At 35.4% G+C, this 144,179-nt stretch overlaps 4 protein-coding genes, 1 long non-coding RNA gene and 1 other non-coding gene across 10 annotated transcripts; 1 reads left to right on the top strand and 5 right to left on the bottom strand.

The window, feature by feature from the left end:
• Positions 1-11,118: 11,118 nt before the first annotated feature.
• On the top strand, positions 11,119-11,225 carry LOC132253287 (small nucleolar RNA R71). The gene has a single exon (XR_009465162.1). It is a non-coding gene; the product is annotated as a small nucleolar RNA R71 (small nucleolar RNA).
• A 12,715-nt stretch (positions 11,226-23,940) lies between these two features.
• Positions 23,941-28,589, bottom strand: LOC104882634 (uncharacterized). Of its 3 annotated transcripts, XR_788344.3 has the most exons (5): positions 27,930-28,588; positions 26,935-27,038; positions 25,868-25,930; positions 25,705-25,793; positions 23,941-24,165 (listed from the first exon to the last, which is right to left on the bottom strand). It is a non-coding gene; the product is annotated as an uncharacterized LOC104882634 (long non-coding RNA). The 3 variants fall into 3 exon arrangements; XR_788342.3 differs by having other exon boundaries at positions 25,705-25,930; positions 27,930-28,589; XR_009465123.1 differs by lacking the exon at positions 25,868-25,930 and having other exon boundaries at positions 27,930-28,580.
• A 10,024-nt stretch (positions 28,590-38,613) lies between these two features.
• Positions 38,614-40,331, bottom strand: LOC100242818 (GRAS family protein RAM1). The gene has a single exon (XM_002266176.4). The coding sequence runs from the start codon at positions 40,027-40,029 to the stop codon at positions 38,662-38,664; it is 1,368 nt and encodes a 455-aa protein (XP_002266212.1). The 5' UTR covers positions 40,030-40,331; the 3' UTR covers positions 38,614-38,661.
• Positions 40,332-46,330: 5,999 nt separating this feature from the next.
• LOC100247959 (embryogenesis-associated protein EMB8) lies at positions 46,331-98,748 on the bottom strand. Of its 3 annotated transcripts, XM_002266133.4 has the most exons (14): positions 98,370-98,747; positions 97,860-97,949; positions 95,933-95,994; positions 84,980-85,080; positions 77,319-77,408; positions 59,517-59,639; positions 56,654-56,731; positions 56,336-56,421; positions 49,679-49,727; positions 48,060-48,116; positions 47,844-47,974; positions 47,656-47,739; positions 47,210-47,279; positions 46,331-46,978 (listed from the first exon to the last, which is right to left on the bottom strand). In XM_002266133.4, the coding sequence occupies exons 1-14, from the start codon at positions 98,624-98,626 to the stop codon at positions 46,541-46,543; spliced, it is 1,716 nt and encodes a 571-aa protein (XP_002266169.1). In that variant the 5' UTR covers positions 98,627-98,747; the 3' UTR covers positions 46,331-46,540. The 3 variants fall into 3 exon arrangements, with proteins under 3 accessions (XP_002266169.1, XP_010665001.1, XP_059590601.1); XM_010666699.3 differs by lacking the exon at positions 47,656-47,739 and having other exon boundaries at positions 98,370-98,748; XM_059734618.1 differs by lacking the exons at positions 46,331-46,978; positions 47,210-47,279; positions 47,656-47,739; ... (8 more) ...; positions 97,860-97,949; positions 98,370-98,747 and adding exons at positions 80,465-80,790; positions 80,879-81,206; positions 81,312-83,142; positions 83,733-84,523 and having other exon boundaries at positions 84,980-85,069.
• On the bottom strand, positions 91,421-92,244 carry LOC104882635 (uncharacterized). The gene is made up of 2 exons (XM_010666698.3): positions 91,930-92,244; positions 91,421-91,651 (listed from the first exon to the last, which is right to left on the bottom strand). The coding sequence occupies exons 1-2, from the start codon at positions 92,228-92,230 to the stop codon at positions 91,614-91,616; spliced, it is 339 nt and encodes a 112-aa protein (XP_010665000.2). The 5' UTR covers positions 92,231-92,244; the 3' UTR covers positions 91,421-91,613.
• A 21,963-nt stretch (positions 98,749-120,711) lies between the features above and the next one.
• On the bottom strand, positions 120,712-123,846 carry SUT2 (putative sucrose transporter). Its single transcript, XM_002266086.4, has 4 exons — positions 122,301-123,846; positions 121,865-121,928; positions 121,667-121,710; positions 120,712-121,333 (listed from the first exon to the last, which is right to left on the bottom strand). The coding sequence occupies exons 1-4, from the start codon at positions 123,558-123,560 to the stop codon at positions 121,181-121,183; spliced, it is 1,521 nt and encodes a 506-aa protein (XP_002266122.1). The 5' UTR covers positions 123,561-123,846; the 3' UTR covers positions 120,712-121,180.
• Positions 123,847-144,179: the final 20,333 nt, after the last annotated feature.

Genomic DNA, 144,179 nt, shown 5'->3' with positions numbered 1-144,179 from the left:
TCCACCCTGAACGTATGTCCATTGGTTACTACCATTGCTTTAGGATTTTCACCATCCAATTTTGGGCCATCTATGCGGACCGTCAGAGCATACGACGGGACTGAAAGGACAGTTATGGGTACTCTCACTACACATGTCATGATAAGGTCGGTCAGATATTCTATACTCTTTCAAGTTTTGAGGATCCAAACATCCTTTAACCTACTTCTCGGCCGCCCCTAGATTCATGAGGCAGGTGCTATACCATCTTTCCTTCATCAAAAGGTGAAGTTCATACACGAGGGACGCATTATCACGATACAGTTTGACATAGACGTTGTTACCTCTTTCGAGCCAGTGTTACAGATCAATCACAGTGAGGATGACTTGCACTTGACCGGGTTTACTTTTAACGAGGTTCAAGTTGTCAGTTTAGAGAATGACAGTAGAGACATGGTACCTATGTCTTTTGATCAGTACAGCATCACTCTGGTACTCAGTATGATGAGAGGCATGTCCTATATGCTTGGCTTAGGATTGGGTCGCCGCCAGCAGGGGTCGCGCGAGTTTGCTTTCACAATTGATCATGACATACCATATGGATTGGGTTACACTCCTTCTGAGCAGGATGCACAACACATGGTGCGACTGCATCGAGATAGGGTGAGAGCTCGCTTGTCCGGGGTTCCATTCGATTACCCCCTTCACCCATACACTTTTCAGTTGGATGACTATTTTACCAGAGGATCAAAGCATGCACCCCGCATAGAGGGAGTTGACCATGTTCTTGAGGCAGTTGAGATTCAGGGCATTCAGTAGGCCCTAGGACAGATGTGTTTGAGTTTTGAGACCACCGAGCCGTCCGAGGCCATGATAGTTGCATCCCCATCACCGGATAGAGCCAGTGTGTTTTCCATGTGTTTTCTTGAGGAGATCCCTGATTATGACTTGCCTATGGATTTGGGAGATGGTTCTGATGGTGTGATTCTGCCTGATACTTATATGAACGAGATGGACATGATCGGCACTGGTCGTATCCTTGACATAGCCCCGCATGGGCCCTATTCTGTTTTTGACATGTTTGGAGTTTCTATGATTGATTCTGATGATGTGACACTTTATGATGCTTGCACTGACACGATGGACATGATCGGCACTGGCCGCATTCTGGATGCTTCCCCACCTGGGCCCCGATCCGCTTTTGATGTGTTTAGGATTTCTATGCTTGAGTTTGATGGTGATGAACTTGTTGCTACTGATATTACTCATGATACTGTTTCTGTTGAGGAAGCGTCCTACTCTGTGGACCCACCTCTTTCTTTTGACACTATGTTCGGGTTTGTCACCCTCTTTGATGACATTTCTGATGGTAAAATGACATGAGTATTTTCAAGTATTTGCCTGTGTCACATCATTTTCCTTTGATTGCACCACCAGCACCCACAACACATGTATGCAATGTTGATGATGTGGGAGACACAGATGACCCACTGAGTGGTCAGTCAGAGTGTGATTCTGATTCAGATACGGAGGGCAGGAAAGTTACACCCATTTCTGGCAGCACTGAGTTGATAGATTTTTGGGCACCTGACCAGCCCAGGGAGCTTAGGATTGGCTCTTCCCTATCTCCTGATGAGAGAAGTAGATTGATTGACCTGCTCAGGTCATACTTGGATGTATTTGCATGGTCGTATGAGGACATGTCGGGCCTTGACCCCACTATAGTTCAGCATCACCTGCCCATTTTGCCACATGCTAGGCCAGTTAAGCAGAAATTAAGGAGACTAGACTCTCGATGGAGTTTGCAGGTGAAAGAGGAGATTCAAAAGCAACTCAGTGTTGGCTTCTTATCAGTGGTTGAGTATCCTAAGTGGTTGGCTAATGTCGTCCTTGTTCCCAAAAAAAATGGCAAAGTTAGAGTTTGTGTTGACTTCTGAGATCTGAACAAGGCCAGTCCTAAGGATGATTTTTCCTTCCTGCACATCGATATGCTAGTTGACAACACTGCAGGGCATTCGATGTTGTCCTTCATGGATGGATTTTCTGGGTATAATCAGATTCTGATGGCTCTAGAGGATATGGAGAAGACTTCTTTCATCACTGAGTGGGGTACTTACTACTACCGGGTTATGCCATTTGGGTTGAAGAATGTGGGAGCCACTTATCAGAGAGCTGCTACTACTTCATTCCATGACATGATGCACAGAGACATCGAGGTATATGTGGATGACATGATAGTGAAGTCCCAAGATAGGGTAGATCACTTAGCAGTACTATAGAGATTCTTTGAGAGGATCCGACAGTTCAGACTGAGATTGAATCCTAAGAAGTGTACCTTTGGGGTGACTTCGGGGAAATTGCTAGGACACATCGTTAGTGAGCGTGGTATAGAGGTTGATCCCAAAAAGATCAGAGCCATACTTGACATGCCTGCTCCAAGGACTGAGAGAGAGATTAGAGGCTTTCTCGGCAGACTACAATATATCAGTCGTTTCATTGCTAGATTGACAGACATATGCAAGCCTATCTTCTGTCTTCTGAGGAAGAACCAGCCTACAGTTTGGAATGATGATTGTCAGTACGCTTTCGAGAAGATTAAGGAGTGTCTCCTCTCTCCTCCAGTTTTAGTGCCTCCCATACCGGGGTGACCTCTGCTTCTGTACTTGTCCGTTTCAGACATGGCTTTGGGATGCATGTTAGCTCAGCTCGATAATTCAAGAAAGGAGTGAGCCATTTATTATCTGAGTAAGAGGATACTGGAGTATGAGTGTAGATACATTATGATTGAGCACCTTTGTTTAGCATTGGTTTAGGCCACCAGGAGGCGGAGGCACTACGTGACAGAGTATTCCATATTATTGGTCTCGCGATTGGATCCATTGAGATATTTGTTTGACAGGCATGTCCTGACTGGTAAGCTCATGAGATGGTTGGTGTTGTTGACAAAGTTTGATATTCAGTATGTTACATAGAAGTCAGTAAAAGGGAGCATTGTTGCAGATCATTTGGCTTCTTTTCCCGTATCTGACGACAAACCGATTGACGATGATTTCCCTAATGAGCAGTTTGTCTCAGGAACCAATATTGCAGGATGGCGGTTATACTTTGATGGTGTCGCCAATCAGTTGGGGTTTGGAATCGGTATCTTATTGATATCACCTCAGGGTGATCATATTCCCAGATCAATCCGGTTGGCATTCTCTAATCATCGTCGACTGAGGAGTAATATTATTGAGTATGAGGTGTGCATCATAGGTCTAGAGACTGTGCTAGACCTTGGATTCAGACAGTTGGAGATCCACGGGGATTCCAACTTGGTTATTCAATAGACTCAGGGTATTTAGAGGACTCCGGATGAGAAGTTGAAGCTCTATCATGCTTATTTGGATTTGTTGGTTGATAGGTTTGAGGAGTTGAGATATATACATCTGCCCAGGGCCAAAAATCAGTTTGCTGATGCATTAGCCACCTTGGCTTCTATGATTGAGATTCTTGTGGGAGTGACTATGCGATCATTACTGATTGAGACTAGGCCCGCACCAGCTTACTATTGTTTGATTGGGGATATTGAGGACCAGGATGAGCTGCCCTGGTATCATGACATTTATCAGTTCCTGTTATGTGGCGCTTACCCTGAATCAGCCTCAACCAAGGATAGGAGAGCTTTGAGGCAGCTAGCCACTAGATTCGTGATTTGTGGAGAGTCCTTGTATAGACGATCGCCCGAGGGCTTATTATTGTTATGTTTAGATTGTGCCTCTGTAGATCGAGTGATGAGAGAGGTTCATGTAGGAGTTTGTGGCCCACACATGAGAGGACATATGTTGGCCCGAAAGATTATGAGGACAAGTTATTTCTGGTTGACCATGGAGGCAGATTGTTGCCAGTTCATTCAAAAGTGCCCAGAGTGCCAGATGCACGGTGATCTCATTCACATGCCACCTTTAGAGTTGCATGCACTCACATCCCCTTGGCCATTTTTAGTGTGGGGTATTGATGTCATTGGAAAAATCTCGCCTAAGTCTTCCAACGGGCATGAGTACATCTTAGTTGTCACTGATTATTTCACCAAGTGGGTGGAAGCTGCTTCTTATGCTAGATTGACAACGGCTAAGGTGGCCAAATTCATCAAGTCGCATATTATCTGTCGATATGGGGTCCCCCATGAGCTAATTTCCGATAGAGGGGTGCATTTCAAGGGCGAGGTGGATACATTGATTCAGGAGTATGGCATTCAGCATCATAGATCGTCTGCGTATAGGCTGCAGACTAATGGGGCAGTTGAGGCCATAAATAAAAATATCAAGAGGATTTTGAGAAAAATGGTCAAGACTTCTCAGGATTGGTCAGAGAAGCTCCCTTTTTCATTATGGGCTTACCGTACATCTTTTTGTACTTCTACCGGGGCTACCCTATATTCTTTGGTGTATGGTATGGAGGCGATGCTGCCTGTTGAGATTGAGATGGGATCCTTGAGAGTAGCATTAGAGCAGCAGATATCTGAGACTGAGTGGGCTCAGTCCCGTTATGACTAGCTTAGCCTTCTAGATGAGAGGAGATTGAGGGCAACAGATCATGTTCAGGCTTATCAGAAGAAGATGACCCATGCATTCAGAAAGAGGGTTAAGCCCAGGAAATTTCAGAAGGGTGACTTAATCTTGAAAGCCTCGGGGGATTGATCAGTGACCCTAGAGGCAAGTTTAGACCAACTTCGAGCGGGCCTTATGTTATTCGAGATTTAACCCGAGAGAAAGCCGCCTGGCTAACAAACCTATACGGAAATCAGTTTACGGAGCCAGTCAATGTGGATTAGTTGAAGAAATTTTAGGTGTGAGATCAAGGTCAGAGGATGGGTGGCCATCATTTTTGAGTAGCCATTTTCCCTATTGCACACCCACACATTGATATATCCTATTACTAGCATGTTGAGTCTCATGCGGTTTATTATGGCCTAGTCATTCACTTAGCCTTGCATACCTTTTCTCACCTGGGTTGGGGGCCTGCCCCTGTGCGCTTTGCATTTATTGATTGGATCTATGAGTATCGTGAGCTTTGTGTCATTGTTCATGTGTTCTTTCTTTGGTCATTCATGGTTTCTTCTTTTGTCCATTGTGCATTTTCATTTCGTCTGCCTTTGAGTTCTGCTTCTATTATCTCGACTCTATTCGCTTATGTTTTCTCTTCTGTGATGATGACACGCTCTTGTCCCGAAGCTACAGGTCAGGCCTGTCACACCCTTCATTCCACTTGTAGGCTTTGATCCAGGATTCTTAGGTTGAGGGGGGACCATTTGGGATGAGAGGTTTGAGGTTCTTTTGGTTGGACTATGCTAGTGTGGCATCCAGCAAGCTTTGGTTGTTCGGCTCAAAAAATAAATAAATAAATAAAAAGTAAAAAAAAAGTGCTTGTTTGGTATTTGTTGTTATACTTAGGACCATCAGAGGTCATTTAGGTTTGAGAGATTTATTATTCCTCTGAGAATTAGGTGAGAGCATTGTACGATCCTTCTCCATGGATCTGGGTGACACATTGGGAGTGAGGTTTGGGTTTCTTTGGCACACGGTCCCCTAGATCATTGCTTACATCACCTTCCCCATCTTACATTGACTTGCTTCGGTCTTGCGTTCTTGGGATGAGTTGTTCATCGTTGTCACATATTGCTACATTTCTATCCCAGCTTGTTCCTCCATTTTCTACTACATCCATTCATCATTTGTCTTATCCCTTTTCATCTTCTTCTATCCTCATCAAATGTCGTCTCGCTTTATGAACGACGAGTTCTTTGGTGCACATCACCTATCGTTTGACGTTATTCATTTGGATGTAGGTTGAGTCACCTTGCTCACATGATTCTGTGATATTTGGCATTGCGTACAGGGGTTTGGCATTTAGTTATTGGGTATTTGGGCCTTTGTTTCCCATCATTTCATTCACCTTTCACCTCTGGCCTACATTACGGTCTGAGTCGTGAGACCACCCTAAGGCTGCTTCGACGTGGTTCATTCGGACAGGCTCCGTCTATTGATTGAGTACGGGATGTCGACATGTCTCCATTGCTTCAGGGAATATCGAGGGTCACATATTGCCTTCCATTCAGTTTTCTTGCCTCAGGTCCATGAACAGAGGAAGATGATACAGAGAGTTGGGATCATTAAGGGCGCCTTTGCTTGATGCTTTGACATGTTCATACTAGGGCATACCTCTATCCTTGCATGCTGGCTTCGGCTCTTACACATGTACACAGGCAGTCCGTTTCGCCTAGAGATGTTTTGGATATTAGAGTTTGAGTAAGCCCCACATTCAACTTGGTTTCTTCATATAGCAGAGTGCTTCAAGGAGCTGACCTGAGATCAAATTCACGGTATTCATTGACCCAGCAAGGGTGTGCACACCGAGGCATACCCCATTCATTGTCTCGTTCGCTACTTCAAACTATTGGGTCTTCAGTGATGTATTTCAGAGTTTTCACTAAGATATTTGAGTTTCAGATGTACACATTGGGGCATACCCCCTATCAGTTTTTTGTGGATATTGGATGTTATGGATTAGAGTGGAGGGTTTTTCCTCAGGGATGGTTGTTTGTGATTTCTAGCTTTTTGACTTTGACTCTATGTGCAGTTGTGGGTTTCTAACATGGTTTTGATGCCTTAGACTAGGGCATGGCCCTTTCTTTGTTCCTTTGGTCACGTTTAAGAGTTGTCATATAGGGGCATACCCCCCATCTTTCTATCTTATTGGTGGGGTTATTCATTTCTTGTTTACCGGTGTTTTCTGATGTCACACTCGGGCATACCCCCCTCTTTCATGGTGCCATTACTTTTCGTTTCCTTTCATTTCGACGGTTCTCCAACATCGTGCCCGGATCCCCTAGTCATTCTGGCGGCTCTCCGACATCATGCCCGGATCCCCTAGTCATTCTGGCGGCTCTCCGACATCATGCCCGGATCTCCTAGTCATTCAACGACTCTTCGGCATCGTGCCTGGATCCCCTAGTCATTTCGGCGACTCTCCAGTATCGTGCCCAGATCTCCTAGTCATTTCGGCGGCTCTTCGGCTTCGTCCCCAGATCCCCTGGTCATTTCGGCGGCTCTCTAGCATAATTCCCGGATCCCCTAGTCATTCGGCGGCTCTCCGGCAACATGCCCGGATCCTCTAGTCATTTCGGCGGCTCTTCGACATTGTGCCCTGAACCTCTGGTCATTTCGACGGCTCTCCGGCATCGTGCTCGGATCCCCTAGTCATTCGACGGCACTCTGGCATCGTGCCCAGATCCCCTAGTCATTTCAGTGGCTCCACGACATCGTGCCCGGATCCCCTAGTCATTTTGGCGGCTCTCCGGCATCGTGCTTGTATCCCTTAGTCATTTCGACAACTCTCCACCATCGTGCCCGGATCACCTGGTCATTTTGGCGGCTCTCCGCCATCGTGCCCGGATCACCTGGTCATTTTAGCGGCTCTCCGCCATCGTCTCTGGATCCCCTGGTCATTTCGACGGCTCTCCGGCATCGTGCCCAAATCCCCTAATCATTTCGGCAGCTCTCCGACATCTTGACCGAATCCCCTAGTCATTTCGACGGCTCTCCGGCATCATGCCCGGATCCCCTAGTCATTACAGTGGCTCCACGACATCATGCCCAGATACTTTAGTCTTTTTAGCGGCTCTCCGGTATCGTGCTCGGATCCCTTAGTCATTTCGATAGCTCTCCGCCATCGTGCCCGAATCACCTGGTCATTTTGGCGGCTCTCCGCCATCGTGCCCGGATCACCTGGTCATTTTAGCGGCTTTCCGGCATCGTGCCTAAATCCGCTAGTCATTTCGGCAGCTCTCCGACATCTTGACCGGATCCCCTAGTCATTTCGATGGCTCTCAAGCATCATGCCTGGATCCCCTAGTCATTCAAGGACTCTTCGTCATCGTGCCTGGATCCCCTAGTCGTTTCAGCGGCTCTCCGGTATCGTGCCCGGATCTCCTAGTCATTTTGGCGGCTCTTTGGCATCGTCCCCAGATCCCTTGGTCATTTCGGCGACTCTCTAGTATCATGCCCGGATCCCCTAGTCATTCGGCGGCTCTCCGGCAACATGCCCGGATCCCCTAGTCATTTCGGCGGCTCTCCGACATTGTGCCCTAATCCTCTGGTCTTTTCGACGGCTCTCCGGCATCATGCTCGGATCCCCTAGTCATTCGACGGCTCTCCGGCATCGCGCCCAGATCCCCTAGTCATTTCGGCAGCTCTCCGACATCTTGACCGGATCCCCTAGTCATTTCAACGGCTCTTCGGCATCATGCCCGGATCCCCTTGTCATTTTAGCGGCTCTCCGGCATCGTGCTTGTATCCCTTAGTCATTTCGACAGCTCTCCACCATCGTGCCTGGATCACCTGGTCATTTTAGCGGCTCTCCGGCATCGTCTCTGGATCCCCTGGTCATTTCGACGGCTCTTCGGCATCGTGCCCAAATCCCCTAGTCATTTCGGCAGCTCTCCGACATCTTGACCGAATCGCCTAGTCATTTCGACGGCTCTCCGGCATCATGCCCGGATCCCCTAGTCATTACAATGGCTCCACGACATCATGCCCGGATCCTCTAGTCATTTTAGCAGCTCTCCGGCATCGTGCTCGGATCCCTTAGTCATTTCGACAGCTCTCCGCCATCGTGCCCGGATCACCTGGTCATTTTGGCGGCTCTCCGCCATCGTGCCCGGATCACCTGGTCATTTTAGCGGCTTTCCGGCATCGTGCCTAAATCCCCTAGTCATTTCGGCAGCTCTCCAACATCTTGACCGGATCCCCTAGTCATTTCGACGGCTCTCAGGCATCGTGCCTGGATCCCCTAGTCATTCGACGGCTCTTTGACATTATGCCCTGAACCTCTGGTCATTTCGACGGCTCTCCGGCATCGTGCTCGGATCCCCTAGTCATTCGACGGCACTCTGGCATCGTGCCCAGATCCCCTAGTCATTTTGACAGCTCTCCGACATCTTGACCGAATCCCCTAGTCATTTCGACGGCTCTCCGGCATCGTGCCCGGATCCCCTAGTCATTTCAGTGGCTCCACGGCATCGTGCCCGGATCCCCTAGTCATTTTGGCGGCTCTCTGGCATCGTGCTCGGATCCCTTAGTCATTCAACGACTCTTCGGCATCGTTCCCGGATCCCCTAGTCATTTCGGCGGTTCTCCGGTATCGTGCCCGGATCTCCTAGTCATTTCGGCGGCTCTTCGGCATCGTCCCCGGATCCCTTGGTCATTTCGACGGCTCTCTAGCATCATACCCGGATCCCTTAGTCATTCGGCGACTCTCCGGTAACATGCCCGGATCCCCTAGTCATTTCGGCGGCTCTCCGACATTGTGCCCTGATCCTCTGGTCATTTCGACGGCTCTCCATCATCGTGCTCGGATCCCCTAGTCATTCGACGGCTCTCCGGCATCATGCCTAGATCCCCTAGTCATTTCGGCAGCTCTCCGACATCTTGACCGGATCCCCTAGTCATTTCGACGGCTCTCCGGCATCATGCCCGGATCCCCTAGTCATTTCAGTGGCTCCACGACATCGTGCCCGGATCCCCTAGTCATTTTGGCGGCTCTCCGGCATCGTGCTCGTATCCCTTAGTCATTTCGACAGCTCTCCACCATCGTGCCCGGATCACCTGGTCATTTTAACGGCTCTCCGGCATCGTCTCTGGATCCCCTGGTCATCTCGACGGCTCTCCGGCATCGTGCCCGGATCCCCTAGTCATTTAGGCGGCTCTCCGGCATCGTGCCCTGATCCCCTAGTCATTTCAGCGGCTCTTCGACATCCTACCCGGATCCCCTAGTCATTCGACGACTCTTTGGCATCGTGCATCCTCAATAATGCCTCTTGGATGTTTGATAGATCTATCTACAAGCTGCAAACATACCGTAGTAGGCTTCACTTCCCCTTGTCCAAGTTTCCAGAAAATAGAAAGAGGCATCAAATTAACACTTTTACCAAGATCACATAAAACTTTATGAAAATCAAAATCACCAATAGTGCAATGTATAGTGAAATTCCTTGGATCTTTTAGCTTAGGAGGAAGCTTCCTTTGAAGAATGGCGTTGCACTCTTCAGTGAGCATCACTTTCTCACTTTCCATTAATTTCCTCTTATTTGATAACACCTCCTCTAAGAATTTAGCATATTTCGGCATTTGCTCTAGCATATCTACAAAAGGAAGATTGATATGTTAGCTCTTAAAAATATCAATAAATTTAGAAATTTGCCTATCTAAATTTTGCTTTTTCAGCCTTTGAGGAAAAGGGATGCCATTAGATGATGGTTTTGGAATAGATGGTTGTATAGGAGTGGAAGCATCTTGTTCCTTGGGAACCAAAGTATCCTCCTTATTTGCTTGTTGCTCGGCCTCCTTTGATTGTTCCAACTCCTTCCCACTTCTAAGAGTTATGGCCTTTACATGATCCTTAGGATCTGTCTTCGTGATACTAGGAAGTGCTCCTTGTGTTATCTCCGTCAATAATTTAGAAATCTCCCCCACTTGATGCTCAAGGTTGCGAATACTTGCACCTTGGTTCCTGAAATTTGCTTTAGTATCATCAATAAAATCGTTAGTCTTTTGCATAAATTGGGTGAAAACTTCTTCCAAGTTTGGCTTATTCTCTTGAGATTGGAAACCGGAGGGTGGTTTTTGCACATGAGCGTTGTTACTCCATGAGAAGTTCGGATGATTCCTCCATTCTTGGTTGAAATAATTGGAGTTGGGATTGTATTGACGTTGATTATTGGCCACATAATTCACTTGTTCGGATGAATTTGCTTCATATGGGCCTCCAACTTGACACTCCAAGCTAGGATGATTACCTACACAATTTTCACAAACTAAATTAGAAATAGCAGCAACATTCAGTTTCTTAAAATTATTATTTAAAATTATAACTTGAGCAGCCAAATTATTAAAAGCATCGATATCATGAACCCCATTTGTCCTTTTTTATGCATTTCTATCCGTAGACTTCAAGAAATTGTTGCTAGCCATCACTTCTATAAGTTGATATCCCTCCTCCGGTGTCTTATTAATAAAAGCTCCTCCGCTTGCTGCATCCACCATGGTTTGAGTATTAGGATGCAAACTATTGTAGAATGTTTGCACTTGCATCCACATTGGTAAGCCATGGTGTGGGCACTTTCTTAAAAGATCTTTGAACCTCTCCCAAGCTTCATAAAGAGACTCTTGATCTTGCTATAAAAAGTTAGTTATATCATTCCTCATCTTTGCAGATTTTGCAGGTGGGAAGTATTTAGCAAGAAAAGCGTTAACTAGTCCATCCCATATAGTGATTGTCCCCGAAGGTAATGAAATTAACCATGCCTTAGCCTTGTTATTTAGAGAGAATGGAAAAAATCGAAGTCTTATTGCATCATCGGTCACACCATTATGCTTGAAGGTATCACAAATTTCTAAGAAATTTGCAATATGTAGATTAGGATCATCATTGGCCAATCTTCCAAATTGAACTGAAGATTGAATCATTTGAATAATTGTCGGTTTGATCTCAAAATTGTTAGCTTGGATGGGTGGCCTTCGAATGCTTGAGACAACCACATTAGGAATAGAATAATCCTTGAGTGCCCTGTTTGGGACTCCATTATCACCATGATTCTCATCCCCCATTATAGGAACCTCTTAAATTACTTGTTGCTTGCGTTTCCGATTTAGCTTTCGCAGTGTTTTATTGATATCAAGGCCGATTAGTACTAAGTCTAGACTCCTTGTATGTCTCATACACTAAGAAAACCTAAAAAGAGAAAAACAATTGAGTAAGAATAAAAAGAAAATAAATCAAATTAGCACAAAAATAACTGGAATTAATATTAGTAACAAATAGTCCCCGACAACGGCGTCAAAAACTTGATGTGTTGGTTCGCAAGTATATGAATCGTTCAAGTAATATAATTGTACCTAAGTGTGGATATCGAACCCACAAGGACTATGCTACTAATTACTAAAATTTATCATTTCTACTACTATTTGATCAACCGAATATTTAAAGTTGTAGAAGAAAGCAACTTAAGCAATTAAAGAAAATAAATTCAAACTCTTATGATTTAAACGATCTAGGGCTTTTGATTTCACTACAAACACTTTTCATGCAATTGATTGCTTGACCTAATTCCTATTATGCTTTATTTAGAGATTTAATTCCCTAAGCCAACCAATATTTTCTCTCGAAATATATTAGATTGCTCCTTAAATTACTAACCCAAAATATCTCTATGTGAATTTAAGTCTAAAGGAGTTAAGATCTATGGAATTATTATAGATTTAACTATTAATTACTTAGAACATGGTAATGTATCTCTACTATTCATTCATTCTAACGTAATCTATTATATGGATCTAATTTAGATTCTAACTCTTGTTATCAACCTAAGTCATAAAATCAATCAAAACTTGGGCCCTTAAGAATTGAGAGCATTAAGCGCAGAATAGATACACAAATAAATTGATGCAAAACAGAGAATTAATTTAAACCAATCAAAAACATAAATCGTGATTGAGCTACATCTCAACCCTAGACAAAGGAAATTAGTTCATCTTAAGATGAAGAACAAACATCCTGAATTACAATCATAAAGAAAATGGAAGAATAAACCAGAAAAATAAAAGAAAATCTACAAATCCCCTTCTTGTTCTCCAAGCTCTCTTCTCCTAGGTCTTCAAGATCCCCAAATAAACCCTACTTTCATCTATTTATAGCCCTAGTATCGTAAACTAACATCCCACCTAATTCCAATATGAACATAATGAGATAAGGACGAATAATTTTCAAATTTTAAATATTGGGCCGCGGCGCTTTAGTCTCGAATTCCCAGAATTTCTGAAATTCCTTCGAGCGCCTCGGCGGACAAGCTCCTCTAACCGCGGTGGTTTTGTCTCGAGTCCCTAACTATGATTTTCCACATGCATACGCTGCGGCGCTTAAGTCCTTCCCGCAGCGGCGCTTTCCTCTCGGGTGAGTTACACAAATTGTCATGTAAGAGGCCGTCACGGCGCTTGAGAGCTCCCAGTGTGGCAGTTTTCACATTTTTGTCGAACGTCATATTTTTCTTCCAATTTTACCTTATATTGCTCCATTTTCATACTCTTGGCTATTTGAGACCTAAAACAATAAAAATAATGATTGTTGAGATAAAATTACTCTTAAACTAATGAAATATCAAGTTAAATCACAGATAATAAGTTGCTCTAAATCAACTTATCATGGAACAAGTGGAGCATTTTCCTTAGGCCTCCACAAATTCACCTCAGCCCAGATGTTTTGAATCAGTCTATTGAGAATTTCCTTGAAATTTTTAGCTCGAGCCCTTCTAACCAGAGTAATTGGAACTTGAATACAATCTGCATTCCATTTGTTAGTCGTGCCCTCATCAGTGGCTTTGAACGCCTAACTAAGAAAGTGGCTCTAAATGCCTAAGTGAGAAAATGCCTCTAAACGCCTAAGTGAGAAGGTGGCTCTGAACACCTAACTAAGCAAGTGGCTCTGAACTCCTAACTAAGAAAGTGGATCTGAACGCCTAAGTAAGAAAGCAGCTCTGACCACCTAAGTGAGAAAATGTCTTTGAACGACTAATTGAGAAAGTGGCTCTAAATGCCAAACTAAGAAAGTAGCACTGAATGCCTAACTAAGAAAGTGGCTCTGAATGCCTCACTAAGAAAGTGGCTATGAACCCTTGAGTGAGAAGATGACTCATAAAGCCAAAGTGACAACATGGTTGTGAATGCTAAAGTGAGAAAATGGCTCTAAAAGCCTAAGTTTACAGGTGGCTCTGAACGCCTAAGTGAGAAAGTGGCACTAAACACCTACTTGAGAAAGTGGCTCTAACGTCTAACTGAGAAAGTGGCTTTGAACGTTTAACTTAGAAAGTGGCTCTGAACACCTAAGTGAGAAAGTGACTTTGAACACTTAACTAACAAAGTGGCTCTAAATGCATAACTAAGAAAATGGCTCTATAATCCAAATTGAGAAAGTGGCTCTAAACACCTAACTAAGAAAGTGGCTATGAATGCTTAATTAAGAAAGTGGCTATGAACGCTTAACTGAGAACGTGGCTTTGAACACCTAAGTGAGAAAGTGGCTCTTAACGCCTAAGTGAGAAAGTGGCTCTTAATGCCTAGGTGATAAAGTGGCCTTAAATGTCCAACTAAGAAAGTGGCTCTGAACGTCCAACTGAAAAGGTGCTTCCAAATGCCTAAGAGAGATAGTGGCTCTGAATACTAAAGTGAGAAAGTGGCTATGAACGTCTAACTGAGAAAGTGGCTCTAAACGCCTAATTAAGAAAGTTAATTTGAGCACCTAAGTGAGAAAGTGGCTATGCTAGCTGTGGACCCGTATTTTTCACATACGTTCCCACTCGACTGGGAGACTACACTTTTGATTAAGGTGAAAACTAATATTTTTGTAAAGACTTGGAGTCACCACTTACTTTTATTTATTTTTAGAGGGGAAAACAAGTAAGAACAAAACCCCTAAAAAGACTCCTTATTTTTGGAAAAATTGTCTACAAAAAAAACCCTAGTCTAGGTTCGAGGATCAAATCACCTATTGGGAAGGTACCTCCCAAGAGGTAGCACCCCTCTAAGCCCTAACAATGTCTCTACTAGCTAAGTTGAGGGAAATATGACAATTAGTCAGTTGATTATGGATACTTAGATGGGCTAAGGTGATTTCAGAAACTTTATCAATACTAGCATGTCAAACAAGGTTCAAACCACAATAATAAAGAAAGGATAATGTGTACCTAAACTGTAACTTAAGCGTTATCGCCAGATATCAAAGTTAGTTCAAACAATAAGATATATAATGTGCAACATGCATTATATTCTATTCAAGAGACCAAGCACTAGTTAAAGCAATTCGAAACATAATCAAGCAGGAGGATATTTTACACATAAAGCTTATCTATATACAAAACTAAGAGGATAAATAAAAAAAAAGTAAAAAAAAGAGAGTCGCACCTGGATAGCAAACCAAGCACTTTAATGAAAAAAAATTGGGTCAATTCGCAAGTAATAAATAATAACCTCAAAATTAAAGGCTAAACTCCTCAATATATAGAGCACATATCAAGAAACAAAGAATGACAAGAAATGAATACAAAGAAATAAGGTAAAAGAACTCACAAGGTGTATAATATATCAAAATAGGAACTTTTATCTAAAGGATGTTCAATTAAAGTGTATAATATATCAGAAAAACTCACAAGTATATACTAAGGTCATCAAATTATTAAATTGATTGGAAAAGTAGGTTAACTTCCACAATATGACACATTATCAAAAGATTTCATGAGTGTTTATTTATGTAAAAAAAAAAAGGTGATATATTTTCAGTCCAATAGATTTAACAAATTTTATTTATAAAAGAAATTCTTAATTAATGAAAAAATGCTTTAATTTCATTTATGGAAAATACTTTTAAAAAGTTTAAGAAAATAATTTGTTACTTTTATTAGAAAACAAGTGATTTAATACAGTTCTATTTAAGGAAATGTTCCACTTTGACTTTATTAACAAGTAAATAATTTTTTTTTTTAAACAAAATTATTAAGAGAATGGTGAAAAATACCATAATTTTGTTTTATTTACAAGGGAAAGAATTTCATAAGAAAGAATATAAGAATAATAACAATAATAATTTAAAATAATAATAATAATAATTTCAATCAAACTCCATGTACAAAAGACAATTTCACCATTTTTTAAATCTTTACGAATATATATATATATATATATATATATATATATATATATATATATATATATATATATTACAACCTTATTTAAAAGATGTTATTTATTATTATTTTTTATTAAAAATAAATTTTCAGATTTCATTTTTATTTATAAGAGAAATAATTTTACAATTTTTATTTAAGATGTAAATTTTTCAAGATAATCAATTTTTATATACAAGTCAAACAAAAATTTCATACGTTAATACAAGAGAAAAACAAATTACCTAGAATACCATATTTGCAATTTAAATGTTTCGAATTTTTATTCAAACAAAATTATTATAAATATTGTCATCGTTATTAATTATGTAAATTTATTCATGCTATTTCCTCATTTGGCACCACTTGAAAATTCTTTAGAATGAAGCATAACTACATAACATGGCAACTGTACAGATTTAATGCCAAGCAAAAAAATAACTACAATACTATTGTACAAAAAATTAATGTATTGTCATACATAAGCCTTATGGCCAACTCTCCTCAATGTCTTCCTGTACACTTGCAATTTTATAGGAGATTAATAAAACTCAAACAAATAATATTCTATAAAAGCTGGTTTATGGTCCAATGCATGCATGAATAGTTTAATGAGAACATTAAAGAGCAAATGAGAGGATCACACACTTGGACCAAACCCATGGATTCCACCCAAAGAGTAAAATTGGCCTAACACCACTTATTTCATGCAGAATTATTATAAGATAAATACATAACATTGCTAAAGAGGGAGAGTGGAATGCAATAATAAAAAATAAAAATAAAAATTCTAAACCAACTAAGACAGATTAAACTCAATCCTGAAACTTTTAAAAAATAGGAATCTTTGTTACACTGGAATTATTCTAATGAAACTAAAAAAAAATATACAAATTCTAAAAAGAACTTCTAAACTAAAAATTAAACTAAACTAGATTGGAATTTAAGTATAGAAATGAAACTTTCAAAATAAAACTAAAATAATAATAATTTATTACATATATGTGTGTGTACATTTATCACATTGAATTAATCGAACGAAGAACTAAAAGCACTAAAGCCAAATATGGTGAACCGACATAAATCTAAATAAACCCTAAAACAAGAAATTTTGAAACCAAAAATTCTAACTTTTTAGTCTAACCAATAAATAGAAACTAAATTAAACCAGAATTTAACTTTTAAAACCTATATAAGATTTCAAACTTTTCAATGCAAAATAATAAATTGCCGCTAAACTTAAACTATAAAAAATTACTAACTTTTAAAAATAACCTAATGAATTAAATAAAAATAAAAAAAAAACCTAACTTTTCAATATAACACAAAGAATAAAAAATGGAATTAAACTAAAATTATAACTTACAAACTAACATTATGAACAAAAACTAAACTTAACGGAAATTCTAACTTACAAACTAAAGTGATAATTCAAAATTATTTTTCAAACGAATATTCGAAAATCAAATTAAACTAAACAAAAAAAAAAAAAAAAAACTTATTGACACAGTGATTTAAATTATCAAGATTGACTCTTTATCTTTTTAAAAGGAAATTTGGTGCGTGTTGCCTTCGAGAGAATCTGGTGGTCTCCTTCATGCTCTCCAAGTGGCAGCCCCTAAGGTTGAATGGTGTTTTTCTATGGGCCACGTGATTCCCTTTGGTGCAACCCGCGCAAGGAGTCCTTGGTGGCCGGTTTCTGATTTTCCTTGCGGGTATAGAGGTAGTAGGCAAGTGACGGTAATGGGTTGGAACTAAATACTAACTTCGAAAAATCGAGTCGAGGGAGATTGATTGTACGAATACGTCCAGAAATGGGAGTAGAAAGAGACTGCACGCAGTCAGTGAGCACAAGAAGCCCAGCTGGTAGCTTCATGACAAGTAGAGTGACTGAGAAGCGGCCATCTCAATCAACTAGGAGCCTAGCAAGCTCCACAGGCCTTGCATGTAAAACATGCGCATGGGAAGGAGAGTGCAATAATGGCATTCTACCAACAAAACGGATACAAGATTGGCTTAGTGCATGGACACAAGTCACCCCCAGCTCAAACTCTCAGTAGAACCAAAGTGGGTCTCTAAGAGAACAAATAAACAACTTTGGATGAAGGGGACCCAAAAATTCTCATGCCGTCACAGCTCATTTTCTGTCTAAGCTCCCCTAGAAGGGCCATTGCCTCTTCCTGATCTCTAGTGGAATGTGATACCCCTGTGTAGACCCCCTCTTCGGCTTTGTTTTTTTTATATATATATGCATTTATTTTTTTTTATTTTTTTTTAGTCTTTCCCGCCACTTTGGGGAACACCCGGAAGAAGACATTTGGAGTGGGGGACCAACTTCTAAAAAACTCCATGCATGAGACGCGTGGCTGTGGAGAGGACTACAACCATGGTGGTGGTTGGGACTACACGTGATGCTGAGCAGGGAACAGGAGAGCAGGTGCTAGCTTTCCGGATCGGGAGAGGGAGAAAGGGTAGGCGAGAGAGCAAAGGAGAGGAGGTGGGTGTGGAGAGCTGCCGGGGGGAGGTTCTCTGAGTTAGAGGAGGAAGTTTCGGCTGGAAGCAGGGTAGTAGACTGATCTTCTGGAGTAAAACTTAGAGTCCTGTTGGTCTTTGCTGGAGAAGGACTTCCACAGGTATGATAGTTATAGGTTTATTGATGGTTTTCGGCTGTTTATCACTCTTCTATATCTCTTGTTGATGTTTGACTACCTGTTGGTTTTGCTTGGGGTGGATAATGAAGGCCACCTGATCTTTATTTCGTTAATCTTGAACTCATGTTTGTCATTGTTAATCTTGGTATGCCTTGTCTCTATTATGAAAATGTCCATAGTTGCAGTTGAGATGGTTTTTATCACCTAATCGGAGGGTTCACAGATGACTCATGAAGTAAAACCTCTGAAGATCACCTTAACTCGCTTTCTTTTGTGTTACATTTTCTATTGATTTCTTCTTTGTCGTGGCCACCCTTTGTTTTTGGGCCTTACTCAAGGCAATGGCTGTGAGAAGGTATATCCAGGTCTAGTTGCACACTCTTACAGAGGCCTATCTTGGTCGAAATGACTGTACTGGGCTTTGAGAGATATTCTGTAGAAGTCGTTTTGGTTGGAGAAGCACACGAGTTGCAGAGAAACAGAGAGACCAGAGAGTGCCCTTGTCTACTGCTGTAAAGGTGTGCTAGAAATCCCTTTAGATGCAGCTGACTTTGCAGTGGAAGCCGTTCATAATCCCCGTCCCGTCGTATTTGAACACTCAAGGCACCTGTCACTAAGCCAACCTCATAACTCCTCATCTGTCGTCTTATGGCCGCAAGTGTTGTTTCATTCTTGCATGGTCACTCACCCAAGTTCCTCTCTCCATTGAATCCAAACATCCTCACACCACTCAAGCCCGCCTGCTAATCTAATTCATCTTTCATCCATCTCGCTCTCTACACCACGCACATGGTAAACCCATTATTTTTTTTAATATCCATCTAAACCCATTTTTCACTCATGCCCATGTCTTACCCCCGTTCCAGCTCACTGCATTCCTTTATACCCTTTGTCTATAGCCACGCCCATACTTCATAATCTCCCAGCGTGCCATTCCAAGGTCCGGGACGCCAAAGCAGATTCTGGAGAAGGTTAAACTGTCTTCTTGGGCATCAGCGGCTGTTATCATTTTTGATTGGAATATGAGGGTATTTGGGACATCTTGTAAGCTATGCAGTTGTAGCATCTATTCTGCTAGGTGCTGTCGTTTCCCATCATCTATCAGCTACAAATCCACTAGCTACAATGAAAGGAATTCGTTGCTATTCCAGCAAGTGCGTACGTGCATGCCTTCCCACTCTTTCATGCAATCACCAACCTACCCCACCTAAATACCTATAAACCCATTCATTCCTCTTACATCCGAGAACCATTGTGGTTTTCTTTTATTATTATTTTCTTGCTTGGGAATCATCACATGGCAATGAAGTCAATGGAAGTTTTTTTGTGGGCCATCGTGGAATGTACATGCCCATTTTTCTTTTGGTCTTACACGTTTTCATTCTAACCTCCAAATCTTACTTTAGTTTATCTTATTATTATTATTATTATTATTATTATTATTTTCTAAATTTCATCATCAAATAAATTTTTCAAAAAGTCTAGCTACTAAATTTAATTTTTAAAATATCATTTAAAAATAAATCTTCAAGAAATAATAACAATAATTATAAATTCCGTTTTCCAAATTCCAATCCCCAATTCCCATAACTCTAATTTTTCACACTTATTTATTTAATTATTATTATTTTCTTATCATTATTCCATTTATCTATTTATTTATTTCCTTTAAAAATCTCAATCATTAAAGTTCAATTTTTCAAAAATTTGTTTTTTTAAATTTAATTTTCAATCTCAAAAATTTCACTATTCACTATTCATCCGTCCAAATATCGTTTCAATTAATTAATAACATTGTTCCATATTTATCCATTTATTTCTCTTAAAAATCTCAATCATTAAAGTCTAATTCTTCAAAATTCCAATTTCTAAATTTAGCTATCTAAAATTCCAAGTGTCCTATCTTCGAATTTAATTTTCAGTTCCTAATGTTCCGATTACCGTATTTACCCAGTCACTCATTTGTTATCATCATTATTTTTATTACCATTTTATTTGTTCATTTCTAAAAAGTCCGTCTTCAAATGATTTTCGAGATTCCCAATTTTTACACATCAACTTTCATAATTTCTATTTCTCAAATAACTTACGATTCTAATCTCTTTCAAAATTCAACTCCCAAAGTCTCAATTTTCGTAACTTAATCTTTCTTTAAAATCCCGAGCCCTCAAATCGTTTTCAAAATTCCAACCTCTTTCAAATTCAGTTTCTGAAAATTCCCATTCTTACATCCAATCTCTAAAAGTCTAATATCCAAATAAACTCTAAAACTCCAATTTTCTAGTGCTCTTCGAGTTTCCAATTTTTCAATTAAATCTCAAAAATCTAATTTTCTCCCGAATAGCTTTAATTCCGCTCTGACCTTCAAATAATCTTCTGCTCCTCTAGACTTTACATAAGCAAGAATAATGAATTTTCATAATTCAAAAATAATGGAATTTGTGAGATTAATTCATGCAAGATCAATCGGGCTTTGATGGGGACCCAACATATGTGATTTCCTCATGATTGATTGATTGTTTGTTTGATTTAATTGCCATGCATGATCGATTTTATTCTGCTCTATGACATGCTCAAAATTATTCTTTAATTGTGCACTAACCTCACTTTTTTATAGCGCTTCATGGATCACTGCCCAGGTACGCATCCACATCCGCTCTGGTCATTTTCGGTATGCATGTTTAGATTCTCACGTGTGCATGATCACTTTGTGTATTCATTGATTTCCTCATCAATTGCCATGATTGCTTCATTTTATTAGTAGAGACCCGACTTTAGGGACTTAGAGGGGTGCTATGGTATTTTACCGTACCTTCCCGACAAGTAATCTGACCCCCGAGCCCGATCCGGTTTTTCGTAGATCACCTTTTCCAAAATAAGGAGTCGCACTTAGGGTTTTTCTTTCTTATTTTGTTTACCCTTTAAAAATAAAACAAAAATAAGTGGCGACTCCAAGTCATTTCTTTTTAACCAATTAAATCAATTTTTCAAAATAAAAAAATCGAGCTCGCCATCGAGTGGGAAATGCATGAGCCGAAATGCTGGGTCCACACCCTGCCAAATCTGATCGACTTATTAAGGATGGAGAACCATCCTAACGGGGGTCAGTTGGTAGGCCTACTGTTTACAAGCATGCATACCAGTCAAGTGTAATTTTTATCACATTCCAGATCACAATTTTCCTTTCTATTCATTTTTGCAACTAGTATGACACTCATGTGATTAGATTCCCAATACATCAACAAAGATAACACTCCTAAGTTGGAAATTTTTTACCATGTCATGCTGGCCCAATATAATATTTTTCCAACATGCCAACTAAATAGTGATGAGTACTAGATGTATCTAAACCATAGGCCTTTATGGCCTCATCCAGAAACAGAGGAATACAAGAAAAATGAAAACATGGGCAGAATATAAACGAACAAATAAACTAAATATTAACGAATTCTTAGCTCTACTTCATGGACTGTCAATGAGCTATACCTGGGCAAAAGCTGGCGAGCTCCTTTTTTGTTCTTCCTCTTCCTCTGCAGACGCTCCTCTTTAGCAGGTTTTGTTGGCCCCCCAACTCTCTACTCCATCTCCAGGTTCAGCCAAATCTTCTTCCGCTTCCTCTTCTAGAAAATTTTTCTCCTTTTTTTTTTTTTTTTTTGCTCTCGTTTTCCTTTTCTTTTGCTCTTGCTACCAAAAATCAGTACCTCTCTCAACCTTTCTCTAAAAATCCCCCAAGATTGTCCTTTTTTTTTTTCTTTTTTCTTTTTTTTTCTTTTTTTTTTGGCTTTTCCAATCCCCCTTATATCAGAATCTTTCTCCTAAGAATAGCCCTTCCCACTGTTTATTCCAAAAATCCCATCTTTTTCCCATGCAGAAACCCTTTGAAAATCCCCCTTTTCCTCCTTCCCAATCCTCTCTCTCTTTCTCCGTGCCTCTCCATTGCTTCCACAATTTCTAATGCAGCCCCTATTGAGCTGCCACTGGAGTTTTCAAGCTTGTGATGTGCTTGGTAACAGGAGAAAGAAAAGAATGGGCCCGATGCATACAAAATGATGCATCAAAAGTGGCAATGTTAGCTAAACTGTGCATGGCAGCCATGAAATCTCCAATGGACTTCATTCCTTATCAAAAATAATTCTTTCCTTTTTTTTTCTAGAATCTTTCTTTTCTTTTTCTTTTTCTTTTTTTGCCTATGTAAATAAAATAAAATAAGTATTTTGGAAAAAAGAAATGAAAATAAAGTAAAATACATAAACAATATAATAATAAAAATAAAATATAATAGTAAGAATAATAATGATAATAATAAAAATAATGATAACAAAAATATACAATGACCATATATAATAAAAAGTAAATAAGAAAATAAATAAATAAATATAAGTGTGTGACACATATTCATAATATATATATATATATATAACATACAAACTACGTAAGCCATGCAAGCTACATGAGTTACATAAGCCATGCAAATGACTTATGGGTGTTGGGGTAAGCCTAAGTGGACTAGGTGCACCTAGATGGACCAAGTGTGCCTAATGGGCCTAGGTAAACTCAATGGGCCTGGTGATGCCAAAAAATGTCTAAGCAAGTTGTCATAAAAGTGTACCTAGTATCTAGAGTGGTTCAAAGAGGTAAACTATTATGGAGTACTGGGAAGAGTACTTAATCAGGGCACGTGCCAAGGTGACAAAGTGGAGGGTCTACACTTACCTAACTGAGAAAGTGGCTTTGAACGCCTAATTGAGAGAGTGCCTCTGAAAGTCTAACTAAGAAATTGGCTCTGAACACCTAACTAAGAAAGTCTCTTTGAACTCCTAACTCTAAAAATGGCTTTGAAGCACTTAATTAAGAAAGTGGTTGTGGACGCATAACTAAGAAAATGACTCAGAATACCTAAGTGAGAAATGGCTCAGAACACCTAAGTAAGAAAGTGGCTCTGAATGCCTAACTGAGAAAGTGGTTCTGAATGTCTAACTAAGAAAGTGGCTCTAAAGGCCTCAGTAGGAAAGTGCCTTTGAACGCATGACTAAGAAAGTGGCTATAAATGACTACACTACAAGAAAAATGGGAAACAATGACGCTTTTTACGCATCAAGAAAGGTAAAAGATGGCGCTTCTCTAAAGCGTCATCTCCTCCACTGTCATTATATGTTTTAGCCTACATTGACGTTTTTAGGAAGCGTCATCTTTTATTGATGCTTTCAATGACACTTAAAAAGATGTCATCTTTGAATAACATTAACAATAACACTTTTAAAAAGCGTCATTTTTTTAAACATTTTCTAGTGAAATGATTTCTACAAAATTGGTAATCTTGACACTTATTGGAGCGTCATCTTTAATATATTTTATCATGACACTTTTGGAAGCGTCATCTTTGAACATTTCATATTAAAAATAGTTTTTATATTTTTGTTATTAAAATAGTGATTTCCTAGACAATTAAATAAAAAGAAAAAAAAACAAGCCCCAAAATTAAATTGGATTTGACTAATAAAAATACCTTCAAATATTAATAAACAATAACTTAATTCAAACCATTAATGTACTACTTATAAATGATAATTACATACAAATTTGTTAATTATATCAAAATATTTGAATAACAATTTCTAATTCTTTCAATAAAAAAACAAATATCTGTGCAACTATTAACATCTATATTTTACAAAAAATATAGTTCAACCTCCAAATAACTTTATTGATGTAATCTTCATGGTTTTCAAGATCACCTCCTTCAACACAATGGTTATCTTCTTTTGGCTAACCAGTTTCTCTTGCAATCTGTAAACAAATATAGAAAGAATAGAAAAACTCTAAATCATACATGTAACAACTAATAAGTACAATTGAAACTATGTATAAAAATTTCACAAAAATTTGAAGAAAAAAAAAACACTAGAACCAATATAAAATGAAATGTAGAAAAAATTGAGAAAATAAATATGAGTTAGAGAAAAATATGTAGTTAAAGCTTATCACTTAAGGATAAAATGTCTTTCACTAATTGAATAGAGAAACTTTGTAATTAAATAGTGTTTAATTAGTAAAAAAAAAAAAAAAATCTTGAAGAGTAACATATTTCTAAATATGATATAACATCAAAAAGTTAAAAATAATGATTCGTGGTACCCTATAACAATAAGAGGACAAATGAAACATGACATAAACAATTAACTAAAAATAAATGTTATGCACACAAAGCAGTGAATATAAAAAAATTCAAATACACAAAGAAAATACCAAAGGAATATAAGTCTAAGCGGATGACTTCTCAAGAAATTTAAAACCATAAATAAGGGAGAAAAATAAATAAAAGAGATGTAAAAAAAAATTTTCCTTACCATTATTTTTCATGCTATATTTTCTTAGAAATTTTCAAATCCAAAAATCATGACATGTTAGACTTTAAACAGGGCATTTCTTTCATTAACCTTTTTATAAGCTGCTTTCTTATAGAAGTAACATTTCTCATTCAATCATCAGTCCTCCTTTTTTATTGGTCAGATGGGAAAAAAGGAAAAAGAGACATGCACATATTTAAAAATAGACTATTTCAATGTATAGAGGCCAATTATTTATTAGTATTAAGAATATTTCTTATTTCGAAAAAGAAAAGAAAAAAATATGAAAAATTGTTACATTTTTTTAGTTATACATATACATATTCTATAGTATGTTATTGATATATTATAATAACCAATATGCATTTTATTTAAGCCTATAAACAAATAAAACTAATTATAAGTCAGAACATGAATATAATAACCAATATAGTTTATTTAAGCCTATAAACAAATAAAAATATTTTTTTTATAATTTAATATTATTTATCTTTTTTAATCATTAATTATTCATTATATTAAATATCAATATCTATCTATCAACACTTTTTATTATTCCTTTTAATTTTTAGAAAGATAGTATATTCAAATTAAGTAAATAAAAATCAAATCATTATTATATTTTTTGACAATATAATATATCAAATGAAGATCCCAATGCTCCAAAACATTATATGGGTCTTTCGGTTTAGTTTTTATAGTTATCAAAGCTATAACGGTATCAATTTCAAGATAAAAAAGAAGTGTCAATACTATATACTATTTCCAGTATAAATCTTTCTCTTATGAATAAATAAATCATAACACATATTTTGTAGTGAAAAATGTATTTAATTGATAAAAAAATATCAAACATAAAACCAGAAATTATAATAATGTTAAAATTTGGGTTGCTTGAATATTCTTGTGGACCATCAAAGGTCTTGTATTTAGAGTGGTGCAACACATTAGACCACAAAGTGAGCAAGTTTTGAAGTACCTTTCCACGAAGTTCATGCTTGTGTAGCCTCCAACAACCCTCCTCTTTCAAGTCACTGGTTAACCACCAAATCTTGCCAAATTCAAAAGCTAAGAGGTGAAAGAAATCATTAACATTGTATGGGATTCACACCAACATTTAGGAATTCAACAATTGGACTTACAATTAAAATTGTTCTCTGTAGTGTGCTAGGCCTTATCTAATCCACAACAAAATCACAAAATACCTGCAATAAATTAGTTAATATGCTTTTTTTCAGATTTATTAACTTAAATATACTTATCATTTATAAAAATAAAGAGTGAAAATCTAAAAACAACAAGGTTTTGTTGATTTTAGAAAAAATGAATATGTTACAAGAAATAGCAATCCAAAATTTAATATATAATAATTAAATTTTACTACACTAATAATAAAAATCATAATAGTTTTCATACTAGCTAGAAGAATTGGAGATAGTTAATAGAAGAAAGAAGAAAAGACATAGATTAAGTTGGATATATAATTAATAAGAATAATCTATATAGTTAAAACCTTTAGAGTAATTTATTTGTGCATACACATTAATTGAAATTACTATACTTATAAAGAAATCGAGTTTAATTAATTTGTTGTCTTAAATTAAGTTAGATTAATGAGCATTTCTTATGTTGTAATTTATCTTTGCTATTATGCTGGTGTAATTACTCCATATATATATGAATGAAACATATATAGCATTGCCATAGCTAAGGTTATTATAATATAAAAAAGAAAAATGAAAAAGCTTACATAGCAACACGTTTTCTTTTTTAGTTTCATATTAAAAATCTAACATGTGTGCAATAACCAAGTTTCATATGCATTCCCCCTCCATGCATAAAATCATTCTGAAAGAAAAAAGGAAACGTAAAATAAAGGTCACAAATCTATAATGAAATACATTAAAATAAAATGATACAAGAAAAAAGAAAAGAAGATACTGAAATTATAAATTATGCATATAGAGAATATATAATTTAGAACCATGTTCTATCCATATAAACAAAGCCTAAAAAACCTAGGAATTCCCACCAGCATGAGACACCAAAAACATCACTTCTTAAATATGTTCATGTATGTAATATACAAATATACAATAAATGGGAAAATGGGTAGAGGACAAGAAAATAAAATATCACAATAAACGGGTCATGATATAGATATCAATAAATACGAAAGGAGTTGACAAGTTGGGTTGAAAAGATTAACCTGTGTCTTTTCTTCATCATAGCAAAACTTAGATTCTCCTGATTGCATCCCATCTCTGTTGCTCACTGAAACCCCATTATATATGATCCATGATCATTGATAGCCTACAAAACAAATATAAAAAAACACCAGCATAGAACATATATCATTATCTAAGTTCCTTTATTAGTTTCCTTTGTTTTTTTAATAAAATTTTATAATTTGTAAATTTATGGAAGTAAAATATCATTGTCCAATAGTTAAGGAGTCTCAATTAATAAGTTTTTTTCCCATATATATATATATATATATATAAATATAAAATTTTCTCATAAAATATTTGTATTTTTTGTACGTAAACTTAGTAAGTATTTGTTATTGATATTGAATAATTTTAACTTTCCAAGTTATGCAAACCACTTTCTTATTTTAATAAAAATTGAAATGCCAAAAACAATTCTCCTATGGCAAAACAAAAGGAAAGAAAAATTCTCTTTCCATTCACGCACCTTGGAAATTTTCTTTTACAGATAACATGTTGGGTCACATAACCCTTCTCAACTTAAAGAGAGAAATATGGGTTGTTTTAGTTCTAAGGTTGCTTCCTCTGGTATAATCTTCAACCTTTTTTTTTTTTTTTTTTTTATTATCATTGGTTTGTGGTTTTTTCTGTTACTTTTAAATTTATTCTAATTTTTTTGAAAGGTAACATTAGTATTCACCTTTTTTTTTTTCTACAAAGAAAAAAGAAGTGGTGAAAAACAGAGTATTTAGAAGGGGTGAAAAGTGAATGATCCATAAAGAATTTGGAGGATTCAACCACTTTGTCAACGGAATTTGATAATGATATGAGGTGGAGGGCCAAACCAAAAAAAAAAAAAAAAAAAGCAAGCTAAAGAAATGACAAATTAAAAAAAACGAATTAGAAGTCAAAGAAAAGGCAGACTTCATCTCAGTTTCTTGTGCAGAAACACAAGAACAAAGAAAAAGACAATTTAAAATATCAAGAGACTTACCAATTGAATGCAGAAATTACAACTCCAGCCCAAAACGGCAAAAACCCACGGCTAAGAATTAGCTCCTAGATATTAGCCTCAATCTAGGCAAAAACCCATGACAAAAACGACCCATGTGATACTCTTTCATTACAGATCTGAGCAAGATGATGGCCCATGGCCACCCCAATTCTCGCTGACAATAACTGGATCAAGAACCCCATAACCATTACCCACATCAATAACCATAACAATGAATATCCTATAGTGGCTCTAGCCTCAAGATCCTTTTCTAGGTTTCCAGGATCAAGAAATGGAGTACTCGCGTCCGTGAATAGCCACAACTTCTTCCACGAGAAGGACCAAGTCGGGAAAACATCAAGAGAATCTAGGGTTTCATCATCGATATCAAGATTGAAGTTTTCTCTCTATGATGGTAACAGTAACAGTGATAAAGGGGATTTTAGGAAAGTAATAAGAAGGATGTGTTTGGTGGATGAGAGATCCTATTCGGTTTTGTACACAGGTTTATTTGGTATGAGCATTTGGGGGGGTTTGAAATGGTAGAGGGAATGTTTGGTGGATGAGAGATCGTGGAAAGGGGAATATTTTAGGGAAGTATTTATACCTATAATTCAATGACATTTCTCTAAAGCGCCAAGTTATGGGATTAATGTTATCACGCTTTGAATAAGCACCATTATGTACTGAATAATATTCAAATAAGCCTTATCAAATGATGATACTTCTAATAAGCGCCATGGATTGAAAAATACTATAGTAAACAATGACGCTTCTAATAAGCGCCATTGAATCTCATATTATAATCTAAATAATGACGTTTTTTAAAAGTGTCAAGGAATCAAGCGTCATTAATTTCAATTTTTGTAGTAGTGCTAGTTGAGAAAGTGGCTCTGAACTCCTAAGTGAGAAAGTGGCTCTAAACACCAAACTAAGAAAGTGGCTCTAAACGCCTAGATGAAAAAAGTGGCTTTGAATGCCTAGCTAAGAAAGTGGCTCTAATCACTTAACTAAGAAAGTGGCGTTAAACCCCTAACTGAGAAAGTGGCTCTGAACGCCTAACTAAGAGAGTGCCTCTAAAACTCTAACTAAGAAATTGGCTCTAAATGCCTAACTAAGAAAGTCTCATTGAACGCCTAACTCTGAAAGTGGCTCCGAAGCACTTAACTGAGAAAGTGGTTGTGAACGCCTAAGTGAGAAAGTGGCTTAGACGCCTAAGTGAGAAAGTGGCTTAGACGCCTAAGTAAGAAAGTGGCTCTAAACACCTAATTGAGAAAGTGGCTCTGAATGTCTAACTAAGAAAGTGGCTCTAAAGGCCTAAGTAGGAAAGTGCCTTTGAACGCCTGACTGAGCAAGTGGCTCTAAACTCCTAAGTGAGAAAGTGGCTTTGAACGCCAAACTAAGGAAATGGCTCTAAACGCTTAGCTAACAAAGCGGCTCTAATCGCATAACTACGAAAGTGGCCTTAAACCCCTAACTAAGAAAGTGGCTTTGAATGCCTAAGTGAGAAAGCGACTCTAAATGCCTAACTGAGAAAGTGGCTCTAAAATTCAAATTAAGAGAATGGATCTGAATGCCTAATTGAGAAAATGGCCCTTAATTCCTAAGTAAGAAAGTTGCTATGAACGCTTAACTGAGAAAGTGGCTTTGAATGCCTAACTGAGAAAGTGGCTTTGAACGCCTAATTGAGAAAGTGGCTCTGAACGCCTAACTAAGAAAGTGGCTTCTAACACCTAACAGAGAAGGTGGCTCTAGATGTCTTATGGAGAAAGTCGCTCTGAACGCCTAAGTGGGAATGTGGCTATGAATGCCTAACTAAGAAAGTGACTCTAAATGCCTAATTGAGAAAGTGGATCTGAATGCTAAAGTGAGGAAGTTGTCTCTAAACCCCTAACTATGAAATTGGCTTTAAACACCTAATTAAGAAAGTCCATCTGAATGCCTAATTGAAAGTAGCTGTTAAACGCCTAACTAAAAGAATGGCTTTGAACACCTAACTGCAGAAATGGCTCTTAATGCCTAAGTAAGAAAGTGGCTTTGAAAGTCTAAGTGAGAAAGTGGCTTTGAACACCTAACTGTGAACGTGGCTCCGAACATCTAATTGAGAAAGTAGCTTTGAACGCCCAACTAAGAAATTGGCTTTGAACGTCTAATTGAGAAAGTGACTATGAACACTTAACTCGCAAAGTGGCTTTGAAGGCCTAAGTAAGAAAGTGCCTATGAACACTTCACTAACAAAGTGGCTTAGGATGCCTAGCTAAGAAAGTGGCTTCGAACACCTAACTAAGAAAATGGCTCTAAATGCTTAGTTGAGAAAGTGGCTCTAAACGCCCAACGGAGCAATTAGCACTGGACACCTAAGTGAGAAGGTGGCTATGAACACCTAATTATGAAAATGTCTTTGAATGCCTAAGTGAGAAAGTGGCTCTAAATGCCTAATTTAGAAAGTGGCTTTGAACACTTAATTGAGAAAGTGTCTCCAAATGCCTAATAGAGAGAAAGTGGATCTTAACTCCTAATTGAGAAAGTGACTCTGAACGCCAAAGTGACGAAGTGGTTGTGAAGGCAAAAGTTAGAAAATGGCTCTGAATACCTAAGTGAGCAAGTGTCTCTGAGCGCCTAAGTGAGAAAGTGGCTTTGAACGGCTGAGTAACAAAGTAGCACTAAACACTTAATTAAGAAAGTGGCTCTAAACACCTAATTGAGGAAGTGATTGTAAATGCTTAATTGAGAAAGTGAATTTGAACGCCTAAGTAAGAAAGTAACTCTGAATGCCTAACTGTGAAAGGGGCTTTGAATGCCTAACTGAGAAAGTGGCTCCGAATGCCTAAGTGAGAAACTAGCTTTGAACTCCTAAGTGAGAAAATGGTATTGAACGCCTAATTGAGAAAGTGGCTCTTAATGCCTAATTGAGAAAATGGCCCTTAATGGCTAATTGAGAAAGTGACTCTTAACTCCTAATTGAGAAAGTGGCTCTGAACACCTAGCTGAGCAATTGGCACTGAAAGCCTAAGTGAGAAGTGGCTATGAATTCCTAACTGAGAACATGACTCCAAATGCCTACCTGAGAAAACGGCTCTAAACGCCTATGTGAGAAAGTGGCTTTGACCGCCTAATTGTGAAAGTGGCTCTAAACGCCTAACTAAGAAAGTGGCTTTGAATGCCTAACTAGGAAAGTGGAACTTAAGTCCTTACTAAGAAAGTTGCTCTAAACCCCTAACTTAGAAAGTGGCTCTGAAGGCCTATCTCTGAAAATGGCTCTAAAAGTCTAATTGAGAAAGTGGCTCTGATTGCCTTACTAAGAAAATGGATTTGATTGCCTTACTAAGAAAGTGGCTCTAAATGTCTAACTAAGAAAGTGGTTATGAACATTGAATTGAGAAAGTGGCCCTAAACGCCTAACTAAGAAAGTGGCTTTGGGCGTTTAAGTGAGAAAGTAGCTTTGAATGCCTAAGTGAGATAGTGGCTCTGAACGCCTAACTGAGAAAGTGGCTTTGGTTGCCTAATAGAGAAAGTGGCTCTAAATGCCAAAGTGAGAAAGTCTCTATGAACGCCTAATTTAGAAAGTGGCTCTGAACGCCTAATTGAGAAAGTGGGTCTGAACGCCTAAGTGAGAAAGTGGCTTTACACACCTAACTGATAAAGTGACTCTGAATGCTTAATTAAGAAAGTGCCTCTGAACGCCTAATTAAGAAAGTGCCTCTGAATGCCTAACTGTGAAATTGGCTTTGAACGCCTAACTGAGAAAGTCCCTTTAAACGCCTAACTCTAAAAGTGGCTCTAAAATGTCTAACTGAGAAAGTACCTCTAAATGCCTAAGTGAGAGTGCCTTTAATCGCATAAGTGAGAAAGTAGTAAGGCAATCCATTTGAGGTTGTAGTGCACTATTGGGATTAAGCCCCTAAAAGCAAGACAAGATGTAACAAATTCAAACTTGACTATCCCTTGTTATCCCTTTGGTGTATTCACATTGATTTGAAAATTTAGCCCATATCCCTTATATTGTACATGACTTAAGTATATTTAGAGTCGTACAAAGGATGCAAGTCATGGGTTCTCTATAAATAGATAAGTTGTCCACAATTAATTCATGGATTTGGGCAATCCAGTGGAGACTGTAATGCACCACCTCTTAATTTGAGGGATAGCTTGTCTTGTTCATTGAAATGGGTTTCCCATGGTGAATGCACTAGTGTATTTAATGCACATTGTATAAAACCTAAGGTACATTATGACCTAAGGCTATTAGTCATCATGATTCACAAAGCTACTATACTAGATGGACTCTCAACCTTAAGAGGTTATTAAGTATGTACCAAAATCAACAGGAGGCTTTGACCTGTAAGTGAGACCCTAAAGTGGTCATATATACCTAAGGATTGGGTCACTATTGATGAAGGTTGGGGGCAACAACTATTCTCAATGGAGGCACCATGATGTCTCATGGGATTGAGACAACGTCTCCTCTTGGATGATCCAAAAGACATGTGATCATGAAATCTATGGTTTCATAGTAATTCCTTAAGTATAATTTAACATATGCTCTTTACGAAATAGAAAGTGTTATTTGATCACATAATGAGTGGATCGATAACTCAAGGATTGAAGAGGTAATCTTAATAGATGATAGGATTATCATGTTAGATTATGGACACTAGTTCATGGGAGTCTATATGCAGTGGATAGTAAGTCACAGACCCAAGCTTTTGTTAGGATTGAGCCCTTAAAAGCAAGACATGATGTAACAAAGTTAGAAAAAACTATCCCCTTGTTATCTTTTTATTGTATTAACATTTATTTGAGCATTCAGCTCATGTCTCTTACATTGTACATGACTTAGGTGTACTAGGAGTTGCACAGAAGATACAAGTCATGGGTTCCTTGTACATAGATAAATTGTCCATAGTCGGTTCATGGATTTGGGCAATTCAGTAGAGATTATAGTGCACTACCTCCTAATTGAAGGGATGACTTGTCTTAGTTGTCATGATAGGTTTCCCATAGTGAGTGCACTAGTGTATGTGATGCACACTAAACAAGACCTACGGTGAATTAGATGCAAGGCTATCAATTGTCATGATTCACCAAGCTACTATACTACATGGACTCTCAACCTGGAGAGGATATTAAGTCTGTGCCAAAATCAATAGAAGGCTTTGACCTATAGGTAAGACCCGTAAGTGGTCATATGTCCCTATGGATTGGGTTACTATTAATGAAGGCAATAGGTATTCTCAATAGAGACACCATGATATCTCATAGATTGAGACAGTGTGTCCTCTTATGTGATCCAAAGGACATGTGATCATGAAATTTGTGGTCATAGTAATTCTTTTAGTGGAATTTGGCATATACTCATTAGAGCAAGAGTATGTCAATTGATCACATAATAAGTGGGATTTATAACTCAAGGATCTAAGAGGTAATCGTGATAGGGAATAGCACTACCTTACTAGATTACAAACACCAGTTCATGGAGAGTCTGCATGCAGTGAACAATAGGTCAACGACCTGAGCTTCATCCCATTGTTATTTACATAGGGTGCTAGAGTACAATTATTTCTCTTTAGTTGAATGTTGAATAAATTTTAGAATTAGATTCTAAGGGAGCCAGTACTCGTATGGGTCTTAGTGGTCCCTGTACTGAGTTCAAATACCATGATGACATGGTTTATGAGGATTGGATTGGCTCTAGGTTCACTCATGTGCATAAAGGTGTTTTGGTAATTACACTAAGTTGAAATGGGAATAGTGAATAAGGTCTTTAAATTAAGCTAATTAATTAATTAGATGGCCCTATGTTGTTAATTAATCAATTAAGACCCAATTTGGGCTAAATTAAGTGACCCAAGCCTTGGTAGGCTCAAGTCACTTAAGCTTAGTAAGGGAATCGTATAAATACCCCTTTATGGGGTTAGGATTTCCTTATGACTTTACTTAGTCATCTTCTACCTTCAGAGAGAAAGAGAGTCGTAGCTTCCTCCCTTCTAAATCCGACACTTTGGAGTGCCAAGATCGTGGTTTGAGTCATGGGGCGAAAGATATTTGGTGTACAAGTTTGTTCTTCACCACTAAGAATTGATCTAGGAACATCTAGATCTAGGTATGAGTGTTATAACTCTAGATCTTTATTCTAATAAGGTTTTTATAGCCACATATTTCTATCGCAATAGATTTAGAAAAGCCTAAGATAGTTTTCATTCACCCTACAAGATCTAGGGACAAGAAATTAAGAAATCTGGATATTCCCAATAGCTTCCTCTCATTGTTATTTACATAAGATACTGAAGTGCAGTTGATCCTCTTTAGAGGAATGTTGAATAAACTTCAAAATTGGATTTTGAGGGAGCCAATACTCCTATAGGTCCCAATGGTCCCTACTTTGAGCTCATATACCATGATGACACAATTTTTTACTGTTGGATTGGCTTTAAGTTCACTCTTATGCATAAGGGTGTTTTAGTAATTACATAAGGTTGCACAGGAGATAGTGAACAAGATATCTAGATTAGACTAATTGATTAATTAGATGGTCTTGTCTGGTTAATTAATCAATTAGGACCTGTTTTGGGCTAGATTAAGAAACCCAAGCCTTGATGGGCTCAAGTCATTTAAGCCCAATAGGCAACCCTATAAATACCCCCTTAGGGGTTTAGGTTTCTTAATGACTTCCAGTTAGTCATATTCCAACTCCAAAGGGAGAGAGAACCAAAGGTTCCTCCTTTCCATTACCCACACTATGAAGTGCTAAGATTGTGGTTAGAGGCATTAGGCGAAAGATCTTTGGTGTACGAGACCTTCAGACTTCTTTTCCATGTGGAATTGATTTGAAACATCTAGATCTAGGTATGAGCCTTTTCTTCTCTATATCTTTATCTTAATATGATTTTTGTAGTCATATGTTTCCGTTTTGATAGATTTAGAGAAGCCTAGGATAATTTGCATACACCATATGAGATCTAGGGCTAAGGAATGGAGAAATTTGGATTTCCCTACATGTTCCTCCTAATTGGAGGGATGGCTGATCATGGCTATCGAGATGGGTTTCTCATGGTGAGTGCACTAGTATGTCTGGTTACACATTAGATAAGGCCTATAGTGAGTCATGACTTAAGGCTATGAAGTAGTCATGACTTCACCAAGCTACTTCCTTGTGTTATCTCTCAATATTGAGAGAATACTAAGCTTATGCTAAAGTTAGTAGTGGTTTTAACTTATGGATGAGATCATAAGTTAATCATATATTCCCTATAGATTGAATCATTATTGATAGAAGTTGGTAGCAATAGGTATTCTCAATAGAGGCACCATGATATCTTATGAGATTGAGACAAAGTGTCCCATTGGGTGATCCTAAGGAGGTATGTTCATGTAAACTATGGTCATAATAGTTCCTTAAGTGAAATTTGACATAGGCTTTTTGAGAACTAAGACATGTGAGTTGAACACATAATAGAAGAATTTATAACTGAAGGATAGTAAAGGTAGTCTTAAAAAGTTAATAGCTTTCTCCTTGCTAAACTAAGGACACCAATTCATGGGGAGACTAAACATAATGGATAGCAAGTCACAGACCCTAGCACTTTGTGTCTCGTTATCATTTACATAAGGTAATAATGTAGTTGTTTCTCTACAGTGAGATGTTAAATCAACTTCAGAATTGGATTCTAAGGGAGACAATGCTATGTCATGGGTTCTAGTGGTCCTACTCAAGCTCATATACCTTGTTAGCATGGTTTATGAGGGTTAGATTGACTCTTTGTTCACTTATGAGCATAAGGGTGTTTTGGTAATTATGCAAAGTTTCATATGGGTTAGTGAACAACATCTCTGGATTGAGTTAATTGATTAATTAGATGGTCTTGTGGGGCTAATTAATCAATTAGGACCCAATTTAGGCTAAATTATGGGATCCAAGCCCATATGGGCTCAAATCACTTAAGTCTAGTTAGGAACCCTATAAATAGCCCCTAGGGGTTAGAATTTACATTACTTTTGTCTTCCCTTATCTAGAGAGAAGAAAGAGTCATAGCCTCCACCTTCTCAAACTTCTCTCCATTTATGTGTTAAAAAATGAGGTTCAATCATCAGCAAAAGATCATGGGTCTACGAGACTTCCAATAACATCGATTTGATTCATCAACACTTGGATTTAAGGTTTGGGAACATCCAAACCTAAAGGTTAGCACTTTAACCCTAAAGATCAATTTTTTATCAAATTAGTAATATTTCCATTGCTTAGATTTAAGATGCTAACATAAGTCACTTAAGCCCAATTAGGGAACTCTATAAATACCCCCTTAGGGGTTAGGGTTTTCTGGTTAGTAGTCTTCCACCATCCAAAAAGAAAAGAGAGACCTAGCCTTCACCCTTCTTATCAGTTGACTACCAAGTGCAAGGTTAAGTCATCCTAGTGGAAGATTGTGGATATATGAAACTTCCTACTACTACAATTTGATTCTACATTGAATGGAATAGGTTTGGGAGAGTCCAAATTTGAGGTATTGTATTCTATAGCACTTAATTTAGATCCTTTTATTGAAAAGCTCATTACTTGCTTCCATTGCTAGTATCTAATGACCAAGAAAAGTTTTTATTGTACCTAACCTGGTTTGGGTATAAGGAATAGAGAGATTTGATTTTCCTTACACATTCACCGCATTAGATTTTTGACAATTATTCATAAGGAGTCTGTATATAGTAGATATTAGATTGCGGACCCAAATTCTATTATCTCATTTTAATATGCATGGGATACTAAAGCATAGATGACTCTCTATAGTGAGATATTGAATCAACTTTATAATTGGATTCTAAGGGAGATAAAATTTTCCTATGGGTGTTAATAGTCCCTGCTCAAGCTTATTTTCCATGATGACATGGTTTATAAGGGTTAATTGTATTCTTTGTTCACTTGTATGAATAAGGGCATTTTAGTAAATGCATAAGATTGAATAGAAACTTGTGAATGGTCTCTCTAGATTAAACTAATTGATTAATTCAAACCCAATAGGAATAATTAATCAATTGGGACACAAGTGGGCTAGTTTAAGTGACCCAAGTCCAAGATGGGCCCAAATCACTTAAGCCCATAGGAAGCCTATATCAACCCATTTTAAGGGTCAAGGCCTCACATTTTTGCCTCTCTTATATTTCAATCTTTACAGAGAGAAAGAACTCTAGCCACCAACCCTTTCAGAGGATTCCACATCTCGCATCTTAGGATCCAAAAGAAGCCATTAGAGGGAAGGTTATTATGTTTTGAGATCTACCATGCATTTGCCATATTTTCACCAACAGGAATTGGTATGGGAACATCAAGATCTGAAGTAAAGCACTAACTTTCTAAATCTAAAGTTTTAGATGTTTGTTGGCTTTCATTACTAAGATCTAGAACCCTAAGAAGGTTTGTCTATACCCTAAAGGTGGAATGGACCACTCCAAATATTTCCTACACACTATTGTACTTTAAATAGATATATTAAAGCAATTGAAATATTTAAAAAGACCCCAAAAAAAAGGATAATTTTATCTAAGCAGAAATTTATTAAAAAATTAGAGTAGACTCTGCTTTGCCAAATATTAATTTGAATGACCTTAAAAACTCTAGAGTTTCAATTATTTTTCCAACAAAAACATGTATTTTGAGACAATGGTTTTTCCTTCAACTACATATCAATTCAAATTTATTTAATATTTCTCCTATAAAAAATGAAGAATTTTAAGCTTTTTTCTCCCTTAAAATAAATAAATAAATAAGAATTGGAAATTGTATATGTTTTAAAATAATTGTCATGATAATAATTTCTTTTGTTATTTTTATGGTGAGGGCTTTTTTCATTTTCATGTGGAACCATATTAGAGATTTTGGATTTCTTTTGAACTTTTAAATTTTCTTTTTCAAGTGTTTTATGATAAAAATAAAAAAATAAACAATATCAAAATACTCAACCTAAACAAGGTTGGAGTCCAAGAATGGTGTTGACATTTGAACATAAATATAATCCTTCTTTGTTATCCTTCAAAAACTAAATATATCACAGTATAATAGTAAAACAGTACTCATACCCTAGCGAATATGGTTATCAAACAAAAGGACAAAAGGAAAAAATCGTTGAAGGATAAAAAGGAAAAGTTAATAGACCACAAGCACAAGTAACTTTACAATGTAGGAGAAACCACCGAAGCACTTCCAATCCTGTTAGGTTTTCTTTTCCATTCTTTTCCTTTCAAAAGGTACAAGACACAAGTTAAAATGGTATTGCACTCCAATACTCATCTAATTCATGGGCAAGACAGCAGACGCATCTCAGAAAATGTCCAATAACTAAAGCATATTGTTTTTGCTTATGGCAAAGACGTATATGAAACCAAGAATAGAGTACATGCTTATCGATCACCAAGTTAGGATTGATGTTAAAGCCAAAATAACCATGATGATTAATTTACTATATAAAAAATTGACTGCAATAAATCCTTGATTCTGAAAGCCTTACAGACAAATCTTACAATTAGCAGATTCTTTTTTTCTTTTTTTCCTTTAACTTCAAACTATTGTGTTTCATTAGCCATAAATGCCATTTTCACTCAAGATCACTAGCAGAAACCAAAAGTATTTGCATTTCAATTCTCTAATTGTGAGATTCATTATTTGAATATGATAAAACAGTTGTATGGAGAAAATATATAGCAAAAATGATGAATGTGTTAGAAGAAGATCGAGCATCATCTATCATATACAATGCCATGCAGAGGCCGTTATCAGACACCTATCTTGCCACCCAAGAGAAATAGCCCTTTCATCATCTCTTTCAAAAACTCTAAACCCACCACTCTCTCCATCAAATTGAAGAGGACAGTAATGGCTTCTGATTTTCAGAAGAAGTTTGGCCTGTATCATGGACTTTGAGCTCAATTTGATCCCTGTAAATCCATGGCTCTCCATCCTTCCCTTCCACGTCTCCATCTTCTCATATCTTGGACAGTTGGTATCATCCTTGTCGTAGTTCAACATGCTTTTGATCTCTTTTCCCAGATGGTTCTTCTCGATGCTCAACCTCTCGGGACTCTCTAGTGGGAGGCAGTCATCCAATGAATCAAACATGGCTGCAAAATAATGCAAAGACTCCATGAATCTCGATAAGAAGCTTTGGGGGCTTCTGCTTCCTTCTTGTTCCACCAAGATTACAATGGAGGGGTTAAGTGAATGTACTGATTTCAAAGTTTCTGAAATCTTCAAAAAACTAGTCAAGGTGTTGAGATGAAAAACTAGGTTTGCGGCAACTGTTTCATTCTTCTTTTTCCTCAGGTTAGTGAGTTTGGAGCCTCTTAATAGCCCTTGGAACTCAAATACTAGGTTCCGAAAAGCCTTTGAGAAGCTTATCAGCCTAGTCTCGGTTTCCTGTAGCTCGTCCAAGCTTCTTCCGAATCCTGTTATCCGGAGGGAGATTCGATTTCCACTGGTTGCCTTTTCAGCAAGGGATTGTATAAGGGAAGGCCACTGGAAGCCATATGAGACATCAAAATCGACTACATGTAATGCCCGATTGTTGTTCTCTTCCTCCTCCTCAAATGCTTCGATTATAGCCTGATTTGCTGTGAAATGAGCGAATTGGTAGTATGGAGACACGCGGTAGAGATCGGTGTGTGCTAAGAACTCTTCCTCAGGCGTCGGTTCCTTCATGATCATGTCATAGAAGGGGGATTTCCGGGTGAGAAGCTTTGCTGCCAACCCATCTGCGAAATAGGCTACCACGCGTTGCACAGAGTCGCCGTTCAAGCACACGCTTTGGTACAGCTCCCTTAGGTTCTCCGCAGCCACGCTCACGTTGTTTTCATCGACTGCAGTGGCTGTTATAAGCAACAAATGGATCAAATGAAGGCCTTTTCCATCTTCAACCACCCCTTTTCTTTTGTGGTCGAGTTTTAACATTTGCTCTCTCATCTGAAGGAGCTTGAATATCAACCCTTCACAGCCTTCATACGAACTCAAGCTGTCCAAAACCTCCCTCCTCTTCCTCTTCCTCTTCCTCTCCACCCCGGAATCTGTAACAATCGCAAGGCTAAGATCCAAAAGCCCCTCGTCATCGATATCTTCCATTTGAGGTAGAGATACGCAGAAGGTGTAGAAGGTGAGAAACAAAGATAATGGTTGAGCTTTAAGCAAAAGAAGTGGAATGGGAATAACCCATAAAAATTCCCTTGTGTCATAACATGAGAATAAAACCAAACACAATAGATGTCAACAGAGATCTCTAGTTTTTGTTTTTATTCCTCAACATGAGAAGTAGAGATAAAAAGGGTATCTTTATGTTCCCTATGAATCAGTGTCTTTAGGTCAAGGAAGAGTTCCATTTTCCTTTTTTTTCCATTCTTTATAGCCGTTTTGAAGGGCCATGAAAGGGTCCGGTTTCGGGTCCTTTGGTGGTTCGGAAGGCGCAAAAGATGCCATCTGAAGTCGACAAAAAACAGCGGAAAAAATGTGGAATCCAACCTACCGTCCCTGGAGACTTGTCCTCGCATTTTCTTTCTAGAAACCCCACCAAATACCTTTCTTTATACTTAGCTTATCATCCCATGTATTATTCTTCTTTTCTATGTTTTTTTGGGGTTGCAATTGCAATTGTATATCAAAGTGCATGCCTCATTTGGGACGTGTCCAATTATGTATGCATATTGAACTTTTGTTCCAATCTATGGATTGCCCATTATTTTAAGGAATCCTTAGGCGGCAAGTACACAACCCTTTCAACTAGAGGGCATTTTAGTCATTTTGTGTCGCATATTGATTAGTATTTATAGTTAGTGTAGTGATTAACTAGTCATTTTGATTAATTATAAATCATATTATTGATGAATGATCCAAGTTAACATCTCTTTACAATGGACGAAGTGTTATTCACATGTAACAATTTGTTCCCAATATTGTCTATTATAGGTCCAAAGGGTCCCATGACTTTAAAATGTATCTATAACACAACTTTTTCTCATATCTAATATAAGTTATCGCAATCATCCCCCATGTAAATGCAATGACCTTATTGTGTCTTATAAGATTATAAGGTTAAATAAACATGCATCCTTTACACGTGAGGGTCAAACAAAGGTTCATATCATGGTTGATGATCAACTTGGATACCATTTGTAACAGTAGCTTTTAATTGTGTAGATATTGTATGCTTCAAAATATTATATTGTGATATCTCATATCATATAAGGAAAAACATTTTTTATACTATATTTGTATGAACTCTTTGTTAATATTATAGATGCGTTTTAAAATTCTAAAGACTCTTTAAGTTAAAAATAGACAATATCTATATGGTTGGTAGCATATTATTACAAATGATATCAAAATCAATCCTCGATCTCGGTCTAATAGTTTGTTTGACCCCACAAAAAATATATAATTGTTTAGTCTCACAATTCCATGGGATGTGACAAGGATGTCATGTTTACATCGAAAGGTGATTATAATATTTCACTTTAGATAGTAAAAAAAATATCTAGATATTTATAAGTTCTTCTTAACCTTGTAAACATATTTTAAACCTAGATATAAAGGTATTTTGGGTCCAAAGCTAACAAATAATATCTATCAAAGTGGAAAAGGATCGTTACACTACAAGCTCATTTTTCCACATGCATTTGGCTTAAGAATTAATTAATTTATTAATGGGAAATAGTATACATTTTGAAATTGATTCTTTTCCCAAATTATTTTTGTTAAACTAATAATTAAAAACTTTAAGTCATTAGGTAACGATCTAATAAAATAGTTAAACACCTGATACTCAAATCCTGTACACACCAAATGTAGTATATATGTGGGGTTCTACAAAATGGGGAATAATAGAAATGATAACCTTTGAATCCATCGAACTCTAAAGAGATTTTGAAAGCTAGGATCAATTAATTAAGGAAAAACCAAAAGTAATTCAAAGAAAAAAAAAATATGAGTCAGTTAAGCATATTCAAATAACTCTAATCTCATATTAAATTATGGGTTATTTGATTAAAAGGCCTATTAAAAACTCAATTTTAGAAATCTAACCCTTCATCATTTTTTAACCACATTTTGACTAAAATGTCCCTATTCTTTTCTTATAAAAATAATTTTTTCTTTTAAAACATCCATGTAAATACTTGAAATAATCAATAACATTTATGTCATAAATGGATTACTCTTCAAACAAAAACATAAAAGAGGTTAAATTTAAAAATATAAGGATTATTTCATCATTTTTAACTAATTAATTCTTAAATTATCTGGTAGTAAGAAATACTTCTTAGACCATTACATAAATAGCAAAAAAATACATGTTAAATTAAATACTTAGCCATTACATGGGAGGCAAAAAAATGCATAATATTAAATTAACTAGAATTCAATAATTCTCAACACTAATTAAGAAAAACAAAGAGTGGCAGTTTAAGAAAAAGAAGATGTGTCCATCAAACATGTATACAAAAAGCTAGTATCCAAGAAATTCACTAGTCAACCAACAGTGCACTCAACATTGTTTTCACTCTTTCCTTGTTCCTTCCTAGTTATTCTAACAAAGTCCAACTTACACAGTAAACTGGAACTTATTCTTTGTATGCGTAGATATATTACCTGAAAGGGAGTCACGATACATTGCATACTACTTTAAAGAACTTCCCAGCTGTTTCCTCTCTTGTTTGAGACGAGTTTATCCATATTCAAATATCCACCTACTCTTCCTTTCCTGGCCATGTTTCTTGTTCCTGGCTGTGTTCAAATCTAACCAAACATGACTCCAAAAAAAATGTATTTTCGGGCGCAAGGACATCGAATCTAGCGGAAGGAATAAACAGGCAAATCATAGACAGTCCAAACAAGGCCAGCATCTGCCGTAAAAACTCACATAAGACATAGATATTGATGTTGATTTCTCATATTTTCAATGTCTTGTTCAAGGAGGACATGTATTAATTATTACTCTACACTTGGCCATTGTTGATTTTGATTAGTAGTGAAGGTATCGTTCGTTAGTTTATTAAGCTGTAGGCAAAGTGATGATACCGTTGTAGACTACAAGATCGACATATGGCGACTTCTCACATATCCTATCAAAGTACAATTGTTCTTCTATACCCCAATGTGCATTGATCCAACATTGGGATATCAGAAGCCTGAAATTTAGATTGATGTAAAACTAGGGAGGTTTGATTATTGAGGAACATAATCAGAGTTTTGATATCTTTTGTAAATTTGATCGGTATCAAACTTATTATAATGGAAATGATCATGAATATGTTCATTTTCCCTTCTTGTTTTCAATGGTTATGAAATAATGCAAAGAATTGTTATGTTTGGTTCCTTACAAGTATTGAAAAAAGAAAATTAATATTAAGAGAAAAAAAATTTCTTAAGAAAATAATTTTCTCAAGTTCCAATTTCATGAAAATATATTTTTCTTGTCCTTCTTTTCATTGACTCTTCAAATCTAAACATACTTTAAGGTTATGTTTTGTTCTCATAAAATTTGAGGAAAAATGTAAAGGAAAGAAAGTACAAATGAAAAGTAGAAGGAAAGAAAAAATTAAAAAAAAATAAAAAATAGATTAAAAGTCAATATTTTTTTTTTTTGTTACTTCAAACTCATTTTATTTATTTTAACTCACAATATAAAGATTAAATAATTTAAATATATATAAGTTTTTAATTAGTTTTAATTATATTTTTCATAAGACAACCAAACATGAAAAAATCATTTTCCTTTACATTTTTTTTTCTTTTCTTAATATTTTTTTAGAACCAAACATAACCTAAAGATATCGCGATTATGCAATCTATCCATGATGACTATGTAATCTTTGACTGAATTGGGCCCATAGCTTTCCTTCTTTTAACTCCTCAGACATTTGAAAGGCCCCTTGGAAGGTGGAAGTTAAACACGGAGTTTTGGGTTAAAGTAGAGGAAGAGACGGCATACGAGCAGTTGAGAAAGTAATTTAAATGTGAAGAAGGTGTCAAAGTCATTAGCCAATAAGTTGTTCGGTTCAGCTAATAGATTCCATGAATTTCATAATTAAACTACATTTGAATTTTGCTTCCTTTCGGCCGTAGAAGTTCACAAATTTTACGTTATTTCTAGGAAATTCTCTCAAAAGAATTCACTGGATGGTGATGATCACTGACTACGACTAAGGAGGAGGAAAAATATTTGCTTTAGTCAAAATCAAGAAATGGTATGAATTAACTTAATTTACGGAACTGGACCAAATCAACTCATTCACTTTCCACATAATAATTGAATATGTTTTCTTTACAAAAAAAATTAAGACCGATTAGAATAATCACTTTTAACAATTTTGATAATTACTTTACGTGATTCTTAAATCAGCATTTAATAAATAATTTTTCTAAAAATTTAATTTTTATGCAACCAATTATTAAAAATACATCAAAAATATATTTTTTATTTATATGTAAATATTAGTGATGATTAATAAAAGGGTTTTGTCATGAGCACTCTCAAATGGGACTTTAAGCAAATGGTTAAAATCATAAATTATGAGGAATTAACAATTTTAATTTTAATGAATTTTCGGATTAAAAGGGATAAAATAGTCATTTTCTTTTTGAAGAAAAACTAGGGATAAAAATATTCTTGGTCTATGTCCAATCTTTGTTTTTTTTTTTTTTGAAAAAGTAAATAGGGGTAAAAACATCAACATGATTTTATATTTATAATTTTCAATAAGTATCTATATATTTTTTAATATGGGATTATCTAATCCATCTTACTTGAAACATCTATAATTTAATTGAGCATGATGCAACCATGATCTAAATGTAACAAAACTTTAATAAATTAAGACTCAAATTTCGAAAGATGGATTGTTTTATGAAACCAGCCATTAGAAAACCTCAAGTGGATCAGATTTATATTCGTCATTATTTTAGTTGTTAGATATAAAAGAAAGAGCAATAAAACAGTTATATAACAATGGCTGAGAAAACAAAGCAATGCCCCATTGTCCTTTGCTTTGTTTTTCGTATTTTAATATTCTTTCCTAACAAACAGGAGTTAGAAAAAAGGAAAGATTCCGTGGTCGCAAATAGAATCGGGAAGTTCTACGCTTCCACCTGAGTTTGGTAGAATTTAGGGGTGAAGTTTGTCTGTCTTTGCTTTGATTCCATATGGTTGAACGAGTCTTTTTCTTACCAAAACCAAAAATTCTTGTCCTCACTTGGAGGCAGCACCTGATTCATCAGTATATGTCATTTTCTAAGGATATGGTGTGACTCATTCTTGCCTAGGCAGAAGTCACCAGGTTGCCCTTATTTTCTAGCATGGTGGGTCACGTCTATGCTTTATAAATTCCATGTATTTGTGAGGTAAATTTTGGACTTGGCTGACATATGGGTGAAGTTTGGATGTAAATGAATCTGGGAATAGATTGAGAAACATTAAGGCATTGATTTTAGGCAAGAGTGTGTGATTTGGAACAACAAATAGCATCAAAATCTAATATTGGTTCAAGGCTATGGGACACAAACTAGTGTCCAAGTCTGATCATTTCTCAATCATGTTCATTTTTGTAACTGCCCAAAAGTCATAGCCCTCTCAGATTTCAAAGGAGTGGTTGAGGAGATTGGATTCATTATTGAAATTCATATGCCTCCAATTGGCCAAAAGGATCATCAAATCTTTGGATTTGATGAGATCTTGATGGGTGGAGAATTTGATCCCAAACACATCTACCGAAGGGACAATCTTTTAGGATAATAGAGAATGTCTACATTTAACTTTTATGGATATACCTTAGGCAAGAGGGATAATGGCGAGTATCACTACCTTGTGCACTAGACATAGAATCCTGAGCCCTAATGACCCGAGGAGTTTTCGAGGGTCATAAGCAAGGCCTTGGGTTATATATGCATAAACAAGTTAGGTTACACAAGGGCTGATTTGGCTCTAAATTAACTACTATCCCATGTCAAGTTGCACATATCTTCACTTTTGGCATTATTGTAGGCTAGTCCAACACAGTTGAATCACTGCTCGATAACCAAAGGATAGCTGGATGGGAGTCGGGATTCCTGATAATGCCTACAGCATCAATCTAACAAATTCCTTCTTTTGTTCCTACATTGAATCCAGTTTGAAGTAGGATCAGCAACATCAAGCTAACTGACCAGTAAATCATGGAACAGTGAGATTCCCTCAGAAAACTAACAGAATCAACTTAAAGACAGGAATCTGACAAATGGAATAGAATTCTACTATTCTAGCACCTGATTTATAAAACCCAACCCAAGAATTAGAGCTTCTTTGCTAAGCAATTAGAGCACTTGTTACATGTATCAAAAAACTATTTCAAGTCTATGTTTCTTCTTAGTCAAGGGGTTCTTGCAAACGACAGCTATATTGATAGATCATCCCAGAAAAGTTAGCTTTAGATGTAGATCTTCAGGTATTCATCACCCTAAGGCTTTAGCCCTTCCAATGGGATCTAAGTTCATAAATAGTGTCAGCACATCAATGCATCAGGTGCCGACACCAAAATTCAAACTTAGAAAGAACGAAATAAATTACAAGTATTGAACATGGCTGTGGTTTACCCACTGGCATGGGCTTCTATCTTCCATGTAATGCTGCAGGTAAGACACTTTTGAACTTGTTTTTGAAGACAAATTGAAGAGCTGGGCCTACCAAAGGCCAACTTGTAGTGATAGCAATGTAAGCCATCAACCACATTGATATTCTATTGTGCTGAGAAAGCTTCTCTAAGCATTTTCTGATAGAACTAGGTTTGGCTGCTAGTTTGGAAGTTTGGGCAATGTTGGGTGCAAGAGCAGAATTTTCTGTTGTCATGCGCTCATCTTGTTCACTGTCTGAAGCCATTTCATTATCACTTGATTTATCATGAATATTCTGTCCTTCGGACAAGGGTCCTACAACAGTGCTTGTTTGCTCATTGCCCATCGCAGCCACCATTCCATCTTCTGCAAAATTCACATAAGGGCCCTGATCAATTGCAGATTCCAATGAAGAATGTGGGCTAGAATTCAGTATCTGCAAAACATAGTAACAGACAGTATGAACTTGTGCAAATGACCTATAAAATGCATCAAGTGGGAGAAGGTAGAGCAAATTCTTTTTAATTCTTGAACTAAATAACTTCAGCCAATTCAAGGTAGAAAACGCTTTTAATTCTACAACCTATATCTATTTTCCTATTAATACAAAAAGTGAAGAATGGCACTAATGCATAAGCAATCTATAGCTAATCAACATGATCTGCACCTTCTTTTGTTTATGCATAAATGGGCTTGAGTGTAGAACGCTCAGAAATTCATCGACAGCCCTTACCCACCTGCAAAGAAAAGAAAAGTGAAAACCCACCCATATTTATTAGTTTCACAAAAAGGTCAGCCAACTTGTTGCTAGAAGTGAGAATGTCAGTGGAAGCAACAGCCATATGGAAATGTAAGTGACAACATTCACATAAAAATGTCAACGTTTCTTGTAGCTTATGATAGTGATAACAATGACCAAAATAAAAATAGAAAAATATGAGGCTAGAAATGCTATCAGCTTCACAAATTGCCACAGTGATTCCTAGCAGACTTGGGAAATTAATAAATATCCCCTGAGGATCAATTCTAGTGAGCTTTAAAAACCACAACTAAAACATTTAAAATGCTGAACAGAAAAAGTGTAAGATCCTGAGATATCTAGGCATAAACTACCACAGGCTCGTCGCAGCTATTCCTTCAAAAAATGCCAGATGTCCTCCATGCTGTGGGGTAGCTAGGATAACATTTTTATTTGCCCTATGATAGAAGAGATGTCAGTTCAGGAGTCAAAAAATAATAAGACAAAAGAAGAAATTATCAAGATAAAGCATATGTTATATGACATGAAAAGAGCAGCTCACCTGCATTCATCCCAAGGAATGGCTTCCCTAGTGCAGACTGGATCATCCAAAGCACTGACGCAGAGTAGTGGCACTGCCACATTTCCAACAAAACTAGCACTACTACAACGTCTATAGTACGTATCCGCAGTCTTTAGAAAACAAGGGTTAATTTCAGTAATTGATAGCAAAAGGCATCAATTAAAAAACAAATAGAAAAGATTCAAATGTTAATACCTCAAATTTCCCAACAAGACAGGTGGCATAGGTGTCAAAATCCCGAATGGAACGTGACTTTTGAAGCACAAGGGAATAATCAAACAGACAACATTAGTTTGAAGGAAGTGGTATAAGAATCAAGTAGTTATTATAGTCAATTTTATTTTACATTTGAGGCAATAGATGTAAATTCAAATATTCCCCTGTGATTGTAATCAAGTAATGAATATATATATGCAGCTAAAAGTAAAACCTGTTTTGAATAAACAAACCATAGCAGCCTACATGACAACATTAAAAAGCTGCATTCTTTTATTGTAAAATTATAAAGCAGAAAACAAGCAAGTTTTACATAACTGAGAATAGCACTATACCGGCTGCCAGGGTCTTCCATAACATTCTTAACTTCCAGAGACTCTGTTTAGTTAGAGAGGCAAGTGGCGCACTCGTCAAAATAAATCTTCTTATTAAGGGTTATTATTAGGATGTGTATTGATTGTATCTATTAGACTACCAATTTGGTTCAAAACCTTAAGTTATGAGGTAATGGATCAAAAACATATATCAAGCTGTCTAACATTTCGGCTAATAATATCCTTAATACCCTGCCTCATGTGTCATTCAATACATCATTTTTATTTTTATTTTTATTTTTGTAAATTTATCAAAATATATTAACTTAAATCTCATTATTATGTTGCACTGAGATGGGAATCTCTGGCTCAATCTTTGAGAATTTTTCTTGGAATGTAGCCATTGTACCCCTTTTGGTACCTTTCAGTTGATCTGCTTACAAAAACACGGTATAAAGGATTCTGATGGAATCCCAGAAAATCTTCAATCTAAAACATTTTGGTGGGTATTAGTATACTCCAATTTTGATAAAATCTTGAACCCAGCAGTTTAACTATCAAATGGTATCAGACATGAATGACCTGAAAGACAAGAACCACAGAGAGAGGGTGAAATCAATCACCTGAACCATTGTTAATCTAAAACAACCAACACATTGACAGCATCACTAACTCTGTATTAAACTCTACAGATTACTGGGTTTTTTTCCCTGAAAACAAAGAATAGTAATAGCGCTAACTCTTCTATTCTATCGGTTAAAAGGGAGTAGAAGGAACTCATATTGACTTTTAAAAGAATGATAGGCTTGCTTTCTTCCTTAAAAATAATTGTAATAGACGTGGTGGAAATGCAACCAAAAAATTGGAGCATAGATCCACAATACAGTAAAAGGAGCATTATATATGCATGGGAAAGTCCCAGAAAGACACAGTGCAGCAACAATCAGTTGAAAAGGGTCACTCTGTTCTGCATTTGTTGGCTATCAACATGATAGCTCAGATGTCCTTTTTTATGAGATGCATGCAAATCAAGGGATGTTTGAGTATCAAGAAAGAATCTAAATATAGAACTTTCAGCTATCTTATGAGGAGTTGAAGAATTACAGTTATTTGTGATCAATGGTCTGGATATTAGAGGAAATTGTTCATTAAATTTTTCAATGTTAATTCATTAAATGATAGTTCAGTAGCATCTTGCGTTATTTTTCCTATCAAGTTAATATATTTAACCATCTTCCTAAATGCTAAACATACAGAAGATGATCCAATTGAAGGGAGGAGAACCTTTTTAATGCCTTCCCAATCAGCAAGGCGAGAATAGCGAGGCTGATGTCTGCAATAAACATTTAGATCTAGTTGTTTTAGACAAGCAATGCCTAATAAAAAGAGGAGATAACAGAAAATATAAAACCAAGCAACAAAAAAATGGACAAACATCAATTGCTAATTGTACCCTGAACGTAAACCATTTATAAAGAAGTGGATAGTTCAAGAGTCTAAAATAACTACAATTAGATTTAGGTTGGAACTAAAATGTCTACATTAACACCACAAAGCATAAAGCATGACACTCTCCCTCAAGCAAGAGGATCATGCCTAGCTTGATACAAAGATCAAGCAAGAGTACATGTCTCAGTTGACTCAGACTTGATATAAAATGTGATAAACCAATTCCATCATAACATCTTTTACATTAGACCTAGAACTTTTATGAAAGACAGTAAGGAAATTCCTACAAAAGGACACTAAATAGGAAGATACTTGATATTAAGAAGCTTGACTAGCACTTAGAACGAGGGTTTGCTTCTCTTAAAACAAAGATTTCATATAGCTTTTGAGTGCCAATCATTTCATTTTAACTTGGATTATGTACCAGCAAACCGGGTGTTCCCTCTCCATTCTAGCTTTCTCTGGTCCTAGGTTTATGTGGCCTAAGCCTCTAGTGGGTAAATCTACAGGGATTCTCAGCATCAAGAATATGAAACTGTTTGAACACATTTCATGATCATGTTGGTCCACCAATATGTAAAACCAAGCTTAGCCCTCATCTTCCTCAATAATCTCCATTCCACTTCATCGTATGCCTTCTAGCTTTAGTGCAGGCCTTGCTCCCCACTCCTGTTCTTGAGCCACTGGGAGAATCCGAAGCTGGTTGCTAACAGAAGTAGCATACCAAAGTGCATTCACAAAGAAATGGTGTAAGCGAAAGGGAAGTCGCAACGGTTAGTGACTGCCCAAGGAGTTTTTCTTCTCTGATTTTCCCTTTAGAAAGGAGACAATAAGAGCCCGTCAACATGGAAGCTTCTGCTTTTGGCAGCTGTTAGGCAAGTGATATTAAGCCTCCATTTGAGGAATAATATCTTTTTCTAGTAAAGCATGCAACAAAAAGAGAGTAAAATATAAGAAAATGCAAGTATCAAGGCAATCCAAAGATCCAAGGATGATGGAAGTAAGGTGTTGAGGTTGGAGATGCATGAGGAGGACTTGGATGTGCAAGAAAACATGGAAAAGACAAGGAAAAAGGCAATTATCAGTTTTCTAGAATCAAACCGATACCAGAATGAAGAGTTAGAAAATAAATTTGATGATGGACTGTATTTCGATAAAGGGAGTGGTTTATCAAAAATCAGAATGCAAAATTCCAATACCTCTCTAGGCTTGTAAACAGTGTAAATATGCCCCCCCCCCCCCCATGTAGGATCAAAATCATTTCAAAACAGCAAGTGGTGTATCAAAAATTTGATAGAAGTATAAAAATTTATCAATATCTAGGTATGTATCTATTGGGAAACCTCGGATTGTTCCATTCTCATGCCCTAGATCATTAGGGAGCATGAAAATCTATTCTAAGCTTTTTAAATCTATCGCAATAGAAAACTTGGCATTCAAAAACAACATTGATACCACAGAAAATATAGATCTAGAGAATAATGTCACATACTTTGATCCAAATTTTCCTAGATCGATTCCAATCAATGTAGAATACTCCAAAGTCGTAATAGATCTTATAAATGTCATGATCTTACACCCAATGACTCCTTAAATCTAGGCACTGAGATGGTGCAGGCTAGTGTTCTCTCTCTGGACTATAGGGAGAGAATGACAAAAGTTAGAAACTCTAATCTTTAAAGATGTATTTATATGTTTCCTACTAGAAATAAGTGACTCGAGTCCACCATGGGCTTAGGTCACTTAATCTAGCGTAAAAAAGTTGTTAATTGATTAATTAACCCAACAGAGCTACAATTGATTATTTAGCCCAATCCAAAGATATCGTTCACTTACTCCCGTGCAACCTTACGTAATTATCAAAACGTCTTTATACATAAAAGTGAACTAAAAACTCATTCAACCTTCATAAATTGTGTCATTAAGGATATAAGCTCGAGTGGGGACCATTGGAATCCATAGGAAGTATTATCTCCCTCAAAATTCAATTCTAAAGTTGACTCAACATCCTATTATAAAGAGTTAACTGCACTTCAATACCATATGTATATTACAAGACACCAAGTGCTTGGGTCTGTGACCTACTATCCACTATATACAGTTTCCCTATGAACTAGTCGTCCGTAGTCTAACAAGATAAAAGTTATCAACCTTTCAAAACTACCTCTACAATCCTTGAGTTATAGATCCCTCTATTATGTGATCAAATGACATACTCTTACTCACTAAAAGTATATGTCAAATTCCACTAAAGAAATTATTATAGATCCATAAATTTCATTATCACACATTCTTAGGATCACCTAAGGGAACACACTATCTCAAAGTTTATGAGCTACATGGTGTTTTTATTGAGAATTCCTATTGCTATCGGTTACCATCAACAGTGACTTAATCCATAATGATCAGCTTACAATCTCACCCTAGATCAAAGCCACCGCTAACTTCTACACAAACTCAATATTCTCTTAAAGTTGAGACACTATATAGTATAGCAGCTTGGTAAAGTCATGACTACCCAATAGCCTTATGTCATGACTCACCATAGGTTTTGTCCCATACATAACTATACGCACTAGTACACCTACCATAGGAATCTCATCCCAACGGCTAAGACTAGTCATCCCTCCAATTAGGAGGTGATGCACTACAACCTCAAATAGATTGCCTAAGTCCACGACTTGACTGTGAACAAATCATCTACTTATAAGGAACTCATGACTTAGATCGTCCGTGCAACTCCTAATGTACCCAAATCATGAACAATGCAAGAAATACTATACCAAAATGCACATAAAATATAATGCTTGGATTGAGGATAGATAAAAGTAAACCTCAAATATCATTAAATAAATAATGTATTCTAATATGTTACATCATATCATGCTTTTAAGGGTTCTATCTTAATAATATCAATTTCCAAAATGATGCACAATTCAACAAGTGATATCCAAATTTCAATACCAAATCAATAACATACTCCCTTAATTGTTTCAAGTTAGAACATTCCAATTATGGAATTCCTTTATTGAACTAATTTGATACAAGTTTGATACCTACCTCGGATTTTGAGAACAACATATAGAAGTGTTTCTTGAGCAAAATCCAATGAAAAACTCATTTTGAAGATGAATTTGGAGTTGATTGGGGTTTGTTCAAGGCTAAAGCAACTAAGGATCTGCATTGGAGGATGGAAACTGAAGAGCTAAAATTTCGTTATTAAGGTAAAAGGAGTAGCATTTCAACACTACCTAGGGTGGAGTATCTAATATCAAATTTCTAATACCCAAGTTATTTTCATATTAAAATTCCAAAACTTTTTTTTAACCAAGAGGGACGATGTAGGAGGTAGCATCTTCTTGTATTGCTTTAAGATCTAATAAAGTATTGATCTTTCATTAAGTTTCTATTTTTATTTTCTCATCAACCAATCATGACTTGAGGAAAGATGTCTCCCACTATGATTGGTTGAGTTCTCTTAGATTCAGATCTCTCAATATTTTCAAAAGAAAAAAAACTCCCTGCAATCTCTCAAGATTAGTCATATTTGATGCTTATTGAGCTCACTAAATGTTTACCTTGAAGGTTTGATTCAATGATCCTTGAGTGGATCTTGAGATAAATCAAGGTTTTCATTGTCTTAAGAATTGAATGCAAAAGGATGTGATTATATTTAGAAAACTAAGATTCTACTTTAGTTGAGATTTTAACTTAGGCGCATACCTGTCCCTAGATGTTTTATTTGTGTTTATCCCTCTAGCACTAAACCGGTTTAAGTTTTATTTTAATTTAGTTTTATTAGGTTACAACAATTTAATTATCAAAGCCTCGATTATCTATGAAATCGACCAAACCGTTATACCTATAGTTGTTTGTTTCCTTTTCATTGTTTTTGGTTTGGGAAACAAAAGCCTGTGACTTTGATTTGCAAAAACCAAGTTTTTATTAAAAACGCCAAGGCAAACCAAAACATAGAAAACTTGATGATGGAGGGGCAGAGGTTATGAACTTCAACATGTAATTAGTTCCCAAATATGCCCCATAGGTCTACCATGTGGCAAATTATTGCTTCCATTTATCTTAGTCCAAGTAAGACCTGCTCCAACACCATCAATGGAGATGTTGAATGGTTTGCACATCACTAGTTTACCAAAATAGTATTTCCACATGTGAAAAGAAAAGATGCTCAAGCCTAATGGAACACAATAAATGAGGTTGATTCTCCCAAAACTGAAAATAAATAAATAAACATCAATAAAATAAACATCTCAAAAAGAAGGAAAAAAAAAACATAAACATTGATCTAGAATCACCCAATCACCACAAATAGTGTCAAACAACCATTGAATCCAAACAAACCACCACTAGGCATGCCAAGAAAACTTGAAATAAAATACATAATTTTACTTTTTTTAAAAACAAAAAATTGATTTAGAGATGTGTTTCCCAAATCAAGACAACCCTAAGGCACCAACAAAAACCTAATTCAAAAAAGGAGCAAAGCACTAGAAAACTCCAAATATGATACATGTCTTTCTACAAACTGAAACTATAGAAGAATGGGTTTATAACCTCTTTACAGACATTCTCTCATAGAACATGTATCCATGCAGGGGATTTCCACACCAAAAATTATCCCCCTTGCAATAAATGACTGATCTGTACAATGCAATGTCAGAAACTGTGCTATCATAAGCAGCCAATCATGTCTAGAATTTGGTTCTGATCACAGCATGCCTCTATAAGGGATCTGGATGCATCTAATGTGAACCAAATTGCCAAATAAGTAGAAGGAAGAGAAGACAAAGGAAAAGGGAAGCTAAAAAACAGAAAGATCAGTTGCTTCTTTTCCATGCTAGAATTATAGGAAAAAAAGGGGAACAAAATAGAGAGGGTCTATGCTATAGGGGGACTTAAAAAATGTATGAAGTACTCTTATTGGAAATGAAATGACAGAAGTTTGGTAAGGGGAATGTCCCATATGACTATTAGTCAATATGTGTAGTGTCCAACAAAGCAAAAGAAGAATAAATTTGCACCTCATTGTAACCTTAGACTCAAATTGGACATCCTATCTTAGAGTGTGTTTGATAAATCTTTGACTTAATATAACTTAATGACTTAATTTAAGTTATTAAGTATACTAAATGCTTTGTAAAGTAGCATAATACTGCATCCTAAAGTTAAAAATGATTTTGGTAAATCAACCTAAAGACTTAATAACTTAAGCATACTTTTAACTAATGTTTTAAAAATCAGACTGGATTGGTCGGTCCAACCGGTTCAACCATCGACCGGTCGCCAATCTGGTTTGGTTTACCCTATTAAACCGTTTAAACATTGAACCGGTCACAAATCGCCTAAACCAGCGGTCGGACCGGTGAACCGGTGGAACCGGACGACTCTAAATGAACCGAACAGTTCAAGTTGGCCCATCATTTTGTAAGCATAAGACCCCATTGAATAAAAACTTAGGCAAACTACCATACTGGGCCATGGCATAAAACCATACTGGGCCATGGCATAAAACCATACTGAGCCATGTCTTAGTGACAAAGCCCATACCCAACCAAACATTTTAAGTGGGCTGAATTTTGATGGTGTTGTGGCTTTCAATGAGGATACCTTTTATAGGCATCCTTTGCACCCTTATTTCTCTCAAAATTCGATGTGGGATTGCAAACTAATATCAATGAAAAAAAGTTAACAATTCAGCCAAGAGGATTTGAAGCTGGGACCTCAGGTTTTGTAAGTAAACTAGACACCACTCGGCTACAAGTGATTTGATATTTGATATGCCAAACAAAATAATATATATTGGATTTTAAAATTTTTTATAATATTAAATAAAAATAATATAATATTTTTAAAAATTATAAAATTAGTTAAAATTTTCATTTTTAATATATTCACATTTAAATATTATACACATTTCATTTAATAAAATTTAAAATATTAATATGATTTAATTTGATATATTCATATATATTTTAAAATTTTTATAATTATTTTTAATTTTAATAATATATAAATTACATATTTATAACATCACCGGTTCGACCACCGGTTCAACCGGTGAACCGTGAACCGATAACTTTTCCGGTTCAATGACCGGTCCGGTTCTGAAAACATTGCTTTTAACTTAAAGTTACTTTTAATCATTAAGCATTAAGTATTAAGTTTTATCAATATGCTCTCTTAGTCACATACCTATATTTTGTAGTGTATAGAAAGAGAAAATATGATTATTTGGTTTCTTAGCCCTAAGGTTTGAGGATTGAACAGATATGATGCCTTGACATACAGGAAAATTTGGCATTTACACTCAGTCCACATCACATAGGAGAATATATTATATACATACATAAATACATGCATATATATATCTATATATATATATATGAAGGGGCTAAAATGTCCTGCATGAAATGCACACTATAAAGCACAACTCAAAAATACTAAAACCCAATTACAGGGGTTGTAGAGACATACAATTGTGCATAACCTTGAAGGCCACTGGCAAGAGCCATGTCATAAAACTTCTGCAGAAGCCTACGGGATATGAACCGGTCACCAATCTGCAAAATGGGGAAAAGAGGATGTGACTTCTATTTAGGGAATAAGCAACAACAATAAATATCAAATATATAACTATGAATTCTTTTAAGGTACTTCAAGACACTTTAAGGAAAAAAAGGTGAATTTAAGATAGCAATTGCCATATATTTAGAGATGCAAAATTTCCCCAAGTCAGTGCCATTTGAAAAAGTTGAAATATTGTAAGCTCCATTGAGGTGTTGAAACACTAACCAGTAAGTCCCAAGGATTGCAAATAGCTACAGCCCCAGCAACAGGAATATTCTCCCCATCCTCACCAAGATATTTTACCTAAAAGCAATCACCAAGTAACACAAGAAATTACCAAAGCAGTTGATATTTATATTTGGATGCTGAAAAATATAATAAAAATGGCTTAAAAACTATCTGAAGTATGGATTCTCCTGCAAGAAGATGCAGCAAATTGTCTGTTACAAGCCAGCATGAGCAGATTTTATCATACAACAGCTACATGAGATGACATTTTAACAAAAGGAGGCAAAGGATCTGATAAAAAAATAAAAATAATAAAATAATAATTCCTCAACAGCTTTATGAAGTCAAAAGCAGCTCTCTACATCTGTTAGCCCAAGGTTTATTCAAACCTAAGTTTTGATGATAACAATGTAAAGGATTAAATTTCATGTCCAATTTCAAGTGTGCTAGGCTAGAAGATCACTTTGGATCAATCAAGAAGAAGCTATTTGACTCAATGATATAGAGGCAAAGGGGTATAAAAATATGAAGAATGTGAAGACCTTAGGTTAGGTCGTGGTATCCTCAAGCTTGTTAAGCTAGGACTTGTGCAATCATGAGGTATAATTTTAAAATTGTCAAGCATACCATAAAAATCCTTCATGGATTATTTTGATCACATCTTTTAAAGGAAAATAAGATTAAGATTCCAAAGTGCTAAGGAACTCTTTTAAACTCAAAATTTTTGTGTCCTTAGTCTAAAGGTTCCATAGCCCAAGGTCTTGAACATTTCCAAAAGCTCATATTCATCACTTATATTTATCACTAAAAAGGGATTTCAAATGAATTTGAAGTTGGAAACAAATCTGGGCCTTAAAGACATTTGTAGCAGTACAATTTCTGGACCACAATTGAGGAGGACCAAGCAGTTGACCGCCTAATCAACCCCATTGTAGCTTCCAGAAATTCACATTTCTCCAATTATGGCAGTAGCTTCCAACCTTGTGGACAACCCAAGTGGTCAACCAAATGATCGGCCAGTTGTGGTAGTTCAACCTCCAATACCTACTTGCAACAGCATTAAATGTCCATGCCTAGTTGCCCAGACAACCAGTTGGTCGTCTAGTTACCCAAATGAGGATTCCAAGAGTAGCAGATTTCCATAGTTCTAGCAACATAAAAAATTTGCATAGTCACATGTCATACTTTCATGGACCTTGCTTCCCCTTTGACACTTGGGAAATAATAGGGGTCGAATCTCCTTCCACCAAAATATTAGAAATATCAAGAGATCTCTCCTGAAGTGGAAGAGCAAAGATCTCTGTCTTGATATCAGCCCCATCACAATAAGTTTGTAAAACACTCTCAACACTCTATAACAATCATCCATTGTTATATGACAAATCCATGACATCCCGAGTCACCTAAAGAGCATCCAACAAAAATTAACTTAAGTGAACCACTGCTAGGAGTGTTATGTTTTTAGGGTTATATATATATATATATATATATATATATATATATATATATTTATCAGAAACAAAATATATGTATTAATAGAGAAAAGAAACATGAGAAGGATGAGAAATCCTCTGCATGAAGTACAAGTTTGATCAAAAGAACTGAGTAAACCTCCACTAAAGGAAGGCTATACAAGAGGTTGAAAAGGTCACCTGATCGAAAGAACTAAGTGAAACTCCACTAAACCATGGAGGCCTATACAAAAGGAACAAAAGGCCTATACAAGTAAAAGAATCCTGACCCTATAAACCCAACCCTAGGGTGTACATAACGGAAGCCAACTAAGTTGGATTACACTCAAAGGATAGGGTTTAAAAATGTCCATATAGTAGTAAGCCTGGAAAGAAACATAAAAATGAAGTTGATCCCATATCATCTCCAGTGTCTTCCAAATGTCCTCAAAAATCCTAATATTTCTCTCTCCATATATAGGCCTATGGGTAGGGTTATATAGGTACCCTCCATATAACCCTACCCATAGAGTCCTTTAAAAATCCTAGTAGGAACCTCATCAATCTCTACAAGCCTAAATAACATGTATCACAATGCAACTTGACTATGTAGGAAGAAATGATCAACTACTCCACCAGAAGCCAAGCCCATAACAGAAATGCTCTACACGGAGAGGGCTTTAGAGGGATCCTCACATTGCAACAAGTCATTGTTATTTGACCTTTTTGTAGCTATAAGTCATACCAAATAAATGTTAAATAATGAGAAAAAATGAGCAATTAAAAAAATGAAATGAACAAGTTTTTGTCCCATACTAAGTAATCCATAACAAATATCAGCGTAGGACCAGTGCCCCTTCACCATTTATGATGTCAACAAAAGGGGACAGCTAAGCCTCTAACAATAAACATAAGTTGTGGACAAATACAATAAAAAATCTCCTTACTAAAGAATGGAAGCTAATTTGTCTTTGTGACAGTAAAGTTATTGCTAATTCTAATAGTGATGAATGAAACAAAGCCTCTTAATATAGACTAAATATTTACAATTTGTCAGGAGAATCAAAATCAAAGTTCTTTTCTTAACCAAGGTCAAACTAAGTTGTTACCTTATCAACCTCAAAAAAGAAATTGGAAATCAACATATTATTATTAGGTGCTACTTCATTAATCTGTAAAACATTTAGAGACCAACATATTATTACTAGTTGAATGAATTTTGTTGAAATATTCACAAGTCTACAGAATAAACTGAAAACAAGAAATAATAAATAATAAGAATAAATAAACAATAATCATTAAAAATAAATAATAATCATAACTTTGTAAATTCTTATAAAAGAAAAAAAAAAGAATATTTGAAGTCATTCTCATATGATGTACAAAAGAGTAAGTCAAAGCCAATGTACCAGAATGTTTGCACCAATGCTAGTTCCAACAGCAAAGAGGGGAGCCACTGGGTATTCGTGATGGAGATGAGCAATGACTTCCCGTATGTCCTCTGTCCATCCAGCATTATAAAAGCAATCAGACTGCACAATTTATAACAAAGCATAACTGCAAAGTTTAAGAACACAAACATAATTTGCTCAAAGCACCAATTTGACAAATTCTAACAAAATGCTAGCTATATACACAACTATACACTAAAAACCCTTCTCAAGGTGGAAAATAAATATGCATGACCATCATGTCACATCTTATGAAACAAACTTTTAGTTAAGATATATATGTTGTTAAGAAATGATACCCACAACGATAATTTGAAAATAGAATAACAAAAAGAAAAATAGAGCAATAAATAAAATAATGAGCAAAAGTACTTACATGGTAAAGCCGTCTTAATTAAGAAGGAAACCTCCACAGGGTAAGACCGAAAAATATCCACTATATGAAGACAAAACTACAACCTCTCTCTCAATTAAGAGAAGAGAATAAAAAAGCTTACAAAAGAATGAAAACCTTTTTTTTGTTGGATGAATATTGTAGGGGTGGAGACATTTTATAGGACAAGAAAACTCCTATCTTTTTGTCTTTTTTCGATGTGGGATGACTTCAACCTTAACATTCTTCCACTTGAAGTCATTCTTCCATGTCTTGCCCTATCACATACTGCTTATGTTACTGCGAATCCATAAGAGGATCTGCACCAACTGAATTTATCAGTATTAACTAGTTTTGTCAAGGCATTTGCTAGATTGTCCTTCGTATCAAACTTTTGCATATTCATGGTTCCTTCTTCCACTATTTCTTGGACAAAGTGATATTAAACTCCAATGTGCTTAGTCCTAGAATGAAAGGTTAGATTCCTTGCAATGTGCAAGGCACTTTGATTGTCACAAAACATGGAAATCTTCTCTTGTTTGTGCCCAAGCTCCTCCAATAACCTTTTAGTCCAAATAGCTTCTTCGCAAGCCTATGTAGCTACCATGTACTCGACTTCTATCGTAGATAGAACTGCAACAGTTTGAAGTTTTGAAACCTGACTCACAGCTCCTCTTGTAAGGGTGAACACATAGCCCGTAGTAGATTTCCTTTTATCAAGATCACCTGTGAAGTCTGAATCAACATAGCCTTTGACGATGAATTCTAATCCTCCAAAACATATTGCAGCATTTGAGGTCCTTTTGATGTATCTAAGGATCCTCTTAACTATATTCCAATGCTCTCTCCCCAAATTTGCCATGAATTGAGTTACCGCTCCCACTGCTTGTGCAATATCTAGTTTTGTACAAATCATAACAAACATTAAACTTCTCACTGCTAATGCATACGGTGTTCGAGATAGTTCCATCCTCTCCCCTTCATTACTAGGACTCATACTTGAGGATAATTTGCAATTCACAGGAAGTGGGGTAGAAACTAGCTTATAATTATACATGTTGAATTGACATAAAATTTTCTTCAAATAGTTTTTCTGCGAGAGCCAAATCTTCTTGCTTTGTCTATCTTGGTGAATTTGCATCCTTAGAATCTTGTTTCCTGGTCCCAGATCCTTCATCTCAAACATCCTAGCTAATTGTGCCTTTAATTCTTAGACGCAATCTTTGTTAGGGCTTGCAACCAACATGTCATCCACGTACAACAGCAAGATAATAAAATCATCACCATCAAACCTCTTGTAATATATACAATGATTTGAACTAAGTCTATTGTACCCAAGACTGAATATGAAGGAATCAAATCTCTTATACCAACATCTTGGCGCCTGTTTTAGATCGTACAAAGATTTGGTTAACCTACAAAACCAAGTTCTCTTTCCCATTTTCTTCAAATCCTTCCGATTGGAGCATTTAAATTTCGACTTCAAGCTCTGATTACTACTCAAAAATAACACATTTAAAATAATAATTTTCATGAATTCCATACTTTTTGAGTAGTAATCATGCCTAACATGCCCAATTAATACATTATTGCTCTTGCAAGAGATACTAATGATTTTTGTGAAATTTTAGAGCTATTTCAAGGTAATGCATTGAGTAACAAAAGAAAGTAATGAAATTGAAGAGGGCAAATAATCTTTTGAGGAAGAAGCAATGTAATTGGATCAGGATTTAGAATCAATTGGAGGCAGTTAAAGTGGAGTCAAAAGAAGAAAATGAAGTACTAAAGAAGAGCTTAAAAACCATATGGTGCAATTTCACATGATCATGTGAAATTTTCGCATGACTGCGCGAAATGAACCAGAAGAGGGATTTGTGTTGTAGGTTAAGGAGGATTTGTAAGCTAATTTTGTATGAACATGTGAAAATCTCGCACAGTCATGCAAAATGATCCAGAAAAAAGTAGTTGTTGTTACTCCACTAATTTCGCATGACCCTACGAAATTGTTGAGCTTGTGCAAAATGATCAGTTTGCTATTAAACTCCACATTGTTGAATGGAGAAGCTTCCGGAAAACCTTTTAGATGATGCCAACAGTCCACTTGACCTTGGGGCCTATAAATAGAAACTTGAATTTCTCATTAAATGACTTTTTAGACACTTTTGATAGTAGAATTTTCTATATTCTCTCTTTTAATAGAATTCTCTATTTTACTTCATTTTCCTTCATTTTCTCGCTAGCCAAACATGCTTCGTGAGACCAAATCTCTAAGCATGAGAGGCTAAATCTCATTTTTCTTGGAGGAAGGAAGATCTAGAGGAAAGATCTATAGTGAATTAGATGAAATGAGCTTGAATTGCAAAGGTAATTTGATTTAATTGATTGATTACTTGAATTTTAGAGATTTTTCTCTTCAAATTATCTTGAATGACTATTACATTGCAAACTATGTCGATTCATTAAATTTTAAAGTTAGATTTAATGAAATCGAATAGTTGCATTGTATGAATCATTGGAAGATGATTTAAGATAAATTGAATATATAGTTTAAATTGATCTCTTGGATTAAATAACCTAATTTGAAGAGAAATTAAATAACCTAACCGAATTTCATTTCCTATTAATTTTCTCCTATTTTACATTGCATTGTTCTTCTCAATTAGAAACCATTGTTATTTTGATTTTTCACCACGAATTGTCAAATCAATTTCACTTTATCACAATCATTTCCTTTCCTCCCATTCAAACCTTAATCACCGAGAATAATCCATCTTAATAAACGACACCTAAAAACCACTATACTACTATAGTTTGTACTAAAACCATTTTTGATCTGGTACAAGCTACTATAAAATAGTGAATTAGGTTATAAATTGTGTTTTGATGCAATAAATGATGAAAAATCAATCAATCAAAAATGGCACCGTTGTCGAGGATGGTACCAAGGTGATTGAGGCAATTTTTTGGCAATGATTAACCCTAGTGATCCACATCACAAGATTGGTGAAGTTCTCTTTACCGATTCTCCACTTTCATCTCAATTTTCTTTTAAATTCCATTTTTCTTTTTATTTTTCTCTTTTGTTCTTCTTGGTGCGTTTTGGTTTTTCTTTGTTTGTTTTTTAGGTGAACCCTTCTATGCTCCATTGGGAACAAAATTCTAAGGGAAGGTTGGAAATAACTAATTCATCTACTCAAATGCTGAATCTTGGAATTGCTACAAATATAATGGAACCCCAAGGTGAAGATCAACTAAGTCAACATGGTCCTAATGAAGAAAATTTTCATTTTTATCGATCTATGAGGGACCATATGCATCCACCGAGAATGAGTGCACCATCATGCATTGTTCCTCCTAATGAGCAAATGATCATCCATCATTATTTGGTGCCACTTCGTCCTCAATTTCATGGAATGGAAAATGAGAATCCTTATACTCATATAAAGGATTTTGAAGAAGTATGTCACACTAGTCAAGAAGGGGCCGCATCAATTGATCTTATGAGGCTTAAATTGTTTCCTTTCACTCTCAAGGGCAAGGTAAAAATGTGGTTGAATTCTTTGAGACCTTGAAGTATCCGCTCATGGCCGAAACTACAACCTAAATTTTTGAAGGAATTTTTTCCAGCTCATCATACTAGTGGATTGAAGAGACAAATTTCCAATTTTGTGGGCTATGGAGAATGAAAAATTTTATGCATGTGGGGAGAGATATATGGAAGCAATCAATGTCTGTCCTCATCATGGTTTTGACACTTGGATTTTGGTAAGCTACTTTTATGAAAGCATGTCGTCAACTATGAAACAATTGCTAGAAACCATGTGTGGAGGTGACTTTATGAGCAAAAGTCCCAATGAAGCTTTGGATTTTCTAAACTAAGATATCTAGATCATGGGACAAACCTCATGGAAAAGATTCAAGCAAAGCCAAGCCCCAAAACAATTCTAAAGGGGGAATGTACACTTTGAATGAGGATGAAGAAATGCAAGCAAAAATGGCAACTCTATCAAGGAGATTGGAAGAACTTGAATCTAGAGGAGCTCATGAAATCAAAGTGGTTAATGATGTTCCAATGCAAACTATCCAATGCTCTATATGTCAATCCAGTGAACATCTAGTGAGTGAATGCCCCACCATACCAACTATTAGAGAGATGTTTATGGAACAAGCTAATGTTGTTGGATTTGTTAAACACTCCAAAAGTTCTCCATTTTCAAATACCTTCAATCCAGGGTGGAAGAATCATCTGAATCTATCTTGGCAGAGTGGACAAGGACAATTTTCTTTTAACATGCAAACTTCTCAACATCAAGTTTCACTAGTGGAACAAGCTATTGTGAATTTGAGTAAAGTGATGGGTGACTTCATTAGAGATCAAAAGAATATCAATACTCAAGTCAAATAACAGCCAAATAATTGCTGATTATTTGGCTACTAATTTAAAACGGAATCTATCCATAATTAGAATGATTTGATTTTATTCAAATTAGCTTCCAACATAATGTTCAAGAAAGCATGACTTCCACCACTCCTAGGGCAGATATTTCAGGAGTGCACATTGGACCAGCTCCATCTCCTTCAATTTATACCTCCATTATCATGGCCACCACACTTATGGAGCACCCACCTAGGCCTAGTGGAGTACCGATCACTCCATTATTTGTTTTTGGCCTATCTAGTTTCAACACCAACATGGAGGTTGAGCATTTATTGAAAACACCCGATGCTAGAGCGCACATGCCCACTACTTCCACTGACATGAAGCTGAATGATGCTATTCCTCAAGCCCTCCAAGCTACATGAGAGACTAGTTCTTCAGAGAGGGAGTCCGTAGTGTCTACCACTAATGAGGCACTTTCAAAGATCATCCCCTCCCCTCCATCTCATGTTTAAGGATAGGGAGTGTCCTTCTACTTTTCTCTTTGACTGTCACTTTATCATTACATATACACTCCTTGACTTCTTTTGTTTTTTGTTTTTTTTTATGTTAATAATATTCATTTTTTGCTTCCTTCTTTTCCTACCATACTCATACTTTTATATTGTTTTGTTTCAGCTATGGGAGCTGAAAAACAATGCTTTGTAGGTACCTTTCCCTTCCTTTCTTTGCATTTTCTCAATTAACATTGAGGACAATGTTTAGTTTGGTTGAGAGGAGGAGAGGAAAGGAAGAGAAAGGGATTTGTTGATTTAGAATTGCTAGATTTTTTTTTTTCTTTTTATTTGTTTTGTTTGTGATATTTTGCATTAGCTAGTTTTTTTGTTATTAGACTTAATTGGTTTTTTTTTTTTTTTTTTTTTGAGAAGAATATAGCACTTGTGTTTGATGAATGAGCATACCTAGCTTGAAAGAAGTTGATTTGGAATACTAGCTCATTTTCTTGATCTTAGAAGACTTGTTATGTGGATTGAAGTTGATTTGACTTTGAAGTTTTCATTTTCCCAAGGGTCATTTCTAATTGAGTCTCAACACACACTGCACACTTTAGACCTCTGATATAAGATGAAAAACTAGTCTAACCTTGAGACTTAGACTCAATTGTTATAGTAGCTTGAATTACTTTCAAATTGAATTGAAACACCTTGAAAAGAGGCCAATGTGCCCGACTTTAAAAAAGAAATAAATAAATAAAAATAATAATAAAAAAAATTGATAAATAAAAAGGTTGAGTTATGCTTGCCTTGAAACCCGAGCAAGGTCTGAGGGGTATATGGCCCAAAGGTCTTTGAAGCCAGATGCCCTAAGCCATATTAGTTGGGAGTTATCAACCTCAATGCTCACTACATGGGTAAATGGGTGGAGTATGAGCTTAAATGTAAGTGCTAAGGTATTGAATCCTAATTTGTGAAGTCCGGGGTGAAGTCCGAGGTGTTAGTGGCTGAATTAGTCCTATAAACTTGGTTCCCTACGCCTTATGATTGGGAGTCATCGATGAATCCCCGTTACATGGACTGTATACTTGGAGATACCTTTAGCATTGCACTCCTCCAATAAGGCCTTTGAAAAAAAAAATAATAATAAAAGACGGGTGCACTCTTGGCCTATGAGAGTGGTTTTTGTTGCTTGAGATAAATTGAGCTATGTTGGGGGAAGGATTAGTTTTGATTACTATATTAGGGGGCTAGTTTAATTACACTCAAGACTTGTTTGGAAAGATCATTTTGGGGAATGAAAATGGATGTGTCTTTGATACTTTGATTTGCATGATATCTTTTCTATTAGAGATAGCAAATGAGTTTGGGACTTTGATGATACCTATGGATAGTAAGGTGTGTTTTATTATTGACCGTTTGTGCTATGGGATTTTCAAAAACATTTTCTAATTGAGTTGTTTAGTTTTTTCTAGTATTTTTCTCTTTCTTTCATCATGCTATTAATAAGGACAAGCAACGTGTTGGTTAGGGGGAATGATTACCACTCAAAAATAGCACATTTTAAATAATAATTCTCATGAATTCCATACTTTTTGAGTAGTAATTATGTTTAACATACCCAATTAATACATTGTTACCCTTACAAGAGATACTAACGATTTTTGTGAAGTTCTAGAGCTATTTCAAGGTAATATTGATGCATTGAGTGACAAAAGAAAGAAATGAAATTGAAGAGGACAAATAATCTTTTGATGAAGAAGCAATGTAATTGGATCGGGATTTGGAGTCAATTGGAGGTAGTTAAAGTGGATTCAAAAGAAGAAAAATGAAAGAAGTACCAAAGAGGAGCTTAAAAACCATATGGTGCAATTTCGCATGACTATGCAAAATGGACCAGAAAAGGGATTTGTGTTGCAGGATAAGGAGTATTTGCAAGCTGATTTCACATGAACGTGCAAAAATTTCACACTGTCATGCGAAATGGTCCAAAAAGTTGTTGCTACTGTTACTCCACTAATTTCGCATGACCATGCAAAATTGTTGAGCTCGTGCAAAATGATCAGTTTGTTGTTAAACTCCAGATCGCTGAATGGAGAAGCTTCCGAAAGACCTTTGAGATGATATCAAGTGTCCATTTGACCTTGGCCTATAAATAGAAACTTGAATTTCTCATTAAAGGACTTTTTAGACACTTTTGATTTTAGAATTTTCTATATTCTCTCTTTTAATAGAATTCTCTATTTTCCTTCATTTTCTTTCATTTTCTCATTAGCCAAACATGCTTTGTGAGACCAAATCTCCAAGCATGAGTGGCTAAATCTCATTTTTCTCAGAGGAAGGAGGATCTAGAGGCAAGATCTATGGTGAATTAGATTAAATGAGCTTGAATTGCAAAAGTAATTTGATCCAATTGATTGATTACTTGAATTTTGGGGATTTTTCTCTTCAAATTCTCTTGAATGACTGTTAGATTGCAAACTATGTAGACTTCTTAAATTCTTAAAATTAGATTTAATGAAATTGAATAGTTGCATTGTATGAATCATTGGAAGATGATTTAAGATGAATTGAATATATAGTTTAAATTGATCTCTTGGATTAAATAACCTAATTTGAAGAGAAATTAGATCTAAACCTAAAGCTAAATCGAAAATCGGTTTAGATGAGAATTTAGATTTTCAATCTAACTTGATGTAAAATAGATCTCAACATCTATTCACCATAGAAATTGTTTTCTAAAAAACCCTAACTCCGCGAATTTCATTTCCTATTAATTTTTTCCTATTTTACATTTCATTGTTCTTCTTAATTAGAAACCATTGTTATTTTGATTTTTCACCATGAATTGTCAAATCAATTTCACTTGATCACAATCAATTTTTTTCCTCCCATTCAAACCTTAATTACCGAAAATAATCCATCCTAGTGGACAACACCTAAAAACCACTGTACTACAGTAGTTTGTACTAAAACCATTTTTGATCAGGTACAAGCTACTCTAGAATTGTGAATTAGGTTATAAATTGTGTTTTGATGCGATGTTTCCATGTTTAGTTCTTATGCAAGGGGCTTCAAACTCCCTTTGCATTGTTGTCATCCATAAAGATGAATCTGAACTATTTATGGCCTCCTGATAATTTGAAGGCTCTCCACCTTCTATAAAAAGACAGTATGCAACATCATTTATCATAACAAACTCTGAGTGTCAAGAAGGTTTTCTTCTTTCTTAGATTGACCATCACACTTCAGATATCTCAGACTCAACTAGTACTTGTTCATTATGCTTTAAAACTACTTCAAAAGATTCCGGTTGTTCTTGTTCTGACTATTTGTTTCCAATGAAATTTATACCATCTGCCTTTTTCATCAATGTGTCATCTCCTTATTCACTTTATAGCATGTCTTCTACAAAGATGACATCTCTGCTGATGATAACCTTATGGGCAGTGGGATCCCACGGGCAATACCCCTTTACTCCATCAGCATACCCCAAGAATATGCATTTTCTGGATTTTTAGATCCAGTTTTGTCATTTCTTAGTCATTATACATCACATAAGCAAGACACCCACATATGTGCAAGGAGGAATAGCTCGTTGGCTTACTAGTCCACATTTCCATAGGTGTCTTCATCTCAATTGTTGTTGATGGAGACCTATTAATTATATAGCCAACAATTTGGCTGCTTTAGCCCAATATGTTTTAGGTAGTCCTACAGTCTTCAACATAACTCTCATTCTTTTTGTGAGAGTTCTATTTGTCCACTCTACTACGCCATTTTGTTGTGGAGTATAAGCAACAATTTTTTGTTGATGCATGTCTTCTTAACTACAAAATGCATCAAACTCCTGGCTACAGAATTCCCTTCCATTGTCTGTCCTTAAACATTTAATATTCTTTCCTATTTCAAGCTTCCTCTGTGCTTTAAAGGCTTTGAATACTGGAAAATATCCTACTTTCTCTTGATGGGGTACACCCAACATCTTCTAGAATAATCATCTATAAACAACACCAACTAGTTTGCACCCCCAGGAGATGTGATAGGTGATTCCCAAACATCATAGTGAACCAAGTCTAGAATGCCCCTACTTCTTGCAATAGATCTATTGAATCTTAATTTATGTTGCTTACTGATAACACAGTGTTCACAAAATGGTAGATTTACAGTTTTGAGTCCAAGAAGCAACTTTTGATCAGAGAGAATTTTCAATCCCTTTTCTAACATGTAACCAAGTTTGTGACGTCAACTTATTGTTAATTCTTCTCTAGAGTTTGCAACAGAAGTCTCTAGAGTTTGTGACGTCACCTCTTATAGGACAAGGAAGCTCCCACCTTTTTATCCTTTTCCGATATGGGATGAATTCAACCTTAACATATGTGTGTGCGAGCACACGTGCACACACATCGTCTTTCCAACATCAAAACAAAATACTTATTGTATCAAATAAAAGAGTAATGTGTTGGGAAACCCCGGATTACTATGTTCCTAAGCCTTGGATCATTAGGGTGCATACAATTCTATCCTAGGTTTCTCTAGATCTAAGCATAGCAGAAAACATGGCATTTAAAACCAAAAACATATCAAAAATTCAAAGAAAAGCGTCATACCTATGATCTAGATCTTCTCAAATCAATTCTTATCGGTGTAAAAAGCTCCAAATTTGAAGATCTTGTAAACCCATAATCATCCACCTAATGACTACTCCTCGAGTCTTGGCATAAAGATGGTGGAGATCTCTGGGTTGGAGGCTAAGGGTTCTCTCTATGGACTGAAGAGAGAAATCGAAAGACTACAAACCCTAACCCCTAAAAGGGTATTTATAGGCTTCTTATTGGGCTTAAGTGACTTAAGTCCATCATAGGCTTAAGTCACTTAATCTAGTCTAAAAAGGTGGCTAATTGATTCATTAACCCAATAGGGCTCCAATTAATTAATTAGCTAATCCAAATATACTATTCACTTACCCCTATGTAACCTTGTGTAATTACCAAAACGCTCTTTGTGCACACAAGTGAACTAAAAACTCATCCAACCCTCATAAACCATGTCATCAAGGAATATAAAGTCGAGCAGGACCATTGGGACCCATAAGATAATACTAGCTCCCTCAAAATTCAATTTTGAAGTTGACTCAACATCTCACTACAAAGAGTTAACTGCATTCTAGTACCCCTATATATATTACAACGAGACACCAAGTGTTCGGGTCCGTAATCTGTTGTTCACTATATACAATCTCCCTATGAACTAGTCATCCATAATCTAACAAGGTGAAGATCAAATGACATACCCTAACTTACTATAAGCATATGTCAAATTCTACTAAAGGAATTACTGTGAGCCTATAAATTTCATGATCACACATCCTTAGGTTCACCCAAGGGGACATACTATTTCAAAGTCCATAAAATATCATGACACCTCTATTGAAAATACCTATTGTTATCGGCTTCCATCAATAGCGACCTATTCCATAGGGGATATATGATGACTTTAGGATCTCACCCGTAGGTCAAAGCCACTACTAATTTTTGCACAAGTTCAATATTCTTTCAAGGTTGAAAGACAATACAATGTAACAACTTGGTAAAGTCATAACTATCCGATAGCCTTGTGTCATAACTCACCGTAGGTCCTATTCAATATGTAACCATACACACTAATGCACTCACTATAGGAACCCCATCTCGATGACCAAGACCAATTATCCCACCAATTAGAAGGTGATGCATTATAGCCTTAAATGGATTGCCTATGTCCACAAACCAATTGTGAACAAATCATCTAGTTACAAGAAATCGATGACTTGGATCTTTCATGCGACTCCTAATACACCCAAGTCATATATAATATAAGAGATGTTAAGACAGAATGCTCATAGAGTATAATACATGAAATAAGGATAAATAAAAGTGAATCTGGAATATCATCAAACAAATAATGAATTCCAAATTTGTTACATCATGTCATACTTTTGAGGGCTCTATCTAAACATAATGTTCTTCAACATCCCTCCAAACCTAGGAACATTTTGACCAAGTCTATTACATGATTGTTAACTTTCAACATTGTAGTAGTGTTCCACATTTTGACACCATTAAGGGTGGCTAAACCATACCAAATGCATTGACAAGGTGACTCTCGTAAAAAATTCCAACTTTCCTTCTAGAAAATGGCCTTATGTATATGGAAACCATTCATAGTCAAAGCATGGTTTTAAAAACTAGTTCGATTAGCTCATTTGCGCCGTTCATTGATTGGACCGACTTCAAACCATTCAGACTAACGGTTCAACCATTGAACTAGACAGACTAGCCAATTCTATGAGAATCGGTTATTCTGCACTTGGCCCAAAATGGCATTTGGGCTTGCTTCACTCAACTCAATTTTGTTTACTTCCCATGGCCACCCACCCAAACTAGCCTATCATTTTTCAAACAAAGGTCACAAGCCTTATACAAGGCTTATCAAGCTTTCACACTTCTAATGTGTGATGCCTAATAAGATGTGAAAAAGGGATTTTGTGCTAGGAAGAGACTCAAACCACAAACCTAAAATGCTAATGATCCACTATGCTATGAAATCATTTTGTCAAATTTTTTTTATAAAATATTATATGTATGCTTATTGACTTTTTCAAACTTTCAAATTTTAAAACATTTAAATAAGAATAATCACATAAAATATGAAAATAATATAATTTTTTTTTTGATAAGCAAACGATATATATATAAAAAGGCAAAAAGCCTCAAGGCAAACAGGAAGTATACGATGCTACCAACCCTCAAACAAAAGACAACACGACCCAAACGCTATTTGGAGGCTAACCACTCCAAGAAACCTATTAGGGATTTCGACTCCATATCAATGTACACTTTAGCCCATCCCCAAATAATGTATACAAGCGAAGTTTTTAATTTCTGATAAGCCAACACACCCTCCTTAAAAGCTAGTCTGTTCCTCTCCTTCCATATAGTCCAGAAAATGAATAACGGGATGGACTTCCACACTTTTTTCCTTTTTCTCCCCACAAAAGAGCCTTTCCAACTACTAAGAACCTCCTTTACAGAATTTGGAAAGACCCACTGTACACCACACAACGCAAGAATGATGTTCCACAACCCTTTTGCCACTATACAATGTATTAATATATGATTGATCGTTTCCTCTTCGCACCCACACAAAAAACACCGATTAGGTAAATGCCACCCTCTTCTCTGCAGCCTATCCAAAGTGAGGACCTTCCCCCAAGTAGCTTCCCAAGCAAAAAAGGCAATTTTGGTTGGGACTTTGTCCACCCAAACATTGCTATAAGGAAAATCCAGCCCTTGAGAATTTACCAACACATTATACGCTTTCTTGACTTTAAACAGCCCGTCCTCACCTTTCTTCCAAAAAACCGAATCGTCTTCCAAATTTACACTATAATCCCTCAGCTCAACTAAGAGATTGCCCACCAAGCCCAACTCCCAATCATTCAAATCCCTTAACAGCCTTAAATTCCACCCTCCTTGACCCACATTCTGGTCCCAACATTCCTCCACTGTGACATTCCTATGGACAGCCATGGAGAAAAGGTTCGGGAAGCCTTGGGACAGCACATTGTTACCGCACCAAAGGTCAGTCCAAAACCTTATTCTATTGCCTTTTCCCACCTTGAACCCCATATTTTCCCAACACCAAGTGGACTCCTTCAGAATCTCCTTCCAAACTCCAACACCAAACGCCCCATTTGCCTTCCTTGTCCTCCACCCAAGCTCCTCTTTCCCATACTTAGCCTCAAGCACTTTTTTCCAAAGCTCCTCCTTAGCACGCGCAAATCTCCAAATCCATTTGCCTAGGAGAGCTTTGTTCAAGAGAGTAATTTTCCTTAGACCCAGCCCTCCCTTTTCTTTATCCGCGCACACCACCTCCCATCTGACAAGGTGAACCTTGTTCCCCCCATTGGCTCCACCCCACAAAAAGTCTCTTTGAAGCTTTTCAATCCTTCTTGCCACTGACTTAGACATACGGAAAACCGACATTTGATACAAGGGGATGCTGGACAGCGTACTCTTTATAAGAGTAATTCTCCCTCCTTTGGATAAATATTGACGTTTCCAAAGGGCAAGCCTTCTCCTCATTCTCTCCTCCACCCCATCCCAAACGGAAGAGGCCCTATTTGGCGCCCCAAGGGGCAGCCCCAAATAAACAGTAGGCAGCTGCCCCACCCTGCACCCAATTTCAACCGCCATTTCCAACACCCCTTCCACCTCCCTTACCGGAATTACCATACTTTTGTCCAAGTTAATCTTTAAACCTGAAGCTGCTTCAAACCTGAAGTTAATCTTTGAAGAACCCTACTGTATTGGTCTAGCCAACTAGGAGTCGCTAGAAATCTGTCCAGCCTGGCCTGCGATTGATTATTGAGCCCCCCACTCCAAGTGAAGGAACCCCCTTGCAATGGAATATCAACTAGCCCTAATTCGTCTATGATCTGGGCAAACCTCCTCATAGTTGAAGTAATTCTCCCAGTTCTATTTCTTTCAGCATGGTACAACGTTGTGTTGAAATCTCCTCCTAAACACCACAGCTCCTCCCACAAACCCCTGATTGCCCCAAGTTCCTCCCATAAGCACTCCCTATCTTCTCTGGAGAAAGGCCCATAAACCCCCGTGAAGACCCAGATTGCACCATCACCCTCATTCCTGAATCTACAGGAAATGGAAAACTGGCCCTCTTCCACCCCCAACAACTCCAAAGACCTTTTATCCCAACAAATCATGACACCTCCTGCTGTCCCCTTGGCATTCAAAACCTTCCAATCAAGAAATCTCCCCGACCCTAAGCTCCTCGCCATCTCTTCAGACATCACTTGCACCTTCGTCTCTTGAATACAGAACAAGTCCACCTTTTGATTCCTGATAACTGACTTAATAATTTTCCTCTTGGGCCTATCATTCACACCCCTCACATTCCAACTCAAAATTCCTAAATTCATTGGGCACTTACTTTCTGGTTCCCTCTACCCTGCATAGGGCCTTTCTTCTTAGAATCCCCCTCATAGTTAACAGAGCACTCCAGTCTCTTAAGCTCCCTTTCAAACCTTGAGACCTCCAACAGGCCTTTACCTACAATCTTTTCCTTTCTTTTTCTGATTTTGCCCAAGAAGCTTAGAATTTCCTTCTCCAAGCCTTCCATAGAAAAACCTAAGAAATGACTGAATTTAATCAGACTACTCTCCTCCCAATTCAGCTGATCTTCCTTACTACCCTCTTGGAACTCCGTCTGGTCTGCACTCCACCCCGAGCTCCTTCCCAGAGGATCGACACTGTTGATCTCAACCAAGTCCCAACAGCCATCCCTTCTCTCTATTTGTTCTTCTGCATTTGGTTTTCGTGACCCGCTTCCAATCAATACCCCCTCCCTTCGCACCCCAGAATGGTCGTAACCCTCCCTCTCCGGAGACCGACCAAAACAAAAGATATTAGAGGAAGAAGCCCCTTGTGCCCTGAGACCCCCCAAATTTACATCTAAGCCATACCTTGTAGCTTCTTCCTCCAACATCCTTTCTGCTCCCTGATATGTTAGGGTCGTCTACTGTCTTCTCCCCATTTCTTCTTCTCTGCATCTGATGAATTCATGCTCCATAATGGCATCTTTATTATTACCGTTGAGGCCAGAGGAGTAAGTTTTTAAAAGGGGCCCGTTGTCCAATAAATGGGCCTGTGTTAAGGTGGCTTTCCCCTTCTGAAGGTGGCCCAGCCCAACGTCTGCAGCCCACCCCAAGCTTCTAATTTGCCGCGGCCCAATCTGATCCCCCTTTGGGTTTTCAAATCCTGACTTTAATGAGGGCCCAACAGCCCAATCCAACATCTGGCCTGGACCCGCAGACCCAACAAGCGAATCAAGCCCCCGCAGCAAGCCCACTTGCGACAGAAGGTCCATTGCTGCTGAGCCCTCATCCTGCGTCAGACGACCCGTCCCGTCCTCTGATTGGCGCTGCGCCTCGAACCTCGCACCCACCATCTCCTCCACTCTCGACCCGGCGCGTGGAGCTTCATCACCACTAACCTCCCCTCTTGGACGATTGCTCAGGCCTCGCTTCCATTCCTCGTCCTGCCTTAACACCGGCAACGCCTCCCACCATAGGGATAGGGAGTAAGACATCTCTTCAATCCCTATCACCAGCGACCTAGGGATGTTCACGCCGTCCGATCTGATCAGAATCCTTGCCCACTGTAAATCCTCCATGCTCTCCGTCTTTGGGTCAACATCTAAGAACCCGCCGCAAGCGTCTCCCACCCTTCTCAACACCGATGGGACCCATAGCAAAGCTGGAAGCCCCAATATCCTCACCCACACTTCCCTTCTTACCTCTCCCTCTTCCATACACCTCGATCTTGGATTCCACCGCTCTAAACCCACTTAAACACCTCCCACCACCTTATTACCAGAAAGGTGAACCCTTCTTGCTTCTTCCACGAACTCAAATTCCAGAAGAGCTCGTCCTTTACCCATGCTCGCAATCCCCATTTTGCCTTTCAATCCCCATGCCTTTGCCATTTTCCAACCCAAATTTTCCAGGTCTTCCCCTTTTTCGTTGCTAAGGTTCTAGCTTCCAATCAAGCAATGCTCCAGCCTGCTAAAGTTTCTGCTTAACTCCTCCCGTCCCACCTCCACTCGAATGATATTGGATTCCTTGTCCCCCCAACCCTTCACCGTGTCCGCAAACGACCTTCCCTTCACCATTTCCTAACGCGGCCTTCCCAAAGCCCTCACTTCTTCCTGTTGTACCTTTTTGCCAACAGTGATATCCATCTGGCGCAGCGCTTCCACCATCGCCGTCCAACCCCCCTTATCCCCTTTGCCCTTCGGGATACAAATACTGTATCTCTTCAACTCCACATCGACAACCCCTAACCGCAGGAAGCAACCCGCCCTGTTAGATACTCGCACCATGGAGAAGCTTCGCCCCTTCTCCTTCCATCTCTTCTCCCAGCTTCCAACCCTCATGTCCTCGATGCACTGTTGAAGGCCTTCCATGAAAAGCCCTACGCTGTTCAAGCCCATTCGCACCCAAGACGATACCCCTTTCTTACTTTTCCGTTATGGTTAGGGTTGTTCCTCCCCTTTCCACCATTTCCAACTCAAACGTCTTAGATTCCACCCCGAAGCTGCTTGTCTTCCTTTTCCTCCTGTTCTCCGCGCGTCGCACATTCCCATCGCTGTCGATCTCTCTCGCTCTCATTCTCTCTCGTTCTCTCTCTCTCGCTCTCAGACATATCAATTCGTGAATCATTTCCATGAAAATAATATAATTTAAAATTATAAAATAATAAAACATATAATGTTTGACACAAATAAAATTAAATATTATAATATTCCTTCTATCTTAAATATATCTTCATATTTAAATATTATATATGTTTATTTAATCAAATAAAAAAAATATTAATATATTTATATTTATCCTTATTATTATTTTTTGACAATATCAAATATAAAAAATAAAATATTAAAGTTTTTTTTAATTATATATATTCCTAATTTTTTATAATTATTTTAAATTTTATATGAATATATAAAGTTTGACTGCGGTTTAACCACCGATCCAACCATTAAACTGTAATTGACAATTTTTCCGATTCAATGACTGGTCCGGTTTTGAAAACATTGGATAATAGGCAAAAAATGCATACCAACCCAATATGAGCTATAGCCTTAACACTCCACTTACAAGCAGCTTTCTTTAGGTTTGCAAGTGGACCTAATAATTAGAGAAATATAAACATACAACAAGATTCAAACTCATGACCTTCTAAAACCAAGACTAGTACTATGTTAAAGCTATCCATTTAACCTACAGGCTTAAGTTGTTAGGTAGCATACAAACAAAGACATCTTTCCAATGGGAATGATAGTCCTCAAACTCAATATCTATGTTAACATAGATCCAGAATTGTTCGTGGCATTAAAATTTTATAAAAATATCTTAAAGGACACTAGAATATCGTTGGTGGCAACTCTAAGAATTCCTCAAGGATAACAAACAGGCTTCATACCCCAACTCTCATGGATTTTTATAAGGATATGTTGATTGTTTCATGTTTCTTTACCACCATCCTCTTTATGGCTGCCATTTTTATCATCAATGATACCGTTCACAACAATTAACATGTATGTAAAATGAAATATACAATATAAGGAAGAAAATATATTTCCCTGCAACGTCTTTTTTGTTCCCTAACTTATAATCATAATCATGTTAATTACAAAGTTATTTTGTAACACAATCCTCTTCTTTTTATGTGTTGAAGTAAGCAATAAAAGTTAAGTGTAGAAGTAAGTAGGAAACGCATCAAAGTGAGCATGTACTCAATGACAAAATTTACTTTTAGGGACCAATAGGCAAGTCCTACAAAATAACTAAATGGCTCTCTCTAGTTTATTAAAAATATTCAACCTATAAATTTCAAATTTATGCTTTCAATTAAATGTACAAAAAAAAATTTGAATGAGGAAAAACTTACAGTAATTGAAATACCACCAAGACCTCGATGGTTACTAACAACAATATTCCATCCACGTTTTACCATATTTAAGGCAAAATGCTTGATATACTGCAAAACACATTAGCAAATTTAAATAATTAGGATACTTTAATCGCCATAGAGAAGAAAATATCTTGAATATAAATAAGCAGGGTAAGATGAGAGTTTGTCAATGGAAAAGGCACTAGGAAGAAGAAAAAACTGGAAACTACTCATTGTCAAAGGGGAGAACTTACGTCCCTTCTCCCTTTTAGTCATTTGTAAGTTGGTTTTTGCTACTTTCTACCATTTGAGGATGTTTACATATGGAGTTGGAAATTATTATTGTAGATTCTCATTTCATTACTTTTTCACCCTTTTTTTTAAAGCTATGGAAAGAGGGAGAGTTTTTGGTCACCAACAATAGCAAAAGGGGAATTTTAGTGCAACAAACCATCAAAGCCAGATTATACCAAAACCTATTTTAATCAGAGTATATTTCAAATTAATCCTAACTAACATGATCTCTCTTGGAAAGTCCAACTTAAGGACTATCAATTCCTCATAGAAAGGAATTTCTTGTCCAAAATCTTGTCCGTAACTGAAAACACATTAAAAATTTATTTATGCTTTATCAAAACTCCTTGGGGAGGAGAAAGTCTCTTGGCGTGTGGTCATTGAGCAAGGACCTTCATGATGATCTTTTACAAGCTAATCATCCAACATGTGAATCTAAACTACTTGATGCAATCACATCAATGTTTCTCAAGGACTAGACCTAAGAAGGTGGAAATGGCATTGGAATGGATAATTGCACCAAAGTAGAAATTCTCAAGGAGTGTCTTAAGTCATATCTAAAAATCTCCAAGTAGTCTTGATATAATGTCACTAAAAACTTCCAGACAAAGTGCCTTTTTCTATCCATTCAAAAAATAGCTTCCCCAATGTCCTCCAACTCAAAGTGTATCATCAAACCATGAGTCCCTCCCTCTCAAACGAGGAACCAATCCAAACATTCATGCCTAAACCTCTTGTATTGTCTTCTCTTATAAAGGTTTGAGGAAGATCTCTCTTGCAATTAAGTCATGGTTATCAAGGATCAAATTGTCTTCTAACTAAATAGATTATATAAAAGTTTTCCTTCTTCCCCTTGTTGCCACCTTATATTTTAAAATTATAAATCCCTTTTTTGATCCATTTCCCCTAAGATGTTTTCCACCAACTTAGGTCTTTTTCAAGCATTACTTCCTCAAGCTCATATTTCCTAGGCACTCTTTAAATCTTGAGGCACTCCAACATCTAGCCCAACCCTTGAAGAGCATCAATCCTACTTCCTCTCCCTAAGGTGCATAAAAATATGTTTCTTTTGAACTTTTTGTTTGAATGGTAAAATAATTCAAGCTTTTGTGTAAATCTACAACCCTCCAAAACCTAATACATAATACATGTCCCACCAACTTTTGATACTTCACCCAACTCCATGTGGAAAAACCAAATATTTTCAAGGTGGAAAGTATAGGTCCTACATAATGTATTGGAATCCACAAGCAAGGGACAATGATCTGAGATAGGCATAGGTATTGCATCTTGGATAATACTAGGAATATAATGTCCCATTCATTAGAAAACAAAAATCAATGTCGCCCTTCCCAAAAAGGGTTGTCTTTTAAAAGAGACCAAATTAAGGAAACATTCCTAAGGGAAGAGTCAATCACAACACAATCCCTAAAAGAGTTGTTAAGTCCCTCGTGCTATGAAGCATTCTAGACCCCTCATATTTTTTGTCAAAACTTAAAATAAAAATACAATACAGATAAACCAAATGTAGAATTACATAGCTCTTCCTAGAAATACCCTCTAAGGCATGGTTTATTAAGAACATAGATGAAAATAATATAAAAAGTTCTTCAAATCACCTTTTTAAAAAATAGGTCACAAGAAGGGCCCGAAAAGTTAGATCTCTTCCATTTGGAGAGTGAGGATCCTATATAAAAAGAATAACATAAGTTCCACAAGAAGGAAGGAAATTCCACTGCTCATGTCTAGATTCCTAAATATATACAATCACTTTCCTATTAATCTGCTCCACTTTGGTTTCTTGAAACACAATAACCTCCATGGCTTTGGACAAAACTTCTTAAGTAAACTTCTCATCCTAGAACCCAGCCCTCAAAAGTTCTAACTGATAATCTTCATTAAGAAACTAACCTAAAAGAGCTATATCATACCTTTCTATATAGAGTTTAGACAACTTGAATTTTTTCCTGTAAAAAAGTAACAAAACCAAAAGATTTTTTATCTAGAGCTTTCCGAGTAGATTGGAAATGGACCTTAACCTAAGGCTCATGCAAGCCATCAGGAGCCTAACACTCATTTCTCTGTGGACCAGTTCATCTCCTTCTTAACCCCATGGCCAAGTGAAGAGGATGCATGAAAATCAATGATGATTTCTCTAGGTTAGAGCCTAGCACCAGTCAAGTAGTCATGGAGGAGACTCAAGGATCTGGACTTCTTTTGGCACTAGTATATAAAGCACTTGATTGGTTCACATCACAGCTAGAGGGGAAGCCAGAACAGGTAAAACTGTATTACCACTGCTATTAGGAAGATAAAAAGGCAACTGTCCTTCAAGAAAAAAAGGAGAGAAAAAAGGGTGTCATTGACAGCAGTCAATCAAAAATACTTAGGAGAGATACAATTCTCCACCAACACCCCTGAATTGGTAGGTTAATCCACCTGACCAGTCAAAATAAACTCAACAACCTTCAAATTCCCCTGATAAAAAACAAAAAAGAAGGGTTAGAAGTGTGCTTAGAAGAAGGGCATAACTGGATATCACATCCCTTTAGAAAGCTCATCTCTGTCCTCAGCATGTCTGATAAGATTTGCTTGTTCCACCCCATACCTTCTGTGAAGACCAAAGTTTTTAAAGGCGAAAGCGTAAGGCGAGGCGTTTTTGTGTTCGTGAGGCGAGGCGTAAGCCTCGAGGCGTTGAGGCGTAAGCTTTTTGAGCCTTACTATATATAATTAATTAATATTTTAAAATATATAAAATAAAATAGCATAAATAAAAACATGAAAACAATTCATTAGAATCATAAAAAAAAACATACTAGTTCCCTACTTTCACAAAAAACCATAACAAATTCATAAAATAGATTATAGATTCAACTATACTAATAGTTTCAAACTTTAACAAAAAGCCAAAACTAAGTCATGAAATAGAAAATAGAGTCAACCATAATAATAGTTCTAAACTTTTACAAAAAATCCATAACTAAGTCATGAAATAACAACTAGAGTAAATTGTTTCAACTTAAATCCTCCTCTCCAAGGTCATCATCATCCTCATCCAATGTATCAATAGTAGGAAAATGTCCACTATCATGTATCCCCATTTCATCTAAATCTTCATCTTCATCAATTGGTGTCAAATTCAATTCCTTCTCTTTGCCTTTGCCTCCACTTGTACCTAACATAAAGTATTAATTATGTGTAAATATTAAAAGTTTTTTTATTAAATTTAATCAAATTTATGATTTCAATTTTTGGGTACTTACTTGGTACTTCATTATGTTTCCTTTTGTAGGAATGTGAAGAAACCATATGATCCGATGATGCTTGCGTCTCTTGGGAGTTGGATGACACAACTCTAATGGCATCAACATTGAATAATTCATTATCTTGAAGCCAACAAAGATCAAGGGGGAGGAGGGGATCTTCTTTCTCCGCAATCCATTCATCATCAGAATCAATCTCCTCTACCAAGATTGGATCAACATTTTGTTTCCTTTGTAGACTTCGCTCTCTCAATCTAGTGTTGTACCTTACATACACTAGAGCATTCAACCTTTGATGTTCAAGTCTATTTCTTTTTTTTGTATGGATCTACAAATAATAAAAGAAACAATTTTATGTGTTAAAATGAAATAAAGTTCTCTAACATTGAAATAGAAATATATGTATAAAAATTTGCAAAAATAGAAGTATTACCGATTCAAATGTGCTCCAATTTCTTTCACATCCCGAAGCACTACAAGTAAGGCTAAGGACTCGAATAGCAAACTTTTGCAAATCCGGTGTTGAACCCCCAAAACGCATCCACCAACTTGTAGGACTTCTTAATGTTCGAGAATCAATTGCAATACGACTCCCAAATTCACCCATTGCTTGGTCATATGAGTCCAACTGAATGTCAGCTTTTAAACGTTCTTGATAATCCAACATCCTATCCATGCATTCAAATAATCCCTTCCTCACCTCATCAACATTAGAGAACTTATCTCCATACCGCAATTGAGGATTAAGATAATAGCCTGCTGCATGTAAAGGTCGATGAAGTTGCGGAGTCCATCTTGCATCAATTTTTCTCCAAATTGGGCCATATTTTCTCTCCATGCCCCCACAATTAAATGCAATCTTCTCCTTAGCTGAATCCATCAACTCATAAATATAACCCATGGCTGGTCTTTCCTCTGAATCAACCTCTCTCAAGACACTAACTAATGGAACAGTGGTCTTTATGCAAAAAGCAACATGAGGCCAAAAATTTGGATCAAACAACACTGTACTTCGAGTTTTCACACCTTCTACCTTTTTAGCCCATGTGCTTGAACACCATTTTTCTGAGGAGAACATTGCTATAAGAGCTTGCTTTTGCTTATAAATACTTTGGAGAGTAAGAAATGCAGTAGCAAACCGTGTAATTGCTGGACGAATAAGTTCATGATTTTTTGTAAATGTTCTCATCAAGCTAAGAACCCAAGTATGCCCATATATAAACTTCACAACTTGCCTAGCTCGAGAAAGTGTAGTAGCATGAACATTTAGCTTTCCAATATCCTCCAACATCAAATCAATGCAATGAGCAGCACAAGGAGTCCACCACAATCTACTCCTTTTTTCCATAAGCCTCATTCCAGCATTCACATAATTAGAGGCATTATCAGTGATGACTTGCACAACATTCTCCTCTCCAATTTCTTCAACCACCTCATCAAGATATTTGAACATCAATTCCCCATTTTTTATTGTATCAGAAGCATCAATTGATTTCATAAACCAAGTGCCAGCAGGACTATTCACCAAAAAATTGATAAGACACCTACTTTTTCCATCTGTCCAACCATCTGACATAATTGAACATCCATATTGTTTCCAAGCTTTTTTGTGATCTTCCATAATGATACTTAGGTCATTCACCTCTTCTTTAAGAATCCATGTCCTCAATTCGTGCATAGATGGAGGCTTAAACCCGAGCCCAAAGTTTGCAACAGCATCTATCATAGGAAACCAATAAGGATCATTCACAGTGTTGAATGGGAGACCTTTTGAATATATAAATCTACCAATTTTTCTACACACTTCCTTCCTTTCTTCTTGCTTCCACTTTGAATTCAAAGTACTTTGTCTAGGTTGTGAAGTGGTAAATTTATCCATGGGTCCCCTAGGAATAGGTTCCCCACTCCCACTTACACTCCCACTCCCACTCCCACTCCCTAATGTCCCTATTGTTTTAGACAAGGCACTCTCATGCATTGAAGTTGGACCCATACCAATTTCTTGGAGCAATTCATTTCTCTTTGTTTTTTGATCCTTAAAATTGGCCAATGCCTCTTTGCATTCCAATCTAGCATCTTCACTAACTTTGCTGCATGGTTTCATACCATGATGAGTTCCGGCTAAGTGATGTTTTAATCTATTCACCCCTCCCGTACATCTTTGATTGCAAAATTTACATCTTAAGTATTGCTCTCCAGAAACTTCAATGACATACTTCCACACAAAATCTTTTCTTGAATTTTTCGAATCGGAGGAACTCATTCTAAAAAAAAATCAACAATAATAATATTCAAATTTCCATATAACAATATAATTGACTAAAAAATAATAACAAAGCATAATTGAAATGAATTTAAAAATGAAATACAAAATTTAATTGGTTTAAATTAAAAAAAACCAATTTTTTTTAAAGGAATTTAAAAATGAAATACAAAATTTAATTGGTTTAAATTAAAAAAAAAACCAAATTTTTTTAAAGGAATTTAAAAATTATACACAGAAAATCGAGGTGAAAATTAAAATTAAACCACAAATAAAAAATTCAAAATTAACAAATAATTATCTTTATTAAAAAAAAAAAAAAAAAAAAAAAAAAAAAAAAAAGATGAAAAGCCTACTGTGAGAGAGAGAAAAATGTGGACTGCCGGAAGTGTGGACTGCCCGAACTGCCCGAAGAGAGAGAGAAAGGGGGGGTTTTAAAATTTAAATAGGAGATAGATATATATATATATAATTGATTTGATAAAATAAAGAAATAAAAAAAAAAAATTGGATGAAAACCCGAGATGAAGCCCGTGTGGATTGCGGAGAGGGAAACGAAGAGGGAGAAACCAGAGGGTGTTCGCAACATACCTGGAGATGTACGAGAGTGATCGCCGCCGGCTGCCGGAGAAGACGCACTGCGATTGGTCGCCGCCGAGGGGTGAGCACTCCGTCGCCGCTTGAGTCGTTGGAGGTAGGGTTTCGTTTTGGGCTTGTTTTCAGTCGAGAGTCGGGTTTTAGGGCTTACTTAGGGCTTTTTTTAACTCTCTGTTCATTGCCACGTCAAATCCGACGAAGCGTACGCCTTCTTCTTGGAGCGTGAAAGGCGCGATCAAAGCGCGCCTCAATCACGCCTCACCGGAAAAGCGTACGCCTTTCAAGCATTTCGTTTTATTTTTAACGCCTCAGGGCGTTTTCGCCGCGCCTCGCCTCAGTGCGCGCCTCAAGGCGCGCCTCACAAACGCCTTTGAAAACTTTGGTGAAGACCTCCTCTGGAAAGGTCAATCAAGCCCCTTCCCTCAGCCTCTGAATCAATGCCAATATGTCGTCCTTGAACTTGTGAAAGAACTGATCTCAACCTCTGTACTTTGGGAAAGAACCAGGCTCCATGTAGATCTTTCTGATTCTTGTTTGTACTTTTTTCATTTGTAATTTTGGCTTTCCTCAAAGTGGTCTTCCTTTCCTTGGATTTCTCAACAGGCTTTCAAATTCTCAGCAGTATCTTTGGCACCCTTTCAGTTATCTCTCAATTTTTCTGACTGTTTGCAAAGGAATGGTCCCATATTTCCCACTCATAGAAGACATAAGAAATGATCCTGTCTAATATGGTTTGGATTTGGCTCTTCTGTTGATCCTGATCAATGTCCCCCTCTTTCAATAACCTGCATGCAATGTTCAATCTTGGATTCAGAGCCCTTCTCTGGGTTTCAAGTTTCTCCAGCTTTAGTCAGTCATATGATTGCTACAAGCTCTATGAGATTTGATTTTAGACTAGCTCTTTCAGGTCCCAGGCAAGAAGGTTGGCCTAGGAATAGAATGGATTCTTCTGAAAAACTAAAAAAAAAAAATGGCCAACCATCTAATACTACACCATTCAACTGGTATAGAAAAGATAGTGAGTGAACCAATAATAGATACATGCTTGATACAGAATAGTTCATGAGTTACTTTTCAGGTTTTTTGATATTACTTTTCAAGCTAACTTAACCTGTAGTAGATTGAGTCAAAAAATTAAACTAAAACATAAGTATAATATAAACTTTGTAAGTTTAGAAACAGCAATTAAATCAGGAAGAAACATGATTTCAAGAACATGATGGCATAAATATTGAGCTTACAGCAGAAGTAGAATCACTTGTTAAGCCAGGAATTACTACTACAATAGGCGTTGTGTCATCTTTAGAAATGGCATTATTCGCATGAAAAGCACCTCTCAGAACTGTAGAATAAACAGATCCCCAAATCAGAAAACATCAATGGTTTACTGCATCAATACCCAAGCCATTATTCTCTTATCTCACTTAAAACATATACACAACATTGAAAATATTGAAGTCAAATTCAATATGCACATGTAGCCACCTAGCTAACTCAATAAGCATATATAGCCAGGTTCCAGGAACAAGAAGTTTCACTTGTAAATATGAAAATAAAATCCAGAAAAAGCTTTCAAGGTAGTTGTTGAAAGAATTGGGATTAGGTTGTCAACCATGTAATATAATTTCCATAGTTAGGTATTGTATAGTTCCTTGTTAGATTTTGTAATACCTAGTAGTAATTAAATAAATAATAACAATTATCTTAGTACTAAATCTTAAACATGCTTAATTAGAGGTTAAAACTAGTTTAACAACAATCATGTTTAATTATGAGTTAAACTTGATTAAGGTTAATTACAATTAATTAGTAGCTTAACCTTGTGAATTAGCTCCATGGGGGTTAATTTTAATTAAGAGGACTTGAGGGACTTATTGATTAAGTGTAAAAGCACAAAAAGCTACAAGTAGGGGGACTGAAGTGCAATTTGGAAAATATAGGTTAGTGGTAGCCTTAGAGCTTGCCACATCATGCTTGCTTTTAGGCCTTATATAAAAAGGTTGACACACTTCATTTGCAGCCTGTCTCTGCAGAAAGCTGCTAAGCTTAAAGAGAGAAGTTAGAAAGAGAAAGTGAAGGAGATAAAAGGAGAAAGGAGAGAAAGGTTAGTGCTGTGGTATATTTGAATTCCAAACAATCTCTTGATGCAAATAAATGGTGAAGTATGTTTGAAAGTTGAATTTAATTAGTTCTAATCATGTCTTAATTATTAATTAAGGCTTTAAGTATTTTAATTTAAGTATCTTTTAAAGGAAGAAGCAATAGGCATACTTGTGTAGTTTGTTTTAATTAATAAAATCAAAGATAGTTTGAATTAATAATAAATAAGTTGATGAATTATGTGATTTATTTGGGCTTATTTGTGCACTTGGAGACGCTAATTGATTAGGCGTAGGAATAATCAGAATAATTACAGCATGCTAATTTATTGAGGCATATAGGGATGCATGGGGAAGCCTATGCACTCACCTTAATTTGAGTTCAAACTTGTACACATGTAGAGCAGAGAATGTGAAAACAAAATTACAAACAGTAAACTGTTGAAACTAACAAAAAGGAAAAATGTGATAAACCATAATTGTGTAGTCTTTATATTTATGGTTGGGAAACTTAAATTTTATTGTTTTATTTTAGTTCCTTGTAATAATTAAGGGTGGTAGTCTACATACAAGAAGTCAATGTAAGGTAGGAAACTTTATATCATTCTATTGTGCATCTTTGTTTTCTTTTCCTAAACCATTGTGAGAACCCATATGTCCAATATGATTTTATGAAATATTTTAATGTGCCATGGTGTTCTTATTGTATTTGCATTTTTAAAATGTTGTGATGATGTTTGGACATGTATTGGTATGAGAAATCACTACTTCAGTATTGTGGAGATGGTTCATGGGATGGTTACATTGCAAGAATGGGTATAGAACAATGGCCAATAATATCCAGAAGACAAATTGACAGTGGGAAGTATCTATGAGAAGTTGTAGCATTATATTTGGATATATTGTTTATGTGGGACTGTGAGTCATTGAGTGAAAATCCTTAAAGCCCTTAAGGAAGATACTTCAATGTGGGTGAATGGAGTTAGTCCTGCCCTTAGGTTTTAGTCCCTAAAGACAAGGGATTGGTCTTACCCTTGGGTTTTAGTCCTAAAAGACACGAGGTTGGTCATGCCCTTGGGTTTTAGTCCCAAAAGACATGGGGTTGGTCCTGCCCTTGGATATTAGTCCCAAAAGACATGGGATATGACTTGTCCTTAGGTGGTAGTCCCAAAATACTCATTTGTTATGATAGAGCAACTTTTGGTGCATGGATAAATGGTATGTACATTAGTTGAGAATTATCAACTCAATATATGTGAGAGAATGGATGAGGCAAAGCAGAGATGGAACCATCTACAACATTTATGCATATTTATCATTAGTGCATATTTGTTTATGATTATATATATATAAATATATAAAAGAGTTTACAGTCCATGTTATTATATGTTTGTTTTAATTTGATTCAAGTTTTTATGGATATACATGGGATGATTATAAGCTCTCCTATTGAGTTGTTAATTCACCCTATCCTTTTCCCTCTTAGATGTAGGTCAGGAGACATTTACTAAGATTGATGCTTGAGCTTTACATATGATGCTAACTAGATGTTGTTTTGCTCATGTTGAGGGTCTTATTGAGGCTTTTGCCTTTATATCATAGGATGAATGAATCATTTTGAAGAAATGACGAAATCTATGTTGTTTATGTACACTTGTAATATGGGTTACCCTTTATTGCTATCACTTTTGGCATTGGTTGATTTTTACATAACCCATTTTACACCATTATTCGATCTGCCTTTATCCTTCATCCTGAAACATCCAAGTTTGTTACCTCAATCAACATGTCATCCTTCAATCAAGCTTCCATCCACAATTAAAATCCAACCCTTCAAATCACCACTTCCAAGTTGAATGGGAGGAAATTCATGGAGTGGTCACAATCAACAAAGATATCCTTGAAGAGCAAGGGAAAGATGAAGCATGTGATGGGGACTACCAAACCACCAACAGAGAATGATCTGAAATACGAAGTTTGGGATGCAGAAAATTCTATGGTGATGCCGTGGCTGCTCCACTCAATGCAACCAGAAATCAGCAAAGCCTATTTGTTGCTACCTACTGTCAGAGACATTTGGGAAGCAGTGTCAAAATCCTACTCCAAGGTGGGTGTTTCTTCTTAAATATTTGAGTTGAAACGGCATATTGTTAACACCAAGCAAGGGTCCTCAACTGTTACAGAGTACTACAATACTCTCAAAGGGTTGTTGTTGGAACTAGATTTATATCAGAACCTAGAGATAGAATCAGCTACTGACACAAAGAAATTGAAAGAAATAATGGAAAGGAAAGTGTATCTAATTTTTGGTAGGTCTTAATCCAGAGCTTGATCAGGCCAGTGGTTAAGTATTAGGCAGAGAACCATTTCCATCTATGGATGAAGCATTTGCCCAAGTTCAAAGGCAGGAGAGTCATAAGGAACTGATGGTTGGAAATTCTAGGAATCCTATACCTAAAAATTCAGCTTTAGCGGTCTCTAAACCCCCTTCTCTTGCAGGAAAATATAAGGGAGAAAGCAAGAGAATGGTGAACAAGGATAAATTATGGTGTGATTAATGCCATAAACCAAGACATATTAGAGAGATATGCTGGAAATTGCATGGGAAACCTCAAGACTTAAAGGGAGTTAGCAACAAAGGAGGACACCATACAACAAATTCTGGAGAAGCCCACCAAACAGCTGCTGTAGATGTCAAAATATTGTGTGAATGACCGAATACCTTGGCCTTGAGTTTTGTATATTATATATAGACTTTACAAGGATGCTTTACATGGAAAGCAAATAAAAGCAAATAAATTCCAGCATGATTCTAGCCCTATATATGTAAACTATAATCTGTCAAATAATATATGCTAACTGTACAAAATAATAAATGAAGAAATAAGGAAACAATTGTGGGCTAAAATAAGGAAAGAAGGGTGGGCTAAATTAAGGAAGGAAGTGTGGACAGCAAGTGTGGGCTAAAATAAGGAAGGAAGTGTGACAGCAAAGCTGTCCTTTGATAGCTGTCCTTTGACCAGCAAAGCTGTCCTAGTGTGGACAGCAAAGCTGTCCTTTAACAAAAGCTGTCCTTTGACAGCCCCCCTCAAATTGATGCAGGTTGATCAACAAGCATCAATTTGCTACTTAGCAAGCAATGTCGATGACGAGGGAGAGCCTTGGTGAAGATATCAGCAATTTGTAAGTCGGTGGAAATATGTGGAAGAGTGATAACACGAGCTTCAAAGGCTTCACGGATAGAGTGACAGTCCACTTCAATATGCTTTGTGCGCTCATGATAGACAGGATTGACCGTGATCTGAATAGCGCTTGTATTATCGGCATGGAGAGGTGTAGGATCGGTCTCAGAAAAATCTAACTCCGCAAGCATACCTCGAAGCCAAATGATTTCAGAACAAGCAAGAGACATCGCCCGGTACTCAGATTCCGTAGATGACTTAGAGACTCTGTCTTGCTTCTTACTTTTCCAAGATATCAATGCATCTCCTAAGAACACACACCAACCAGTGATGGAGCGACGGGTATCCGCACAACCTGCCCAATCAGCATCACTATAAGCAGCAAGGCGAGTAGAATTGCCTGCAGGGAAGAACAAGCCACGAGTAGAAGTGCCTTGAACATAGCGTATGATCCTACGAACAGCAGCCAAATGAAGATGACGAGGAGTCTGAAGGAACTGGCTGACTTGCTGTACAGCAAAAGAAATGTCCGGTCTAGTAATGGTGAGATAAACAAGGCTACCCACCAACTTCCTGTATAAACTGGGATCAGCAAGTAAGTCGCCCTCCTCTTTGCGAAGCTTGACATTTAATTCCATGGGAGTATCAACAGAAGTAGCCCCTTGTAGACCAGCTGTAGCCACCAAGTCACTCGCATACTTATGTTGATTGAGGGAAATACCAGAGGAACTATGATGCACCTCAAGACCAAGAAAATATGTGAGAGGTCCAAGATCTTTCATATGAAAGGACTCGGAGAGATGAGTTTTGAGCTGACCAAGTAAAGCAGAATCGGAACCAGTGATCACAATATCATCAACATAAACCAAAAGAACAACAATACCCATGTCTGATTTCCGAAGAAACAAGGAAGTGTCATACTTGCTCTGCCTGAATGAAAATTGTAATAAAGTGGTGCGGAATTTCTCAAACCAGGCCCTCGGAGCCTGTTTGAGACCATAAAGAGAGCGACGAAGCTTACACACATGTGAAGTCGGAGAGGGAAACAATCCCGGGGGTGGCTTCATATAAATACACTCTTTAAGATCCCCATGAAGAAAAGCATTTTTTACATCCATCTGATGTAATGGCCAATCACTGGAAGCAGCAAGAGCTAGAATCGTACGAACAGTAGTCATTTTAGCCACAGGAGCAAAGGTCTCTTCATAATTGACACCATATTCCTGATTATTCCCAAGTGCAACAAGCCGAGCTTTGTAACGATCCAAACTTCCATCAGATCGGACCTTGACTGAGTAAACCCATTTGCAACCCAGAGGAACAATAGTGAGAGGACAGGGCTCAATGTCCCAAGTGTGATTGGCCTCTAGAGCGGCAATTTCTTCCTATTCGGAGGTACAGACACTCGAGAAGAGCGACGTACTGAAGGTGCTGCAACTGACTGCATCTGGAGCGTGGTAGGATCAGATATCGGGTGAGCCACCGAAAGAGACTGTGGGCGGGAGCGTCTCGTATACACAATACCTGGTTGAAAGCAAGAACTAACTGGATGAAGATCTGAGAACTGTTGCTCAAAGGAGGGAAGGACCACAGTAGAAGAGGATGACACAGTAGAAGAGGATACAGGAAAGAAATGTTGATTTTCAAAGAAAATAACATTCCTAGAAATACGTGTACGATGTAATGTAGGATCATAGCAAACAAATCCCTTTTGACACATATTATATCCCAAGAAAGCACATCGAACAGATTGAGCAGATAATTTATGTCGCTCATGAGGAGGTAAATGAACAAAGCATACACAACCAAAAATACGAAGGTGATCATAACTAGGTTGCTTAGCAAATAAGCGGAAATAGGGAGACTCCATATGTAGGACTTGAGAAGGTAAACGATTAATCAAGTGAGTAGCAGTTTTTAGAGCCTCTACCCAAAACATGGATGGAACAGAAGATTCTAACAAGAGAGTACGTACCACATCTAAAAGATGACGATTTTTGCGTTCGGCAACTCCATTTTGTTGAGGAGTAGAGGGACATGAACGTTGATGAATAATACCCTTAGAAGCCAAGAATGCTTGAAACTCAGTAGACAAATACTCACCACCAGAATCTGTGCGTAATGTCTTAATAGAAGTAGAAAATTGATTGTCAACATACGCTAAAAACTCAGTGAAAGTACAAAAGACCTCAGATTTAGAGCGAAGAAAGTAGACCCAAGTAAATCTGCTATGATCATCAATGAAAGTCACATAATATTTAAATTTCTCATGTGAACTAACCGGGGAAGGTCCCCAAACATCACTATGGATAAGATCAAAGCAGTGAGATGCTCTACTTGCATGCAAAGGGAAGGGAAGAGTTTTACTTTTACCAAGTTTGCAAGAATCACACTCAAGAGATAAAGAATAACGATCCTTATTACCAGGTAAATCAGAGTTCAATACATGAGATAAGATTTGAGTATTGGGATGGCCTAAACGACGATGCCACACCATACTAAGATCTGAAACATTATTACAAGCAAAAGACTTAATAGAAGAACGTGGAGAAAAATCTGGAATAGGTAAAAATAGTGGAAACAAGCGCCCCACTTTAGGTCCCTTCGCGATCGGCTTCCCCGTTACCTGGTCCTGCACAACACAACCATTACCAGAAAAATTAACAGCACAATTGTTATCAACTAATTGGCCAACAGAAATAAGATTCGTGGAAAGCTGAGGGGCAAGAAACATATCAGTGAACTTAGAAGAGGCATCGCCGATAGCAGCTATGGGCAAAGAGCTGCCATTGGCAGTCTGAATGGAAGATTGACCAGCGTAGGGCCGAACATGACACAAAGCGGTGGGATTATTAGTCATGTGATTAGAGGCCCCCGAGTCCACGTACCAGAGTTTAGTAGAATTGTTACCTTGAAACCCCATTGCTGATAATGCTGAAATTAATATCCGTTGCACCATTTCTGGGGTGCAGTAATCTGGTGCAGGAGGTGCAGGAACAGAGCACGCAGCTGAAGGAGAGTCGTGTGTTGCTACAGGAGGGACAATAACCGAAGTCTGAAATGCTTGGGCCTGACGATTCTGGGGGCGAATACGACATTCTTTGATAATGTGACCTTTCTTCTTGCAATAAGAACAAAACTTCTTAGGGCAAGTGGCAGCAATATGCCCATATTCCTTGCAGCAAAAACACTGCAAGTTTTTAGAATGCATAGGTGGTCCGCGTCCTTGGGCAGCATAAACTACAGTTGTCGTCCTGGAACTGCCATGAGATTGCTCCAAAATAGCTTGAGTACTAAGGCGTTGCTCTTCGCGAAGTAACTCACCAAAACAAATATCAAGAGAGGGAACAGGAGATCTATTCAGTAAAGAGGAGTGAACAGATTCATATTCCGGACGTAGTTTCATAAGAAACTGATCACGCCGGGTAGTCGCGTGAATAGCCTGAATAGTTGAGAGAGCGGCAATAGGAACATCCGCTGTAACCAAATCAGCATATTCATGCCAAAGAGTCAGAAATGCCGAGTAGTAGTCCTGGATGGAAAGACTACCATGTTGAAACATGGCAATCGCATGTTCTAATTGAAAGCGACGAGCATCGTTATCCTGATGATAAACTTTCTTCAAATAAGCCCACATAGATTGAGCGGAGCGATGGGGCCGCAAGTGGGTGACAATATGAGGCTCCACTGAACCAAGAAGCCAAGACATGATGCGTGCATCAAGCACAGCCCATGAAGGAGAAAACCCAACATCCTGAGATTTTTCAAAAGTGGATGGTTTTTCAACATCCGTGCCATCAATATGACCCCAAAGGTCTTTTCCCTTGAGAAAAAATTCAAACTGAAATGCCCAGGTAGAATAATTTGTGCCTGTAAACTTAACACACAGAGGTGCGGAATCCATAGAAAATAAATAGAACCCGAGACAAAAGGATTGACCAAAAAAAATCCCAGAAGAAAACTGACCCACGAAGTGATCAACACAGACTTGACCGAAAGACACGAGAGGCACTTCCGAAACCGAAAAGACAGAAAAGAATTTGAGGGAAGAAAAATTAGCAACCTTGCTCTGATACCATGTCAAAATATCGTGTGAATGACCGAATACCTTGGCCTTGAGTTTTGTATATTATATATAGACTTTACAAGGATGCTTTACATGGAAAGCAAATAAAAGCAAATAAATTCCAGTATGATTCTAGCCCTATACATGTAAACTATAATCTGTCAAATAATATATGTTAACTGTACAAAATAATAAATGAAGAAATAAGGAAACAATTGTGGGCTAAAATAAGGAGAGAAGGGTGGGTTAAATTAAGGAAGGAAGTGTGGACAGCAAGTGTGGGCTAAAATAAGGAAGGAAGTGTGACAACAAAGCTGTCCTTTGATAGCTGTCCTTTGACCAGCAAAGCTGTCCTAGTGTGGACAGCAAAGCTGTCCTTTAACAAAAGCTGTCCTTTGACAGTAGAGGATTCTCAAGAGGCTACGATGTTCAGCCAAAGCAACATTGAGAATCTAAGAAATTAAACCAGTTTAAGAACCAAACCTCGGACTTAGTTCCAATTTCAGGTTCTCACTCCATGGCTCAATCAAGTAATAGTTATGTCTTAGTTAACTCCAAAAATGGCCATCATATTATACGGATCATTGATTCAGGTGCTTCAAACCATGTGACTAGCTCCTCTAGAATTTTTTCTACATATTCTCCTGGTTTGGGAAAACAAAAAAACAAAGTGGTCGATGGATCTTTTTCTCCTATAGTTGGAAACAGAAGTGTCCAAATATCACTAATGTTATCTCCAAAATCTGTCCTTCAAGTTCCAAATCTATCTTACAATTTGTTGTCCATAGGAGAACTCACTAACGAACTAAATTGTTTTGTTGTATTCATGTCCACTAGTTGCATTTTTTAGGACTTTGTCATGGATAAGATGATTGGGCATGCTAAATTAAAAGATGGCTATGCTACTTGGAAGCAAATATGGTGAATAAGAGTCTAGGGTCTCAAGGCTTGGTTTCTACTACCTATCAAGAGAGGAAAGATCAAGTTTGGCTACGGCATAGACGTTTAGGACATCCTCCATTTTCTATGTTGAAAAAGTTGTTTCCTTCCTTGTTTGAAGACAATAATATAGAAAATTTAGGGCTATGACACAGTATTTGTGAACTTCTTTGGATTAAGATCATACTTAGGGATCTCAAGATCAAAATTTCAAGAACCCATGATATTGTATTGTGACAATAAAGTTGCCATCAACATAGCTCATAACCTAATCCATCATGACCAACCAAGCATATAGAGGTTGACAAATATTCCATAAAGGAAAAAAGTTGGATAGTGGCCAAGTGTGAACGCCATATATATGTACTACAAATCAGCTGGCCAATGTTCTCACTAAAGGACTCTCAAGTTTAGCTTTTCAACAAATGATTGACAAGTTGGGAATGGAAAACACCTTTGCACCAACTTGAGGGGGAGTGTTGGAAGAATTAAGATTAGGTTGTTGACCATGTAATACAATTTCCACAGTTAAGTATTGTATAGTTGTACAATATTATGTAGATCCTAAAATTTTGCTAGAATTAATTTGTTTCCTTGTTAGATTCATTATTTCCTTGTTTAGATTCTAGAGTCAAAAAATTTGTTCAATATATAGCCTTGTATCAAGACATTAGAGGAAATAAGAAAAGAATTATTTTCTCTCCTATTTCTCTCTAACCTTAACAATAATAAAGCAACTTCTCCCTTGGAAAGCACTCCTCCCATGAATGATATTTCTTTTACCTAGTTCCACCTTTGCTTGGAAAAATCAAGACTTCAATAGGGTATTCAAAATTAATACAAGGACATCAGTACAAATTTCAAGTTGGTCATCAGTACAAATTTCAAGTTGGTCAACATCAGCACAATGTAAGGTTGTGAAGAGCAAAAGGATTCATGAAGATTGAGAATCGTGGACCTAGACTGGTTGCAAGAGGATTCATTCTGTATTCTCATACTCCTTTGTTTAACCTAGTAAATTAGTTAGCAAACTTTGGTAGTCCCATGGTCTTTTCCTCAAAGGATAAATTGCCTTTGAGGGTTTCCATGTAAATCAGTGTACATATTTATATGCATTTCCACAATTTATTTTATCAGTGTACTTTGAACTCACTGAATAAGACATATAATCCTAGGCTGTTAATTAAATTGAATTAATCTGAGATAACCTCAAAGAATCAAGCACCCCCTCCTAAAGCCAGCCTCATGACCCCAGTGGGCAGGGTCTATTTACTATATCAAAGATGCCTTCCAATCCCCACCAAGGAATTTTTTTTTTTTTTTTCAATAAGAAACAATGGAAGTATGAGATATCCTTCCAAAAGGAAAAAAAAAAATAATATATACTAAAGAAATGGAACGCAGAATACAATTCAAAACATCAGCAATCAAAGACAGATGCACAAACTAAAAACCAAGCGAGCTATAACAATATTCATTTCAATATTGACACAATTTCCGCTTAACAACTACATAAATCTTAGTGACAAGTAAATGACTTGAAGGATACATGCATTTCCAGAATTGAAAGGAATGTTTTTCCCTGACACAAAAAAGGAGTTATCACCAGGAAAACTTATGGCTGCACAATGCTGCATTAGTAGTATGATAGTATCTATACATATACTGCATGTAAACCAAATATATAATAGAAAGATAGCATACCAAAAAGACTGATGGTTGACAGAATTCCAAGTAGGTTAACGATGAAGGTGTGAAAAGATGTACCACTACAAAATATACCAACCCAAAGAGAAAAATGGAAAGCACATGCCTACATGCTCATTGCCCTCCTGCTGGCATTCACTTGCACATGTGAGAGATAAAGAGAGAAGGAATCATTAATAATATTAAATTCTGTCTATTTACCATCAGAAGGCAGTAGCCAATCCAAAGCTAGACTTCCACCATCAGAAGCATGAAATATCTGTCTGAGAATATGCAGAAATATTTGTTAGGTAAAAGGCCCAAAATGAATTTCAAGAGACTAATTGTGATGTTTATATAATTTGACATAAAAAGAAATAATGAATGCTTTAAAAGATTGATGCACTGAGAGACTATTTTGGTTTCCAATCAAGAGAGATGGTCTGGACTTTGGTTCCTAGGCCTGTCATGACCTTTCTGATTGTTATTATCTTGCTGCCCAGATATCTTCATCTGGAAAGCCAAAGTTTCCCTCTAATCAGATGCTCTCCTTGGCTAATGACTAGTAAAAAGGCAAATACCAACAATTTATTGCAGATCAGGACCTAACCAGCTCTGTCAAGCTATGTGCTCAGACTACGGCAAGTCCAATCATCTTTCCTTCATCACATATCATCCTAGGGTTGTGGAATAGACTTTTTAAATTAGTAAGTTTGTCTTCAGCTCCAGTGGGAGGTTTTTTTGATCTGATGGTCTTGATCTCAAAGGTATCAAGCGAAGCCAAACAGGTAGAGTAGTATGGCAAGGTGCCATGCTCTCCATGTTGTGGGTTATTTGGATGGAGAGGAATGGCAAAATTTTCAAAAACAAATGGTCCTAGAGTCCTTGTAGGATGTTAAACATTACCTCCTCTTTGGTATAGTTTATCCAAGAGTTCAGTGACATTCCTATTAGCTAGATTATGCTTGATTAGAAAGATGTGTGCAAAGGAAGAAGGTCGTCTCAAGGCAAAGTTTTGCCAGTATGGGATCCTCCTACATTTGAAGGTCTTAAGCTTAACTTCGGTGGGTGCTCTTGGGGAATTATAAGCAAATGGGAATTGGGGTTGTGGTTGGAGATCACATTGACTATAGAAGTAGAGATTTTTTCCTTGTTGATAGGTCTATGGAGAAGGCACAAGAATTCAACAGCTTTCTTGTAGAAGAGGATGCAGCAGTTGTTATCTCTCAAGTGTCTCTGGGGAAGAAAGGCACTTGGAGATGGGATGTTCAGATTCATTAAGTTTGGATCTCCCTAGAGAGTTAACACCCTCTCAATTTAGAGGCCTTGATCCTACAACCAGTAAACAGATCCCCTGCCAAAGTAAGGCACCTCCCTGTTAGTGAGGTTCAAATGGACCTTCCATCCTTTAGACTGCATAGTAATGCATTAGGATTCTAAGTACTCTTTTTCAACCTTGGTTTGTATATCTTTCTCAATTTACTACTAGAAGCCTAGCACATTTATATTTGTATCTTCATTCTTTTTTGGCAATGAATTATGTGTTTGCTTTCCATCCTTCCCTACTTCAATATTCCATCCTTCCCTGCTTATCCAATCCATGATAAATCCACTAATGGATGTGGTCAGTATTCCCTTACCTATACTCCTATTTTTATTGAAACTGCACCTCCATCTATTCAACCTTAGTCCTTATTTATCCAAAAATAAATAAAATTAAATAAAAAAGAGTTCAAAGAAAAGTAAAATTTGAATCTAAAGCATCCCGACAAAGTTATGAGTTACTTTCCACTCATGTTTGAATTGGTTGAAGCTGCATTGCAAGCAAATAACATACACCATAAGATTTCCTAGATCCACTAAATCAGTTCATCCATGTGCATTGCAAATAAATAAATAAAAGAAAGGGCCTAAATGTCAACATTTGATGGACTTAACACTTTGCTAACCAATTATAAAAAAAAAATCATTTGAAAAAAAAGGAAATTCTCACCTTTTTCATTTATTTTACTCTTTATGCCCTAAATCTGTAACCAACATTGACGAGTTGAAATAATGCATTTCTAGGAAACATGATGCCATGATTGAAAAGAATAAGAACATGATAACAAGAAATATCTAGAACCCAAATGAAAAAGGAAATTCTCACCTTCTGTAGTTGACAACAGGAGGCCTCCCAAAGAAATTCAGAAAAGCAGTCTGAAAATGAGGACTTGAAAGCCAAGGAGTTGCCAAATACCTGAAATATTTGAATATCAACAAAAACAAATCAACATAGCCCAAATGAATTCTATCAATGCTCTGCTTGGTCTCCCCCCCATAGAAAAAAGAAAAAAGAAAAAAGTGAGAACTGTCTTCTATAGCTGAAAAAAGTTTAATTTTCTATTTCCATTTCTAAAAATTAAAATTAAAATAAATAAATAAATAAATAATAAAAATAAAGAACAGATTTAATTTTCTACTAAAAAGAGCATTCCAAAATTTCCGGCTGATAACATGAAAATAGTTGTTTTTCCACGTTTCCATTTTCATTTTCCTAAATAAATAAATAAAAATTACACGGAACCAAAACTAATTTTCCATCTATTTCTGAGCAACTAAACAGAGCACAAGGAACCGAACTTCCACACCAACCCACCAATAATCCCACAACTATCACCTTCCATGAAGAATCTTACACTTGGAAACAACCCCTTCATAGATCTGAGAATGGGAATTGAAGGTCAAAGAAACAGGACTCCCTCTCAACCCAGAAAAGACATCCTCAAGGAAATGGAATTCTAGAAAATGATAGAGAAAAATGAGAGAGCAGAAGAGGGAAGCCAAGAAATAATGGGAAATGGGTATGGAAGAGAGAGCCCTGAAAAGAAGCTTGTAGGGAGAGAGTGAGGCTGGTGTTGGATGGAAGGCATCCATGGCTGCCTGCGGGTATGAAGAGAAGTGGAATGAGAAGGAAGAGTTGGAGGGGGAGAATTCATAAATGCAAAGGGTGGTTGAGGAGACAGGTGAGAGACAGGTGAGAGACAGACTAGGAATGGGCCACAATGAGTTACATATGGAAAAAATGTGGGCCAGTCATTGGTTGCACTACTCCCATGCCAAAAGTTACATACGTACGTATATATAAGTGCTTCGACTTTTGAGGATATGTTTCATGCTTTTATGTTTCTCCCTTCATCGCAGGATTACCATAATTGAAAGAAATGTAGTACCTCTAGTGGCTTTTGATTATATTTGAGGGAATATTTGGATACTAGTCTTTATTACAATCATCCTAGATCCAACTTGAGATGCGTTTTCACGCAATGGCCGATGTGTTTCCAGCTTTTGTTCCATAGAATTAGCCTCTTCCATCCTCTTTGAATGGTGGATGGTAGTGGAAGGTCGAGGTAGTGTGTGGTATATTGTAGTACAATTTTGTTTTCTAGTGATTGCGATTTGGCAGACTTAATTATGCTGTTTATCTCGCAACTTACAATTAGGGATGAGTTTTTTTTTTTTTTTTTTTTTTTTTTTTTTGCCACAAGTGTTCCCCATGACCCCAGTTTAGAATAATGATAAGTGATAAAACCTCGGTCAAATTTGAAATGAGTTTGAGTATTACATTGTTTTACCCCACTTGGCCCAATTTTATATATATATACCTCAAAAAAAATAAATTATAAAAATTCATAATATTTATTTATTCTTATATAGGTTATATTTATTTTTTACTTAATTAAAATTATAAAAATTTTAAAAATAAAAATAAAAATTTTCTATGAGGAGACATATATGAGAAAATTTTATTTCCACACTATCTTGTTGTTGTTCTTGTTATTATTATTATTATTATTATTATTATTATTATTATTATAGAGTAATAGAAATAAATTTAAATAGTTATGGTGGGGCATGTCTAGAAGGTTGTACATTGAGATGGAGATCATTGTCCTAAATCTACCATGTTGACATCCCTACTTACAATACATGATATGAGATTAAGTTCATAACAATGTTAATCATTAGAGATACGATAGATAACATGATAGAGTTTGACTCTAAAATGCGTCATTAATAAAGTAATACCAGGTACAAACGTTGTCTCATTGATTGATGGTATTATATACATATACAAAGGGAACTTTATTACTTTATACATAAATCTTATTATTTTGTATGTCATGTGTAGTCTCATTTATTTATATATATATATATATATTGATTTCATTATCTTATACTAACTTTTATTATTTTATATATTGATCTCATTATTTTGTGTATTAATTTCACTTCTTTATATCCTATATTCATTTAATTTTCTAGATTTTACTATATATACTTAAACAATTTAAATTAAAAAGTTCAAACGTCATTGATCGAATGACATAGATTTTCCCAATAAGGAGTTAAAAGTGTTTCTAGTTTGATGGTGTTTATGTGAATGAGTGGAAATCGAATTTCTGGAATTGGGCGTTGAAAATATATGAGCTTTAAGTTTTCAATTTGTGGAAATGGAATATATGAATCTTAGAAAAGCGAATTTTTGGTTTTGTGATGTTTATTGATTTGTAGAATTTGGTATTAAGAATATATGAGTGTTAAGCTTTCAATTTTAGGAAATTAAATGTATGAATTTTTGGAATTCAATATTGAGAATATAAGAGTTTTAAGTTTAAGTTTTCAATTTATGGAAAATGAATATATAAATGTTTGGAAAATCTAATTTTGCTTTTGTCATCTTTATTAATTTCCGGTATTTAAGAATTTTTAAATGTTAAGTTTCCAATTTCTGAAAATTGAATATATGAATCTTTGGGAAACCAAATAGTGGTTTTGTGATGTATTTTGCAACTATATTCGAATCTTTTTTTTCCTTATTTAAGTCTTCAATTTTTAGTGAATGAGGTCAAACCTATATTAAAATACAAAAGCAAATAATTGTAGTAAAGGAGATTGGGTCTTAAGGTTGAATTATGTGGGCAATAAGTAAAATAGAGGCTGACACATTGTCTCAAGGTTGGCTTTTGAACATTAATATTGATTTTGTTTGATATGGGTAGTAGGCAAAATAGAGGTCGACCTTTTGTTCCCAAAGTAAACCGTTATTTAAGTTTTAAAATTTGAGTGAATGAGACGAAACCTGTAATAAAAATAAATAAATAAATAAATAAATTATCGTATTAAAGGTGGTTGCTATAAACATAATTTGATTTTATGTTGTTCATATGGATTATTTTACATAAAGATATATGTTTATTAGCAAAATATATACTTTGGTGAAACTTATTCAAACATACACTTTAATGACTGATATTCACATGTTCTTCCATTCAAATAAACATTAAATATAAAAGTCTAATTTCATAAAAGGGAAAAAGAAAAAAGAAATACATGTATTACTAAAGAGATGAAACAACCAAGCATACGAAAATGCTTATTTATTTACTTTTACCTTTAAATTGAATGTTTACTTCTTGATAACCAACTTATCTAAATTGTGTTACATTAATCAAGAACAAAAACAAGGAGAGCTTAGGATGTACATATGTCAATGTTGATTAATTATATATTTTCATGCACAAAACCAATCTACTTCTCATACAATGACTTGTCAATATTAAAAAATCAACAACTTTATCTCTAGAAAATAGTGTTGCTGCAGTAGACTAAATATATGGTCATACTTATGGATGGGTATGGGTCATTCAAATGATCGTATTTTGAATAATTTCACATAGTCACATTACTTAATATAGCAAAATTTGAATTTGATGTCTACAATCTAAGATGCAATGATGTTATTATGTATGACCTATTTCCAATTGTTCATACAAAAAACATGAGAAAAGTTATCAAGTAATTATAATTATAAAAGTGTAATTTGTACACTCCTATTAATGTGAAACATATGATTCTTTCAATATTCTTTATTTCTAGTCCCATCAATGGTTTATGCTTTGTATATTTGTCACCGTTGTATACAAAATATAATTGAAAGAAAGGAAGGTATTGAAGACAATCATTATAAATCTTGTAATATAAAACAAACATATCTTTTAATTAAGATTGATAGTTATTCATATCAAATGAGGCTTAGGAATTGACTATTAATTTATAAGTGAGGTTAGAATAAATTTTATATCTTTTTAGTACACATTATAAATGCTTTGGAATTGCCTATACAAGCATGTGGAACATTTAAAAAAGATCATAGTGCTTTTCCATAGTAATTAAAGAATGATTTAATTTAAAAGTTTTCACAAGCAAACTTATACACATTGAGTTAGGAGGAGCTAAAATTCATTCACGAGGTTCCATAAATGAATATTTAGACGATAATAGAGCCTAATGAGGTCCTGATAAGCTTTACAAGGAATGTACTTATTTTTGTTAATAATGTACATATTTTTTTTAATAATATATGTGTTTTTCTTAAGAATATACATATGTTTTGAAATCGGCCATCAAGGTGAGAGAAGGCCTCAAATGCATTCTTGAGGTTCCAAAAATGAATATTTAGAAACTAATAAGGTTAAATAGGATTTCAATTCACCTTTTGAAAAATATACATATTTTTTTTAAGAACATACATATTTTTCTTAAGAACAACATACATATTTTTCTTAAGGATGTATGTGGGCTTAGAAATCGATCTTCAAGATGGGAAAAGGCCTCAAATGCATTCCCGAGGTTTCATAAATGAATATTTGGATCCTAATAAGGTTAAATGCAGTCATAGTTCGTCTTTAAAAAAAGTATATATTTTTCTTAAAATTGTACATATTTTTCTTAAGGATGTATGCAGGCTTCAAAATTGAGCTAAAAGGTGGGCGAAGGGCTCAAATACATTTTTGAGGTTCCACACATGAATATTTAGACCCTAATAAGCCCTAATGGGTCACGATTTATCTTTAATTTTTTTTACCTATTTTTGTTAAGAATGTATGTATTTTTCTTCAAGATATGTGTGGGCTTTGAAATTGGCCTTTGAGGCGAGAGAAGGAATCAAATGCATTCCTAAGGCTCCACAAATGACTATTTAGGCACTAATAAAGCCTAACGAGGTCATGATTCGCCTTTCAAAAAATCCAAATATTTTTATTAAGAATGTACGTATTTTTGTTAAGAATGTAAGTATTTTTCTTAAGAATGTACACGAATTTTGAAATTTGACTTCAAAGTGGGAAAATGGCTCAAATGCATTCCCAAGATTCTACAAATGACTATTTGGACCCTATTAAGGCTTAATGAGGTCCTAATCTACCTTTAAAAAAAGAACGTATTTTTATTAAGAATGTACGTATTTTTCAATGGCCTTAGAAATCTACCTTCAAGGTCAAAAAGCCCTCAACTGTATTTTGGAGGTTTCATTTTCAAAAATGAATATTTAGATCCTAATCAAGCCAAATGGGGTCTTAGTCTGCCTTTAAAAAAAATTATATATTTTTCTTAAGAATGTACATATTTTTCTTAGGGATGTATATAGGCTTCTAAATTGGCCTTCAAGGTGGGAGGAGGCCTTAAATGCATTCCCAAGGTTACACAAATGAATATTTAGTAATAAGACCTAATGGGGTCTTAGCCTGCCTTAAAAAAAATGTAAATATTTTTGTTAACAATGTACACATTTTTGTTAACAATGTACACATTTTTGTTAAAAATATACTTATTTTTCTTATGTATGTAGGCTTTGAAATTAGCCTTTGAGGTGGGGACAAGGCTTAAATGCATTCCTGAGGTCCCATAAATGAATATTCAAACCTTAATAAGGCTTGATGGGTCCCAATTTGTTTTAGAAAAAATGCATATATTTTTGTGTAGAATGTATATTTTTATAAGAATGTACATATTTTTCTAATGAATTTATGTGGGGTTAGAATTCATACTTCAAGGTTGGTCAAGACCTTAAATGCATTACCAAGGTTACACAAATGAATATTTAAACAGTAGTAAGGCTAAATGGGGTCCATGTCCATCACAAAAAAAAAGTATGTATTTTTGTGAAGAATATACATATTTTCCTCACAATGTATGTGGGGTTAAAATTTGTACTTTGAGATTATAAAAGTACTAGGAATATCCGAATTTCTCCATTCCCCGTCCTAGATCTCTTAGGGTGCATGCAAACTACCTTATGTTTTTCTAAATCTATTGCAGTGTAAACATATGACTATAAAAACCATATTAGGATAAAGATCTAGAGATATAATGCTCATATTTGGATCTGGATGTTCCCCTCGTGGTGAAGAACATGCTTGAATGTCTCGTACACTCAAGATCGTCCACCTAATGACTCGAACCATAATCTTGGCACTCCAAAGTGTGGGCTTTGAAAGAGAATAAATTATGACTCTCATTCTCTTGAGGTAGAAGATAACTCTCACCAAAAAGTTATAGAAACCTTAACCCCTAAGAGGGTATTTATAGGATTCTCTTATTGGGCTTAAGTGACTTGAGCCTAATAAGGCTTGGGTCTTTTAATCTAGTCCAAAATGGGCCCTAATTGATTAATTAACCACATAGGATCATCTAATTAATCAATTAGCCAAATCTAGAGACCTTGTTCAATATCCCTAGGCAACCTTATGTAATTACCAAAATGACTTTTGCACAAGAGTGAACATAAAGTCAATCCAACCCTCATAAATCGTGTCATCATAGTATATAAGCTTAGAGCGGGGACCATTAAGAGCTATAAGAGTACTAGCTTCCTTAAAATCTAATTCTGAAGTTGATTTAACATTCTATTAGAAACCTAGATTACTTTGTTCCCATGCCCTGGATCTTGTAAGGTGCATGCATTTATCCCCAGGGATCTCTAGATCCAAGGTAACAAAAATAATGACTTCAAAACCATTTTAAAATAAAAATTTAGAGATTTAAAACTTATACTTGTGATCTGATGTTCCTAGATCAAAATCCATCTGATGAAGAACATATTTGAAAATTTTGGAGGTCTCATACACCCAAGATCTTCCATCAAATGACTCGAACTATGATCTTGGCACTCCAAAGTGTGGGAAATGGAAGGGAGAAAGATTTGGCTCTCTCTCTCTCTCTCTCTCTCTCTCTCTCTCTCTCTAGAGGTGAGACGACTAATAGAAAGTTATTAGGAAACCCTAACATATAAGGGGGTATTTATAGGGTTGACCCATTAGGCTTAAGCGACTTGAGTCTATCACAGCTTAGGTCACTTAATCTAACTCAAAACGGGTCCTAATTGATTAATTAACCATATAGGGTCATCTAATTAATCAATTAGCTTAATCTAGAGACCTTATTCATTATCTCTTATGCATTCTTACGTAATTACCAAAACACCCTTATGCATGAGAATGAACTTAAAGTCAATCTAACTCTCATAAATCGTGTCATCATGGTATATGAGCTCATAGCAAAGATCATGGGGACTCATAGGAATACTTGCTCCCTTAAAATCCAATTTTGAAGTTAATTCAATATTCCACTAAAGAGAATCAACTGCATTCCAATACCCTATGTAAATAACAACAAGACAAAGTTTGGGGTTTATGACCTACTATCCATTGCATGCAGGCTCCTCATGAATAGGTGTTCATAATCTAATAAAGTGGTGCTGTCACCTATCAAGATTACATTTCAACTAAAATAACTACTTAAAATAAAATATTTTCTTTAACTTTTTAGAAACTAAATCTAATTGTGATATTTTGTAAGTTTCTAAATCAAATTTAACTTTCCAACACAATTCCTCTAAATTTCTTCTATAACTCTCTCCACAAATTCTTCCTACATAAATCACCTAGAATCTATCTCATCTTCCTAAATTTGATTATGGATTATTAAGTTGATCATCCTTGCTTATGCTTAACGTGGATAAATTCACTATAGAAATCTTTGGTTTTGTCTTGAAGAAACAATTGTGAAATTATTCATGTGATATCACTCAATAATAAATTGGTTTTTTTGGGTAAATCTACCTATGGACTCGCATTTTTCACATGTTTCCCCATTCAATGACGAGACTTGTTTTTTATTGTGAAAAACCGAATTTAGAAAAAGTTGGAGTCACCACTTATTTTTGTTTATTTTTTAAAGGGAAAACAAAATAAGAAATAAAACCCTAAGAGTGACTCATTTTAAAGGAAAAGCAATTCTATGAAAAATTGTGTTTGAGTCTAGTGATCAAGTTACTCATTGGGAAGTTACCATAAATAACATCCCTTTAAGCCTTAAAAAAATGGGTCTCTACTAATCAAGTGGAGGTAAATTTGACAATTGATCAGTGAATCAATGAATACCTAATGACATGTACATGAGCAGGGCAATGGTGATAACAATTGAAAACACATCTAGGAATTAATCAAAGCAAGGCATACATATCAAAAGAATAAATCAAGAAAGGAAGGAAGCGTACCTTAATAAGTGCCCAAAATGGAATAGTGAGTTTTCATGGAAAAAAAGGTTAGTCCACAAGTAAGATATGAGATGTAGTTATGTAGACCCGCATTTTCACACGCATCCTCACTTGTCGGCAAGACTCGCTTTTTAAGGGCGAAAAATTGTGTTTTTATAAAAAACTAGAGTTATCACTTATTTTTATTATTTTTTAAAGGGAAAATAAAATAAGAAACTAAAGCCCTAAAAAAATGATTCCTTAAACTTTTGAAAAAGCATGTCTTTGAAAAACCCGAGTCTAGGTTTGGGGATCAGGTTACCTATTGGGAAGGTACCTTAAAAGGTAGCACCCCTCTAAGCCTTAAAAAGGTCTTTATTGATTAGGTTGAGGGAAGAATGATAATTAATTGATTGATTGAGGGTACCAAGAAAGTAAAGGTGATGAAGCTTAAGAGTAAACATCATGCTATTCATAACCAAACAATCATACCACAAGAAACACTCATGTAGAAAGAGAAGATTGATGTACCTAAGCTGCGTCCCAAAATGTTTTCATGAAAATATCAAAGTTAGTTTAACAAATATAGCATATAACATGCATGTCATCTTATTCAAATAATCAAGTAACAAACAAAATATACAAAACAATGACATATATCCAAATTTTTGCATGTTTGCATAATTATAGGGATAAAAGGTGTAAGAAATGTACTTGGATAGTATGCATAACTTACAATGTGCTTACATGTGATGAAATAGGATTAGAATAACTGTGATGCAAAACACTAATATATATATATATATATATATAACATTTGTGTAGCTAAAAAAAAGGCAAGATTCCAAAGGAATATCATCTATCACCTAGGACATACATACAATCTCATTTTTAAATTTAAACAACACTCTAGGTAGCCATAAGTATCAAAATTAGTAACTAAGATAAAAACATGCAGTAAATAGACAGAACAATTACATTCATTTGAAAAATCTTAAACAAATAACTAGAGACATCATTTCAACATGGGAGGAATCATATGACATCCTCATTATGTCTATATTATAATATCAAAGCCAAGATTAAGTAAAGACATATCAATTAACTCCAAGTTAAAAGGTAAGTTAAACATTGTATAGAAATCCCAACATGCAATCACAACAGGAGCCTTTAAAGTATAAATCCTAAAAAAAAATATAGAAGTAGATTTTAATTACAAAAAAATTCAGAGAAACTCTTCTATATGTCTAGATAATCAACCAAAAGGCCAGGTAATTTAGTAAAGCATTGATTGATTTCAGTTTACAAAAACATCTCTAAAGGTCCAGACCATGACAGAATTTAAAAGCATGCACAAACTGATTTTTTAAACTAACATAGAAGTGCCAAAAGAAATCATAAAAAAATTATTCAACATGTTTAGAATGTTCATTTTAAAAGAAAAATAAATTCAAGGTCATAAGGTACACAGATCAATTCTAAAAATAATCAACAACTTCTGTATTCAAAATTAGGGCAGTATAGTGAATGCAACAAGGAAAAAATATATCTTTCAATTAGGAAACCTATTTTCAATATTTTATGTGTCTAAATTCAATTTCAAGAAGTCTAGAATCAATTAAAAATATCAAATAAAATTTACAAGGTCATTTAATAATTTATTTTTATAAAAATATTTCGAATTTTCCAGAATCAGGTGAAAACAAAATTCCTAAAAGGCTCATTTATATCTTATATTTTGGAATTACTTTTTAATTCAAACAAAGTTCTAAATTCATATTCAAGAAGCCTACAATATCATGCAATCACTGATTTGTTTTTTAAAATATCATAAATAGGTCTAATTGAATTTTATTTTCAGGTGTGCAATAAATTAAATAAGTTGATGAAAAGAAGGTTTTTGAAAAATGATTTTTATGTAGGGGTTGCACCAATTCTCCATTCAATATCCATAAGTTTTACCTGTGTATTCCCATTAGTTTGGAAGCATAAGTCTAAACTTATGTGAATAATTTTAAAACCAACAAAGGAGAATGCAACTTAGATGGAATGAGTTGTATAATTTTTATAGAAAATGTGTTCTTTTCCTAGACCTAGAATGAACATTTTTATAAAGCCTTTTATTGGTATAAATACTTTTGAAAATGAGTGTAGACCCTTCATTTTGTCCTCATAGCACATGTCCTATTAGGTATTTGTTCGATACTTTACAACAATTCCCTAGTGACTCATTACTACTTGTGTAGCCTATCTTTTCTAAGCCACCTTGGGGACTATGGTTGAGGGATTTATCTAACTCGATTGTGACTCTTGGCAGCCCTAGTATAGACTTAGGCCCATTTAGGCACACTAGGTCCACTTAGGCAGGTTAGGTTCACTTAGACACCTCAGACCTACTTAGGCACCTTAGGATCACTTAGGCTCACTTAGGCACCTTAGGCCCATTAGACACCTTAGATTTAGGCACCCTAGGCCCATTTAGGCACCCTAGGCCCATTTGGGTACCCTAGGCTCATTTAGGGACACTAGGCCCATTTAGGGATGCTAGGCCCATTTAGGGATGCTAGGCCCATTTAGGTACCCTAGGCTCATTTAGGGACACTAGGCCCATTTAGGGACGCTAGGCTCATTTAGGTATCCTAGGCCCATTTAGACTGCCTAGGCCCATTTAGGTGCCACCTTGGGCCCATTTAGGCATCCTTGGCCCATTTAGGTACCTCAGGCCCATTTAGGCACCCTAGGCCCATTTAGATCATTTTTTGCATGAATGCATGGTTGCATGGCTTCATGGCTCACGTTTTTTGCATGGTTCGCATGACTTTCCTTTTTATTATTATCTATTTAGTCATTTTGTAATTACTTTGTGTATTTTTTTTTCATTTCATAAAACACTTTTATTCAATTAAATAATTTCGTAAAATACTTTTATTTACTTCAATCTAATAATTTCATCAAATACTTTTAGTTAATCTAATAATTGTATAATATATATATATATATATATATATATTATTTATTTTTGTCAATCCAATAATTTTACTCATTTTCTAAAGCATGTTTTTTATTTTATTTTTAACCTATTAACTTTGGAATTTTGCAGGGAGATTTATCAATGGAGAGTTTGGTTTCTTTAGGAAAGGAAACTTGGAGCTGTGATTGGAGAGATATTTAGTCCACGTTTAAAAAAAAAAAAAAAAAAAGGCCCACTTGAAATGGTGAGTTTCAAAGTTGCATAGAATGTGAAAATGAGAGATTTATTGTGTTTGAAAAAAAAAAAAAAAAAAAAGAGGAAAGAGGGCCCACTTGAAATGGTAAGTTACAAAGCTGCATGGAATGTGAAAATGAGAAGTTTATTGTGTATGTGAACGAGATGAAGGCTGTGTTCAAGAAGAAGTGACCGAGAAAAAAATAAAAAGAGATTTAAAAGAAAGAAAGGAAAGGAGTAGAGGTGGCTACTATTCCTTCCATTACTGTGGCTGGAGAGAGGAGTTGAATGAGGGGATTGATAAAAGATTAAAAAAAAAAAAATTGGAGGGTGATGAAAGGAGGAGAAGGAAATCTTTTATGCCATTTTTTTACATCACCGGACTACAAAGAAGGTGAAAAAGTGATAAAGAACAAATTAAGAAAGAGAGAGAAAAGAAGAGGAGGGAGAAGCACCATTGAGAAAGGATCACCGAGTTGCTGTTGATTTTTTTTCATCACTAGGTTGCCGTTTTGAGATTAAGAAAGAGAGAGGAAAGAAGAAAAGAGGGGAGCACCATTAAGAAGGGATCATTGTGCTGTTGCTAATTTTTCAGGATCATCGGGCTGCTATTGATTTTTTTTTTTCATCACTAGGCTGCCATTTTGGGGGGATAAAGGATCGAGAGAGAGGCACCATTTTTTTTTGGAAAAGGAAGGTCAATACAGGTTCAAATTTTGGTGAGGCTTTTTGGTATTTTCAAAAGAAGATTCAATAGTTTTTTTTTTTTTTTTTTTTTTTTTTTGTGGGGGATGAATGCCATTTGGAATAGGGACATGCTGGTGATTTTGAGGAAGTGTTCTTGAAGTTTTCGAAGAAAAAGATTCAGAATGTTTTGGGCTATTGGTAATGTGTTTCCAAAAGCTTTTGGACTACGACATAGCTTTGTGAGGAATTGAAGGGTTGTGACTTTGAGAGAGATGATTTTTTTCGGAGACTTCCATGTATACAATTAGATCATTGAAGTTTGATTTAACCGTGCATCGTTTTTTTTTTTATTGAAACCACCAGTAGAACGTAGAGTGGGGGAATATTAGCACGCACTCCACAGGAGTTTTGGGAGCAACATAGCCATTTTGGGAGGACAATTCTAATGGTGCAAAAATTTAAAAAAAAAAAAAAAAATTTCTTTACTGCCAGTTTTCATGGCCACTGACCCTTTAGTGTTAAAATTCGATACAACAACTTTATAATATTTAAAAAAAAAATTTCAAAGCTTGTATGACTTTCCTCTCTCATTTAAATTGAATTTAAAGTTTCGTTTGAGTTATAAAGCAATCCTGGAACAGAAAATATAAGCGAGTCTTTAGAGGGGCTCATTTTTCACCCAGTTCTGGACATCTGAGATATTTTTGCAAAAATAAAATACCAGACGAATTTTTAAATTTTATTCAATATTTTTAATCAATTATAGGCTTCTTGTAATTGATGTTAGACACATAAAATATTAAAAAAATATATGCTTTTTTTAAGGGAGATATGATTTTTCAAAGTCATACCTACTACACATACTAAATTTTAGACATCTGATTAGCTTGAGTGTTTTAAAAATATTTTTGAGTACTATTCGATTCTGGATTCATTTTTATGTGATATAGACAGTTTGAACTATGTTTTTGATTTTTTTTTTTTTTTTTTATGATTTTATGTGATCTTTTGTTATTTTTAAAAAATTCGTTTATGCATGTCAGTTTTTCTTATCTAATCTAGACTTTGTAAAACCTTTAGATGTCTTTGTTGCAATATGTCATTTGAATGAGAGTTTGGTTTTTAGTATGTTGATCCAAATGGGTAGGAGTTGTTGCCTGAAATTTTTCGTAATTAAATTCCACTCTAAGCCATTTTTTAGAAATTGTTTTTTTTTTATGCTTCATTTTCTAATTGCATGCTGATGATCTTGTACATTGCTTGAATTGGTTATTTATTTTTTTGAGTCATTTGACTTACCTTGGCTCAATTTTGGCTTTGGTACTATGTATTAGACATAATGAATATGTTATATAATTCATACTTGTCCTAACCATTCTAACATTTTTGGAGGAATCTTATAAACTATGCATGCTATCCAGGTACGCTCTCTATCACTTATTTTTTCATAATTTTATGAACATGCATGTTGTTGTAAGCCATATCCATGTCTGATTCTATCCTTGGGTGCTTAGATGCATGTTAGATTTGTTTGGATAAAATACATGTTGTGTACTATATTTCTATGCTAACTTTGATGTTTTATGATAGCGTTTAAGAAGCGGTCCAGATACGCATCCTAACTCTCCTTTATGAGTATGATCGATTTTTCTTATTTGGCATGCTAGTTTTGAAGTCACCTTAGCCTACCTAGGTACCCTCAATTAAACAATTGATTGCCACATTTCCCTCAACTTAGTCAGTAGAGACTTTTGTAGGGCTTAGAAGAGTACTACCTCTTAGAAGTATCTTCCCAATATGTAACCTGATTCTCGGACCTAGATTCGGGTTTTCGAAACATGCTTTTCCAAAAATGTGGAGTCTTTTTTTTTAGGGTTTTATTTCTTATTTTATTTTCCCTTTAAAATAAAATAAAATAAGTGGTGACTCCGACTTTCCAAAACTAAAATTTTTCATCATATAAAAGCGAGTCTCGCTAATCAAGTGGGGGCACACGTGAAAAATGCGAGTCCACAATGAGTTTAGAGAAGACGAAAAGAACCAAGCGATTTGATAAATCCTAAACACTAGACACAAAAAGAGGGTTTTTAATTTCTAACTTGAAGAGATTTAAAAAAGAAGAAATGCTAATTTGGATCCCTTTTTTGGCTACCTTTCACTTGTGGTCAAGGAGCCTCATTATGATGGAGAAAATTCATTTTTGACAAGTGAAGAGAAATTTTGATTCAATGACAATTGGATAGTCTTTAAAAGGATCACAAACCAAACAAAAATTTTTATTTGTATTAATTAATTATCCTAAATCAAATAAAAAAGATTCAATCAAAATAAATATTTTATTCGAAAGGGTTAATTTTCTAAAATAATTAAATAAGATTCAATTGAAATAATTATCAATAAACTTAAGGCGTAAACCAACCAAATTTCCAAATTTAAATAAATAATATCAAAACAAACTCAATATATAAACCAATTAAATTTCTAAAACCAATAAATAGTATCAAAATGAATGCTAATGAACGCAAGATGTGAACTAACCAAAATTCTAAAACGAATAAATAAGGTTCAACCAAAGCAATTATTTTATCTGAATTAACTACATTTCTAAAACAAATATATTGGAATCAATCAAAACAAATTTAAAACAAGGTTTTTAGCACATAGGATCCATTATATTAACAAACTAAAAATTTGTGGAAACTTTTAAACCCTAAGATGAATTAAAGCTAATTGAACAAATTTAAAACTAGATTTTTAGCACATAGAATCAACAAACTAATATTGATGAAAACACTTGAACCAAAACAAAAATAAATCAAAAACTTTCAAAATAAAGAAAAACTATTAACTAACAAATGAATGTAAAATTGAATTATTCCAAAATTTTCAAACCTATATGAAGAGTCCAAACCAAATTAAATAAATTTAAAACTTTTATGAGTTAACGTAATGAATCTAAACTTAATAAAAAAACAAACAAACAAACATACAAAAAAAAAATCGAACTTTTCCAATCTATGTAATGAATAAAAAACTATACTAAAAACAAAAATAAATTTTAACTTACCTCCCAAGACAAATCATGTGTGGGTTGTATGTGTTTCAAATTATGGATGAGTGCATCGTGGATGATCCCTTCTACGTGGCTGGTGGTATGGCTCTTTTAAAAAAAGGTTCTGGTTGTGTTCTCTTATACAATGATATGCGGCTCCATCTTTGAAAAAAATCTGGTGGCTTCTATCTTTCCGTGGACAACCCTTTATCTTCTTCCCATAATCCATTACTATGCGGGTTGCATGTGATCCAAAGAGGCGGCTTGCGTGTAGACTAATTCACCTTAAAGTGTTGTCATCTCAATCTAAATGGCAACCTGTGGTGATGTTTTCAAATTCTCCCCAAAAAAACCCCTATGGTGTGTATTGGCTATGGCACTCTTCCTTCGTTGGAGAATGGTGTGATTGGTTCCTGATTTTATGCATGAAGCTGTTGCATGTTGAAGATCCTAGAGTGGATCGTGCCTCCCTTTTCCACTATAGCCCATGTACCTTTTATCTTATATGACGGTTGGTAGTGGAGAATTCCTAAGGCAGACTATGTGTTTTTCCCCCACCTAAAGATGTGAATATCTCTCCAAATAAAAATAACGCTTTCTTCCTCTCCAAAAAGTCAATCCTCCATCTCTCTCACACGCTGATTTTTCTCTAACAATAGCCCTAATTCACTCTCTCTACTGCAGATTGTAGCAACGTCTAAATCCCGACCTCCAAATATCTATGCACGGAGAAGGTTTTAAGTGGTAGCCTATGCCCAATCCTCCACTAAGTGTGTTGCAGCCCCTCTCTCCAATACTTGATTGTGAACCCTCATGAATGAACAAAAAACTCCTAAAAAAGCCTATCATTCACTCTCTATGCAACTGACTATCCCAATATTTGAAGAAAATCTCACATGTGCTCTCTTCTTTGCCCACAATCCCGAGAAGATCCTTCCTATCTCCCATACTGCATGAATCAAATTCCCACTCCCATAAGAGACCTCTCCCCAAAAATATGTCTCCAAGTCAATCTCCAAATATCTCCAAAATGGCATGGACTTTCTCAAACAAGTGGCCACCCGAATATACCTTCCAAAGATATCCTTATGCCTGTGGACACTTTTTTTAATAAAAAAATCAATCTCCTAACCCCTCTTCATATTTTCAATTTCCTTATCCAAAAATGGTGTCTCAAATAATCATATCTTTTTTCCAATTTTCCAACGACGTTGACTCACAAAAAAATATTACTCTATCATGTGAATATCTTTTGTCTTCTCTTCTTACTCTCATTGCCATGCAAAAAATTGTTTTCCAATGCGACCATTCTTTTCATTTGAAAAACACCAGAATCTCATATAAGAAAGAAATGAAAATTTAGAAGTAAAAAAATTAAAAATAAATAAATAAACAAAAACAATGGATCACATGCATTTATATAAAGGGAATCAAAATACTAGTTTATGTAAATTAAAAAAAAAAATCTATCTCATGCAAATTTTAAAAAGATAATAAGAACAAAAGAAAAAAAAACATCAAACACAAGCAATTTTTTGAAAATAAATGAATAAATAAATAAAAATAACAAATAATAATAACTAACAAGATAAATAAATGAAATAAAAAATAAAAAATTAGGCACATGCGAATGTTAAAAATGCAAATCATGTGAGCTATGTAAGCTATGCAGGAATTACCTAAAGGTGAGCTAAATGGGCCGAGGTGAACCTAGGTGGGCCAAGTGTGTGTAGGTGAATCTAAGTGGGTCAAGTGTGCCTAGGTGAGCTTAAGTGAATCAAAGTGGGCCAATGTAAACCGAAGGTGATCAGGATAGTGTCTAAGTGACCTAAAGTGATTAGGACAATCTCTAAGTGACCTAAGGTGATCAGGACAGTGCCTAAGTGATCTAAGGTGATCAAGATAGTGCCTAAGTGACTTAGGGCCATTAGGAAAGTGTCTAAGTGATGTAGGATGATCAAGACAATGTGTATAAGTGGCTTAAGGTGAAATGTAATATGCCTAGGTGAATCTAGGTGAAGTGTAATGTGCATAAGTGACATAAGGTGAGACTAAGTGACCTAAGGTGTGACTCAGTGGTTCTAAGTGACCTAAGGTGAGTGTGTGTAATATAGAAGGTGCCTAGATGACCTTGGGCAAGTGCGTGCAAGCTAGAAGGTGCCTAGGTGAGCCTAAGAAGTGTTTAAGTGAACTTGAGTGATTTAGGATGCATCTAAGTGACCTAAATAAGCCTAAGTATGCTATTCTAAAGGCGTACCTAAATAAGCTATCCTAAAAAATAAAGGAAAAAACCTAAGTCTAAATCGGGGCTACCAAGGGTCACAATGGGGGGTTAGATAAATCCCTCGACTAGAATCTCCAAGGTGGCTAAAAAGGGTAAGCTTATGTGAGTAGCAATGGGCCACTAGGGAACTACGGTGGAGTATCAAAAGAACACTTAAGGCATGTGCAAATGGGACAAAATGGAGGGTCTACAAGCTATTAAACCCAGAGCAAAATAATATTTATAAGATATACACAATTAAAAATAAATAATCAAATATAATCAAATCTAAGAGCAAAATAAGTTAATAGAAGCTAAATGAGTATAAGATTCAGAATTGGCAAAAATTGTGTATCTTTAGAAAAACAAGGATGTAAGGACTCACTAATGCCCAAATTAATATCCATGAATTAATTCACGTTTCATGCCTTTTGATGATCATGAAGAGAACCTCATAAAAGGATGGAGAACATTCCATTTATTTTGGAATTGTGAATTTTATCCTTGTACATAAAATCAAGAAAATTGAAAATTAATGAAATCTAGAAAAACTAGTGAAATGCATGCCAGAGGAAAATGATAGCCATCAAAACAAAAAATTGAATTTTCTCAACTTAGGATGATCAAGGAAGGAAATATAGAAGTTGAGAGTTAAATCCAATGAAGAAAAGCATTGAAAAACATTTTAAAATCATGGGAAAAAAAAATACATAAATCACAAAGACATGAATCTTTTCCTTTTTTTCCCAAATAAGCCTTCATGCACATGCCATGGCAAGGTGACATGAAATATGATCCTAAAGTCCAACTAAGAAATTTTCCTAAAATGTATCTAGATGAACTATCCTAAATGTACCTATATCTAACTTAAAATGCACCTAAATAGAATGAACTAAATATGCAACTAGATGAACAATCCTAAAGTGCAACTAAACTAAAGTGAAATTGAAAATTTTCCTAAAATATAACTGAGTTAGACTAAGTGAAATAAACCTGAATTGCAACTAAGTGAGTTGGACCTAAAATGCAACAAGTGAACTAAATCTCAAATGTAATGAAGTGAACTAAACATAGAATGCAACCAAATGAGGTAGAATGAAAATGCAACTAAGTGAATTAAACCTAAAATGCAACTAAGTGAGCTAGACTAATGTGGTATTTGTTTTTTTAGTTTTTTGCTGAAAGCAATTTAGTTTTAGAATTTAAGTTGTTTGTTTTTCTACTTTTTCATGACTTATTATAAACTTTTTACTAAATAGAAAAAGCCAAAATATGTAGCTTTTTCTAAATAGAAAAAATAACATATTGGTTTTTTTTTACTTTTTAATACTTAATAGAAATAAAATATTACAAAAACAAACAACCTAATATTTAACACTATTAAGCATTAAGGTTCTATTTAGAATTAAGTAAAAAAACAAACATCACCTAAGAGTACAACTAAGTGAGTTAAATCTAAAATGCAATTAATTGAGTTAAACTAAAGTACAATGCTAAGGTCACATTTGGGATCCATGAAAAATCCTTCGACAATGGATCTCCAAAGGTGGCTCAAAAATAGTTCAGAACGAGTGTCAATAGACTATCATGGTATGACTATTAGGCAACAAGAAGTGAAGGAAAGTACATGGAATAACATGTGTTACTAGGAGAAAATGAAAGGCTACAATTATCCTTCCATTAATCCATGCACGAGATACTTTGATGTTGTTATCTAATTTTTTTTTTCTCTAAGAAACAAAAATGTGTGATGGGATGATATTAGAGTAATAAATCAACCACACACCTTTGTATAATGAAATGATGTGCTATGAACAATTAATACACATTAATTGAATAAGAACAAAAAAATTCTATATGGATAAAACAGTTTTTTCTTTAAAATTAAGGAAAATTCTACGATATCGAAATGAGTAACATACTAAATTTTTTCCAGTTGTTGGATGTGCAAGATCATTTTAAATTGAAAGAAAAAAAACAAGATGGCTAGTTAAGGGAATAACTGGTATCACTTTCCCATCATTTCCCATATTTCTAATTTTTTCATATTTCCTAAAATATGAAATAAATAATATATAAATATTAACATAAAAATGGAAATTGATAAAAAAATGATATAAAATTTATAAAATATGTTAATTAATAAAAATAAAAATAAAATTTTACCATAACCACATTGTTTTATTTTTAATAAATTATTAAAAATTTAAATTCAACATAAAAATGAATATTGTAATGTTTTTAATATGAAATGAGTATGTCTATTGATATTCAACATTTAAATCATAGATTAAACAAAGTATTGGGTAATTGGACCATGATCAGTATAAAAAACTTGACTAATCATATGAAATTAAAACTACATCTTAAATCCCATTATATTTTACAATAAAATTAACAATAATATATTTGAATATAATTATAAAAGCATATAAACTTAATTTAGTTGTTTTTAGCATGAATCATCAAAACAACACTATTATTCTTATCTCATGTATGTGAGATTGAATCATCAAAGGATGATATTTGATAGATTGTGGTTTACTTGCAAAGAAATTATAATATTTGTATTTTGATATGATAGTAGTAAAATATAAGAAACTTATTTACCATTTTTAAATATAATATAATTTATGAATACACTAATTCTATTTGGAAATGATGGAATTTATGAAAAGAAAAGAAAAGAAAAAAGCTTCAAAATTGGAGAGTGTATAAAAAATATGAGGGTACAAAGAATGTGATGAATTAGTGTGATTAAATTATTTTAAAATTTTATAATCTTTTTCCCACTTCTAATAAGACTAATATTGCTTAAGCATACTCAACACTTAGAAATGATGGAAATTAGTACCAAAAAATTTAAAAATTTTAAATACTTCAAAATTCAAGAGAGTACGAAAAATTGTGAAAATGACACCAAGAATGTGAGGATTTCTAACATTCTTCGTGCCCTTCTTACAATCTTGCAAATTTTTTTAATTTAATAATTATTTTTCACTTCCAATAACACTAATAACACTTACGCATACTAAAAATTGGAGTGATATGAAAAATGTAAGAAAGGGTACAAAACAATGTGGGAATCTTCACATCTTCATACCTTTCCTCATATTTTTTATACCTTCTAAATTTCTAACTTTTTTTTTTCACTCAAGTAGAAATTAATATTGTTTAAAGACACTAATTACACCTTAAATTGATGTAAATAATGTTCATAAAAATTAAAAGATTAAAATATTTAAAATTTGAAGAAGGTATGAAGAATGTAAGGAGGGTATAAGAAATGTAAGGATCCTAACATTCTTTATGTCCTCATCACATTCTTTGTACCTTCTAAATTTTTAAAATTTTTAAATTTTTAACTTTTTTTTAACTTCAATTGGAATTAATATTGTCTAAAAACACTAATTACATTTGAGATTAATGCAAATAATGTTCATAAAAATTAAAAGATTAAAATATTCCAAAATTGGAAAGGGTACAAAAAAATGTGAGGAGGGTACAAGAAATATGAGGATCATAACATTCTTTACACTCTCCTCACATTCTTTGTACCCTATAAATTTGTCATTTTTTTTCGCTTCAGTAGGAATTATTATTGTGTAAAGACACTAATTATACTTGAAATTGATGCAAATAACATTCATAAAAATTAAAAGATCAAAATATTCAAAATTTGGAGAGGATACGAAGAATATGAAGATGGTACGAAGAATGTGATGAGAGTACGAGAAATGTGAGGATCCTAACATTCCTTCTTTGTAGCCCTCCCCACCTTCTTTACACCCCTTAAATTTGTTTAATTTTAATTTTTTTTTTCATTTCAGTAGGAATTAATATTGTGTAAAGACACTAATTACACTTGAAATTGATGAAAATAATGTTTGTAAATATTAAAAGATTAAAATACTAAAATATTAGAGATGGTACAAAGCATGTGAGGAGGGAGGGCATGAGAAATGTAAAGATCCTTACATTCTTTGTAGCCTTCTTACATTCTTTGTATGCTCTAAACTTTACATTTTTTTTTAAATTTTTATTTTTTTTCACTTCAATTAGCAATAGTATTGTGTTAAAACACTACACTTGAAATTGTTCAAATAATATTAAAAAAATTAAAAATTAAAAAATTGGAAAGAGTACAAAAATGTGAATAGGGTATGAGAAATGTGAGGATCCTTAGAGTCTTCACCACCCTTCTCACTTTCTTTGTACCCTCTAAATTTTTTGTATTTTTATTTATTTTTTATTTTTTTATTTTCATTTCAATTGGAATTAATATTGTGTAAAAATATTAATTACACTTGAAATTAATGCAAATAATGATAAAAAAAAATTAAAGGATTAAAATTTTCAAAAATTAGAGAGGGTACGAAGAATATGAGGAGGGTAGGAGAAATATGAGGATCGTCATAGTGTTCGTACCATTTTCACATTCTTTGTACCCTCTAAATTTTTCTAATTTTTTAATTTCTAAATTTTTTCTTCACTACAATTGGCATTAATATTGTGTAAAAGCACTTATTACACTTGAAATTGATGCAAATAATGATCTAAAAAAAAAATTAAATATTAAAAAATTTAATAGGGTACAAAAAATATGAAGAATGTACAAAAATGTGAGGATCATCATACCTCTTCATTTTTTTTGTACCCTCTAAATTTTTTAAATTTAATTTTTTTTTTTCACTTCACTTGATGATAATATTGTGTAAAGACATTATTTAGACTTGAAATTGATGCAAATAATGTTTCAAAAAATTTTAAAATTAAAAATTCCAAAATTGGAGAAGTTATGAAGAAGGTGAGGAGGGTATGAAAAATGTGACTATACTCACATTCTTGGTACCCTCTTCACATTCTTTGTACCCTCTAAATTGTTTGATTTTTTTTTTTAAAATTTTTTTCCTACCTTAAATGACAATAATATTATGTAAAAGTTCTAATTCCACTTGGAATTTATGGAAATAATATTCAAAGATTAAATTACAAAAATGTATCATAATTAGGAATTAATAGCAATTTTTCCTCCACAAATTTTTTTTCTTCTGAAATTTTCTTTATTTTACTACTTCATAAAAAATCCAAAAAAGTAAATAATTATATGAAATATTTCAACAAGTTTTATAATTAGTGATTGTAAAAGATGATAGCAATGTGTGGTGCATGGGATTATTTTCCTTGGCAACCGTCATAACCTGAAGAATTGGTTTTCTTTTTTAATTCCCTTGCCATATGTCATAATCCTATTGGCTTAAAAAGGTAGGTATACCAAAATGGAGAATTCGGTACCACAGCATGACCCTCATGAAAATGCCATCTTTTACAAAATTGTTATTGACTCCTTGCCGAGATGCGATGTGGTCAAATTATCTTCAATGTCCCCTCTCGGTAAAGCTTTATATATCAAAATTAACAATTGCTTCAACTGTAATTGTCCCAATGGCCATGTTTTCTTTTCTTTGTAAATTATAGAAACCATTTCCAAAATGTAACTCTTCGGTTCCACCCAACCCCCTTTCCCATTATGCCCCACTAAATTTTAGCCTGGGCATGTCCTCTCCAGCATCTTCAACCACGTCTTGTCTCAGCACTTGGCCACCTAGGGCTGAACAAGGGGAGCCCAAACACATTGTTACAGGGAAAACCAAATATTGAAGAAGATGAAAGGTCCGAGAGCCTGCAAATCTTGTTCAGACCCCGACTCGGCTAACTATCTATTCCCATGGTGCATTCAACATGCTGAAATTTTAGACTTTAAATACATCCATAACCCACCCACCCGGCCTCTTTTTATATGAAGAGGAACTAGCTTCACTCTTTGAGTAGAAACCCCGCTCCTAAAAGCGGATCAATCATCAGGTGAGGGCAATTTTACCCTTGATTGACTCCAACTCTTCGATTCAGAGCCTAGAAGGTTGCGCCGGTGGAGATGGTAGAATGGTGAGTGCAAATACCCCACTTGCTGCAGCAGCGATGGCTCCCGCAACAAAGACTGGTAAGTTACCACCACCAAATAAATCATCCAACAGTCCGCTGACCGCAGAAACCAGTATCTGTTTAAGCATTCAAGGACTAGCTTATTAATGGTACAAATACAGTTAACTTTTTAATGAAAATGATGTCCCTATGCTTTTGGAAATAGTTCAAAAACCTTCTCATCATTTTTCTTCCATAGATAAGTATATGTATATTCTTACTTATCATGAATTAATTAACTCAATTTTTTCTTCTTTAACCTAGAAGGCCAGTGTTCGCTATAAAACATTAATACTTTCTTAAATGAAAATTACTTTGTGAATACGAATTAAGATTATATAAAACTAAATTTAATAGTTGATTTTAAATTTTAGCTTATATAATGTAACAATGTTGCAGTGGAACCGAACCTGTGGTAGCACTATTGCCATGTTTAAAACTCCTAGAGAAAGGCCTGTAAGATTGAAACATCCAGAAAATGTCAGAAGGATGCCTGATATGCGTATATAATCCCAAAATTAGTCTGAGGGAAATATCAGATTTGTGAAACTGTTTCTTGGAACATAACCTTTCAAGGAAACCTTCGGCCGGGAAAACATATCATTTACCTTGGCCAGCACCAGAGGCATTGGAATATATGGATGCTAGGGCGAAGGGGATACTGTATGTGATCTGCACAAAAGGAAAATATACAGTTAACGGACTCCTTTGAACTATGTCACAAAATAAGTTAATTAGTTTATTACACTACACTCTTGGATGGGATGCTAAGCTACCTATTAACCTCAAAGCTTAAGTTTTAGACAGTGGACAAACAATGCATATCAATCTTATTATCTATGTCTTAGCCTTAACACCACAATTAATGTACATTGAACTTATTGGGCTTTCACTCTAACACAGGATATACCCAATCAACTAGATAATCAGGCTGTACAAACCCTTTTAATTAGGACTCCTCGTATATACAAGTTGTTAAGTAACTGACCAAAGTGTATATAAAATTTTAATTTCCTTGACGGACAGGGAGAATGAGGGACTAACCGCTTGAGGTATGCCCAACAAGGCGAAGATCGTCAAGGCAAAAATCTTAACGTTGGCTGGAGGCATCAAGCTTCTGCCTTCAGCAGCAGCTTCATGTCTGGAAGATTGGGCCATCTTTGTGACCGCAACTGTAAGTCCCAAGCAAATGGCTAGTATGAAGTTCCCAATACCCCATACCCGCTTCACACCACCCATCAAACGAGCTGCTGGCTCGATTGCCAATGACATTAACCCTAGCACCAATGAGTTCAGCATCAACCCTAGCGAACCTGCGTGTACACCCCTATCATACAGCTTTGATTCTTTACCTTTGACCGTCCCTCCGTAGACTTCTTTCCCCATCCAGTCAGTGTCAAACAATAGGAAACCAAACCAGGCAAGCCAGTTCAAGGATGTAACAACAATTAGCATCCACATTGACCGGGATAAGTTCCCTAATGCAGACAAGATCTGCCCGAAAAATGGCATTGAAACCTCCTCTTCGTCCTCTTCATCCTGGTCTGCGTTGTATTGTTGAGTTAAAACAAGTGGCCTTTCTTTTACTAAAGTCATAGCTGCAGTGGTTAAGACCAGGAGGAGAATAATAGCGAAAATGAAGCAAGTTTTAAGGTTCGCACAGTACACATCACAAGCCTTTGTCTTTGTGAATGGGAAGACCTTATAAAGGTCAGTATAAGAGCCAGCTGCATAACCCAGGACATTCCCGACCGCCATGAAAAACGAGTAATACGAGTTTGCTGTCCTTGTTTTCTTGTGGTTATGCCCAGACATATCAGCTAATAAAGCTCGGCAAGGGCCCTGCATCATATTATTGGCAACGTCAAGGACCCAAAACCCTAGGACAAACACAACAACCGCTCGAACCTTTGGGACTTTATCAGGAGGATCCCCAGCTGATTTGCCAATGTCCGCTGCGAAACCAATAAGGATAACCGCAAGAGTGACCAGAATTGTGCCAACAATGATAAATGGGCGCCGCCGCCCCCATTGGGAGTTGCAGTGGTCGCTATAGTATCCAACCGTGGGCTGGATGAGCATGCCAGAGATGGGACCACAAAGCCAAATGAAGGAAGCCCATGTGTGAGGGACGCCGAGGAGCTGAACATATGGGGTCAAGAGGGAAAGCTGAAGAGCCCATCCGAATTGAACACCCGCAGCTATGGATGCTACGAGAATTATCTTGCTTAATGGGGTGGATTGATGATGGTGGGCGTCCTCAGAAGCCGGTTGCATACCTGCTTTTACAGATGTGGCCTCCATAACAGCTCCAACCCTACCCTATCTCCTTTGCAATTTTGTTTTATTTTATTTTTAATATACAGAGTATATATGGTGTAGTTGGATAAGGAGCCAGGAAAGAGATTTGAATGCCAGAAAATCGATGAAAATGGAGTCGGGGAGAATATAAAGAGATTGATAGCAAGAGATGAGGTAAAGAGAGAGGGAGAGGAGAGATTTACGTCCAACCATCCTTGAGGTGAGGTTACGGCTGAGTGTTTGAGAAAGAGAGGATATAATAGAGAACGGTTTGCACGGAGAATTTGGGGTCATATCTTCTCCACGCTGCTTGAATTATGGAGGAATCTGAGTATATGAGATTATATTGAGCTGCAAATGAAATTAAAAGAAGTAATGAGTAAGTTTGTAGATATGTACAAGGAGACATCTTCCATAGCCCTTTCAAATATGATTTCCCACCAAGGAAAACACAAGAATCATTGCCCTATTCAAATTTCTTTATTTAAAACCACTCAAAAGATGAAGAAAAACAAGAAGTTTCGGGCAATTAAAGTTAAGCTTAATTAGAGTATGATTTTTGGGAAATAAAAGAGGATGATATAAAGAATATGGGATTTTAAAATTTTAAAAGAAGTAATGAAAATGATGGTGGAGGTTGTGTAAATAATTAATACTTATCAGGATAAGGATGGCTCATCCCAAATTGAGATGATAATTAGTGAAACTTACAACAATTTGTTTGCTTGGCTCAATTGATATATTGCCTTATGGTGCCTTTCTCAATTGAAATTTCGAATCTTGAAAACCTAAAGGCATTCTCAATATATATTTCAATATTTCTCTATGAGTAAGGCTATGCATAAGTTTAGAGGGATAGCAAATCACTTTCATCTTTTCTTTTGAAAGATTTGATGATGAATTCCTTTAGCCAACTAATAAAAATTGACTCGATCGTTTGAAGAAACTTAAAGATTTTTAGAAGGATCTTGCACCCGTCAAGCCTTAGCACCATAGGAAGGATTTTCTTTTAGTGGAGATCTTGTAGTAGCAACTTAGCTTGGTCTTCCTTACTTTTTAAGGGCATTTTTATCTTTCATAGACTTTGAAAAGTCTCAATTTGTTTAACCATTTAAATAAGTTGTTCTTCTAATTTGACCAAATTTGTCATCATTAATAATATCATGATGGTATTAGACGAATTGATAGGCTTAACTACTATTGGTTGTGCTATCTTTCAGGCCTCACATGAAGACATTAGTATAGATCCACTCTTCGACTCATTGTTTTGTTAACCAAAAGAAAATTTTAGAGCTACCTCATAAGATGTGGATTGGTATGTTCTCACTTGTTCAACAATGTCTTTCTTCTTTGCTTCTAGCGAGGTTAAGGAGGTTTCTGGATTCTTAGGAGAAGTTGCCTAAAAAATAATAATTATCTTTGGAAAATAAGTACCTTTCACTTCAAATCATGGGACAAAAACGCGCGTTTGAATTCCAATAGCTTTGATTATATTGAGTGAATCTGATCCCCTGATTACCATATTTGTTCGTCCTAGATTCCATATGGTATAATGTAAATTCTTGTAAAGAAGAGATGTGGGGTGGAGATGGTTACAATGAGTGCACCAAAAATTTGTAGACATAATTTTTTCTTAAATAAAAAAATGTAAATTTCTTGTAAAGAAGAGATGTGGGGTGGAGATGGTGACAATGAGTGCAACAAAAATTTGTAGACATAATTTTTTCTTAAATAGAAAAAAAAAATTGTGAACAAATTGATTTTATATTGATTTGTAAAATTAATAATACAATATCTAAGTAGCCATAAATTTCTCATTTGTAATTGATGACAAAAGGTTTAAAGAAACTTAGTAATTTGATGGACATAAATTTCTTTTAAAATATTTTTAAGATAAAATATTTATTAAATTGATATAATATAAAGATGGAGAATTTATGAAAACAGATTTTAAAATTTGAGAGTAAAGATTTTATCTAATTAAATTTTTAATAAAATACTCTCATGGAAAATTTAAAATTTGCAAGTTTACATTATCGAATTACACTTGGTTTCTAATCAAGAAATACATATTTTTTGAAAATTCGCATAGAAAATTTATTCATCAAGATAATCACTAAAGTTTTTTTAAAAGACTTTTAATTAACTTAAAAGATTAAAAGAGAGAGGGCCACAGGGAAGCTCATAGATCAAGCCCAAGTTGATTTGGGCCATCACCACCCCAATAGTGGGTTGTCCAAGGAATCAAAGGACATCAAATTTCATTATTATCTTAAGAACCATCTTGATTAATTAGGCCATCACCATGCCAATGGTGGGTTAGGCAAAGGTAGGATATGGATTTTCTTAAGGATGAGACTAGATATGTTAGTAATAGGAACAACCATTCCAATGGTGGGGTTCCTTAGTAACATTGATATAAAGGATCTTGTTTATATACTGAACTTAGAATATGAAAGTGACCTACCCAATGTGTGGGCTTTCATGGACTAAGGGATGAAACTAAAAGGTATATTGATCTTGTTTATGAACTTTCCAAGTTTAAGATTAGGAGATCTATTTGAGAGGGTCTCTACCTAGTAATAAGATCATGACCTTCCCAACGTAGGCTTATACTTATGATATTAGGATACATAACAAAGGATATGTGATCTAAAAAATGGGTATTGCTTAAATATCACTTGAATAATAATTAAAAGTCCAATAGGAAACATCTAGAGAGGGGTGGGAGTGGGGTGAATGAGTAATTTAAAATTTTAAAACAATATTTATAAATTATAATAAACTTTTTCTAATCCCAAGATATCATAGGGATATTCAGGATGTTCAAAAGTGAGTTCACTCCAAATCTTAACTAATAATCCCAATATTTATGGTTAATTGATACCCAAAGATTATTTGGGGATAAAATAAATTAATTATTAATATCCAAAGGACATCCTAAGAGATGTTAGGGATAACAGTAATCAGTTATAGATATAACAACCATAACCACCAAGATAACCATCCTAACAACCTCAATAGCAATCCCAATAAATCAATCAAACAAAATCTAAGTAGGAATATATAGATATAAACCTTTTATGAAAACCCTACAAGATGTTAAGGATAATAAATTTAACCTATTCTAGGCAATTCAGACAAAACATTAAATATAAAAGATATAGATAATTAGGTACAAGGTTCTTATGTAGAAAACCCCCACAAACTATGGAGATAAAAAACCACGAGGTCTAAGACCTACCAATCTAAATCTACTATTCGAAATCAAGTTATATAGATTTACTTAGCCACTTTACCCTAAAGACTTACTCTCTAGCACCTACAACTTGATCCACGTCCATGACAGAGCAACTTTTGATTGCTAACTATTAGATCATTTGGCCACTCCGAAGAGATTAAGGTCATCAACTAACAATTCAATTATCCAAATCATTGAATGAAAGAACGGGAATGGTGTGACAATTAGCATTTCTCACAAGGATTCCCTCTAAAGAATAAGAGGTCCCTTAAAAATCTCTAAGATCTCTATGATCTTTCTAATATATGATCTCTAACCCTTAAAGGGTTACAAGGAAGGTATTTATAGGCAAAAGCCATAAGGATTTCGATATATTAAGTTTCCAAATTAGAGTTTGAGTGAAATTCATTCAAAATATGTTTCTAAACTCAATAGGATTGTCATGATTGCTTGAGCGGACTTGGATCACTTGAGTGCTCCGCTTGAGTGAGCTACCGCTTTTGCGAGATTAACCATTTAAGTGATCCTTGCTTTTGAAAAATCATTTTAAAAACATTTTAAGTCCAAACATGATGTCAAACCTTTTTATACCTCAAATAAACCTTATATGCCACAAGCCAAACCTTTTTAAAGGTATATGTCACTTCTTGGTTGGACAAATAACAACCCTTGATCTTCAATGGAGAGCAAGTCACTATCTAAAAAGACTTATATTGTTAAACATTAATTGGAACAAAATTGCTAACAAATAAAAAAGACTAAATGTCCTAACAATCTCTCCCTTTAATAATTTTATGACAAAACATTGTTACATAAACCTACCCGAATTCTCATAATGGAGTTTACATAACACATGTTAACACTCAATTAAAAGTAAACTAATGGAATGCTTTGCAACGCCTTGTAGTACTTATCTTCCAACCCTATAACCTGCACACATACAGAAAACTATACCAAAGGTAAAGCAGTGTGAGAAATAAAATAATATCGTGAAAGCAAAACAAGATAGTTGGAGATTTTACTTGATGCCTTGTAAAAGCATGTAAAATGAACATATTCCTATAATGACACCAAGGTACAAAGCAAAGCTTGAAACGAATATAGATATATGCAAATCAACCAATCATAATATAAACTAGATAAGATACAATAGATCAACTATGATGCCTAAAGGTCTATCTCCAACTAGAAAATAGGTAATGAAGATCATGGGAGAAAACTTCTATGACAGAGATTAGTTATAAAGAGATAGACAATTCAAACAATTATATTTTGCAGGAAACATTTGTGTTAGGTATCTCTCTAAACTATCTAAGTCATACTTCCTAAGGTTGATTTGGTTTACTCCAATGTTTTATGTTCAATTTCCTCCAATATTTCAATTAAATTCCCTTAATTAAAGAATTAGAGAATTCAAAAATTAACCAACTCGAAATAATTAAGGAGTTTCTATTTTCACCCTTTAACTTTCCCTTTTAAATATTTAATGTTCTCCTTCTATGTATTTTCGTTGTTCTTTTTTTTTTTTCCCCTTTTATTTAAGTAATTCAATTTTCTCCCCATTTTTATTACAAAAATGGCAAAGTAACAAAAATATAAAGACGAGAAAGCACACAATAGATAAGGAGAGAAATGAATAGCATGTATATATATATATAACTGATTTTGGATACAAGAGATAAGCAATGAATAATCATCTATATATACAAAAAATAAATATAAAGATAAACTAAATATCTAAACATCAAGAGGAGTTGAATGAGGAAAGGAGCTCGGACCACTCTAAGCATGGATCCATAAAATAATATAGACATGGGATCCATATCCTGAGAAATCGAGTGTGCAGAAGATGATGTTCCATGAGAAACTCTAGATGATCTAACACGACCTCGACTGGAGTGATTACTTGGAGCAACCTTTGGTATTGGTGCATCTTGCTCCATGGCTCAAATCTCATCTTCCTCAGCAAATGCCTCCTAAGTAGTCTACTAAGCCGATGTAACATCTTAGGGGCTATCGGGAATCGGAGGGCTCATGGGACCATACACATGAATGTAATGTTTAGCTCAAGAGATTTCATCCAACAAGACATAAGCAACCCGAACCCTTTGTGTAGTAGCAATCTTAAAGACAATGTGCTCCAACAGTCTTGAGATGAGAAGTTAGAAAGGAAGTTCACCATGACAGAAGGAAAAATCTCAATAGGGAGTAATGGCGTTGATGATGACCTGTTCGACATCGAATTGTTGTCTTGAGAGGATGCACGAATGAAATGAGTAGTCAATCAGTGAATCTCGATACGATGAGACAAGGAATAGAAGGAATACGTCAGAAAAGTAGCAAGAATCCAAGTTGGCTTGGAGAAGCCAACCAAAGGAATATATGCAAGAAGCTTAGGAAGCTCACGAGGAGCACCATATAGAGAAATGAGAATCAAAAGAAGCTCTCCAGGAGTGAGAAACTGAACCTTTAGAAGTAAAGAAGAAAGAAACACATTAAGTCTAGGCATGTCAAATGCACATTTGACTGACAAAGAGGTGATCTGAAAGGACTAACCAAACATGGTCACCCAAAATAAGCAACTAGGAGAAACAATATGCATGTTCACATAGAACATGTGAACCAAAAGAGGATAATATGAACCTTGCAAAGTAAACAAGGACTCCCTATTAGGATTGAGCCCTTAAAAACATGACATGATGTAATAAATTTGAAATTCATTATTTATTTAATGATGTTCCAGTTTCACTTTTATCTATCCTTATTCCACGTATTATACTTTATGAGCATTTTTGCCTGCATCTTTTGCATTGTATGTAACTTAGGTACATTCGGAGTTATACATAAGAGCTAAGTCATGGGTTCCTTGCAAATAGATAACTTGTTCACAACTGATTCATTGGTCTAGGCAACCCATTAGAGTTATAGTGTACCACCTCCTAATTGGAGGGATGGTTAGTCTTGGCTATCGAGATGGGTTTGCCATGGTGAGTGCACTAGTGTGTATGGTTACACATTGGACAGGACCTATGGTGATTCATGACTTAAGGCTATCAAGTAGTCATGACATCACCAAGTTGCTTCATCGTGTTGTCTTTCAACCTTGAGAGAATATTGAGCTTGTACTAAAGTTAGAAATGCTTTTAACCTACAAGTGAGATCGTAAGCTAATCATATATTCCCTATGACTTGGGTCCTTGTTGATGGAATTCGGTAGCAATAGGTATTCTCTATAGAGACACTATGATATCTCTTGGGATTAAGACAGTGTGTCCCCTTGAGTAATTCTAAGGAGGTGTGTTTATGGAAATTATGGTCATAGTAGTTCCTTAAGTGAAACTTGACATAGGCTCTTTGAGAGCTAAGATATGTCAATTGAACACACAATAAAAGGATATGTAACTCAAGGATGGTAGAGGTAGTCTTGACAAATTGATAACTTTCACCTTGTTAGACTATGGATACCAATTCATGGGGAGACTGAACATAATGGATAGCAGGTCACGGACCCAAACACTTTGTGTCTCATTGTTATTTACATAGGAATACTGAAGTTTAGTTGATTCTCCGTAGTGGGATGTTAAATAATCTCTAGAATTGGATTCTGAGGGAGTCAGTATTCCTATGGGTCCTAATAGTCCTCGCTCTGAGCTCATATACCTTGTTGGCACTGATTATGAGAGTTGAATTGACCTTTAGGTTCACTTTTGTGCATAAGAGCATTTTGGTAATTACGCAAGGTTACATAGGAGTAAGTGAACAAGGTCTTTAGATTGGGCTAATTGATTAATTAGTAGGCCCTATTGGGTTAATTAATCAATTAGAACCCATTTTGGGCTAGATTAAGTGACCCAAGCTCATGTGAGCTCAAGTCACTCAAGCCTACATAGCAACCCTATAAATACCCCATAGGGTTTAGGGTTTTCATAGCTTTTGTCTTTTACCATCCAGAGAGATAGAGAGTCATAACATCCACCTTGTTTTTCTCCCCACTGGAAGTGTGCCAAGATCAAGGTTTGAGTCATTGGGTGAAAAACTTTGAGTTTATGAGATTTATGTGATTTCAATCTTCTTCTTCACCATGTGGATTTGATTTGGGAACATCCGAATATGAGGTATGGTTTTCGTTAGCGCTTTCTAAATCTTTTAAAGTATAAAAATGTTATTTTTCGGTTGTGCATAAGATTTAGAAAAAGCCTAGGATAGTTATGCATGTTCCTAACCTGATTTGGACTTGGGAAACATAGAGATCTGGGTTTTTACCTTCACTCATACTCTCTTTCTCTGAGAATGGTGGGAATAGGAGTATCTTGAAAAGCACGAAGGTCGATAAAATGCTCGACCTCGATACAATGGCTTTGAAAATGAGCATAGAATCGATCATGCGACTCCTGAGAGTAGAAATACTCTAAAGGAATATCAAAAGGGTTAAAAGGACCTTGAAGAGCAATGCCTTAAATGAGATTTGGTGACCCAGGAAGAGTCATCTCTCACTAACGCCTATGGTTAGACTTATCTAATGGAATACTAAGAGACTCAAAAATCAAGGAAAATACGATGAAAATATAATATGCTAGAAATGTCCTAAATAAGGTGCATAACAATACTGTAAAGTAAAAAACTCGAGGAAAAAATTGACTTCAAATGACAAAGAAACAGAGTCCCAGAGTGCTTGAGAGAATATGAAAATGTTTGAAATGTCACTACTACAAAAATAGAAAATCATGACGCTTTAATCCAAGGCACTTTCAAAAAGTATCATTATATAGGGATATATAATGACACTTATTAGAAGCGTCAATGTTTATATGAGAGAGGACTATAGGCAAGCTTAGGACTTCCATTGTTGAGCCCATCTTGACTTGGGTTCATCACCATCCCATCGGCAAGTTGGGCCCAAAGAATCAAGAGATATGGACTCTCCATTTAAATAAAACTAGACATGTCTATAGTGGGAGCAACCACTCCACTGATGGGGTTCCTTACTTGGTGACATTGATAGTTCAAGAATAATGGCTATACACTTATTATTGGATATGAAATGGTCAAATCACCCACTATATTCCCACTTGCATAGTCCATGGGCCAAATAAAAGGTATGTTGATCTTACCTTTAGATACCTTCAAGGTTAAAACAAGGAGATAAATTTGAAAGGCTCTCTAACTAGTTATAAGGGCATGACCTACCCACCATAGGCTTGATTCTTGTGATATTAAGATACCTTGTAAAAGGACATGTACTTTGAGAGCATTACATTTTTACTAAATTAATTACTAATTTCCTTGAATACTCAATTATGTTATATACATGGTCATTTTCTTTGTTACAGATATCATGTCTATTATTTATTATCACTTTTTTCTCACAATAGACCAATCTCAACTAATCACTTGGATTGAATAATTATTATGGATATAGTAAATAATATCATAGAAGCTAGTTTAGGTAGAGTTAATTGTTTCTTATGAACTAACCTAGTAGAAATAAAGAGTAGTATATCAAATGTGGTATTAGATGCATTAGAAAACCAAATGTTTAATTCTTGAACCTTTGGATAATGTGTTGCAATAGCAACACATGTTTGTTACCAAAGACTTTGATATTCTCTTTCTAGTCAACAATTATTTGGTAATAAGGGCAAGTCAACTTAGACAAGCTGCTCTTAGGACTATTATGAATAGCAGAGTTCATATAATCTTATAAACCTTGTCACTTCCTTCATGATGGCTAAAAGGATTCTCAAAGACCATAAGGGTGTTCATATGAGAGTCAAGGGTTCTTTAGGTTCTTCTGCTAAGAAGAAGAACAACAACATTAAATAAGGAAAGTTCAAGAAAAAGAATATGAGAGAAAACTCAAAGTTAAGTGATTCCTTTACACCCTTTAGACCACTAAAAAAGGAATGTCTAGTTCACCTAAGGAAAAAGGAAAGTACACATCATATTTTCATTGTTGAATGTGTAATGATGGATTAGGCCATTTATGGTGGATAGATTGCAAACACACCTTTTGTAGTTCATTATAGAGTTTTTAACAAGTAAGAAGGTTAAATGATAGGACTGTACTTATCTTAACTTCAATTGCAAGGTTAGTTGTTCAAGTTAATGGGAGGTAATATCTTCCACTTTTATATGTATTCCATTATCACTTTGCCAAGTGATGATAGTTAAATCTCAATATTGAACCTAGCATTAATTAAATATTTGGTATCTAGACTTAGGTCATATTAATCTAAATAAGATCTAAAGACTAGTCAAGTATGGACTCTTTGATTCTAGAAGATATTTCAATCTATGAATTTTGTATAGTCGGTAAAATGACCAAGAGGACTAGAACCAAGGAATGTTTAAGAGTTAGTGCATATTGACTTTTATAAACCTTTTTGTGTTTATGCATGAAAAGTGTGGATATTTCATTAACATTCTCTAGGTTTGGATATATACATGGAAAATTCATTGTCTTGGATACATTTATTGAACTTAAAGTGGGATCGAACAACCTATTGGGTAAACATATCAATCACTTTTATTAGATCAAAATGATATGTCTAATAGGTTTGATTTTTTCCATATGAGTGTGAGATTATTTCCTAGTTATTTTGAAATAAATTCTTTGAAAAAAAAACATATCATTAACTATCAAAGTAAAAGATAAAAGGGAAACTTGTGTTTCCAACCTATGATTAGGAAAAATATATGGTTTTGGAATCCTACGTAAATGAAATATGAGATTTCCCTATTAATGGGGAAAATATTATCTTTCTCATGCACCATATATTGTTTACATATTCATTTCTAAAATTGCCCTTTAATGTCTCCCTGTCTGCCACCTGTGTCCATGTTAGCAGTGTGATAAGCACCAAAATCTAAAACTTGAAGTTCTCAAATTTGAAACCCACAGAACACCTGACCCAAGAAACATTTGAAATCTGGGGAAACTCTCTCTGTCACTTCCTCTCATTTTGACCTAACCCCATCTCAAGAAATTCGCATTTTCATAGTTTGTTTGATACATGAAGACAAGCAACCAATCTGTTTATTGACGTCCTGACCAAGTGAAGGATACCCATCTTCCCAAAGCCTTCTTCATCTCATTTTGGTCTAACCCTATTGTGTCTCGCTTCATGAGCCAACCACCTAAACCTGATAGCCATCTTCCGAAAACCTTCAACAAAGCCAAAGTGGAGCCAGATCTTCATATTTCTTCATCAAAGGTGGAATTTTGTTAAGGTTTCTAGAAACCGAAGTGGAACTTTCTCTTGCTTTGGATTAATCAATCGCCGATGAGTTTTCCATTTAAGGATTTGTTTGGCTGTTGAGAAAATATTGGGGCCAAAGATCTTATATTTTGGGGTTTGTTGTATTTTGATTCATTTTAGCATGAATGAAATAGAGGGAAAATTTGTTTTGGTTAAAGAAATTTTTAGATCGAGTGAATTTTGGAAATGAGAATGGTTGTTTTTCGTTGTTCACGAGCCTGTGATTTAGAATATTTGGGAAAAATGTTTTTTTTTTTTTGTTATATCTTAAATTTTTATGTTTACAAGGATGATTGTTTGTGGGGAACTATTGATGAAATTTTTTTTGAGAACCACACACATCATTAATTTGTTTTATGTTCTTTTTTAGTTTTCAAAATGCAATATATTTTTCAAAATATGAATGGGAGCCTTAGCTTAATAGCTTGTGTGTAATAGAGGAACGAGACTATGTTAAAATAGTGAAAAAGATGTTTCTACGTTATCTAATTCCAAGAACCATATACAATTAACAATGCAACTATGTAGTTTGATGCAAAAATAGCTTGTTGTAGGACTTTATTGTTCTTACTAGACATGGATGGCGGTAACCTGTAATCTATGTATCATTAGCTCATGGATGTTACATACTGTAAAGGATTTAAACCAAGGGAGTTGTGGATGAGTGGCAAAGTTTGAACTCTTTGAATTTTATTTTATTTTTTATCCCATTGAGAGAAAACTATTTTGGCTTTGACATTTTAAATACAAGTAAGTGGCATAGGCATGATGGGTGAAAATAAGTGGATTAAGTTTATCAATACTACAATCAAATTCTCTATATTGAAAAAAAAAAATCTCCTTTTGGTTTTTCACCCATCTTACTAGTTTTGAGACAAGGCAATCCATTTTCCTCATAATTGTTTATGTAGTCATATAAGCCTCGAGTTATATGGTTCAAAGAGCCATCAATTATGGTTTTCTTCAAGTCTTTATGACCAACGAAATAATGTTGGAGGGTTATAAATTTTTCATTTATTCTTTACTAAGGGTTCTATTCTTTCCTTTGATAGGAAATGGTAATGATTAAGTGTTAGTTGTGGGGTGAACCTACTTTTCTTTGTGGTGGTTCTTTGAATGAATAGAAAATTTGATTTCTGAAGTAGAATGCAAGAACATGGAATTAGTAGTTTCAATTGTTGGTTAAAGGGTAAGACGTCTCACATTTATATACTTAGGCTTACCTTTAGATGTTCCTTTTAGATTGATGTTAATTAGGGATTTTGTAGAAGAAAGGATCATAAAAAATTAACTTCTTAAAGAAGACAATATTTATCTAAGGATAGATACCAACTTTGATTAAAAGTTACTCTTACTATTTTCTCAATTTATTTCATATATATATATATATATATATATATATATATATTATCTTGAAGGAGACAATTCTTTGGAGAATAAGGTTCATCTTATGAAGTGTCTACCATTTTTTTAGGGAAACAAGTAGGAGTTTTGAAAGTTAAGAGTCTTTTAATAATAAACAAGTTGTTACCTGGAAAGTAGCTTCTATGACTACGTGATTGTAATTTCTAAATTAATTCTCATCCTGAAATAGGCCTTGTGTACACAAATTGTAATGTATCTAATGATGTGGTAAAACATTTACGTTAATTCAAACATAGGCTAGTTAACTTGAAGTTGATCACTTGTTAAAGAGGTTTAATAGTTACATGTTTTGTAGAGTTTTCTTATCTTAATCAAATTAGCATAGCGACAATTACTGACTAGCCTGATGCTTATAAAAATTACCCTGTGGTTGTTTAAGCTGGCTTGATTCATTCATGAAAACCCTTCAAAAATCAAGATTTATCGTTGTGTATCCATTTACTGACATCTGGAGGTTTGCTAGGTTCTTTATGATACAAGTGGCTCCTTGGAAAAGAACATAGATCCTCTTCACTCTGATTCAATCCAACTCTTCTAGTCATGTAGTTGCAAGCTTCCTCAATTGTTTGCCTCAAATTTGCTCGACCACTCCTAGAAACAAGCTAGTCTTTTATCCTTAGGTGCATTTGATTCGCAGAAGCAAAGCGTTGGGACAAAGTTTAAGGTAAAAATGTTTGTTTCCTAGAACTGGATATACTGTGCATTTAGCTACCAACTATTTTTCAATTATAAGCCACCTAATATGAAATTTGGAACAGTATTGCAACATATGAAGTAATAATGTGTAGAATCTACTCTCTTTTGACATTTTAATTGATTTAAAATTGTAAATAGTATCTGCATAAGTACCTGTTAATGTGGTTATTTGGATTCTTGCTTGCATATATGGTAGCTTGGCAATCAGAATGTGTTTTTTTTTTTTTTGTTTAATGAAGGTCCTTTATGCGTGTGTGATGAGATGAATATCAATTGTTCCCCCCATAGTGTTTTATGTAATGCTAGGTTTCAAACTAGTTTGCGTATAAATGTTGTTTATTTTATAACAAATTACATGTTTAGCAAACTTGTCATAGAAAATATGTTTACTAGTCATGAAAATTAAAATATTCAAACTGTTTTCTTGTTTCTATATCTTTTTTCAGAAAACAAACATAGATATGAATATGTAAAAATAAATTTTGGATATAGAGAAAAGGTTAAGCATGCAGTTAGAATGAGATCTATTTGGTTTTACTTAAATGTAGTATTGTCAAGAGTTGTCTTAGTTAGTTGTCACTATGAATTAGAAGCTTAATAGTTTATGTCAGAAATATTTAAGGTTGGTATATGTGGTCATCTCACTCTTGAAGAGCTTTTCCCCTTTTCCAGTTATGGCATGCATCCAAGGACTTCAAAAGCTAGTCCAATACTCCTCTACTCACTTTGATCCATCTTTGATAACCTTTGCCTTTTTCCATTATCTACACCTCTCTCCACCCCTCGACCAGTCCAGCTCTAAGCTCAAAAGACATGGAATCAATAAAGACCAACCTTAAGTTTTCTACACCCCTTGGATCCATCTTCTTTCTCTCTATATTCCTCATTACTTCTAGACATGCAACACTAACTAGCTACCTATGTCTAGTATTCATTTATACAAACACAAACACCTTTTTTTGTGATGAATTTGATACAAACACAAATACATGCAACCACAAACATATCTAGGTCTACCTCGGGTTAATGGTGGTAGTAGACGTGTTGATATGGGTGGAAAAAGGAAATAAATAAATAGTTTTGAAATGCAAAACAACCCTGCTATGAGCTCTTCCAGACTAGACTGCACATCACAAAACACATTTTTCTTTTGGATATCTAGGTCTACCTCAGGTTAATGGTGGTAGTAGACGTGTTGATATGGGTGGAAAAAGGAAATAAATAAATAGTTTTGAAATGCAAAACAACCCTGCTATGAGCTCTTCTAGACTAGACTGCACATCACAAAATTTCTTTTGGAGAAAAATGACACATTTCTTATACATGTCCACATTGCCAGAAACATTTAAACAAATTCATTACCTCATTAAAAGAGAAAAAAATAGACTTGCCATAATATTTCTTGGAACCAAATTTCTAATGAGGTTGGTTGCACAAATGCCCTTACTTTTGTGTAAACTATGTTCAAGCTAATGAGTCTATTGGAGAAAATTTTCAAAGAATTTCTTATTTTTTGAGCAATAAAAACCTAAGAAGATCTCTTGATGAAGGCTTTCCTGGCCACCACCCAGTAGAGGAGAATTTGAACCTGTGATGCCACCATATGTGCAAAGTGGCAATGTAAAAAACTTTCATATATTAAAGGTTGATTATGGAGGAGAGCTACAGAATATACGATATAACTGAATTCAAACCTTATTTTAATTTGTAACTAGGTAAGGTACACATGGTAATTTGATGGCACATATGCTTCAACAGTTTCTAAACTTATTCTTAGCCATGTATATACTTGGTCACCAAGAATCATGTGTTTCTCTAACTTCCCAACAAAGAAAAAAAAATTTACTATAACAAAGTGATCTTCATCAGGTTTGTATTTTAAGACTATTTTTTGCATCAATTGAGTTTCAAGTGGTGATAAAAATAAAAAATACTTTACAATTTCATGGATTGGACTTCTATCTTAGGGTTGATTTTTTTTTTTTTTAAATTGAGATATAAATATATTTAAATTATTCAAAATTGGCACTTGATATTGATTTTTATTTAAAAATATTATGGAAAACTTAAAATCTCTATGGATCTTTTTTGTGATACAATTCAATGGTATTACATCTATGTAGTTCTCTTACCATTTACTATTCTAGTTTGAAGTATATTGTCCAAATCTGGAAAGCTTATATTTGCACACTTTTGTTTCCAACTCACTTTTCACAAGTTCGGCCAAACTCAGAATCATCAAGATAATCAACTTCCCAATCATCACAAGATGGGACGGTATCATTGCAACTGTTTTATACAATTTTCTGTTAATTTTTATCTATTGGATGCTAGATTGGTTGTTGCAAATAGAAATGTGCAAGTTGATTGTTTTGACATTCAGTCTTATCACAACAATTGAAAGGGAAAAATTCTTTGGATGAAGGGAAGAGAAGGGAAATTGAGATTCAAGGAATTAACTTACATGGTATGCCATTCACTCATGAAGTTCATTTGTATAATTTATTTGTTGGCTAAACATGATCTATTTTTCAAGTTGATCACTTGATATTGTGAGATTTTGGAATCCTTTTTAGTTGGAAATTAATTATTTGATTTGGGTAGTCTATTGGAGCCTACCTAATAGCCTTATAAAGTGCTAAAAATACCAAAAAAATAAAAAATAAAAACCAGTGTTTGCCCATTTGTTATATTTGGTATTTTGCACAAATAAAGACAATTCAATAGGAAAAGGGTTGACTCAATAGAACACTGATTTAAGAAGATGCTTAGTGCTTGAGGCTTTTAAATCTAAAAAATGTCACACTTAAATGGCATTTTTGTTCTTTGTTTTTTCAATTTAGCAAATTTAGTAGATCCTCAGCACTATAAAATCAACTACTTGGTTTCCAGCTCATTGAAAGCTAGCCAGTCATTGATTGTTCATACACCATAGTTCTTTATATTTGGTAGTTTTTGGATGTAATAGAAAATTTCTTACTTATTGCATGTGGAAGTAGAGTTTAGCCAATTTTTCTATAAAATGATATGCATCAATGACATTGTTTTAGAGGCTTTAAGCACTTTCAATAGATTGTATGAAGGTTTCTTTTGTTCTAAAAGTTTGTTGGATTCAACTATTTTTTCTAAGCTTTATAGCTATGGTTAAAATGTTACCAATTGACTCTTGAGACTTTACTCTAATTTTAGTCCTCTATTATTATAAAAATATATTTTCCTTGATTTTCTTTTGGAACTTCAACGATTGCATCTAAAGTTTTTCTTTTTAGTTTATTTATTTATTTGTGTCCTCCATCATGACTTGAACTTGGAACCTCCTCCAAACCCATCCCAACCCTTTATCACTTGAGCCAAGCCTCAAGGACCGAGTTTCTATTAATAAATTTTCTTGCACTTGAAAGCCTATGTGAAAATTAGTAGTGAAAAAAAAAATGGAGATTGCTAAGGAGCTTATTGAACTTTGCTGCAAGTTTATTTTTAGCTCATAGTGTAGCTGGCATACAAATTAAATTAATCTTTATTTATGTGGGTGTGTTTTATAGATGCATTTTGGGAGAAACGAAAGGTGGTTGAAGAGAGGAAGATATGTTTTTTGTTATATTTTGTGTAATTTGAACCATTTACAACATTCAATTCTATGGTCATGATTAAGATAGCAAATACACATTATTGCATAAGGGATTTCTTTTGATAGGCTATGTTTATGTTATGCTTCATTTTTACTGTTCTTTAAAACTTTTAAGACGTGTTTGGATGTCCCATTAAGCAGAAATCACTAAAGTATGTTGTACGTTAACATACGAAATCAATTGATATTGTTATTCATGTAGCGTTATTTTGAATTTCCATGGCATACTATCTTTCAATTTTTGTTTCCCTATTGAATTTTCATAGCATTATTTGTGTAAGCTCCATGTTTGGATAGATTTTTTGACTTGAAATATATGAAAAAGACATTGAATTGCTTCATTTTATTGGATAACCCGCTGTGCTTATTCTCTACATGAATTTCTATATATATTTTGAGAATATTAAGGTTGGGTGGGATGCATGTACCTTAGTTTGTGTTTAAGCTTCAAACATTTCAATGTTACCCTCGTATTGTAAAGATTAGGTTATATATGGCCATTAGGTTTCTAAGGGGGTTAAGGTGCCTAATTATTGTACTTGACATGAGCATCTCCCTTATCTTCTGAGATGTCAAGGTTTTGGGAAAGAACAAAATTTTTTAATATTACCTTATAATAATGTAAATTGTTTGTCATTGTGAAACTCAAATTTCTTGAACTCACTGTTGACCTTAGTTTCTTACCAAACCTTAGGGACTTCCATACTCAACCTTAGGTAGTACCTTAATAAAGTGTAAAACTAAATTCCAAAATGAGTCAATAACGATATTTAATCCAACATCATTATAATTCAAAAGTGGTGTTGAATACAAAGAAATCTTATATTCATCCATAATCCCTAGTTACTTTCATTGTCATTTTATTTGTAACAAGTTTTGATGTGATTAAGGAAATGGAAGGGGACATGTTTTGCTATTTCATGAAGGCGGTGACCCCGTTAAGTGTGCTAGTGGGTCCATAGAATATAAGGGTGGTTGGACCGAATGCATTGTTGTTAGAGAGCATATGTCACATACTGATTTCGTTTCAAAATTATGTGGTGAACTGAACATTGATCGGAATTCAATCAAATTGGAATTCACGGTAAAGTTTAACCCATCATGTTTACTATCGTTACATGATGACACAACCATATTAAAAATGTTTAGATTCAATGAAATGTTTTGTCGTGTCTATGTCTCCCCATCTACTGAAGTTGTTGCATCCTGTATTGCACCGACTAAGTACATATGGCCTTACCAACATCACATTCACTTTGTTTAATAACTTTTGAAACATATGTAGATGGATGGGAATTTGTTTTTATGTTTTATTTGTAGTGCCCTAACACCTATTGTTGGTTCGAATTTGACACAAGTAGTTTCCTCCAATGGTGATCCACTAATGGACATCTGTAATGACTCTCTTCCAATTGAGTCATATAGGGTTTCCCAAAGATGTGTTAAATCAAATATGCTTAAACATGACTCAAGGCAGTTCCAAAATTCCATTATGGGTAGCGGACATACCTTCCCCAATACTGTCGAGTTTCAGGATGCCGTGTATTTGATGTCAATTGTTGGTAGATTCCATTATTGCTTCAAGAGGAATAGTATAAAACACATGACAATAGTTTGCATAGTTGATGAATGTCCATGGAAAGTCACTGCTCATGCAATAGGGAATTCAAACATCTTTCAAGTTCACATATTTCGAAACCTCCACAACCATAGTTTGGAAGATGTTGCCTCATCCCAACCTTTAGTGAGATCCAATCGTGCATCATTGCTCATTGATGATGTGATATGGTCTACTCCTGATTACCAACCCCGCCAAATTTGTAAGGACTTCCAAAGGCAACATAGGATGCAATTGACATATCTTCAAGCGTAGAATATTAAGGAGAAGGTGAATGAGCGCATTTATAGAGAGCCTAAATATTATTACAAATTGTTGCCTTGGATGTGTGAGAGAATGGTTGCAACTTATCCGAGAAGCATTGTTGAATTGAGTCATTCAAGTAATGACCATTTTGAGCAACTCTTTGTTGCTCATGCAGTATCTATCAAAAGGTTTGCAATTGGGTGTCGACCAATCATTGCTATTGACTCAGGCCATATGAGTGGCTCATATAGGGGTGCATTATTTTTAGCCACCACATACGATGCTAATGACTCCATGTTCCCCTTAGCCTTTGACGTGATGAGCTCAAAAAATTATGAGGATTGGTATTGGTTTTTGCAAAACTTGAAGAAAGTTGTTGGAGAGAAGGAAGTCGTTGTTATCTCATATAGACATCCTACCCTCCTTTGTAGTGTTCCTGAAGTGTTTGGCCTTGAAAACCACGCCTACTATTAGCATCACTTGAAGGAGAATTTCAGTTTTTTTTTTTTAAGTAAACATAACACAAGAGGGAACAAAGGTAAAGAAAATGCGTTCCAATTCCTAGATAGTATTTGTCTATGCAAGGTTAGAGAGCGATTACAATGTTTCCATGTTTGAACTATGAAAATACAACGACACTTTGGCCAAATGGGTTGAAGAAAATACACCCGAACATTGGGCTATGTCAAAATTCCCAAAACCAAGATGGGATAAAATGACCAACCTTGCCCAGTCATTTAATGCTTAGTTAAGGAATGAAAGACATCACTCCATTTGTAACTTTTTAATGGAGTAGATGGCTAAGTAAGGTTCTTTGCTTGTCAAGCATAAAGAGGAATCTAACAATTGGAAAGGGTCTGTAGAGCCAAAAATTGAAGACAAAGTGTTGCAAAAAATTGCCAAGTGTGAGGTGTATCCGGTCACTTCTTTCATGAACGGAATATTTGGGGTTTGTATTTGGATGACCTTCTTGAATGTGGACATTATGAAGCATACTTGCACATGTAGGGGTTGGGAATCCCTTGTGAACATGCGACAACCATTATTCTTTCCATCGGTCATAATGTTGCTGATTTTGTTTAGGATTGGTACAAATTCCCAATGCAAAAGTTGATCTACTCGGGCTCATTTTCTTGTATAGAGACCCATGACATGCCATCCGTAGATGTTGATGGTTTGGTATGATTTGTCATCGGTGAAGTTTTCTTCTTTTTTAACCCTCCCCATACAAAACACCCTCTCGAAAGACCAAGGAAAAAGCTCATTGAGTCCCAATTTCAAGATAAACAGACTGTCTATTACTCTAAATGTCATACATCCGAGCACAATAGGGAAACGTGCAAGAATCATTTGTCTTAAGTGCCTTGTTGTCACCTTCTTCCATTATTGAAACTTTGTTCCACTGTATTGCCATTATCTTTTTAGAAGAAACTTTATAAAGGTTGTTATCAACTAAGAACAAATTTGTAAACCTAATCATCAATGTGTTGTCATGGTTAATATTACTTCCAAATTGTTATCATAGTTCCATTTCATTTTCTTGTCTTGACATTGAGATATATTGTTTGTTTTAGGTGATTGTGTTGGTTCATTTTTCAGTTGTGTTACTATGTAAATGTTTTGTACCTTTTGTTGTCACTAGTTGTGTCCTATGCCAAATTGACATTTTATAGTTAAACAATTTTTTAATTTCTCCCAACTTTTAAGTATATATAGTAAATGAAAACTTTTTGTGTGAAGAAGATTCTATATATGTGAAATATTTGGCACTATATAAGGGATTGTTTGCAATCAGGAGAACAAAGAGTAGTCATTTTGTTCACCATTTATTTTCTTATGCATATTTTTTTTGTACTTTTCCATCATTGGAATGTTGGGTTGTGTGATTTTGACGATATTTTCCCCTTTATGTATAATTTTTTTATTAAATTGAAGTTTATGGATTACCTCCTGTTTGATCCCACTATGCTCTAATCCAAAAAACTTTCTTCTCTTGCTTATGGTCTAAGTCCATCCATCTTTATCACATCTTTGTCAAAAATGAATTATGCACATTGTTGTATGTTCTGAACTAATAGAGACATCAAATTTTTCCTAATTGTTCCATTATAAATCTGTGTATTAGACATTCAAATATTATAAATTGCAAATTTTTTGCCACTGCATGGTTACCATAGTTGCACTATTAAATGGCCACACTAATTAACCACATAAAGAAATGTTAAACTCAACTAGTTCTGCTTTGGGTATAGAGGCTCATCCACTATGTCTGTGCTTCCAAGATTGAATCTCATCTAACTTGACTTGGATAAGGGTTGGGTCACATTTCCCAAAAGTTGTGTTCAACTAGGGTTGATGCTAAATATATCTAGCATGGCTCTTCACTTTGAAGATGCAAAATCCCCAATTGCAAAAAAGAAAAATAAAATTAAAGGGTATGCTTACAATGTATAATTGGGTGGAAGGGTTCAACTTAAGGAAATTCAATGCAAAGTTCATATTCCTGTAG

Source organism: Vitis vinifera, chromosome 18 (genome assembly GCF_030704535.1).
Source record: "Vitis vinifera cultivar Pinot Noir 40024 chromosome 18, ASM3070453v1".
Lineage (NCBI taxonomy): Eukaryota > Viridiplantae > Streptophyta > Magnoliopsida > Vitales > Vitaceae > Vitis > Vitis vinifera.
This window is presented reverse-complemented; position numbering and strand designations above follow the sequence as displayed.

Excerpts from the sequence above, each read along its gene's own strand:
- SUT2 (XM_002266086.4), bottom strand. The coding sequence starts at position 123,560 with ATGGAGGCCACATCTGTAAAAGCAGGTATGCAACCGGCTTCTGAGGAC. Across the intron at positions 121,929-122,300 it reads TGTTGGGCATACCTCAAGCG|ATCACATACAGTATCCCCTT; the intron begins GTTAGTCCCTCA and ends CCTTTTGTGCAG. Across the intron at positions 121,334-121,666 it reads TGGCAATAGTGCTACCACAG|ATACTGGTTTCTGCGGTCAG; the intron begins GTTCGGTTCCAC and ends ATGCTTAAACAG.
- LOC104882635 (XM_010666698.3), bottom strand. The coding sequence starts at position 92,230 with ATGCATTCTAAAAACTTGCAGTGTTTTTGCTGCAAGGAATATGGGCAT. Across the intron at positions 91,652-91,929 it reads ATCAGCAATGGGGTTTCAAG|GACCAGGTAACGGGGAAGCC; the intron begins GTAACAATTCTA and ends TGTGTTGTGCAG.
- LOC100242818 (XM_002266176.4), bottom strand. The coding sequence starts at position 40,029 with ATGGAAGATATCGATGACGAGGGGCTTTTGGATCTTAGCCTTGCGATT.
- LOC100247959 (XM_059734618.1), bottom strand. The coding sequence starts at position 83,141 with ATGAGTTCCTCCGATTCGAAAAATTCAAGAAAAGATTTTGTGTGGAAG. Across the intron at positions 81,207-81,311 it reads ATTGGAGCACATTTGAATCG|ATCCATACAAAAAAAAGAAA; the intron begins GTAATACTTCTA and ends TATTATTTGTAG. Across the intron at positions 80,791-80,878 it reads GAAACATAATGAAGTACCAA|GTACAAGTGGAGGCAAAGGC; the intron begins GTAAGTACCCAA and ends ACTTTATGTTAG.